The following is a 144179-nucleotide window of genomic DNA, read 5'->3' as shown; positions in this document are numbered from 1 at the left end:
TATTGTCTACAGTATATGTAATAACATTTTAGAACAAAAAACAAAAAAACAACAACAACAAAAACACAATTCGTGCATGAAAGGGTTAATACTAGGGCTGTCAAACGATTAAAAATTTTAATCGAGTTAATTACGGCTTAAAAATTAATTAATCGTAATTAATCGCAATTTAACCCATTTATAAAATATGCCATATTTTTCTGTAAATTATTGTTGGAATGGAAAGATAAGACACAAGACGGATATATACATTCAACATATGGGACATAAGTACTGTATTTGTTTATTGTAACAATAAATCAACAAGATGGCATTAACATTATTAAAATTCTGTTAAAGCGATCCATGGATAGAAAGACTTGTAGTTCTTAAAAGATAAATGTTAGTACAAGTTATAGAAATTTTATATTAAAACCCCTCTTAATGTTTTTGTTTTAATAAAATTTGTAAAATTTTTAATCAAAAAATAAACTAGTAGCTCGCCATTGTTGATGTCAATAATTACACAATGCTCATGCTGCTGAAACCCATAAAATCAGTCGCACCCAAGCGCCAGCAGAGGGCGACAAAACACCAAAAAACACAAGTAACAAGTGGACATTACACTGTGCTGTCATTTTAATCTGTTTGAGTGGGGCATGTGCGTTAAATGTGTCAAATATTTTAACGTGATTAATTTAAAAAATCAATTACCGCCAATTAACGCGATAATTTTGACAGCCCTAGTTAATACAAATTGGAATTTTCATTTAGAAAAAAAACTGTTGAGAGCTCATTTCTTATCCTCCTGCTAAATTTAGTCAGGCAACAAATTGACTTTGTTGTAACGCCGCCCTAAATGACATACAAGGTCGTAATGTGTAGTGGAGTGTGCTCGTTAAGCGGTACCTACTGCGGTTAAAAGGGGAATGAAGAGATGCTGAAAAGGCCACACTGTGTGGTTTGTTGCCTAGGGACACTGATGACACAGTAGGACGCCATATTGTTCCCCAAACAAAGGAGACTCATTTTGACTCAAGACAATTACCTCGTTTTCCTCGCAGGCTCCCCCCCCCCACTCAAAGATGCCAACACCTCCAACAGTGAGACGTTGACAGGTGGTGTTGTAAAAAGGGGTGGAAATGGGAGGTGGCACAGAAATCAGCGGGTGGTCGTCTTATTGATTCACTGATTTATAGTACTGCTAAAACATCTAGTGTGCACAATGATTAAACAAGGCGTGAAAATTGGGCCAAAAGTTGCAACAATCTGACTAATTGACACATTTGGGAGTGCTGTATTAAACTTATTGCCTGATAGATCCTTTTCTTGTTTCACTTTTATGACTGCTTGTTTTACAGGATGCTCCTCCTCAGTACTACAGCAGCAGGCAGACACTGGTGGGATCACCGTGTTTTGAGCAGACGCACATCCCAGATGCCAACAATACTGACGTGAGTTAGTTACATTTTTTTTTTTTCTGTAGAAGTGGGAGCTCATGACAATTTAGTTGGGAGTTGTACATTTGGCAATCATGCACAGTATGATGAGTTTTGGTGTAAGAGTTGGATTAGATACAGTTTTGCTTAAATTGATCAAATTCTCGGTACACCAGGTTCAAAATTGTGGTTCTTATTTGCTCTAGTGGTTGAAATACACTACGTGGGATCCAATTCTAATGTACAACATTAACTTATTGGCTGCCACAGACAGAAAGAGACGTCCAACAAATTTAAACTGGGAGGCCTGAGAGCAAATGCATGAGTTCAATTGTTGGACGTCTACTAGTGATGAACTCATTTAAATTCACTGCAGAATGATGAAAAGAGACACGTGATCGGGCATCTATCGTCAATGGCACTGAATGAATTAAGAAACAAGCAGAAGTTACACACTGATGTCATAATGCTTTGAAATTGCAATAATAAATATATTGTTGGCATCAGTCAAAATTGACAAAAGGCAGAATTTGAAATATAGCTCTTGCAATGGATGCTTTAATACATTGTACAACAACAACAAAAAAATTACACACACAAAAGAAAAAAAAAAACGGTGAATGTGTGCTTTGTTCAAACTGGATGATTTTGCAGTGTTTCGCACACTGCCATAGCAACACAATAAATAAATGATTTTTAAAAACCACAATGGTCATACTGGTTTTGGCATTTTATTTTCATATAATTCACTAAAAGAAAATAGAAGTAAATACGCCTGGCTTTAATAATGACATGCTTTACTTTTTTCTTAGTTTACATAAACGTAGATCATTTCTTGGACAATCAACCACAAGACCCACGGCACATGACAGCATGTGTAATGTGTCCCTTTTTGTTAATAACCACCCTGCTGTGTTATTTATACATATGTGTGACAATATGTGCAGGGGAGCCAGCTGTTCTTTGTTGGCCTGCCCTCCAGCTACAGTCTGCCCTCTCTGGAGCCCCCGCTAGCCAGGCTGCCCTCCTACGAGAGTGTCCGAAAAAAAGATCGCCAGAGGCAGATCCACATGATGATAGCGGACCGTTTTGGCCTCAATGGACCCATTGAGACGGAGGTAGGATACATTAAAGTGGACACAGCCACGCATGCTATACAACAATGAAGTATTTCATTACTAAGGATAAAAATTGTTAGTTATGACATAATTGTCCCACCGTCATACTAATCATAATCTTATCTCAACTATTATACTGCTGGCCCTAAATGTAGCCTTTCAATGACATGATAAATATATAATCCCACTATAATAAAGAATTGTATACACAACAGTGAGAGCTCGTTTGAAGACAGATTGCATTCAGGGCCTAGTACGCAGAACATACTATTAACTTATCGTGCACTTATTGCTGGCAGCAACGTTTCAAGGTTTTACAGTGTTGATCTTTTGCTGAGCTTTGACTCGCTTGAGCAAACAAGGTAATGAGAAAAAGGGACATCAAACATAATTAAAACCAGCACCCTTAGCACAAACAGTGTCCAGGATAGTTGCTTTGTACTTGTGTCATTTTTGGGAGCATTGACCTTTTCTCCTTTTCCTTAATTACCTCATTTGGCTGCCGTTGATGGTGAATGTTAATTCGCTACCATGCTCCCAGTTCAAATGGATCAGACATCTAGTAGTGATAAACTAATAATAAACCTAAATTTATTCATTCATCTTGTGAACCGCTTATCCAAGCATATCCCAGCTAACAACGGCCAGAAGGCACCCTGAACTGGTTGCCAGCCAGTCGCAGGCAACATAGAGACAGACAACCGTTCATGAATCCCAGAACTGTGAGGTGGATGTGCTAACCATTCTTCCACCATGCCGCCGTTAAACTTAAATTAAAACTTAAATTTAAACTCACAGCAAAAGGATGAAAAGAGTCATATACAGTGGGGCAAATAAGTATTTAGTCAACCACTAATTGTGCAAGTTCTCCCACTTGAAAATATTACAGATGCCTGTAACTGTCAACATGGGTAAACCTCAACCATGAGAGACAAAATGTGAAAAAAAACCCAGAAAATCACATTGTTTGATTTTTAAATAATTTATTTGCAAATCATGGTGGAAAATAAGTATTTGGTCAATACCAAAAGTTCATCTCAATACTTTGTTATGTACCCTTTGTTGGCAATAACGGAGGCCAAACGTTTTCTGTAAATATTCACAAGCTTTTCACACACTGTTGCTGGTATTTTGGCCCATTCCTCCATGCAGATCTCCTCTAGAGCAGTGATGTTTTGGGGCTGTCGTTGGGCAATACGGACTTTCAACTCCCTCCACATATTTTCTATGGAGTTGAGATCTGGAGACTGGCTAGGCCACTCCAGGACCTGAAATGCTTCTTACGAAACTCCTTTGTTGCCCTGGCTGTGTGCTTGGGATCATTGTCATGCTGAAAGACCCAGCCACGTCTCATCTTCAATGCCCTTGCTGATAGAAGGAGATTTTCACTCAAAATCTCTCGATACATGGCCCCATTCATTCTTTCCTTTACACAGATCAGTCGTCCTAGTCCCTTTGCAAAAAAACATCCCCAAAGCATGATGTTTCCACCCCCATGCTTCACAGTGGGTATGGTGTTCTTCGGCTGCAATTCAGTATTCTTTCTCCTCCAAACACGAGAACCTATGTTTCTACCAAAAAGTTCTTTTTTGGTTTTATCTGACCATAACACATTCTCCCAGTCCTCTTCTGGATCATTCAAATGCTGCCTGGACGTCTACTGGCTTCAGCAGGGGGACATGTCTGGCAGTGCAGGATTTGAGTCCCTGGCGGTGCATTGTTACTGATAATAGCCTTTGTTACTGTGGTCCCAGCTCTCTGTAGGTCATTCACTAGGTCCCCCCGTGGGGTTCTGGGATTTTTGCTCACTGTTCTTGTTATCATTTTGACGCCACGGGGTAAGATCTTGCATGGAGCTCCAGATCGAGGGAGATTATCTGTGGTCTTGTATGTCTTCCATTTTCTAATAATTGCTCCCACAGTTGATTTCCTTACACCAAGCGTTTTACCTATTGCAGATTCAGTCTTCCCAGCCTGGTGCAGGTCTACAATTTTGTCTCTGGTGTCTTTCGACAGCTCTTTGGTCTTGGCCATAGTGGAGTTTGGAGTGTGACTGACTGAGATTGTGGACATGGTTGAGGTTTACCCATGTTGACAATTACAGGCCTCTCTAAGCTTTTCAAGTAGGAGAACTGGAGAATTGGTGGTTGAATAAATACTTATTTGCCCCACTCTAATAGAACGTCTATCACCATCAATGGCAGCCACTGAGTTCCATGTATGCATGCGATGGGTGTATTGAAGAGAATGTGGGTTTTTTGGGTCGCTTCAGTCATATGGATAAGGGAGACAATCTCCCAGATGTGATCAGGGAGACTTGTAACAGATTACCTGGCCATGTATATAAAAACAAAATCACAAATGTAGCTTATAGAGTATATTTTCAGGTGTTCTCTAAATGGAACCCTGTATTTCCACTAAACTTTCCGTTGATATGGGGCTTTATAGGCTTTGTGTCTTTGAGAGTGTGTATGTGTTAGGGTTCCAAAGTATGGTTTAAAACAAAGGTTAGGGCTCCAAAGTAAAGTTTGAAATTAGAGTTAATGTTTCAAAATAGGGTTTCAAAGTTAGGGTTCCATTGTAGGGTTTAAAATTCTAGTTAGAGTTCCAAAGTAGGGTTATGCGCAATCATGCACTGCTTGCACACACTCAGCGCACAAGAAAATCTATCTAAAAAAATTCAACAGAAACGTAATGTAGCGCCAATAGGACTACTGTCTGTTAGCGCTGCAATGATATATCAGCGAGACACTCCTATTGGTGCGTTCGATACGGCAACGCGACGCTCCCATTGGTGCGTTTGATACTGCAACTCGACATTCCCATTGGTGCTTTCGATACGGCAAGGCAATGCTCCTAGTTGTTTAGTTAATTAGACCAACAAAATTGTTTTCTGTACTATTTTGCAACATAACTCAATGAGCGACAGGTGTCTGGAAAAATGCTTTCAAATAATGTTTTGAACAATATCTATTCTTGAATTAAGAATGTTTCTGACCTTTCAAAGCTTTTTAAAGATTAAATATTCTAATTTACAGGGTGACCCAAAAAAAAGTTTACACTCAGTTGACTGCTTGTTTAAAAGCCATTGAAAAATATCTAAATAGGTTGTCATGCTTAAGTGATTCATTAAGGTCACTCAATGCAGCTGGTAATCTCTCGTCTCTACAATTCCTGTGCTTCTGCTGAAAATGAAGAAAACTTTAGCTGTACCTGAATTGCTGCGTGCCGGTCTGACACCTACTGAGATTGCAGCAGATCTGAGAATATCCAGATGTGCAGTCTAAAAAGTTAAAAAGAAGCTGAAAGATACTGGAACAGCCTCACGAAAACTAAAGATGCACCGATACCGATACTAGTATCGGCAGGGGGCGCCGATCCGGCCCAAAATGGTGGTATCGGTATCGGCGAGTACCAACAAAGATGGCGCCGATACCATTTACCGGTCCATTATTATAACATTTGACCGCAGCCTTTTTTTTTTCTCCTGGCGCTCACTACATTTTGTCTCTGTGTTGTGTGATGACACGTGAACACCAAACAGCTATCGCTATTGGCCTGTTCCAGACCAACGAGAATGGGCCAATAGCCACTTCTGACCAATGACATGGCCGACATGGCGGCATGGCGGCGGTCGGGAAATATTTCAAAATAGAAATCCCGTCAATTAAAATCAATGGCTGCATGCAAGATTTGCGGCCTGAAAGTTTCGAGATGTGGAGTTAAATCGGCCAGTTTCAATACCTCGAACCTGATAAAACATTTGAAGACGAAACGCGAACGAACACAACGAGTTTGAGCCTGCAAGAGCAGGACTGCTATCCAGAGGAAGCAGGGCGCTGGACCGGAGCAACTATCTCTGGTCAGTTCACTTAGTCTACTTTACTTTTACTGTCTTTTAATGAAAGAAATGCCACAGTAATTTGGGAAGTGTTTCCAAAGTAGGGTTGCCACCTTTCAGAAATAGAAATAAGGGACCCACCCCCTCCCGAAAAAACGAGGCTAATAGAGAGATGGGATGCTGTGGTCAATTATTATTACTTATAATTGTGAGCGTCCGCAAATGCGGAAACAAGGTTGGACCTCGAAGCGGACAACAAGCGGGGGATAAGTACAAGGGTTTAATGATTGCAAACAAAAAATAACACGCGATCGCGGGATAGTAGAAATAACAATTAGGAGTCCGTGACAGCAGGTCGACGGAGCTCAATACTAAAAACTCGAAGATTAACTAAGACGATAGGCAGCGAGCCAAAAAGCCAAAATAAAAACACTCAAATACAGGGGTGGGCAAACCGATCCTCGAGGGCCGCAGTGGGTCCTGGTCTTTGTTCCAACTGATTCAGCACACACAGTATAACCAATGAGGTTTCAGTGGAAACAAGGAGCACCTGACTGCAATCAACTGATTGCACTTGTAAGAAACCAGATTGGTGAAAGGCTGTCCTCATGATGGGTATGAACAAAAACCCGCACCCTCTGCGGCCCTTTGTGGAATTAATTGCCCACCCCTGCTCAAATACCTGCACAGGGTAGAGGTTACAAACGAGTGCAGCACACTAACAGAAAAAGCCCAATGCAGGGGCGTAACAAGCAAATGTAGCGAGACTATAGTGCGAGATGTCAAATGGCGATCAGCAAAGCAAATATCTCGGCAGCCTTCTCTGAGCTCACCCGTGCTTAAATGCTGCGTTGATAAGCCCGCATTGGATTCAGGTGCGACGTCAGGAACGCCCCCACTAACAGCCCAGCAACAAAACACAATCTAACCAGCAGCAGAATGTGACAATAATTTCATGAAAGTTGCACTGTTTGGCCTTTGAGAGGTTTAAAAAAAGTTTACTCAGTTCATTCAGAGTTTATTATTATGAACTTATTTTTACTTTCTTACTGTTGGCCTAGTATTATACTTTGTACTAGTCTTTTTCCTATTTTGCAAAGGTAAGCAACAGCCTGACAAAGCCTGGATAGCAATGATTTCACATACAATTATGTAGCTCTTTGGGGGGAAAAAAAGGAAAGAAATTAAAAAAAAAAAAAAATATATATATATATATATATATATATATATATATATATAATCGGGGTGGTATCGGTATGGTATCGGTATCGGCCGATACTGCACAGCCAGGTATCGGTATCGGGGCCAAAAAATGGTATTGGTGCAACACTAACGAAAACCTGGGTCTGGAAAACCCGATCTGTGCGGACCAAAAAGTTGATTGACAAGGTGATATGTGGCCACCCCAGAGTCCAGATCTCAATCCCCTGGATTATAGCATATGGGCAACTGTGGAGGACAGTGCCTGTAAGAAGCCACAAACTTCTGTGGCAGCCTTGGAGAGGTCCATTGTTAGATCTTGGGAAAAGATGACAGCATCATACATAAAGAAGACCTGTCAAGCATTCCGCAGGCGCCTGGAAGCTGTTGTGACACTTAAGGGAGGACACATTGAAAAATAGAGTGTACTGTACATGTTCTTTACAATAATGTATAATTTGTGATTAAATTCTAATTCTAAGATGAATAAACATGGCATTTAAGTTGTATTATGGCAGTGTAAACTTTTTTTTGGGTCACCCTGTATTGCTTAAAATATGTCTTTTAAGCTAATTTTCCGCAAGCTATTTTTCTTATTTCAAGAAATCTGAGTAAAAATTTACTTGAAGCACTGGCAGATAATTTCACTTATTTCTTGTAGAGTTACACAGAAAACGAGGGAATTTAACTCGTTTTAACGGCCTCCTCCATCTTTAAGACAAGTAATTCTTAAAAGATAAATGTTAGTATGAGTTATGATAATTTGATGTTAAAACCCCTCTTAATGTTTTCGTTTTGATAAATTTTGTAAAATTATTTTAAGTAATAGGTTGCCATTCTTGTTGACATGGCAGCGCAGTGACATCACTGGGCCCGTTGCCGAACTTCCAGTGTGTCACTCGTTAGCTACCCCAACACGTCGTCGGTTCTGCCCTTCCAATTTGAACCAGATCGGAAAAGTGAAGAGCAGGACAGCACTGTCGGTCGTCCACAAGACGAGCAACAAAGGCAAAATGCAGAGCAGGAAACGCCTTATAAGACAACAGTTGGGCAAAACTGGTGATGTACTCGCCACAAGTGCGTCTCAATGACAACGGAGCGAGAGAGTGTATGCTGTTGAGAACTCCAGTGATCAAACCTATTCCAGTATAAATGTGTAAATTGTTAGCATCCAGAGCTGTCGTGTGCTTTACATACAGTACAGGCCAAAAGCTTGAACACACCTTGTCATTCGTGCATTTTTATTTTCATGACTATTGTCATTATAAACTCTCACTGAGGGTAATAAAACTATGAATGAACACGTGTGATAGTCAGGATCGGAGTCATGTTGTGGCTGTCCTCATTAAATTCGTCATCTGGATCGAGTGTCCTCCATGTCTTGTACATCCAACTCACGTTTAGCTACGTAAGGGTGGTCCATATTAAGTGCTCGGCGCACATCAGCTGGCCACTTTATCCAGAAGCGGATTTTAAGGAGGGGCCAAAAAGTGTCATTGCATGAAATTAACTTTCCTATATATATAAAAGTTGTAAAGCAATAAAACTGCAACAAAAATGAATGAAATGAACAAAATAATATAATTTTATAATAGGTTAGAATTATTTTTCGACAGATCATGTGTCTAACACCTTAGACGGTCATTTGCTTTGCATAAAATTTTCAACAAAAAAAAAATTAGTGGAGGGCAATTTTATTTTTCAAACAATCTTTTTCTTTGATTGAAAATATTTATGTGTTCATATGCATTTTTCAATCTCAAATATTATTTTTTTCGCATTCAAAAACGTTGTCTGTGATTGAAATGTTTCTTTTTTGATTGAAGTGATTTTTCTTTTTGAAAATATATATTTTTTAAAGCAACTTATTTTTTGATTGAATAATAAAGACAAAAACATCCTAGCCAAAATGTGGCCCAAACCCAAATCAACATGACTTAAATCAAAAAAATTGCTCAAAAAAAAAAAAAAAAGCTGTCAAAGAAAAATAGCTTTCACATGCATTTTTTCTAGTTTCAAATTTATTTTTGCACTCAAACACATTTTTTTTTTTTTTTTTTTGATTGAAGCAACTTTTTTAAGTAAAAATATATATTTTGATTGAAGCAACTTTTTTTTTTAAAGCAACTTTTTTGGGATTGAATAATAAAGACGCAAATCTACCTCCATATGACTCCGCCCAGGGGATACAATTTTTGACTGGGGTAACTACATTGGCACGACACCGGTGGGCGTATCACGTATCATAATTCAATGGATGTCGATCTTGGCGAAAAGTATTGCCTAAGCAGCCTGATTTAGAATTCCCCTCAAGAATGATGGGAAACATAAAAAGCTAATTGTCAACTTATTATTATAAATATTCTCTTAAGTTAATTTTATTGCTGACACGGCCCCAAAAGTCAAACTATGCCTATGACAGTATCGCTGCATCGGACGTGTCTGGATCAGTTTGAGTGGCAGCATCACTCATATTAGGTGAATACTCAACAGACACACTTACTGCCATATGAACTAACAGTAGCTTATTAGCTTCCTCTGTGATTACCGGTTTGCCAGAAGGTTCGCCTACCGCTGTAGCAACAGGAGTGGCTTGCCTTCTTAAGAGAGCGGCCAGCAGTTTTTCTTTGGCGCTTTATTGCGCGCATTTCACTCGCTATCCGAGCACGTTGAGGCTTTTTGTGAGGGAAAATAGTTGGAACAGCATTTGATTTTAGTCAACGCTTAGATCCAGCCGCTCTGGTAAGCTCTTTCGTGAGTTGTTGTTGACAAAAGCCTCGAACGCGGTAGGAGAAAAATGGCGAGAGCAAAGCCTTGGGTCTTTGGGAAGTTTTGTCAGTCTACAGGCATTCTCTCAAACCTTTCACCTCTTCTTGTCAATAGGAAATCTTTGTAGACTCACATCACTCCCCTTGTTTCCATTTGATTTGAAATTGCATCCAAAAGCAGCACATCGTGGCATTTTACTTAGCAAGTTTAGGCAGCAATACACAATTGTTGTACATAATTGGAAACGTCCCAATTACATCATCACTCCGAGCCCGCAAAACATGGCACCAATTATCAGTCAAAATATGTACTAAATATTATAAAACATTGCCATAGATTTAACATTTTATGTGCTTCTAACAACATGTTTTAGCACAAGAGAGCAATTGTGGTTTATTAAAAGCCTACACATCTTTAAGATCGAGGATCCCTTTAAGAAGGTGTGTTTTTGCAGTGTAGCCGCTCAGACATAGAAAATAGGAATTTTGAGTGTCCTTATTGTCTGAACAGTTTTAATGTGGGAGTGATATAGTGTGACACATTGTGGTTGTTCTTTTTGTTTTATTGATTAACTCACCCATGCCACAATTGGACCTTACCCAGGCCAAAGCAGGACTCTCCTATGGTTAAAGCAGGACTGTAACATATAACAAAGTACACATCTCATGAACAATGAGTGGGTGAAATAAATGATCAAGTATTAAAAGTAAACAAATGAAAATTGCTGCTGTAATTTCGTTATTTTAATAAGCCATGTAACTTGCTATGATCCAAGGTCTTGAATAGGCGTGATACTGGTGTGTGACCTCCGTGTGCACATCTGATGTTCCTCACCGTGGTCTGCAGTGTGCTCAGAGAGCTTGTGTGTCTGCTCAGACACATGAAAAATTAGAGGGAACATTGTTTCCAAAGTAAGCGTTAAAACCAGAGTTAAGGTTTCACATTAGGGTCTCAAACCAAGGTTAAGATCACAAAGTAGGATTTCAAACTAGGGTTATGGTTACAAAGTAGGGTTTAAAATCTCACTTTGTGTTAGGGTGTGTGTGTGTACAATTTTAAGTAGGCCATTTGCTATCACATGCAACTCCTTAGAAATCCCGAATCTCTACAAAAGATAATGAAGAGATCAGTTTAAATAAGACAGCAAATCAATGATCAATAATTATAGCTAGTGAAGTAATGATTCTAATTTCGTTTAACCTCATTACCAAAAATGCTGAAATCAGAATATCAATACATTTTATCTTGAACCTGCAAGTATAGTAACTCTACGTCCTGATAGAATATCTTTTTGTGTGACAATTTACAAGTAAAAATATATGAAGTGACTTTAAGCAACATTGCTTCAACAGTATACAAACTGCGAAGTTGTGAGTTATACCTAATATATGGCTGAAATGCATGCTATACAAACAGTAATGGAAACAAATATATATGTTGTTGTTGCTCATATAAAGTGATTAACTGTTTTTTTTTTGTTGTTGTTTTTTTATGTCTTTTAGTTTTAGCAATAAGCCTTATAATAATAACAATACAAGGAGATGTGACATATTTATGTCACACTGCTGTTGCCACAGTGTGCACTTCCTGTGGGTGTGGTATTACAGTATAAAAGGAATCTCTGTGATGTTTCGGTGACATATATGCTGAGAAGCACTCTGAATAAAGAAGTGTTGTTCCATTCAAGTCTCGGCCTTACATGTACTTAGATTAAAAAAGTACATAACAAAAGTGGCGAGGTCACTGATATTTTGCACCTCTTCTTTAGTCCCAAAAGAAATGATCAAATACTTGACAAGCTAATCTCAATATATACCAGGGGTGGGCAAACTATTCCACAAAGGGCCACTGTGGGTGCGGGTTTTTGCTGCAACCTATCAAGAGGACACCTTTTCACCAATCTGGTGTGTTATAAGTGCAATCAGTTGACTGCAGTCAGGTGCTTCTTGTTTCCATTGAAACCTAATTGGTTAAAAGCTCTTTGCTGGATCAGTTGGAACAAAGACCAGGACCCACTGCGGCCCTCGGGGACCGGTTTGCCCACCCCTGATATATATGTATATATCAGATTTGCGTAATAGTAAAACAAAACAAAAAACATAACAAAATGAAAACAAAACAAAACAAAAATACAGTCATAAAGCTATCAAATAAAATACCTTTAAAACAGAAATTTGTGCATTTCAGTGCAAATTGTCATACAAATCAAATTTCATGAAAATTAATGCTAAAAAAAAAAAAAAGGTCACCTTTATCCTTTGTATAAGTGTTAACCAGATTTTTTTTTTTTTTTACAGTATTACAGTGTACAAGTGTTAACCTGTTTTTTTATTTGTTTGTTTTTTTACCCCCAACCTTTTTTTCAGCCCCCTCCATCATATGAAGAGAGTGTCCGTCAGTCTGTGGAGCTGCCGTACAACATCCTTCCACCTAGTTTGGACACTTCTTCCACTTTGGGTAATCAAACCAACTCGGCATTTGATGTTCAAACTGAGGCACCTAATGTAGTCAACTCTGAGAGCAGCGACAATATTCTTCCAGTGTTATTGAGACTGAGTTCAGAGGATGTTTAATTAATGTGACAGACTTGAAAATGAGTGGAATTTAAAGACCATAAAATGGTTGGAACATGGTTCACAAGTACGTTGACTGAAATACCTCAAGACTGACTTTTGGCCATCTGGAGCTGGACAACCAAAAACAACAACAACAAAAAAAAGAACTGAACTGAATATGTCTGTGTGCAACTCTCAACAGAGAAAAGACTCAATGTTGCTGGTTCAACTTGGATGAGACGAAATATGGACAGCATAAAAACTGTGAACTGAATGACTGAAAATGCTGAAATGCTGAAAAGATATTTTTGGGGGTTGGGATAAAGCATCATTTGAGTAAAAGTTCATTTTTGCTTTGCTGTTTGTACAGGGCAGACAACTCTATTCTGAGTTAGGAGTTTATCACAATTTTTGAATGAGGCCATCTCACCACTGCTCCAAAAAATAAAAGGGATATTTCATACAGTGCTGGCCCAAAGTATTGGCACCCCTCAAATTTTGTCAGATAATGCTCAATTTCTCCCAGAAAATGATTGCAATTACAAATGCTTTGGTAGCAATATCTTCATTTATTTTGCTTGCAATGAAAAAAATCAAACAAGAATGAAAAAAAATAAAATACTGTAAATCATTAGCATTTTACAGAAAACTCCAAAAATGAGCCGGACAAAAGTATTCGCACCCTCAGCTTAATACTTGGTAGCACAACCTGTAGACAAAATAACGGCGAACAACTGCTTCCGTTATCCATCAATGAGTTTCTTACAATGCTCTGCTGGAATTTTAGACCATTCTTCTTCGGCCAACCGCTCCAGGTCTCAGATTTGAAAGGTGCATTCTCCAAACTGCCATTTTCATATCTCTCCACAGTTGTTCTATGGGATTCAGGTCTGGACTCATTGCTGGCCACTTTAGAAGTCGCCAATGATTTCTCTCAAACCATTTTGTAGTGCTTTTTGAAGTGTATTTTTGGGTCTTTGTCCTGCTGGATGACCCATGACCTCTGAAGGAGACCCAGCTTTCTCACACTGGGCCCTACATTATGCTGCAAAATTTGTTGGTAGTCTTCAGACTTCATAATGCCATGCACACGGGCAAGCAGTCCAGTGCCAGAGGCAGCAAAGCAACCCCAAAACATCAGGGACCCTCCACCATGTCTGAATGTGGCGACCATGTTCTTTTCTTTGAAGGCCTCGTTTTTTTCCCCCCTGGAAACTCTATGTTGATGCCTTTTACCAAAAACCTCTACTATTCTTCCAAAACGTTTTTGGATTTCTCAGGTAAAATTTTGCAAACTCCAGCCAGGCTTTTTTATGTCTCTGGGTCAGAAGTGGGATCTTCCTGGGTATCTTACCATAAAGTCCCTTTTCATTCAGATGCTGACGGATAGTACGGGTTGACACCGTTGTACGCTTGGACTGCAGGACAGTTTGAACTTGTTTGGATGTTAGTCAAAGTTTTTTATCCACCATCCGCACAATCTTTCGTTGAAATTTCTCATCAATTTTTCTTTTTCGTCCACATCTAGGGAGGTTAGCCACAGTGCCATGGGCTTTACACTTATTAATGACACTGCGCACGGTAGACACAGGAACATTCAAGTCTTTGGAGATGGACTTTAGGCCTTGAGACTGCCCATGCTTCCTCACAGTTTTGCTTCTGAAGTCCTCAGAAAGTTCTTTGGTCTTCTTTCTTTTCTGCATTCTCGATTTGGTACACACAAGGACACAGGACAGAGGTTGAGTCAACTTTAATCCATTTTAACTGGTTGCAAGTGTGATTTAGTTATTGCCACCACCTGTTATGTGTCACAGTTAAGTAACCGGTGCTGTTAATTACACAAATTAAAGAAGCATCACATGATTTTTCAAAGGGTGCCAATACTTTTGTCAGGCCCATTTTTGGAGTTTTGTGTAATGATAATGATTTAACTTTGTTTTTTTATAAGTGAAATAAATGAAGATATTACTACCAAAGCATTTGTAATTGCAATCATTTTTTGGGAGAAAGTGAGCATTATCTGACAAAATTGCAGGGTAAAAAATACTTTTGGCCATCACTGTAGATGTTGATTCATTAGATATTCCACTCAGAAATTTTAAAATGTACAAACTTCATTAAATTATTTTCTGCTCCTTGACAGCCTACAATGTGATTGTTTCATAGTTAGTTATTGGGTTTGTAATTCAGATCATTACTTACCTTCTGATAAACTTGTTATTCTACATATTGTATCTCGGCACTGGGATAATGAAATGCATCATAAAGCTTTGCGAATGAATGAACGAATGAATGAACGAATGAATGAAAAGACGTTTTCTTGTCCTGCCATGGTTAAATTACCTCACATGCAGTCTTTGGCCTGCTTGTATTTATTGATGAAAAAGATGACTCCTCATCGTTCATCTTCAGCAAGAATTATAATTATTGTTTTATTGTATATAGTGTCCTCATATATCTGTTGTACATCCTTAACAAGTCAAGTGTGTAATTTTCAATAAAAATATTCCATTAAAACAGCCTTTTTTTATGACATAGATGAGTTAATTCAAAAATTGGATACGTTCAGTCCCTCCAGCCTCATGAAATTTAACCCTTTCAGGGACAGTGATCACTACGGTGGACAGCTCTTCAAAGGTTGGCACTTTAACTTCACCCAGTGCTTCTCAATTATTTTCTGTTACGCCCCCCCAAGGAAGACGTAAATGTTTCGCGCCCCCCCCCAACTCTCTGCCGCCACTGTAAATAGTATCATTTGTCTATAATATTACTATTATAAGTACGCCTCAGCCTAACATTGTGTCCTTGTTTTCTATTAAAGAAAAAAAGTAACATAGATCAACTTATAAGTATACCTTTATTAACATTATTTTGCTTGTAACAGAAAAGACAACGCGCATCAATTTGCCTGAAGTTAAAAAAAAAAAAAAAAAGTCACATCCAAACCGTAAAAATACACTCAAGGTACATTTTTGACCATTTGATACTGAAAAATAAAAGTAATAAAATCAGTAAATAATAACAAATTCAAAATGATTAGAAACATTTACTCTTCAGGACAACATGCCAAAAAATTTGACCGAAAACCCCAAAACTGAATACAGGGGGGGGGGGGGGGGGGGGCAGTGTCTTTGGACAGAAGGAAAGTTTTTATTTTCGCAGATTCACCACAGTGCTCACTGGTTTACTGATTTAACACTGACAAAGCGGGACGATTGTGACAATTGGCAATATTCGGCACGTTTTCGCTGTAAAACAATCAAGCGGCTTATCAATGAGATTGAGGTCTAATGTCTTTAAGTGGCGTCTTAACTGATTTGGCTTCAGACTCTCCGCTATAATCATTTTTAGACTCAGTAAACAGTGGTCTTTCCTCATTTCCCACTATATTAAAAGTCAAAGCCAAAAGGCAAACGGCCTGAAAAAAGCGCATTCTCGGCGGCCAAGGGAGAACCGTAGGTGAGGGCGGTGGTCGTGACGATCCCAAGCCGAAAACGGTTTCAGGTGTAGGCCCCTACACCGGCACTTCTCGGCAGGTGTTCTGACAAATTTTGCAACCCATCAAAAATTGCTACCTTGTGGTTTTGCGCATGCGCGCAATGTTAAAAATGGCCGCGAATGCGGCGATTCCAAAGTAAACACTATAAACTTTCTTTAAAGAAAGGAATATTTACTTCGGTTTGATCATGTAAAGACATATACAAAAGTTCTCAGACACATGTTAGCTGCACACAGTAACTGCACTCCGCGCTCTCACTGTCAAAGACTTCGCCGTGTCGTTAAGTATTAATTTACGCCATTTTCGTGTTGCACATGTATGTTTATGATGTATCTAGTTTAGTTTGCACCTTTGGATAACATTGAGAGTCCAACTGAATGTAAAGGAGGGCTTTTTCAGCACCTAAAAAGCTTTGGGAGAAAAATTTTATAAGGGAGCAAATTTTGACAGAACACCGGACACATGAGAACCAGAGAAGACAGTGGGTCGCTGCGGGAGTCCAGCTCTGCATGAGTCTCTTCCGTGTGCTCTTGCTTACTTTAAAAATACTGCACGCACTTTGAAAATGAGAGCGCCACTGCCACCCACGGAGTGGATGTGCAAGTACACTTTATTCTAGTACGGCAAAAAAAAAAAAAGCGTGTTCCCGAGGTCACTCGCGCCACCCCTGGCATCGCTCTGCGCCCACCTGGGGGGGCGTGCCCCACCATTTGAGAAGTACTGACTTCACCCTTAACTCTTTATCGAGCAAGTGACTATTTATGGTCGATAAAAAATGCAATTATTATTATATTCATTCATTTATTCATCTTCTGAACTGCTTATCCTCACGAGGGTTGTGGGGGTGCTGGAGCCTACCCCAGCCAACAACCGGCAGGAGGTAGGGTACACTGTGAACTGGTTGCCATCCAGTCGCAGGACACATTGAGACAAGCAACCATTCACACACGCACACTCACACCTATGGACAATTTGGATAATTATGATTTTTTTTTTTTTTAATTTATTAATGATGATTGTATTTTTTTTCAATATCAATTTTATATATAAGTCTAAATACATACAGTATATAGTATACTATAAGTTAATAGAAGTTAATAAATCTTAATTACGTAAAATTAAATAACAGAAATTAAAATGAATAAAATGAGAAATACACACTGCTTATGGCCTCAAAAAAAGCATTTTTTCAAAGTATTTAACTCACTGCATGACTAATGGGCATAGACATCCGATTCATTTAAATCAGAAAGACTCGCCATGAATCTCTCTTATTTTTTCAGTACCGCTGACGGTGTTAGACATCCAATCCATTTTGACTGGAGCAAATGAACGAACGATCATTTGCCCCTTCCCAGTCAAAATGGATTAGACATCTAGTGCCGTCAATAGCAGCCAATGAGTGAAATGAGTTCCCTGTAAGGGTTAAAAAATATAATCATATTTCGTGCCCGCAAGGGTAAAAACAATTGAAATAAAAAATACAGAAACCTACGTCACTGTGTGTCAAGATGTACCCAGAATCTGATACCTGTATATTATTTAAAAATGCCAACTTGCCAATGCCACTTTGCAACTCATAAAATGGCTTCTTACATTATCCCTCCCTTTTGACGACCAACATGTCCATCAAATATATCATAGCAGATAAAACAGGTTTTTAAGTTATTATTTGATTGTGGTGTTATGTTTTCTTTGTAAGTTAAAGAACATTTGACAGTTAATATTAAATATGCTTTAGTTTATGATCAGTAGATTATAATGACAGGCCCAAATTTCAGAAAATTTACATTATTTAAATAGTCTTATCTTTCATGACATTTTGGTTTACTTGAGATCTGTGGGACCAATGTGAAATTGGGGTCCTTGCTCATAAGTCAGGAATCCTTGGCAAATCTTCAAAATGATTATTTATTAAAGCCTAGATTTTGGTGCAACACAACACCTCTACTAATAGAAAAACAAACACTCAACCGCCAGATGGTGCTATTTATTTACGTATTTTAAATCTCTTCCTTCAGGCCTTACAACTTTGGTAATATTTGACAATGACATTAATTTATTCAAACAAATGATTTTCTCACTACAAAATAAGATTGATATTTTTAGAAAGTGTATATAAACAAACTTACTTGCGATATTAACCCTTTAATGGATTAATTATTATTTTAATAAAAAAAAGTTTTTTTTTTGCATTAATATAGGACTGTCATCCCAAACTTGGGCCCAGGGGCAAATTGTGGTCCGTGGGACAATATTTTGCGCCCCCCATTTGATATCCAATTCACTATTAGTGTTGCACGCATATATTTTGCAATGGGCAATAAAAAATACATATATATATATATATATATATATATATATATATATATATATATATATATATATATATACAGGGGTGCACATAAGTGGTCCGCATGCGCCCATGCGTACTGGACGTAGACAAAAGCGCTTCCATACGCTTTTGCGTACCGATGGCTGACCACTGTATTTGCGGAGGACACGAGAAAATAACTTCTCAAAATGTCGAAGAGGCAGGCCACACTGAGTAATTACTTCCGTGTTCCCCCAGACGACAGAGACGTCACCGGAGCTACCGAAAAAAAGGACTTTTGCTGGCAAGAAGCAAATGATGCTCGCACGGAAATGCGGTACAAAATGAAATGCGGTACAAAATGTGCCGTGAGAATTCCAATGTCGCCGATAAGAGCAGCGCATTTTATGTAGGGTCAAAGAATTTCAGCCATCCAAACTTTGAAAACCCACGGAAAAAACAGAGAGCATGTGGCAATTAAGCAAACTATCGATGTCAAACAGGACCCCACTCGCCCTATGGACAAGTAGCGGAATAAAGGTAATGAACAACGACATGCACTGACAAACGTGTTTTTGCTCGCATTTTACAAAGCTAAACATGCACGTTCAATGAGGTCTTATGAGGAGGACATCCCACTTTTAAAAAGGTTTGGAGTTAATGTGGGAGCCGCATAATGCCCTTTATTTTGAATTGGTGCTTTTTATTTCTTTACATTTCACTTCAAAGTAATGGCAATTTTGTTGTGCCATTTGATGTTAATCAAGCATTAATTGTTAATATAATTAATTAAAGTTAATTGGCTCTAAGTAAAGCTTGTCATAAATTTATTGCATCAGGCGGGTTGGCTCTCAAGTTCAATGAGGACCAAGTCACATCTCCAGGTCCTCCTCTGAGAACCTGGGCAAAGAAATTATGTGCACCCCTGTATATATATATATGTTGAGAGAGAGAGAGAGAGAGAGAGAGAGAGAGAGAGAGAGAGAGAGAGAGAGAGAGAGAGAGAGAGAGAGAGAGAGAGAAAGAGAGAGAAAGATTTTTTAATAAAATGAATGAATTGATTAAAGGATCAATTTTGGGAAAAAAACATTACTCAAAATGTAATAAATAAAAACAAATTAAAAACGCAAATAAAAAGGCCACGAGTAATAAAATTATAAATAATTGTAAATAAATTCAATTTTGAAAGTTAAAATAAATTGTAATAAATTAGAAAAAAAAAGAATAAAAACATTCAAATAAGTGTGACGTGTGTTTATTCTGCTCTGGGAATGTAATTTATTTATTCATTTACTCATTCATTTTTAATACATTTCTTGTGACCTCACATAGCTTAAGTCTTCAGCTGAAATTGACAGCAATTCTATTCGATCGATTCCACTTTTGGAATTGTTTTGATTCATTTTTCCTCCACTTACGCTCTTTTGAGTGATCAAATTTGGACTGAAATTCAATATAATTTTCTTGTGGAAAATAAACACAGAAAAAAACATCACCTCCGTCCATAGAGCATGCGCGTCCTCTAGTGGAGAGAAAAAACATTGTTACCTTTTATTAGTATAATGAGCATGTGTCATTGCTCTCTCTCTCTGTCTCTGTCTCTCTCTGTCTCTGTCTCTCTGTCTCTGTCTCTGTCTCTGTCTCTCTCTCTCTCTCTCTCTCTCTCTCTCTCTCTCTCTCTCTCTCTCTCTCTCTCTCTCTCTCTCTCTCTCTCTCTCTCTCTCTCTCTCTCTCTCTCTCCACCTCTCGTCATTGCCGCAACCAGTGTTGTCAAGGATTACTTTAAAAAGTAATTTAATTACTGATTACTGATTACACTTTAAAAAGTAATCTAGTTAGTTTACTGATTAGTTTATTATCAAAGTAACTAAGTTTTACTTTAAAAGTAACTTATCAGTTACTTCTACCAAATTTTTCTCCTTTTGCTGCATCAACATAAAAATGACAACAGAAAAATGTCATCGCATGTAATTGAATTTTTCACATAAGGCTTAATTTTTGAGTTAGCTAGGGTTTAATTTGTTGATGGAGTTGATTTCAACCACCATTGACTCGCGCTAGCCTAGCCACTCCGGAGCCCTGAAACTAGCAAATAACTGACAAACTGCACGGAATTTGTTCAAATCAACTCCAAAGATTAAGCCAAATGTCAAAAATTCTGAAATTCCCCTTGAAAATAAAGACCTAGCCATTAAAATGTTGTCTATATAAGTTGTAAAGCAATAAAACAACAAAAATGAATGAAATTAACAAAAATCGTACAACGTATTTCATAATGCGTCAAAATCATTTTTCGAACAGATCATGTGACTAGAGACTATCCTTTGCTTTGCTTAGCCAGAACAACACTTGAGGAGGCAAGATTGATTTAGAATTTCTTTAAACCTAAGCTTTCAAACGCTACCAACAACAACTGAGCTTGAACAGTTGATTGAACTTGAACAGTGTCAAGATGTGTAAATATATATACAGTGTAGGCCAAATGTTTGGAGACACCTCAGAGGTGGATACGTTGAAGAATGTTGAATATAAAACCTATTATCAGATATATAAAACGCAAAAATGATGAGGTGTGTCCAAACTTTTGACTTTTGTTTCAGAGTCATCAACATGTTTTGTCCCTAGTCCCACAAACGTAAAACTCCGCCTATGGTTACAAACTCTTAACTATAAAATGTACATAAAAGCTGGTTACAAACTGTAGAAGTGCTGGCTGTCTTATTATAGGCTTTGTTTCGAGTATTGTCGAGTTGTGCTGTAATTCCAAGTGGTTACTTGAATTGGATGTCGAGTATTTAGTGGTCGACAGTCATTTTGAGCCAGCACAAAGTTCGCAACGCACGGAGATATTTTTGTCATCTTTACTGGACAGAATTCATTGTTTGTCATTGTCATTCAATCTCACTGTTAAAAATGAGACAGCGTCTGTAGGCACCTCTGGCAAAAATAAAGTCAAATCTAATATTTATAATAAAGATGAAAAAAATGTAACGACGAGTAGCTCAAAGTAGCGGAGTAAGAATAGTGTTTCTTCTTCACAAATCTACTCAAGAAAAAGTAAAAAGTATTACATTGTAAAATGCACAAAATGGGGTTCTCCCAATCCGATAAATGTACGAGCTGCAACGAAGATACTTGAGATACATATTTTCATGCTCTTTGACAATTTAAACCAGTGCAAGAGTTTTGGTCACAGGTAATGAAGAAACTCTCTTTCCTGTTGAACTGCAGGATTCCATTGTCTCCAATTCTTTGTCTGCTTGGGGATTTGAATACAGTGAATATCTCAAACCATCAATCCCGTCCACTACTGGCAAGTTTTTTTTTTATTTTATTTTATTTTTTTAACCTGTCCTGTTCAGCTGTTTGACACAGAGAATGGAAGTCTAAGTGCCCGGATAGTCTGAACAGTTTTAATGTTTCACATTGAAAGTCTGACATACTCCCATTGTGATCATTCAAAATACCTTTTTAATATGACAAAGCAGCGAACAGGAAGGGATTATGGGGGGACAGAAGAAAAGAAACACAAGAGAAGAAAGAAAAGAAACACATACACAAATAACAACAAGAAATACATTGAACATCTAGACTAATTATTACTAATACGCTGGTGCCATCGTCAGCGAGATGTATTTCCGGTTTACACCATGTGGGGGCCTATTGGCCAGTGAAAGAGGGGGACGGGGGTGGGGGTGTCTATAAGCTTATAAACTAAGTGATTGAAAGGGGTAGAGTGTACACAAATCAGTTCTGTGATCTAGAACCCAGTAATCGTGTGCTGCTGGGGAATGTATGCATTTTTCTGGGACACCTTATACAGTGCCTTGCAAAAGTATTCGGCCCCCTTGAATCTTGCAACCTTTCGCCACATTTCAGGCTTCAAACATAAAGATATGAAATTTAATTTTTTTGTCAAGAATCAACAACAAGTGGGACACAATCGTGAAGTGGAACAACATTTATTGGATAATTTAAACTTTTTTAACAAATAAAAAACTGAAAAGTGGGGCGTGCAATATTATTTGGCCCCTTTATTTTCAGTGCAGCAAACTCACTCCAGAAGTTCAGTGAGGATCTCTGAATGATCCAATGTTGTCCTAAATGACCGATGATGATCAATAGAATCCACCTGTGTGTAATCAAGTCTCCGTATAAATGCACCTGATCTGTGATAGTCTCAGGCTTCTGTTTAAAGTGCAGAGAGCATTATGAAAACCAAGGAACACACCAGGCAGGTCCGAGATACTGTTGTGGAGAAGTTTAAACCCGGATTTGGATACAAAAAGATTTCCCAAGCTTTAAACATCTCAAGGAGCACTGTGCAAGCCATCATATTGAAATGGAAGGAGCATCAGACCACTGCAAATCTACCAAGACCCGGCCGTCCTTCCAAACTTTCTTCTCAAACAAGGAGAAAACTGATCAGAGATGCAGCCAAGAGGCCCATGATCACTCTGGATGAACTGCAGAGATCTACAGCTGAGGTGGGAGAGTCTGTCCATAGGACAACAATCAGTCGTACACTGCACAAATCTGGCCTTTATGGAAGAGTGGCAAGAAGAAAGCCATTTCTCAAAGATATCCATAAAAAGTCTAGTTTAAAGTTTGCCACAAGCCACCTGGGAGACACACCAAACATGTGGAAGAAGGTGCTCTGGTCAGATGAAACTAAAATTGAACTTTTTGGCCACAATGCAAAACGATATGTTTGGCGTAAAAGCAACACAGCTCATCACCCTGAATACACCATCCCCACTGTCAAACATGGTGGTGGCAGCATCATGGTTTGGGCCTGCTTTTCTTCAGCAGGGACAGGGAAGATGGTTAAAATTGACGGGAAGATGGATGCAGCCAAATACAGGAACATTCTGGAAGAAAACCTGTTGGTATCTGCACAAGACCTGAGACTGGGACGGAGATTTATCTTCCAAAAGGACAATGATCCAAAACATAAAGCCAAATCTACAATGGAATGGTTCAAAAATAAACGTATCCAGGTGTTAGAATGGCCAAGTCAAAGTCCAGACCTGAATCCAATCGAGAATCTGTGGAAAGAGCTGAAGACTGCTGTTCACAAACACTCTCCATCCAACCTCACTGAGCTCGAGCGGTTTTGCAAGGAAGAATGGGCAAGAATGTCAGTCTCTCGATGTGCAAAACTGATAGAAACATACCCCAAGCGACTTGCAGCTGTAATTGGAGCAAAAGGTGGCGCTACAAAGTATTAACGCAAGGGGGCCGAATAATATTGCACGCCCCACTTTTCAGTTTTTTATTTGTTAAAAAAGTTTAAATTATCCAATAAATTTTGTTCCACTTCACGATTGTGTCCCACTTGTTGTTGATTCTTGACAAAAAATTAAAATTTTATATCTTTATATTTGAAGCCTGAAATGTGGCGAAAGGTTGCAAGGTTCAAGGGGGCCGAATACTTTTGCAAGGCACTGTATATAAATTACCAGATTCAGAACAATTAAGGAACTATGTTTAAATAATACACTTCACTGGTCCTTGGCATCAAGGGCGTAGGTTTGGTCTCAACATTGGTAGGGACCAGTGTTGTCAGTAACGCGTTAGTTAGTAACGCGTGACTGTAATCTGATTACTTTTTTCAGTAACGAGTAATCTAACGCGTTCATTTTTCTACACCAGTAATCTGATTAAAGTTAGTTTCCTTAGTGTCTCTGCGTTACTATTTTTTCATTGGCTCATAATGTATGTAGAATGAAGAATATTGTAGTCATGTACGAAGAGCATTTTGGATAGAAAATGCTAAAATAAAAGGTTCCCGGTACGTGTTTCTATGACAACCTCTTAGCCATTTCCTGTTTTGGTCTCGCGTCACATGTCTTGTGGGATTGAGAAAGGCGTGGGCCAGGCGGGTGGACATTCGAGCCGAGTTTTGAGATGTTGCGAGGGAATGTTGATCTGTGGATATCTATGAATGAAGGTGAGTATTTTTCCTTCATTCTGGAGGGTATCAGCAAAAGGTTGGACCCTCTACATACGCGGCCGTTTTGTAGCTTTGCCGTGGCAACGACGGGCAGTCATCGCTCCAAGTTGGCAAGCTTTGTTTACATCATATGCGTGTTGCCCGTTTATGCCGTGAGGTGATGTGTTCATTTAGCATCTGTGGGATGTGTTGTAAGTCCATTTGAGTGTAAAGTGCTTAGTTGCCGCCACGTTTTGTGGCCAAATTGACCGCGTGTGTGTTGAGAGGAGTACTTCCGGGTTGTGCGCGCGCATCCGCGCCCGCCACCGCCTTTGTGTTTATTGCACTGTACAATCCACTTGTGTGTTGTTGATTATTGTGCAATCAGTTTGCATTGTTTTACATTAGCACTGATATCCTGTTAACCATAACCCGAAATTCAGAAGTTTTGACATTAGGCTTAATCTTAGAGTTAGCGGGGTTTAATTGGTCGGTGGAGTTGATTTCAACAAATTCCAAGCAGTTTGTCAGATATTTGTTAGTTTCAGGGCTCCGGAGTGGCTAAGCTAGCGCGAAATTATGATATTCCCCTTTAAATTTAATCACTGCAAAGTCAATTACATGTGATGACATTTTTCTGTTGTCATTCTTATGTTGAGGTGGCAAAGGGAGAAAAATGGGTAAAAAGTAACTGATAGATTACTTTTAAAGTAACTTAGTTACTTTGATAATGAAGTAATCAGTAAAGCAACTACATTACTATTTTGAGGCGTAATTAGTAATCAGTAATTAAATTACTTTTTCAAGTAATCTGTGACAACACTGGTGGGGACGATATGGCATAACCTGCATGTACACTTTTTGCTGGGGACGGGGCGTTCTTAATGATCAATGCAAAAGTAAATCTGTATTGACTTATGTTAATTTTTATGTGTATTGGTTCAGGCTACACCATTCTATTCAAACATTTGTTTTCAAAACTTACTAAAGAAACATTTTAAAAACTTCCAGAAAAAATGTCCGGATTTCATGAGCAAATTTAAATTGCATGATTTGAACATAAATTATATTAACATACACAATAAATACAAACTCTTTAATAATCTCAACTATCTAGGAATGCAAAAAAAAAAAAACATTTGTCTTAAGACCACTCAACATTGCCCAAATAAAGAAATTAAATATAACTGAAAAAAATGTCTTTGTCAGAGAATAACCAAAAATAAAAAAATGAACATAAAAAACATGCAGGAGGACACCTCTCTAAGCATCTACCCACTCGAGTTTTGCAGGTTAGCAAGTTCACACAGTTTAATGTTATGCTAACTCGGATGCAGTTTGGGCTTTCAGGAGCAAAATTTGTGGTGTGTTCCTCACTTCCAGATCATTTACGTATTTTTACATTTCATACAGTGGCTGCTGCTTGCCAAAATAAAAATGTCTAATATCCCTACTAGCTAATGTCTGTGTTTGTGTGAGTGTGTGTGGTGTTGGTGGTGGTGGTGGGGGCTGGGGGGGGTCCAAGTCATCAACCAATCAATTGTGCGTTTAGGAGGAAAAAATGGACTGGCACATTCAGCGAGTGAAAAGAGGTACATGTAAGTCTGAACGTAATAAAAATAATTCACTTAATAATTGGTGGGGTCAATTAAAACAAAACATGGGAAGAAATTTAAAAGGCCTATATAACTGAAGTCATTATATAACGCAAAAAAGGTTGCTCAAAAGTTGGTGGGGACAATTTGAGCATCCTGAAAAGTTGGTAGTGTTTTGTCCCTACCGTCCCTATGCAAACCTATGCCCTTGCTTGGCATACAGTGCCCTCCATAATTATTGGCACCCCTGGTTAAGATGTGTTTTTTAGCTTCTAATAATTTTTAAAAATTCAAATAATATGGGACCTTAATGGAAAAAAAGATCTGACGGTCCCAGGCTTCAACTGTGAAGCCTGGGACTTCCAGGCTTCAACTATGACCGTGTACTTTGGTCAGATGAGACCAAGATTGAGCTTTTTGGCAACAAACACTCTAAGTGGGTCTGGCGTGCCACGAAAGATGCGCATGCTGAAAAGCACCTCATACCCACTGTGAAGTATGGGGGTGGGTCAGTGATGCTGTGAGACTGTTTCGCTTCCAAAGGCCCTGGGAACCTTGTTAGGGTGCATGGCATCATGAATGCTTTGAAATACCAGGACATTTTAAATCAAAATCTGTTGCCCTCTTCCCGAAAGCTGAAGATGGGTCGTCACTGGGTCTTTCAGCAAGACAATGACCCTATACATACGGCCAAATCTACACAGAAATGGTTCACCAGACACAAAATCAAGTTGTGAAACATTATAGGAGAAGATTAGGTGCTGTTTTGTTGGCAAAAGGGGGTTGTACAAAGTATTAACACCAGGGGTGCTAATAATTGTGACACACATTATTTGATGTCAAATAATTATTTCTTTATGTGGGATTTTTTCCCCACTGAATAAATGCACTTGTATTGAAGGTTGGATTTTTCTCTTTTTTTCCGTCCCATATTATTTGAATTAAAAAATATATATATTAGAAGCTAAAAAACACATCTTAACCAGGGGTGCCAATAATTATAGAGGGCACTGTACATCTAAGGGTGTTTGATAAACTTCTTCTGCCAGTGTTCTCTTTCTCAACAGGTGACCTCATTACCTTCCAAACATGGCTGCCTACTGTAGCCATGTTCGTGACGTCATTCGACGGGAAAAGCCGAAACTCTCCGAAGATTTAGTCTAATGGTAAACAAGGTCAGGCACTGCAGCTGCCTGCAGCACGCAATCGACTGACCTGCGAGCAAATCCTCCTGTTTTTAGGAGAGAACAAGACGAACTGAGTTTGTCTCTCTGACAATAAAACGGTAAGGTTTTTTGTTTGTCTGTGTGCTACCAAAATTGCATTGAAAACGTCGTTTTACGGGGATAATGTAGCGTGCACGATAGGAAGGAGCGGCGTATTTTATTGCACATTTTGGTGCAGCGGGTATGTCAGGTGAGTCGACGTTGCACTGTTGGGGAAAGTTGCATGGTCATTGCTTGCATATGAATGATAATCAGACGTTTTTAGAGAAGAAGCAAAAAAAAAAAAAAAAATAAAATAATAATAATAAAACAACAACATTCTAGAACATAAAGTTAAAATCTGTTCGATTGTGTATTTTCTTTTAGAATCGTCACATTATTTTACATTTGTGACAATCCCGCAGGACATTTCACAAAGGCAGCCAAGATGTTGCAGTGTTTTCACTTTATGGTGGAGCCCATCAAAAACGCCACATACAAAATAAAGGTAACTCATTCCCTACAAATTGCTCTGGTGTTTAATGTGTAAACTGGATTTGCTTTTGGCTCATGGGTCACCTTGATGCACCTGACGGTATTCTTAAATCGTTTGCTGGGCACTTAACCCTTTTACCCCCACACCTAACTATGGAATAACCATAAAAATATGATTGCATGTACAGCCTTTAGGAAAATATTGCTATGATGATTCAATACTAAGTATAATAACGCACTCCAACCAGTGACAAGTTGACATTTTCTATAATGTTTTAGTAAAATGCTTATAATAAATATTAATCCGGAATTCGCTAAAAAGAAAAATATTAGCAAGATGGTGAGCGACAGATGAGTGAGTGAGATAGTTATTGCATTTAGGGATTTCGTGACGAGGTGAAATATGGCACGAAAACTTGAGAGGATGTTTTTTTTCTCCTCTGCTGACAGGTAAACAGAACAATCAGTATATTTGATGCCTACTTTCAGGTTTGACTTGATTGCTTTCGCGAAAAAGCAATTGCAAGGTTGCAGTTACATCTGTCATCAAATTTACCAAACAAGTTTATTGACACATGAAGGCTGCTTAACTTGCTTTTGCTTTCATCACTTAAGAATTAATCATGAGGATTAAGGAAACATGCAGTCATACTGTAAATGTATCATTTTACCAACACAAAACCCTGATTTCCCTTTCAGACATCGAATACGAAATCCAAGAAAAAAAAGACTGACTACGTGGATGATGATCAGCTGTTTGTTGTGGAAATGGCGAGAGACCTCAGTCGTGTGTGCCAGGTGCTATCGACAATGTATACACCAGATATGTAATTGTAGACAGTCATTCTGTGACATCATGTTGGGAGGTGTCAAAACCGCAAATTAACATGTAATTTTCTTGCTCCATTTATTATGCCGATGTGTCTTACTTTATTCACGAATGCATCATAAAATCAGTATCTCACAAATTACAATTAATCGAAAGGTGTTATCTCCTCTGCAAAAATCTTTCTGTGCAATTGACTGCGCTAGACGTTCTATCCATTAAAACTGGGAGAGTCCAGTCCAAATGGATGTGACATCTGGTCTGGCACAGTCAATGGCAACTAATAAGCTAATAAAGAAAATATCCTCCATTACTATTAAGAGTTACGATGCACGATAATTTCGATTACCTATAATTATCAGCCGATGATGGCAATTATGGCATGATGAAAATAAATTTAACCGTTAATGCAATCCGATAATCATATACTTGACCTAGCCTCCAAATGTACGTAAACGACGCAGTTTTGTCCAATTTTGCGCCGGTGCCCTAATCCCTCCTAAAAGCATTTTTTGTGCAATTATGTATTTACAGTGATCCCTTGTTTTTCGTGGCTAATGGGGACTAGAAACCGCCACAATAAGGGAAAAATCGCAAAGTAGCGCCCCCCCATTTTTTTTTGTGTGTGTGTTTATTGTATTTATTCAGATTTATCATTGGGAAAATTTGCATATAAGACATGTTTTTCACCTTTTTCCCAAAGTATAATTGAAAATAAAAAACGGTCCCAAACGACTATTCTTCTCCCGATTAGTCAGCAGACTTTAGCTTAACGATTTGTCGACCATTCAAATTTTTTTATTTTTTATTTTTTTAAACTAATCTTGCAATTGAATTTTTGTTGATGCTTATTAATCCACAAAACATTTTGGAACACTTAAATTCTTTGTTAAAGTACAAATAAACACATAAATAACAATAATAAATCACAAATAAACAATGAGGTAAAATGCTGATAGCATTAGAATGGAATGTAAACAGATTCAGAACACTGGGACTTCACCTTTCCAACATGATTAAAAAAAAATTCTGTATAATACGTTATAATATAAAGTAAGATTATGCAGTCATGGACTATAGTAAGCAGACCTGTGTTTCTTTTTTTTTTTTTTTATATATCGCACAGTGGATACATCATTCAAGAAAAGTTTAGGGCAAAAAAGTTGCCCTAGAGTTTAAGATGACGCTCGCCACGCTAAATGCTAATGCTAGTGAGAACGCAAATGCTATGCTAACGGTCCGAGCCACCTAGCATCGCGTTTGCAAGGGTGTCACAACCCCCCCCCCCCACCTGCTCTGCACTCTCAGACATCCCTCGTGCAGTTTGAGTAAATTAAAGCAAAGCACACGTTTACATCCTCAAAGATGGGAAAATTAATTAATAAGATTACTCATTACTGACAACAATACCGCCATTATACTCTAACGCCGTGATGAACAATACTGGTTATATGGAGTTATGATCTGCCAGCTTGTTGTCTCCTGTCGTATTCCAAAATTACAACTGGGTGAGGGTGCTTAAAGTGTTCATTTACAGCCGACGTCCTGCCATGGTATGCAATTGCAAGCTTGGCATTGAAGAGACATAAGTCCATGCTTTGGCCACTTTGGTGAGCTTTTTTGGCTTTGTGTCTTTTTCCCCGCTTGGGTGCCGCTATTCTCAACTTTCCGCAGATATTTTCTTTAACCCTTTATTCACCGTGATAATGTGCTCGGCAACGCATTTACATCATCAACGACGTCGACTAGTCGGGACAGCTCTAATGTACTGCATATATATTTTTTAATAAATGTTTTTTAAGCATTTTAAATGTAATAATTATATAGGTTTTAAGCATGTTACTGTCCCACAGTATTGTTTTTAAACAAGAAAAAGTAGACGCCCAATCCATTAAAAAGAAAAAAGTACAAAAATGCTTGTCTTTATTATATATGCTTCATTGAGTGAGTCTACTAAAATCCGCTCAAGCTGCTCACTTACCCACAATGAGTTGCCACAGCAGCTGTTTAAAAAGTTAAATGATGATTGACACATGCAGCGCTCTGATGTTGGAGTCTCTGGCAAGATCAAAGCTCAACCGTCTGTCAATTACCCTTACCTTTAATAAGCAACTACAGTGCACTGCCTGACCGACAAAGAACAGGGTGAGGGAGCGGAGGGAGAGTGAGACTACGCGATCGGCTCGGACAGCTCATCTGTATTTATTTATTAATTTTTTAATTGGGGAAAAAAAATCCGTGATGGACTGAGGGCGAGAAGTTTGAAGCGCGAAGTAGTGAGGGATCAATGTACTTTGGAAGTATTAATAATATTAATTTACAAAAAATAGCAATAAATTCTATTTTTGCACAGTTACATTTGCTCTTGTCTATAATTTTAAATTGTGTATATATATCTTTTAATAGCATTATCGGCTTGACATTATCGGTTATCGGCTGGAAGGAAGAGGAAATGATTGGTTATCGGTATCGGTTCAAAAATTCATTATCGTGCATCACTAATCGAGTAGTGCAAAATCAAATTTACCCCGTGACAACAAATTTTAATTTCAAATAAATAATTGAATCAAAAACAAATCACCAATTAGATCACTATTTAGGTGTAATTCTGTGCAACACATTCAAATGTGAGCTAAGCTAAGTATTAATACTTTTGCAAAACAATATCGTATTTGGAGTACAAATTTCGGGATCTGTTTTCATACAAAATGTCCTCATTTAGTGGCCATGGATCCGTATTTATTCACCAAAGAGTACTGTACTATCTCTTTAGAGGTGGGCGTGGCAGTCTCATTAAACCGTCGCTTACATTATTTTAGCTAATATGCTATATCTACTCTGTAAATTGTGTATGTTGTTGTCGTCAAGACGGGCAAAACATAGTTGTACCAGTTATGAAAAAAGTAATTACAGATAAAATATTATATATTTGCAGAAAAGTATATTTTTCAAGACTTACCTGACAAAATGAGATTCTGATTCAATTTAAGAAATTAGCGTAAAGCAGAATATATCAGCGTTTGATAGTTTTGTCATCACCAAAGCGACCAACATTTGCCACTCTGTTGTGCTTGAAGAGTTCTTCAGTACTGGAGCACATCTGCAACCAGGACGAGATTTGGCCAACCTCACTCTGCTGGGTCTTTATTCTCGAATGGGCTTCCATGTTAGAGAGAAAGGTATTTACAGTGTTGGGGTAATTGGCTCTTCTACGACAATATGAGATCCACACTTTTTACTCACTGACTTTTTGTCTGCAGAAAAGGCCCATGCAAACTGATGGCTGGCCAGAAACCAATGGTAAAAAAACATGCGATCTGGTCGACCAGCAGGACGTGCACAAGGCTAAGTTAAGCCTCCTCGAATGGATTAAAGAGCTGAGAGCACAGCCTGAGGCAAAGATTCATTGACTTTGACCCTCCAAAGTTGTCAATAGTGAGATAATATAACTCTCTATTAATCATAAGTATTGATTGTTGTGCAGCAAAGCGTTTGGCCTGGGGAAACGGTGACAAATGTTCTGGAGGACTTGAGGTCAGCTTGGCGTTGGGGCCGGGTGCCAAACCTTTTGAGTGCCATGGAGCTGGTTTTGTGGACTTTGATGCTCGAGAATTCAGATAAGGTGTGTACATGTTGATGATAAGTAACAAGCTTATTGTATCAAAAAATTCAAGCTTTTATTCAACTCCACAGGATACCATACCGCAGCAGTGGTTGATGTGGAAACAGAAGACAAAGATTGGTAAAAAAAAAAAAAAAAAAAAAAAATTGAAAGTTATATTGCTATATGTTACTATTTTTAAAGATATTTATTTTATTTACAAATTTTCTGTATTTTATCTTCAGGTGCAATATCTTACATTCCTCAACCAGGTCAGTGGCTTTCTGTTGGTCATCATAATTACCATTTCAACTATATAATGATCTCATTGCAAATATTAACACTGGATTTAAACAATTTATATGGAAAAATTTGCTTTTTTGGCAGTGTGGGACTGGATCACAAATGCTGCAGGTAACGTGTTAATTCTGCCAGTTCATATTAGTACTGTATATCGCTTACCCTGCCTATACCCTGCCTACCTTTCTGTTAATTCGTGAATTCTGTTTTGTGCCAGTGGAAGTGACTCTAAACCACGACACAGCCAATCCTGATCTTCTCATCTCAGGAGATGATAAGAGGATGCGCTGCGGCTTGGAGAGGAAAGATATTCCCAACTACCACCAGCGATTTGATGGCTGGTGGTGTGCTGTTGGAATGGTCGGGTTTGAATCGGGCCGCTATTATTGGGAGGTAGAGGTGGGTGAGCGAGACTGGCGGCTAGGCGTAGCCAAAGAGTCCGCTCTGAGGAAAGGATTTAAGTCCCTCAACACTGATACTGGTTACCTGACCCTACGTCTGGAAAGGGGCACTGAGCTTAAAGCACTCACAGTGCCCTTCACAGCCCTCCCACCAGGTCTCATCCCTCGAAAAGTGGGTGTCTACCTTGACTACGATGGCGGCCAGCTGTCCTTCTATGATGTGGACCGTCGTGTTCACATATACACATACAACGAGAGCTTCGATCAAATGCTCTACCCACTGTTTGGTACAGTGGAGATTGCTGATGATCTAGTGATAAGGACCCCTGAAGCAAACACCCAATGTCTCTGTGCCACATCCTGCCTGTGGGGTTAATTTCTTACCTTGCAAACTCTTCCTTCATCGTATTCAGTAGATATCATATTAAGGAATAAAAAGGTTACAAGGTGATGCAATTATACTAATCACGGGTAGGAAATAAAGAACTTGCTGTCAGAGCCCATTGTTGTGCTTTCAAATAGCTTCAAAGTTGACCACTCCCTATGCTGCTGCTGCTACTTTGCTCTTTTCCGCAATTAATTATAAATTGCTCACATATGTGGTGTTTGGAAGGAGAACTGTAGACCCATTGTCATGTACTGTACTGTACTGTAATATTAATCAAAAACTGAATAAACCAAATTAATGTTGGTGGTATTTACTGTCTTGTTTCATGATTAAATGAATGTCACATTGAATGTTTTATAATGGCATGATTTACATTTCCTGATGGGGGGAAAAACAGTTAAAAAAAAAATACGAATGAAACAACGTGGGATGCTGTGATTTTGTCGAAGCATCCCCCCCTTCTAAAAAAAAAATAGAATTTAAGAAACGCCAGTGTGAGTTTTCCATTTGCATCACATCACTGACAAACCAGTACCCATTTGAACATGACCTTCCACATCAAACGAGGTTGGCAGGACTGAAATTTACGATATTTTTCTTCATTTGTGACAATGTTATTACATTTAAACTGAATAAAAAATTAACAATGTAGGCTGTTCATTTCAATTTCCCTCCATTTGTTCATTAAGGATACCTTAATTTTTAAAGTCAATTGCAAAACAAAGCCTAGTGTTCTACATGCCACGTATGATTAGAATTACTGTACTCCACCTGTGGCCGAATAATATTTGCACTTGCTCAAATGAAATGACTTCCAACTAATTTGGTTTCTTTCATTTTTCTCCACATTAAAAAAAAAATAAATAAATAACCCAGGTAAATAAACCCATTACCATTTACCAATGCAAAATAAAGTAAAAAAATAAGTGGACATTCAGCGATGACGCCATCAACGTGCGACACTGCTGCCCATTTTTTTTTAAACTACCAATGGAGGATCGAGGGACAACAACTTTAAAAAAAGCTTTAAAAACCCATTTTGGTTTTGATGGCTTCCGATCCAAAGTGCAGGAAAATGTTGTCAAAGCAGTTGTCCGCGGTAAGTCAAGAGACATGCTCATTGGCGAATTTGCTATTGTGTTTTAATGTCTGACAAGTTTTACACATTAGTCCATATAAAACATAACGAAAGTGAATAGTTTTCCATCTTTAGTTCTGACGACGGATATTAAATCTTTGTCATTGTTAGATTAGTTAATGATGCGTCTTTTTGTAGGTGACAGGGATGTGTTTGTATGTATGCCCACTGGGGCAGGAAAGTCTCTGTGTTATCAACTGCCTGCTGTCCTGGCTAAAGGGATCACTCTGGTTATTTCCCCTCTAATTGCTCTTATTCAGGTTAGTCTATTTTTACAATTATCTTTGAAATGTATGTAATTATTTGCCTTTAACCACTGTGCATATTAATGATGTTCTTTCAGGACCAAGTGGATCACTTGAGATCTCTGAGCATTCCTGCTTGCTCTATCAACTCAAAGCTTGCAGTGGGCGAGCGTCGTTTAATTCTCGCTGACTTGCAGAGTTCAAGCCCAAAGCTCAAGCTTCTCTACATCACACCAGAGATGGTTGCTTCTCCATCATTCCAGCCTTACTTGACTGATTTGTTCTCCCGAGGCCTGCTGTCCTACCTGGCTGTGGATGAGGCTCACTGTGTCTCCCAGTGGGGTCATGATTTCAGACCAGACTACCTCAAACTTGGTGAACTGCGTGCTCGCTTACCTGGGATTCCCTGCATAGCGCTCACTGCGACAGCACCTAAAAAGGTCCAAGAGGACATCGCTCAGTCCCTGAAGCTGCATATGCCACTGTCCTTCACTACGCCTGTTTTTCGCTCTAATTTGCACTATGACGTCATATTCAGTGAGGTTCTTCCAAACCCTTATGTCCACCTCTATGCTTTCATTCGGAAGGCAATGACTCTTGTAGGTGGCTCTAATGGACAGGTTGGTAAATTGGACTTCCTATGTTGTTTTGATTCTTTATTTTCATGATAATTGATTTAGCACCTCATTTTTTCTTTAAGGGAAAACTAGGTATCTTTTTGAGATAGGAAACTTGGTGTATCAGAACCAATTTTTCTTGACAGGGTTGTGGGATTGTGTACTGTCGGACCAGGGAGGGCTGTGAAACCGTAGCCCATCAGCTTACTAAGCTTGGTGTCCTTGCAAAGCCTTATCATGCTGGTAAGTAGTCTTCTATTACTGTTAGAGGAATGGAATGACACGAACCAAATTACTTAGTGCTTATTATTTTTTTATATATTTGTACATTTGCAGGTCTAAAGACAGGAGATCGCACAGAGGCCCAGAGTGACTGGATGAAGGGAAAAGTGAATGTTATTGTGGCTACCATCAGTTTTGGTATGGGTGTAGACAAGGCTAACGTAAGGTAAAGCAGTAAATCTGTAGGATGTTTTATTTTTTTCAAATTCAATAGCTACAGCTTTATGATTACAGTGTATCACAAAAGTGGGTACACCCCTCGTATTTTTGCAGATATTTAAGTACCGTATTTTTCGGACTATAAGTCGCAGTTTTTTTCATAGTTTGGTTGGGGATGCGACTTATACTCTGGAGCGACTTATGTGTGAAATTATTAACACATTATTATATCATTTCAGATGTTATTTGGGTGTTTTGGAGTGACATTGATGGTTTGGTAAACTTGTTAGCATGTTCTTTATGCTAGTTATCTGAATAAGTCTTCATAGCTATGGTAGGTTAACATACCGGCCACGTTCACATTTCGTTGTTCATGCATCATGTAACATTATCATATTGTACATTTATTCAGCATGTTGTTCTCTATTGTATTTTTATTTTAAATTGCCTTTCAAGATGACATATCTGTTCTATGTGTTGGATTTTATCAAGTAAATTTCCCCCCAAAATGCGACTTATACTCCGGTGCAACTAATATGTTTTTTTCCTCTTCTTTGGGCATTTTATGGCTCGTGCGACTTATACTCAGGTGCGACTTATAGTCCGAAAAATACGGTATATCTTTTCATGGGACAACACTGACAAAATGACACTTTGACACAATGAAAATTAGTCTGTGTGCAGCTTATATAATAGAGTTAATTTATTTTCCCCTCAAAAGAAATCAAAATATAGCCATTAATATTTAAACCCCTGGCATCAAAATTGAGTACACCACTTAGAAACTATGTACATCCCTAAATGTCCAAATTGAGTACTGCTTGTCATTTTCCCTCCAAAATGTCATGTGACTCGTTACAGGATTGCTGCAGAGATTGAAGAGGCATTGCAGCATTGCTGCAGAGATTGAAGAGGTGGGGGGTCCACCTGTTAGTGCTCAGACCATACGCGGCACTCTACATCAAATTGGTATGCATGGCTGTCACCCTAGGAGGAAGCCTCCTCTGAAGACGGTACACAAGCCCGCAAACAGTTTGCTGAAGACATGCCAACAAAGCACATAGATTACTGGAACCATGTCCTATAGTCTGATGAGACAAGCGGGCTTTCTTATGTACCGTCTTCAGAAGAGGCTTCCTCCTGGGGTGACAGCCATGCATACAAATTTGATGTAGAGTGCGGTGTATGGTCTGAGCACTAACAGGCTGACCCCCCCACCTCCTCAACCTCTCCAGCAATGCTGACAGCACTCCTGTAACGAGTCACATGACATTTTGGAGGGAAAATGAAAAGCAGTACTCAATTTGGACATTTAGGGATGTGCGTAGTTTCTAAGGGGTGCACTCACTTTTGTTGCCAGGGGTTTAGATATTAGTGGATATATTTCGAGTTCTTTTGAGGGGAAAATAAATTAACTCTATTATATAAGCTGCACACAGACTTTTCATTGTGTCAGTGTTGTCCCATGAAAATATATAAATATCTGTAGAAATGCGAGGGGTGTACTCACTTTTGTGATACACTGTATCTCTATTATTCCACCAGGTTCGTTGCTCATTGGAACCTTGCAAAATCAATGGCAAGCTACTACCAAGAATCTGGGCGAGCAGGAAGAGACGGATTGCCATCGCTCTGTCGCATTTACTACTCCCGTAAAGATAGAGAGCAAATTATGTTTCTCATCAATCAAGAGGTTGCACGTAAAAAGGTCAGCATAGCAGCAACCACTACAGCAGTGATAAGGAGTTTCTGTTAATTTTACCACCAATCAAATTGCCAATTTTTGACTGCAGGAAAAACGTAACTATGCAAAGGAATCAGATAAAACGGCCATTACTGACTTTGACGCCATGGTGCGTTTTTGTGAACAGGAAAGGTAAGTGAAGACATCACACATCAGATACGCTGTCTTTATTGGCTTATTCATGTAAATATCTTTGGCTAAAAACTTTATACATTACTTACATGTCTAATACAGGTTAAATAAGGTCTGGTTGGAAATGAATTGGGTTTATTTCCTAATGTGTACAGCAGAGGGCAGACCTGACCATTCAGTGTGTGCAATTTTGCGGTTTTAGGATGCGCTCCAACAGCAATTCATAAAGTGAACGTCATTCCTGATGAAGTTAAAGGAGGCAGTAAAAAACAAGTTTAATGTCCACGTTCATGTTTTTCTGAAAGAAAAAGAAAATCAACATGTTGATGTTGTTCCATATGTATTCCATTTATGGGCTCACATGGTCGAATATGGTTTGGTTGTGTTTGTCCTTCAATCAGGAGGGCTGTTGTTGTAAGTTGAGTCAAGGAATGTTGTTTGTCAGCTTCATCAGGTGTGTCAGTGAGTCAGGACATCAATGTTACTGTCAGTTAAAGGGCCGGGACTCTTCCACCCTCCTGGACACACCCTTGCCTGACCACATCGTTCATGGCAAGTGCTTGTATCACAGGTTCTCAGTGTGAAACTTGATTACCTTGGCACAAACCTTTTTTTTTTTTTTTTTTTTTTAAATCTTAATGAGGATAAGTGATGTGGTAAATGATTGAAAGCATTAGATTATGTCAGATGCTTGCTTCTTTTTGCGCTTGCGGCAGCAACAGGCGCAGTAGTGAAAGCATGATGTGCAGGTCAGAGCGGCTATACCAAAAACCACCACTGCAAGACAGCAAATAAACAATGTGTTAGACCAAAATCCAGCTTCTTATTCACAGCAGGAGCACAGACTCACAGATGAATGTTAAAAGGATGAGGAAAGCTACTATTTCGATAGGGCTGGCATTGGGCAAATCCTGCAGCTTGGCCCAAATCTTGTTTAGAAGACTCAGTGCTTCGTCTTTGGGGTCCATCCTAATGAGACAACAATTAGCACTTTTTGAATGCTTAAAAAAGTTAGGGGGGTAAGGCTAACTTAATTTTTTTTTTCAAAATTATCAGTCCGCCTCATGTTCTAGTGTGCCTTATGTATGATTTCTGCTTGTGTTTAATGACTTTATACCTCTTTTGTTGGCGCATAACTGTATTACTGCTCCCATAATTAATTAGATAACAATAAAAACAATAGTTCCAGTGTTAAAAGATCAAGAACAGAAAATAGAAACACAATATAAACTTCTTCATTGATAGTCCAAAAAATGTGCTACTTCCCATCCCTGCCTTCTTGTTTTTTTAAGAAAGGGAACGTGAGAGGACTCTTGTAAGTGCAAACAGTGTGTTAACCTGTTTGGCATAGAGATAAAGGAGACATGGCATTTCTCAGGGTGTTGTCCTGACCTAGTTTACTGTTTAATAACCAGGGGTGAAAGTGGCTAGAATGTCTTGCCGGAACTCCCTGACAAAATAACAGTTAATAAAAATACCATACACTAACCCCAACCTCCCTCTCCTAATTTTCATTTCAATTTGGGCTACTTAAGAACATACGAATTACAGTACATTAAAATTGAAGATAATGTAAACAGTGACTTACTGTATATATTGTTTATATAAAAAAGTAACAAACATTAACAAAAATATATGCAAATAAGTTGTGAAATGGAAAAATATTTTGAAGATAACGCAAACATTGACGTTTTTATATTATAAGGAAATAAATAGGTAGCCTAACATAGGTAAATGAAGTCCAATGTGCACATTGCTATATTGCCAAATGTTTCACATTTGAGACAAGCATTTCCGGACCTCTTTGCAGTAAAAAAAAAAAAAAAAAGTTTAAAACCTTATTGTGTTCAATCTCACTTTAGTTATATTTGTTTTATTACGTGAACTGCATGTAATGCTTAATGTATCATTTATGATACAAAGTAGAGAACATATAGCTATATTAATTTTAAAAAAATGTTTTCAAAAAATTATTATATCATGTTTAAGGACCACATACAGGTTTCAAATTATTTTAAAACATTTTCAAAAAATTATTATATCATGTTTAAGGACCACATAAAGCTTTCAAATTATTTAAAAAAAAATCTGAATTTTCTGTTCATTATTTCTGGGGTCAGACATTATAACATGGAAGATAATAAAATAAAATAAGCCTCTTCAACTAGTTCCTTTCTCTTAAAGAGCTGAACGATTTTCCATTGCGTTGCCCTTTTTTATATCGCATGAATTCAACAAGCTTGTTCGTTTTTTGTTTGTTTTTTTTGTCCCAGAAACATGCATTTGAACCAATCAGAGCTAACTAGCCATGCTGATCACATGTCAGTATGTCAACCAGTTGAACGGACAACTGGAGTCTAGGCATGGTGGTTTCTGCAGGCGCACATCGACACGAGTCGAGTCTCTCGTTGGATTCATCAGATACACACACTGGGAGAACTTCATGCCGTCCGTGGAATAAAAAATCAGTATCGGTGGAAATGGATGACGCTACACAAGCACTTTATTAGGCTTTTTTTTTTTTTTTTTTTTAACACTTGTGTATGTAAAAATCTGGCGTTGGAAGATCGTTTTCCTCTTGACAATGCATGTGTGGCTGCCTTTTTTTTAAATGGAGGTTTGACAGTTGCCGTCATATTTTTGGTATCAAAGCACCGTTCCACCCCGTTCTACCTCCGAATTTTATATTGGAACGATGTTCCGGACCGTTCTGGCCCACTTTCACCCCTGTTAATAACCAATGTCTAATGCAAACCACCCTGAAGAGCATAATTGGCATTAAAAATGTGAATGGATAGTTAATGGTTGACCTTGCATTGAATTCCAGTTTTCGTCATAAGAAAATGAATGGTTGAGGTTCATCATCGATGTGGTTTGTAATTTTATTCCAATTGCTTATGTGACACTGCTCTTTGCTTTGCAAACACTTGTCACCATTGTGCTTACCACACACTTACTTGCCAATTGCCATGCGAGGATTTAATACAACTCATTGGTTGCTATTGACACTGAATGATGTCAAATCCATTTGAACCTCATTCATTTGCTGATAACCCTCTCAGTTCAAATGGATTGGACGTCTGTTAGTGAGTCACAGGAAAATAATGAAACGAGCCACAAACGAGTAAAGGGTTTAAATTTAAACATTACATTTTCAAATTTGATCCAGTCAGCCAAATATGAATGAGATGAAATAAATTAGGCATAGTCTTTCAAATCAGATGAGACTAAAGGCAGGGGTGAAAGTGGGCTGGAACAGTCCGGAACGCAGTTCCGGTAAGAGATTCGGGTCAGGAACGAGGCGGAACGGTGCTTTGCTCCCGAAATATGAGCCCGGGATTGAACCACTAATCTCAGAACTGTGAGGGGAAGGTGCTTACCACTGTGTGTGTGAAACCTGTTGTGTTTTATTAGATGGGGCTTTGCAAGGCAAAGGCCCATATTGTAAAATTGCTTTTTTTTTTTTTGAGTGGCGTTGCTGGCGCACCCCACAGCCCAAATCGTTTGACCGACCATAACCGTTCAGATGTCAAAATGACTGGAATTTTCGCGCGACACAGGAAATTTTTCGAACAAATTTGCCGTTCGCTCGTAAACGTGATTTTTCTTTTTAAAATACAAACATTTTTCAAACCGCTACTTTTTTGACAATTTTTGGACCATATTACATAATGCACACATCAAAAACTCCGGGACGGTAAGGGGCATAAAAGTTGTATACAGAATTTGGCAAAAATGTATAGTTCCCCCCAAATTCACCGAAAACTCTCGCGTTCGTTTCTGCCAGTGACAGCCATGTACGTCCAAAATTCCCATTCATTTTCAATGGCAGGAAAACATAGGTTCTTGTGATTTTTGACCATTTACCATTAGAGCCCTTTGACATTCTGTGACCTGATATCAACAGGACGTGTCCCCAAAATTTTCCGAAATCAATGGGAAGTGACCCCAAAATGTCCCCAGATTGACAGGAAGTTACCTGATATCAATAGGACGTGTCCCCCAAATAGATATCAACAGGACATGTCCCCCAAATGTCCCCAAATCAACAGTAAGTGACCTGATATCAAGAGAACGCATCCCCGAAATGTCCTCAAATCAACGGGAAGCGACCTGATAGATCCCATCGTAATTTCTCTTGAAATTGCAATTTCTAGTTGGCATCTCGGTGGTTTTAGGAGGTTTAAGCCCCACCAAACCAAAAAAAAAAAAAAGGGCTCCGTGCCGAACTTTGTCAGGCAGTTCCGGCAAGAAAGTCTAGTCACTTTCACCTCTGACTAAAGATAATGAAAAATTAATATTTTAAAGATGAAATTTCATCTTTACTGTAAGAAATAATGTGTCAAACTTGCAACTCTATAAAATGTTATAAAATTCTTGCCGTCCTTGCAAAATATCTAATTTGAAGAGGAATAACTAAATTTTAGCAAAGTGTCGCTTTATATCCTGGGAGTTCCATTGGTCAGGAACCGTAACCCTGACAAAAAAACTATAAGAAATACAAATGTAATTAGAATTACCACTGAAATTCAGACACAGCGGTCGTATCATATTTCATGTTAATTTTTTGCCATTAAAAATAATTTTACACATAGCAAAGTCCAAACTGACACTCAACAACATGGTAGTGAGGAGAAAAGTTAACGGCATGGAATTCCTCCCTACGACACTTACCTGGGTGCGTGTTGTTTTTGTTGCTGGAATGAGCAGTTTGTCATCCAGAGCTCCACAGAATATATTCAGCCTTCATACTGAGATCGAAATATAATTCTTTAAGTACAGATGTTTATCTGCAAGGACAAAATACACAGAATACATTAGGTTTTCATTGTATTTAGTTTTGGTCCAAATATACAGAATACATCAAGTTTTCATTGTATTTAGTTTTAGTTGTGGGAATGGTAGCCTACTTACTGCAGTGTTTTCTTCCAAAGCTTTCAGTCCACGCTGAGAGCAGCAAAGAGCCTTTTTGTGTGCTTCTCTCTCCCCACCTCTTTTATGGAAATGTTTTCGCCTCCTTCTCATGGCTCCCTCAACAGCGTCCGTCTTTCCTGCGAAGCAGTCCACATGTTGTTAAAGTGGCTCCCAGCACTGCCTTTGTTTATGTGCGCGCTTGTGTGCGTACAGCCTGTTGCATAATACAAGTAAAAACTTGTAGGCGTGCCGCCTGCTCTTCTTTAATGTATAGGAATCTTCGGTGAAAAATATCAAGCTGGAGCACTTTTTATAGAGATGTTATACACTGCTGGCCGAAAGTATTGGCACCCTGCAATTCTATCAGATAATGCTGAATTTCTCCCAGAAAACGATTGCAATTACAAATGCTTTAGTAGTAATTGCTTCATTTATTTTGCTTGCAATGAAAAAACACAAAAGAGAATGGGGGAAAAAAATGATCATTTTACACAAAACTCAAAAAATGGGCTGGACAAAAGTATTGACACCCTAAAGCCAAATACATGGTAGCACAACCTTTAGACAAAATGAATGCGAACAACCGCTTCTGATATCCATCAATGAGTTTCTTACAATGGCTGCTGGAATTTTAGACCACTCGTCTTTGGCCAACTCCTCCAGGTCTCTAAGATTTGAAGGGTGCCTTCTCCAAACTACCATCTATGGGATTCAGGTCTGGACTCGTTGCTGGCCACTTTACAAGTCTCCAGTGGTTTCTCTCAAACAATTTTCTAGTGCTTTTTGAAGTGTGTTTTGGGTCATTGTCCTGCTGGAAGACCCATGACCTTTGAGGGAGACTCAGCTTTCTCACATTGGGCCCTATATTATGCTGCAAAATTTGATGGTTGTCTTCAGACTTCATAATGCCATGCACACGGTCAAGCAGTCCAGTCCGAGAGGTAGCAAAGTAACCCCAAGACATCAGGGAACCTCCGCCACGTTTGACTGTGGGGACCGTGTTCTTTTCTTTGAAGGCCTCGTTTTTTTCCCTGTAAACTCTGTGTTGATGCCTTTTCCCAAAAAGCTCTACTTCTGTCTCATCTGACCAGAGAACATACTTCCAAAACGTTTTTGGATCACTTAGGTAAGTTTTGGCAAACTGTAGCTTGTCTCTGGGTCAGAAGTGGGGTCTTCCTAAGTATCCTACCATTGAGTCCCTTTTCATTCAGACGCCGACGGATAGTACGGGTTGACACTGTTGTACCCTTGGACTGCAGGACAGCTTGAACTTGTTTGGATGTTAGTCGAGGTTCTTCATCCACCATCCGCACAATCTTTCGTTGGAATCTCTCGTCAATTTTTCTTGTCCGTCCACATCTAGGGAGGTTAGCCACAGTACCATGGGCTTTACACTTATTGATGACACTGCGCACGGTAGACACAGGAACATTCAGGTCTTTGGAAATGGACTAGTGTCCTTGAGATTGCCCATGCTTCCTCACAATTTTGCTTCTCAAGTCGTCAGACAGTTCTTTGGTCTTCTTTCTTTTCTCCATGTGCAATGTGGTATACAAAGGACAGAGGTTGAGTCAACTTTAATCCATTTTTTAATGTTTTCAGATTTTATCAGTTTTATTTGCTGTCTGACTTTTATCGTGATGCGTTGTTTTGTTTCTTTGTTATTTTTTTATTCATGTCATTGTATATTTTATTTACTATGAGCCATGTTTGTCTTTGTTGTAAAGCACTTTGGGGACCTTTCGGGTTTTGTAACGGGCTATAAAAATGAAATTTGATTTGATTTAACTGGCTGCAAGTGTGACTTAGTTATTGCCACCACCTGTTATGTGCCACAGGTAAGTAACAGGTGCTGTTAATTACACAAATTAGAGAAACATCACATGATTCTTCAAAGGGTGCCAATACTTTTGTCCGGCCCATTTTTGGAGTTTTGTGAAAAATGATAATGATTTAATTTTTTTCCCATTCTCTTCTGTTTTTTCATTGCAAGTAAAATAAATGAAAATATTACTACCAAAGTATTTGTAATTGCAATCATCATTTTTTTTTAGGAGAAATTTAGCATTATCTGACAGAATTGCTGGGGGGGCCAATGCTTTTTGCCAGCAGTATATGTGTCCAGGAAAATGCAAAATTAATGTGAGTAACGTGTTCATAAGACGGTACTTGCTCAGGGAATGCGTCCTTTTTAGAGACATTTTGATGCAAGTTTAAGACATTTATATGTCTAAGCTGTTAAAAAAAGTCCTCACTAAATGGCTCAACTAAACTCAAAACACATAGATGGCACTAAATTCACTGTTTTCTGTTGTTACCCCCACGTTACAATGGAATGTCCAGTTGATTGGGAAGTAAAACAAAGGCTGCATTTAAAAATAAACATAATTGGTAGCAGCAGAATGTCATTTACTATTTGTGTTTTAGAAAAGATCAATACAGAGTACTGTACTGTCCCATGTAGGGCAACAAACAGATTTTTTTTTAATGTAATTGTTTTTTTTTTTTTTTATTGCAAAAGGTTCAACAAAGTTAGCTGTTCTTTGCCAAAGACAAAATCCAGCAAACAGTTATTGAATAGATTATCCATGAGTTTGTTTCTTTGTGTACGTAGTAATTTTTTTGGTTTTGGGGGCTCACAGCACAAAAAGGTGCAAAGGAATTTTTTTTAAGGATAGATGTTTTAGCCTTTATTCACATCATTTTTGTTTAACATTTTAGATTTTGTTGAACTTGTGTCGAGCATTCTGTATTCTGTTGATATTGTCTTCTAAAAAAAAAAAAAAGTGGAGGTTGGCGCGAGTTGGAAAAAATCGGAACCAAATTTTTGGCTGAGATTTTATTTTTAGGCATATTGCCAAGCCTTGGTACCATGTTGAATTTCTCTTCTTTATGTGAGTCTTTGATGAATTACTCTCCTTTGTCTTGCAATATTGCCGAACACACTGTACTGGTAATCCGGTGTACTGAACCAAACCACCAGGGGTGAAAGTGGCTAGACTTTCTTGTCAGAACTCCCTGACATAAAGGTTGCCAAGGAGCCAGAATTTTTATCTGTTTTTAGAGGGTTGATTTTTGTTCAAAATTGTGCAAAATAACAGATAACAAAACACCATACAGTAACCCCAACCTCCATCTCCTATTTTTATTTTTTTCTCATTTTCTCACATCTAAAGGCAAAACTTAAATGTGAACTACTTAAGAATATAGGACGTACAGAAAATTAAAATTGAAGACTATGTAAACATTGATATATATTTATATATGAAAAAAGAAGTAAAATATATAAGCCAAAAAAAAAAAAAAATACATTATGCACAGTGAAATGGAATATATTTTGAAGACAACGCAAACATTGACTTTTTATATATATATTAGGGCTGTCAAACGATTAAAATTTTTAATCGAGTTAATTACAGCTTAAAAATTAATTAATCGTAATTAATCGCAATTAATCGCAATTCAAACCATCTATAAAATATGCCATATTTTTCGGTAAATTATTGTTGGAATGGAAAGATAAGATGGATATATACATTCAACATACGGTACATAAGGACTGTATTTGTTTATTATAACAATAAATCAACAAGATGGCATTAACATTATTAACATTCTGTTAAAGCGATCCATGGATAGGAAGACTTGTAGTTCTTAAAAGATGAATATTAGTACAAGTTATAGAAATGTTATATTAAAACGCCTCTTAATGTTTTTGTTTTAATAAAATTTGTAAAATTTTCAATCAAAAAATAAACTAGTAGCCCTGTCCTCAATGTGTGTGAGTACACAAATTGACGGATAGCGAACATAAGTTCCAAAAAGAAATCAGACGGTGTGGCAAAGTTGCATGGGCTTTACTGAAGTCATCTCTTTTTGACAGGAGCACGTTTCTTGTATTTTTGTAAAACTGAAAATAACAAGGCAATGTGTCAATAACTTGCATAAATCACAAAATAACATAAAATGTACACACACGTGTCCATTTGAGCAGTAGCACTAGCCAATTAGCTCACAAGCATCTAACAATGTAACTGCATTTCACCATATATGTGAACAAATTCAAATACACATCATCAATAACTATCTAATGCTCATGAATATAAACAAAGGAGGAATATAACTCACAAGCGATGCATGTATTAGACACAAACAGTGTGATGGGGCTATGAGAACTGCCACTGAATACTGGATGCGGACGTTAGCTGGTCTGAATAGCACTGTCTATTAGCGTGAGTTCGCGTCGACGTATAATCATGTCAGAAAAGCGCGCCGAAACCCAAATAATCAGCTGCACTGAATCGCCAGCAGAGGGCGACATTACGCCACATAACATATGCAAGTCACACCCAAGCGCCAGCAGAGGGCGGAAAAACTCCATAAAACACAATTCACAAGTTGGCCTTTCACTGTACTGACATTTAAATCTGAGCGGGCCTAGTGCGTTAATTGCGTCAAATATTTTAACGTGATTAATTAAAAAAATTAATTAACGCCCATTAACGCGATAATTTTGACAGCCCTAATATATATATATATATACATTCATATTATTAGGAAATAAATAAGTAGCCTAACACAGGTAAGTCCAAAGTGCACATTAACGAAATTGCCAAATGTATCATATTTGAGACAAGCTTTTCTGGACCTGATTGCAGTTTAAAAAATGCTTAAAACCTTATTGTGTTGAATATCACTTTAGTTATATTTGTTATACCACCAGAACTGCATCTAATGCTTAATGTATCATTTGTGGTACAAATTAGAGAACATATAAACAAATTAGAGAACATATATAGAAATTAGTTTTAAAAAATAAATGTTAAAATAATTATGTTTGAGGATCACATCAAGCTTTCAAATTTAAAAAATCTGAATTTTCTGTTTATTATATCTGGAGTCAGGCATTATAACATAGAATATATTCTGAACCTCCCTATCAGAGCAAATAAAATAAGCCTATTCAACTCTTTCCTTTCTCTTAAAGATCTGATCAATTTTCTGATGCATTGCCCTTTTTTATTTATCACATTAATTCAGCAAGCTTGTCCTTTTCTTTCATTTTTTTGTTGTCTCAGAAACATGTGCATTTGAACCAATCAGAGCTAACTCCATTCTTGTCACATGTCAGGATATCAGCCAATCTAACGGACAACTGGAGTCCAGGGAGGGTGGTTTACTGCTCGCATTCGCACATTGACGCAAGTTGACTGTCTCATTGGACTCGGATACACACGCTGGGAGAACTCCTGTAACTCCGTGGAATTAATAAATAATAAATATCGGTGAAATGGATAACTATACACAAGCACTTTATTAGGCTTGTAGTTAACACTTGTTGTCTGATGCTAGTAAATTGTTTTCTTCTTGGAAGTGGTACGTGTGGCAGCCTGGCAGTTTTTTTTAACATGGAGGTTTGAAAGTTGCCGTAATATTTTTGGGATTACAGCACCATTCCGCCCCTGAATTTATACCGGAACGGCATTCCTGACTGTTCCAGCCCACTTTCACACCTGCAAACCACTGTGGCATTTGAAGCCAACTAATTGTTGGCTTTATATTGCTTTTAACTACTTGTTTATGCAAATGTAAAAAATAAAATTTCAGTTAGGACGCATTATAGTTTGATGCTACAAAACTGTGTCTAAATGTCTGAAGAAATACCATTTGATTTTTAAGAATCAGTGATATGTTTAAATGGATATATTAATTTGGACTAAAAGCCTAATCGTAATTAAAAAAAAAAAAATCATTTGCACACCTCATTTTGAATATTTTAACCCGATCAAGCCCATTCCAGTCAATATTTTACTCTGAACGAGAGGAAGTTGTTAATGTCAATTTAAAATCCAATAGGTGTGAATGAAAACACCTGCATAATTTTAATCTGAACTCTGCTCCGATTAAAGTAAATGTAGCAAGTGATGTGTACAAATGTTGTACAAAAAGCTATCCTAAATCTCCACATACAATTTCTCTCGAATCAGTGTCCCGATGAAATGTTGTCCGTTTTCCCTTTAGTTGCCGCCACGCCACCATTTCCAAGTTTTTTGGGGACCAGCCACCAAACTGCTCAGGTGCTTGTGACTACTGTTCCAATCCAAAAGGTGTGCGAGCCCAGTTGGAGGCGGTTCTCAAGACCAACTTTGCAGTTCAGAGCAAAGAACCAACAAGACCCTTTGGTTTTGATCAGGAACTTTATGGAGGAGGAAAGCGGGGCTACGGCTTTGAGAGGCAGGTTAACGATCATGACAATGATTTGCCGCATTTGCATTTTATGCTTAGTGTCGGCATCTCACAGGTACGATGAAGAGGGGGATGCCGATAGTGACGATGGCGCCAAGAGGAAAAAGGAATTCTCTGATCTCTTCAAAAAGCAGATGATTTTAAGGAAGGTAATTAATGATCATTACCTTAGGGATGGCCCCCATCTGATCACGTGATCGGAAATTGTGCCCGGTCATGTCATTTCCAGTGGATTAGAACTGAGTAAAAAAGATCATGTTTTAAAAATGTCTTGATTTATTTTTATTATTTTAAAAAAAGAAATGATTAAAAAAAAAAAAACTTTAAAACTTATTCGCTGTCATTGACGGCGATAGATATCCAATTAATTTTCCTCCTAGTTGAATTGGATTTAATGTCTGTAATTGTCATTAGCATTGAAGTTTAGCCATGTAAAACAAATCTTTAAACATAATTTTTTGCAGCCCTATTTTGTGATGCTCAACTGATTGTCAAAAAAGGGTTTTCTGATATATATTTTTTCTTGCTTCATCAAAACCACTACCTTACTAATAAACTTTTTATATGGCAATATTGGGATAGCTTTGTTCAAATTGGGGAAAAGTACACATTACATTTGGCTTTGCTTCCCCCCCCTCCTTGCAACATTTCCAAGGTATCGAATCAGGCGTTCGTATCGGCAGATCCTCAAACTCGGACTTGCATGCAAAAAATGTGATCTTGCCAGCCCTAATCCACACTCAAACTAGTTTTCAAGATCCCTTACTGGAATTATCTGTGCGTGCAGTGAATGTGTTTAGCCCCTCAACATGTGCTTAGCAGCTGTTGGCATCTTGGTCTCCCTTAAGTGAGTCCATCTGTGATAAACAGAGGAAAAAAATATTCCTCTTCCCAACTGGAGCTGGTCTAGAGAGTTTTCAATGCTGTAGCAGCTCTACACCTGAATCATCAATAGGCAAGACTTTGCCAGACTTGTGTGCCACTTAATGTAAAGATTGATATCATCAGACACTATGTAATGTAAAAACAAATATCAGATTCCAAGTCAAGACAAATTACAATCAGTCATGAGTGCCTTTTGTTTAGGGAAGTTACCTGGTTTCTTTTCCCTCCGTCACCCAAGTTTCAGGACAATCTTGAAGTTTATAGCTTGATTCTATTTGACATCATCCAAAATAAGTTGCTGCTAAAGCTTTAATACGTTATTTAAGAGAGTGACATCACGTTGACTGTTGTGTTGACATGGAGTTAGTTATACTCACCCAAATACTAGCATATGTATCTAATCCAGTATATGTACGGTATTTAAAAAAAAAAATTTTAAGCAAAAATTGCTTTGATTTTTTTTTTTTTGCTTTTAAGAAACTCAATCTAACTCCTGTTTTTTCTTTGTATAAGATCTGTGTTCTTCAGAACACATCCTGTAGTAGCCGCTAGCAGTGTGGGACTTGTCACCAGCAGCTTGAGAAAAATAAAAGAAAATATAAATTTTTCCCTAACAAATTCATTTTCATTTTTGTATATTAGACAGATGTTTTACTTTCCGATATATTGGTGAAAGGGAAGTTTGGGGCTAGTGTAAAACAACAAACTCTAATCAGGGGAAAATGTTGCATTATAGTATATATTATACTTTAATGGACGAGAGCTGTCATATTTTGGGGGGGGATTGTTTCATTTTTCCTCCTTAAAATGACATGATCAACTTAAGAACAGATAATAATAATAATATACATATCGTTAGCTTTGCCTCATAGCATAATTGCCTAAATCATTTTTCACTGCTTTTGGAAAACAAGGAAAGAGCATTGTCTGAAAGCACATTGGCTTTTTTCAAAATAGGCTTGTGATTGGCCAAGAATATAAGTAGAAAGGCAGAATTGAGAGGAGCATAAAGTTAGGCAGATATCCCAATTTGACCAAAAAAATGACTTGGACAATTATGCTATGAGGCTAACAATATATAACATATATCATAATGTGTGGCGGCACGGTGGCTGAGTGGTTAGCACGTCTGCCTCACAGTTCTGAGATCGGGAGTTTGCATGTCCTCCCTGTGCCTGCGTGGGTTTCCTCCGGGAACTCCGGTTTCCTCCCACATCCCAAAAACATGCATGGTAGGCTGATTGAACACTCTAAATTGTCCGTAGGTATGAGTGTGTGCGTGAATGGCTGTATGTCTCCTTGTGCCCTGCGATTGGCTGGCAACCAGTTCAGGGTGTGCCCTGCCTACTGCCCGTAGTTAGCTGGGATAGGCTCCAACACCTCCATGACCCTCGTGAGGAAAAAGCGGCATGGAAAATGAATGAATGAATGAATGAATATCATAATGTATATTAGAGGTGTGCATCGGCACTGCCCTTACGATTCGATTCGATTACGATTCGGAGGGCCAGGATTCGATTCGATCCGATTCGATTCGATTCAGAGGGTCACGATTCGATTTGGTTTGATTCGGCAATGCATCGCGATGCATCAAAGCCTGGGATGCATTAAAATTCTAAAGCAAAGCATATTTTTCGTGAATCATGAGGCAACACAAGCGATCAGACATTAAACAAATTTTTACTGGCTCTTGTGTCACTCCTGGTTGAAGTCAAATGAAAATAGTATACTTTCAGATATATATATATGTATATATAACAGATCACAGCATTTAATTAGTGCTTTCTCTTTTTTTTTACACACAGTAGCAGCCTTTCACACAGTGAAACATCTGAACTCCTGTGCAAAATCAGTAATAACAGTCACTGTATTTTAGTCACAACGACCCATCAATAAAAATATTCAAGTAAATATTAAAGAAAACGACAAAGAAAATATTGTAGTACAGCAGCATCTTTATCGCAATAACAATCCAGGGAATTGATTGATATTTGAATGTAAGGTAGCTCCCGCTACAGTTGAGCCTAGATCTTGAGCCCGAACCTGAACCCAACCCGACTGAATTTCGGGCCGGGTCGGGCCCAAAATGTCAATTTACGTTCGGGTCGGGTCGGATCGGGCCGGACTTCACTCTCGCTAACGTTTTTTTAAATAAATATATATTTGTATACTAAAAGAATGTATGGATGTTAAACTAAGGAATACTTGTTATAAAATAAATAAATTGGATGAAACAGGGAGAAGGCGCTTTTGTAATCACAAACATGAGCCAGTGCGTTGTTTGCGCATGAACGCCGTGGCCCCGCCCTCCTTTTAATCTTCCCCACCCGCTCTTGGCGCTCTCCGCAAGTCTGCAACGCTGCATCCTGGTATTTCCTTTTTGAATTTCGATATAGAGCCGCAAGAGGTGAAAAACAAACTGAAGACGGTGGGATTGAAAAAGTAAGAATCCACGAGTGGTGTGTGGAAAGGATTTAAATTGATAGTGGAAGATGTTACAGAAAACTGTCGGCCTTACCGAATGCAACAAATGTGGCGCTTTGCTCTCGTACGAGAGCAGAAAGACTGGCACATTGACGCTGAGCAGGCATTTTAAAAACTGTACTGGCCTAAAAGATATGAGTCAAACATCGTTATTATCATTTATTTCAAGGGCTGCACCTCTTCGTGCTAAGCAGGACATCGTGGAGTTCGTGGTGTTCCTTAAAACGTCATTATTTTGTTTCAGTGCTCCTTAAGGCAGGTTGTTCTTTTGTGTGTTCTGATGCGAGTCATTAAAATAAAGAATGTTATTTAAAATTATTTTAGTTTATTTTTGAATATGCTGCTGTTCCTCTCCTTGTCAGAGAGGCGCGTATAGTGAGAACTATATCCCACACAGAAATATATTTAACAAACCTTTCCAGCTTTATTTCATTGTGTAAATGCATTTATAATTATAATAAAAATATGTAGACTATTTAAACATTAAGAAAACTTGCGTTTTTTTCTGCCAACTCGAAGAAATTGAAATGAATGTCTATTGCATTTTGCCGACGAATTGACGCATGAACTATTCACCTGATAGAACAGACACACAAATATAAACGATATAAATGTTTATTGAATATTCATCTTACAGTCTTGTTTATCTGGGAGAATTTGTTACAAAAGACAGGTTTTAATTTATCATTATGCACATAGGCATCGTCCAAGTTGTGATCACACAAAACGCAACCACGCATTGCATCCCCGCATTTGCTCCTCCTGCTGAGTCCTCACAAATAAAATGGGCGCGGGCCTACAAATGAAACGTACATTTTCGGGGGGGGGGGGTCGGGCTCGAGCCTACAAATAAAACGTAAAATTTCGGACTCTCGGCCTTTAATACACGGGGCCGGGTCGGGTCGGGCTGGATTTTTTAGGCCCGAACTAAGCTCTAATCGAGAGAGCAGAGAGATAGGACATAACATAACAATGGCTGAAGCGGAGAAAGTGGGAGCGAGAAAGATTATTGATGCACCTAACACATTAAAAGCAGACTGTCAGGGAATGCGCGGGCAGGCAGGTTGTATGGACCCAAATGCAGGGAAACAAAAATGCAAGGCAGGAGGCAGATGGCGATGAACTCAAAAAACGTTTTAATGATATCTAACAAAAACACAAAGTACAACCAAAACCACTGGGGAACAAAAGGGCAAGAGTCAAACAAAACTTACTTAAATCGGAGGGACGGATACACGAGGGCTTGGACAGGATCTTGGCTTTTACACGGACATGGACGCTGACATTGACATAGACAATGACGCAACAAGGAGTGACAAGAAACTGGGTCATTATATACGCAGACAAGGGGTAACGAGACGAGGAACAGCTGGGTAACACAGGTGGATGCAGATTGCAGGATACACTGGGAAAACACACACAGGTGAGAGCAATGGGTAATCACAGGGACAAGTCACACAAGGAGAAACCAAACACAAAACCTAACACAGACATCTGGAGACATTTTGGCTTCTACGAGGTTGGTGGGAAACTTGACCAGAGTTATGCGGTGTGTAAAAAATTAAACATGAGAATAATAATAGAAATGGGAAAACCAAATTCATTGCATCACCGGAATTGCGCAGGGAAGATTTTTGAACGTACTTATATATTTTAAAATGCGCTGAATCGATTCGGCTTGTTGCCCGCATCGAATTGAATCGTCCATGCCCCGCATCGGGATGCATCGCTGCATCGATTATTGTTGACACCCTTAATGTATATATATCATATATACATTTTATGATAGATACAATGGGGATCAGAAGTATTTGCACTACTTGCGATTTTGCAAGTTCACCCACATAGAAAATAGGTAGATATCTGAAATTTCACTCATAGATGCATTTTCACTTATAGAGGCATAATCTAAAAAAAAAAAAAAAAAAAAAAAAAATCCGTAACTCACATTATATGATTTTTCTTAAGTATTTATACCCCTGAGAAAATCAGTGCTAATATTTAGTGCAGAAGCTTTTGTTTGCAATTAAGGGCTTTCTGTAGTTCTTCACCAGGTTTTCACATTTGGAAACAGGGATTTTGGCCCATTCCTCCACACAAATCCTCTCTAGATCTGTCAGGTTTCGGGGCTTTCGTTGAGAAACACGAAGTTTCAGTTTCATCCAAAGATTTTGTATTGGCTTGAGGTCTGGAGACTCCAGAACCTTGATATGCTTTTTACGCAGCCACTCCTTGGTCAGCTTGGCTGTATGCTTTGGATCATTGTCATGTTGGAAGAACCAGCCACAACTCATCTTCAAGTCTCTGACTGAGGGAAGGATGTTGTAGCCCAAAACCTGACGATAAATTTTCACTATTCATCCTCTGCTTTATACAGTACAGTTGTCTTGTCCCCTTTGCCGAAAAAGCAGCCCCAAAGCATGAAGTTTCTACCTCCATACTTCACAGTGGGGATGGTGTTCTTGGGATTGTACTCATCCTTCTTTTTCCTACACGCATGACGAGTAAAGTTTGCACCAAAAAGTTCTACTTTGATCTCATCTGAGCACATGACTTTCTCCCATAACCCCTCTGCATCATTCAGATGGTCCCTTGGCAAACTTCAGACAGACCTTCACATGTACTGGCTTCAATAGGGGAACCTTCTGAGCAATGCATGATTTTAAACCATTGCACCGTAGTGTTCTACTGACAATAGTAGCCTTTGAAACTGTGCATCCAGCTCTCTTCAGGTAATTGACCAGCTCCTGCCTTGTAGTTCTTGGCTGAGCCTTCACTTTTTTCATCATGAGTGATGTCACACGAGGAGAGATCTTGCATAGAGCCCCGGTCCGAGATAGATTATCAGTAATGTTTAGCCTTTTCCATTTTCTAACAATTGCTGCAACTGTTGATTTATATTCACCAAGTTGCTTTCCAATTGTCCCATAGCCTTTTCCAGCTTTGTGGAGCTCAACAACTTTTTTCTCTGGTGTCTTTCGAAAGCTCTCTGGTCTTGCCCATGGTAGCAGTTGGATTATGACAGACTGTGGTATGCACAGGTGACAATATTGAGCACAAACGGGTGGGTGGTTACTCATTGGGTAAAGGTGGACTTTTTTTTAAGGTAGACTGACAACTCTTTGAGTGTCATAATTATTGCTGATTCTCAGGTGTACAAATACTTATGAACCCCAATAAATTACAAATAGATTATTTAAAAAAAAAAAAAATCATACAATGTGATTTCTGGATTGTTTTTTAAATTATGTCTCTATGTGTGGAAATGCATCTATGATTGAAATTTCAGACGTCTACCTATTTTCTAAGTGGGTCAGCTTGCATAATTACAAGGGGTGCAAATACTCTCCTATTTGTCTCCTATTCTTGTATTTTAAATGCTCCTAACTCTATATACAGTATATATTTTAGTTGACAGACTTTGAAATTGGGATGATGATGTGCTAATGAGTCTGGATAATGAGAAGCTAAAAATGTTACAAGTGCAACCCTTGTATTACTGCACAATGTGTAATTGTATATTTTTATTACAGTTACTTTAAATTGTCTTCATCAAAAATAGATGAATGGAAAATATATATGTTTTTTTTTTAACATTATATGGAAAATGAATGAATGGACACGTCACGTTTCTGAACTTGAAGAATACATTTCCGAGGAGTAGTTTTTGTAAAAAAAAAAAAAAAACAAAGAAGCAAAAAAAAGTCAAATAAAAATCCCCATGGGGACTTTCTAATAGCATAGAGTTGTGACTATGTCGAGTATGAAATTACTAATCAAATATAAGCACAAGAAATTTCCGCCCAGCAATGATGATTATTTTTAAGCTGCATTTGCATTCAGTTAAGTGTATTTTTCTCATTTTGTTTTGTCTGTAGGGACTTGACAGTGAGAAGGATGACTTTATTCCTCCAGGTAAAATCTTGAGTACCTTTTAGTAATGAATACTTGGTTAATACTATTGTGGCTCATTAGCTCTTTTCTGATAATCACCCTGAAGATGCTGACTGCCCACTAAAAGAGGCAAGCAGTCAGAGGATACCAAAGCTCCCAGTGAAGGTACGACACAAACACATTCCTCACAGCTATGGCATTAATTAGCACAGTCCCTGGAATTCAGTGACTCGGGTTGGGAGTCGTTAAGAGATCTCTGGAGAAGTTGATCATGAACGCTGTTCCAAATGCAAAAACAATGGGAATAACATTGTATTGTAGTCTTTGATTTTTGTTGTTGTTGAACAAGTCTTAGCTTTGTTGTTTTGCAACCATGTAAATTGTATTTTAGTCCAGGGAGCACTGCCTGACACTTCTTCAAGAGGCATTATATGGCCACCAGAGGGCAGACGAATCATTTCGGTAATGCACTGACACAAACCTCAAGTTTTTTTTTAATAGTATGTTTTTATTGTAATAATTCTTTGTCTGTTCTCACAGCTATGATAATCTGTCTTTAGCTGTGGATATTGAACATGAGGTGTTCAAGAAAAGCAAGTCTTCCAACTTGTACAAAGCTGCAGTCTTAAAGAAGGTTCTGCCTGACTCAGCGTCACCGATGTTACTCAGTTAAACGAGGTTTGCACCAGACTGACGATGACTGCTTTGACTACCTTTTCATTAAGGTGGCCGAGCTAAAGAAAGGACCTGCTAAACCAGAGGAGCACAAGAGCCTCACTGGTAGTGAGGCCATTCTAACAGAAGAGAAAGCCTCCACCTCTACATTTTCTGAAGATCTGCATGGGTTCAAATCTGCATCTCAGGTCTACTCAGTGAGTTGGCACATTTCATGCACTCAATTGTATAATAACTAGGGATGTTAAACGATTAAAATTTTTAATCGAGTTAATCACAGCTTAAAAATTAATTGTAATTAATCGCAGTTCAAACCATCTATAAAATATGCTATATTTTTCTGTAAATTATTGTTGGAATGGAAAGATAAGACACAAGACGGATATATACAGTCAACATACTGTACATAAGTAATGTATTTGTTTATTGTAACAATAAATCAACAAGATGGCATTAAGATTATTAAAATTCTGTTAAAGCGATCCATGGATAGAAAGACTTGTAGTTCTTAAAAGATAAATGTTAGTACAAGTTATAGAAATTTTATATTAAAACCCCTCTTAATGTTTTCATTTTGATAAAGTTAACTAGTAGCTCGCCATTGTTAATGTCAATAATAATTATGGTGCTGAAGCCTGAAACCCATAAAATCAGTCTCACCCAAGTGCCAGCAGAGGGTGGAAAAACACCAAAAAACACAAGTAACAAATCGAAATGACACTGCTGTCTGTTTGAGCGGGGCATGTGCGTTAAATGCGTCAAATATTTTAATGTGATTAATTTTAAAAATTAGTTAACGCCCGTTAACGCGATAATTTTGATAGCCCTAATACTAACTTTTCGTAAGGAGCTACTTTTTGGTTTGACTGTATCGGGCCTCAAAAAAAGTGAGTCAGTGATGTGTCCAGACTCTCTGTTTGTTAGGGAGGAAAAAATTTTAGCGAGAGTCTTCGCCAAATGTGTATGTATATCTAGAAGCCATTTACTGTACAGTTTACATTGTTAATAATTTAAATTATATGCGTATTTAACAGAGATGTCGATATAATTTCTTAGCTTTGATAAAAGACTAAAGTACATTACATTTTACATACAAATTTGAGTAACATCCTCGTAAATCAAGGAGCCCCTGTGTTTTTTATTTTACCACCAAATAAACAACAGTTTAGCTAAATTTGGATCACAAATTTTTGGAGTTGAAAATCTGGAACTCATTGGCAATTTGGCACCCCCTACTATCTGATTTCATGAATCTTCGACTACGTTGTGAAGAACTTCCATCTTTTCATCTTCTGCATTTATCTTTACATATCAATCTATACACTATTTTTTATGTACTTACTGTATTTATTCCCATAAATGATTTCTGTCTATTTGTTGAATGTAAATTCAGGCATTAAGGGGTTAAAGAGTCTATAAGTTTGTAACTACTGAAGAATTCTCTAAATATATAGTCACCTTTTGTTACTCATCTTTGTTCAGATGAAGCGAAAGAGAGTCGGAGCAGGTCAGAGGGGTTCGTCCAATCCGCATCAGGTTGCAAAAGATCTTCTGAAGAGTTCCATTGTGGACAACGCATCTACTGAGGGAACACCAAGTGGCAGCTCAGTTGCCGTTCAACAGGAACCAATCGGAAAATGGTCAGAAAAGCCTAAGACTGTGACGTCATCTATCCGAGCAAGAGCAAATGCTGCTGCTGCTGCTGCTTCTTCCTTCTCCTTGAGCAGCCCAACTAAGGGAACTAGAACCTTGAGCAAGAAGCAGCAGAAGTTGGAGGAGGCCGCAAAAAGTTCTCGCTGCATTTCTCAGTATTTTGTGAAGACTAAAATGATGAAGGAATGCCAAGAAACAGACGCCAGTATTGTAGGTCAAGAGGAAGTGATGAACAATGTGCAGCACTCGCCTGTCAGTCTCGATTCTGATGGCAGTGCTGTGGAACCAATGCTCAAAGATGTGAAACAAGCACAGACAGAACCGCCTGTCGTTGTTATAGCGGACGACAGTGATGAAACCGCAACGGATCAGCACACATCAAATCTGAATGCATCTTCTACCAGGGAGTAAGACATACTCAATCTTGTACTACTAAATTGTGGATGGCTAATCTTCCATTATCCAAGAGTCCTTATCATATTAATCAGTGGCGGTTTTAGGGATGGGGCCAAAGGAGCACTGGCCCCACCTGTAATTTAAATGGCCCCTGAAGTGTTCCCATTTTAGCACAAAGCATGGCAATCGGTGAATCCTTCTTTTCTGAAAAGGGAGAGAATTAGATTTTGTTTATAGAGTACGCCTGAATTATATATCGTTTGAACATCCATCGTCATCGCCATGTGCGGATGCGCAATACTCACATCGCAAGGATGTGTGATATATATATATATATATATATTTTTTTTTTTTTTTTTTTTAAACACGCAAACATGTTTTTCTGCTTCATGCTCATACAGTGCCACAGCCTCTCGCACTCCCTCCTGCTAAGCAGTGCGACCAAACTGTTTTTCTTGGTCACCACTGCAGCTTGCTTTTGGTACATAAAATTCACAATGATTGACTGGTTTGTAGCGTTGATCTGGTCAGCAAGGACTCTGTAGCTCTACGATCAAAGGAACAAATATGTTAATCATCGTTAAACAACGTAACACACTAGGGATAGCCCAGTCTGAAGTGTTATGTGGCAACTCATTCATTGTGTAAGTGAGAGGCTGTTCTCGGCAGCGTGAGCATCGAAGCGTGCGTGAATTCGAGTGGACTCACTCAATGAAGCATTTAATAAAGACAAGAATTTTTCTATGTTATTCTTGTTTAAAAATAATTCACATTTTAAATGTGGAGTCCGTGATTTTTTCCGGGTTCCTGCCACATCCCTCAAAAAACGTGCTTGGTATGCTGATTGAACACGTACTCCAAATTGTCCGTAGGGTTGAGTGTGTGCTTGAATGTTTGTGTGTCTATATGTGCCCTCTGACTGGCTGGCAACCAGTTCAGGGTGTACCCCGCCCTCTGCCTGGAGTGTGTTGTGATAGGCTCCAGCACCCCAGTGACCCTCGTGAGGATAAGTGGTTCAGAAGATGAATGAATGAATGGATTGGTGTTAAAGGTGATGCAATGAAAAATGTGGGTGTGCCTGCATTTTGTGCTAGTGCACCTTAAGAAAAAGGTTGGGCGCACTAGTGCAACCAGTAAGTAAGTGTGGAGCCTTGGCAATATATATTGCAATGTTATTTTTTTCCCCAATATGCTTCAGGCCTATCCCAAACAGAGCTATTCAAGTTATATGGTGAAAAGTCTTCTAGTTTTAATTTGGCAATATATTGCAAACCCCCTAAAAATCACAATGATCGTTTTTTTTTTTTACAATATTGTTCAGACCTATTCTAGAGTATGTTAAAAATAAAGCTGCTTTTTGTGTTGCTTTTCAAAAATATTGTTATTATTTTTATTATTGTATTGTGTTGTTATTGTAAAGATATTTTTACCGCAACATGAAGGATAATCTGCGTATTGCCTTGTTGACCAAAACAAACACTGAGCAAAGATGACAGTGTGGCCTTTTCTTGGCCCGTTTTAGAAAAATCCTAGCCCCGCCACTGATATTAATCAATCACAAATACTAATTGCAGCAATTTCATTTTCCACTCAGACACAACACAACAGAAGACAACCACTCATCTGTAACAGAAGAGGTACGTCACCATCGGGCTTTAGTTTTTTTTTTGTGTCCCCCTCCATGACTAACCTAAATTTTTCCAATCAGCCATGTGCTCTTGAAGCCAAACTAGAGGAGCCTCCTCCGGCAAAACGAGGCCGCCTAGTGGACGATAGCGAGAGTAGACTCAAGCCCACCGCACAGCAGAGAGTCGTGAACATGGTGAACGAGCCAAAGACAGCTGTGACTCTAAAAGAGGCGGCTGATGTGGTGGTCCGCTACCTGGACCCTTTTTACACTCGGGGGAAGTTTGCTACCAAGGTGTGAAATTTATCCTGTTTCCCAAGGGTAGCACAAGGTAGATTGAATCATTCCACTCTTTTTTTCTTTTCTTTTTTTGTCGGTAGGAGCTGTTCAAGTCCTTCGCTCGCTATTTGTCACACCTTCTTGCAGAGGGTAGGAGTCTTGGAAAGGGACAAGGTGAGATAAATACAGGGGAGATCTATGGTTTAGTTTTAGTTAAGTGTCACCAGAAGTGGGTAGTAACACTACATTTACTCCATTACATTTACTTGAGTAACTTTCTGAGAAAAATGCACAACTTTTAGTAGTAGTTTTACCGTACAATACTTTTTCATTTAACTTCAGTAGATTTGTGAAGAAGAAACACTACTCCGCTAATTTTTTTTGGGTACACGAGAGTCGTTACATTTTTCGTCTTTATTCTACTATAGACTTTATTTTTGCCAGAGATGCCTACAATAGCTATACCAGTTTCACCAATGAGATGTCGCAACAGGACCCCATTATATAGATGCACCGATGCAGATAGCAGTATTGGGGGGGGGATTAGTATCAACTAAGAGGTGGGCCGATACCATTTACCGGTTCTGTATTGCAATACTTGACCGCAGCCTTTTTTTCCTCCTGACGCTCACTACACTCTGTCTCCGTGTTGTGTGGTGACACGTGATCACTTTGCATGCCAGGCAGCTATGACTATTGGCCTGCTCCAGACCAATGAGAGTGGGCCAATAGCCACTCTTGACCAATGCCAGGGCAGCTTTTTCAAGTGGAGGAAAAACAAAGTACGAGAGGAAAATATCGGCAGTCTGGAAATATTTCAGTTTATAATCTCTGTCGCGTACAACGGCTGCATGCAAGATTTGCGGCCTGAAACTTTCGAGATGTGGAGTTAAATCAACCAGTTTCAATACTTTGAACCTGATAAAACATTTGAAGACGAAACATGTGAATGAATACAAAGAGTTTGAGGCTGCAACAGCAAGACTGCTATCCAAAGGATTCACATAGGCCTGGACCCTAGCAACAATCTCTGGTCAGTTCAGATCGTCTACTTTACTTTTATTGTCTTTTACGGAAAGAAATGCCGCAGTAATTTGAGACCTGTTTCAAAAGTAGGATTGCCACCTTTCATAAATAGAAATAAGGGACGCTCCCCTCGCGCCCATAGACGGGCAGGCGACGAAAAAAAGGGACATCCCCAAAACTCCTAAAATGCATAGAAATGTATCTTTTCATATTAAGGGTGTAACGGTACATGTATTTATATTGAACCGTTTCGGTTTGGGGTCCTCGGTTCGGTACGGGGGCGTACCGAACGAGTTTCTGACGAAATGTAAAGTGCTGTCAAATTTAGCGCGTTAATGGGCGGTAATTAATTTTTTTGAATTAATCACGTTAAAATATTTGACGCATTCAACGCAAGCGCGGAATGCCCGCTCTTGCTTCCCATAATCCCACTGTTACGCCCCACGGACAGCTGCTAAGGGCGTAACATAAAACGAGCCACGCACACAAGTTGCAAGTGGACACAAATTTATTCACACAAGTCGAACTCGCAGTGAACAAAATATACAAAATGCGGAAGAAGCTGGCTTCAGCGTAAGCCCAGGCCAAAACAAGAAACAAAATGAAACTACACTTGAACCCCACCCGCTAAGTAAACCCTGATCGTAAAAAAGAAAAAACAATACAGCCACTAACCTGGCTTCTACACTAAACAAAACGGGTTGAACGAAAACTGCAGTTTACCTCTACTGCTGCGGTGCTCTTATTTACAGTGGTGAACAAAAACGATCCAATAACGAGTGAACACAAAATACCTCACCGAAAGAGCGGGAGTGTAACAAAATAGCGATCAAATGCACAGGTGAATGAATAGCGAGCAAACAGCTGGCGAGGAGGTACGCGGCACGTATGCTGTCAAATGCGAAGTTGCGAACCCTGAGTGTTGACTGTAAAATGACGAGCGGTCAGATGACTTTTGTTAACGCTGCCTTTATTTGGTTAACAAGACTAAGGCACAATACAACACACACGTGGGTATGCAAGCTCAAACAATGGCCTAATAGTATTACCCAGAGCCGTATTACTGTGTAACGGATTAGCTGCCGTAAAGCAAGTGTCGTTATTGCCGCAAATGTAAACAAAGCGCTGCATAATGGATACATGTCAGACAGCGGCTAGTTCGGGTGGCCCGTCAGCGGCGGTGACGTCGTCAGCCCGTCCGGCGTGAACCGAACCGTGACCTCAAAACCGAGGTACGTACCGAACCGAGATTTTTGTGTACTGTTACATCCCTAATTCATATATATTCCGTATTGGTTCAATACGGAACGCAACTTTTAATTTCTAATTCGGAACGATTCCTTATTCAAAAGGATCGGTGGCAAACTTATTCAAAAGTGCTGTAGAAGTAAGCAAAGTAAGCTAAGCTAAGTGGCTAAGTGTGTGTTGCTGCTGGTGCACAGAGAGGGAGGCGAATAGAAAGACAGGATGCTGTGGTCAATTATTATTACCTATAATTTCATGAAAGTTGCACTGTTTGGCCTTTGAGAGCCAAAACACAAGGTTTAAAAATGTTACCGTAATTATTAATTGTATTTTTACTTTCTTACTGTTGGGCTAGTATTATACATGTTTTAATTTCACAAATTTAGCACTATTTGGCTTTTGAGAGCCAAAGGTTTATTTAACTATTGTCACCAATACCAGGTATGCAATAAAAAGTTCTACTGAATTCACTTTACAAACAAAGTGGTATCGGTATCGGCCGATACTGCACAGCCAGGTATCTGTATCAGGGCCAAAAAATGTTACGGTCCAACACTACTCCATTATACCATTCAGAGGTAACAGTGTTTTTTCTCCATTAAAGGCCACTCATGCTCTTTGGATGGGTAACGGGTCATTGTGTCTGAATTGATGATTTTTGTGTCATTTTCTTTCTGGCATAATACGGTCATGTAATAGCTCAGCCAGGGATCCCAAACCACCAGGCTGGGGACCAGTAACGGTCCGTGGCGCATTTGCTAACAGGCCGCAGAGTAATAATAAACAATTTGTTAAAACCGCAGTCTGGCCTGTGCCTCTTGACCAGACACGTACAAAGTCCGGCCCGGGGGCCAAATGTGGCCCGTGGTCAAATTTCATCCGACCCCCAGCCTCTGTCATAAAATCAATAACTTCTGGCCCACACACAGACTTAATAAATTGGTCAGCAGTACTGCTACCAGCATATGAAATAGCTTACCCACTAAATGCTGCTCCTCATTTACCCACTAAAAGGCAGCAGCACTCTAAGCAACATGACCCCGAGTGACCCTTTACTCCCAATTTTCTAAAATGGCGACAATCAACAATAAAAAAGAAAGTTGACTGTGACGGCCGAGGCTTCAAGGATAGGTTGAAATTGGACTATTTCTTCACTAAAATAAGCAACAACTGTGTCTGCCTCATTTGCAAAGAGACGGTCGCTGTTTTTAAAGAGTTCAATGTGAGGCGATATGACCAAACAACACACACTGACATGTACGACAAGATTACAGGGAAGATATGTAGCGAGAAATTGAAGCAACTTGAAGATAGTTTAACTTCACAGCAGCACTATTTCGCAAGAGCCCGAGAGTCGAAAGAGAACGCCACAAAGGCAAGTTGCGAGACAGTTGAAATTATTGATTAAAAAAATAATAATAATAAAGAAAATGTGACACACAGAATGGCTTGCTAAAATTTGCTTAAATATATTTTTCTACGTAAATGACGTCAGCTAAGGTCAGCCCGCCACATTTTTATCACACCAAATCTGGCCCCCTTTGCAAAAAGTTTGGACACCCCTGCTCTTGACTAATCTGAGTAGAGATTTGCATACGTCGCTCTCAGTGACGTGTGGTGAGGTTCATGGTTGGTGAGGCACTGACTCCTTTAGTGTCAGATTTCCAAATATATAAACCAAAAAGGGTAGCTTATTCAATTGGCTACTGGTTATTTCATATCTCATCAGCATTCTTCACAAAACACGCACACACGGTACATATTATCGATACGTAAAAGTAAGAAAATAACATGCATTTGCTCTACATCCTCAATGTGTTGGCCGTCGCAATTCTGTAATTCGTGCAACATAAATGAGAGTAAAGAGTGGTGTACAAAACCACAGAATTCAATTCTGACCTTTCGTGAAATATTCAGTTGTTTTTAAAACTTGTAATTCTGATACTTTAAGCAATTTATTACAGATTGCTAAACAAAAGGTGTGAAAAGAAAAACAAAGAATATTTTATTTAAGGCCAAAATTTAGTTTTTAAATATTCTATTGTATTTTTCTTCGTCTAAGCTCTTTTTTTTTTTTTTTTTTTTTTTTTATAAGATTGAAATGAAAACTGTTTGTGGTCTTGCGCCTGTCCTTCACCACAAAAACCACCGTTACTTTGAAGGGCATAGGTTTGGTCTAAACATTCGTAGGGACGATATAACAGCATAACCTGCATGTAGGTACACTTTTTGCTGGGGACGGGACATTAATAAGACCAAACAGATTGGATGAAGGGGGCAAAGGGCCACATTTCTCATGTATATGAACCTAATTAATTAATAGGCAAAATGATCAATGCAAAATAAATCCTTATCTACTGATAATAACTTTTACGTGCATTGGTTCAGGTGATACACTGTTCGATTCAAACCTTGTTTTCGAAAAATACTAGAGAAACATTTTGAAAACTTCCTGAATAAATGTCTGTTTTTTATTAGCAAACATAAACATAATGAAAATAATTCACTTAATAATGGTAAGGTCAATTCTATCCTTACAACATATGGAACTATTGAAAGATCTAAACTCTCTATATAACTGAACATTATATCATGCAAAAAAGGTAAGGTTGCTTAAACGTTGGTGGGGACAATTTTAGCATCCTGAAAAGTTGGTAGTGTTATGTCCCTACCGTCCCTATGCAAACCTACGCCCTTTTTGTAAAAGTCCTCCTTATTTTCCTTTACTTAAAAAAAATCTCTCCGCCTCAATGGAGAGGATTGCTTCAATTAGATCGTTCTGTGTTCTATTTGACAAGCTAGAAAACACAGTGGATGTGTCCAAATGTCTAGCTAACCTTTCATCTTTCTCAGCAAAACCATGTAATCGTTCTACATATATTCCATGTTTAGAAGAGCTTACACGCTCATCGTTACCACGAAATGTTAACTCCTGTTTAGCTAGGATGCAGGTCGCATTAGTGAAGTCTTTCAAACTCTTTCGGTTTTCTTTTACCTTAGCTTTGTGGATGCTACCGTTGAGCTTCCGCTGTTCGTCAAAGCCAAATCGATCCTTGAGTTTCCAAAAGTTTTTAAAGCAATCAGGCTTTGAATGTGAGTGGTCGAGCTCTCATGTTTGCTGAGGCTTCGTGGTAGTTTTTTAATGTCACAATATCTCGTGTTAGTCCAGACATTGGCACAAGTTGAGAAGAAAAGGCAGGGAAAGCAGCAAAGGCGATTTATCGAAGGACAGCCACATAGCCAGTCTTTTCGGGTGTACCAGTCCGTTTGAAAAGCGCGAGTTATCTTCTGTCCCATAGTTTGAAGCAAACCTTTTAGCTCCGGTGTTGTGTTAATCGCGTCCACTTATGACGGAAAATCAAGTTTCACGTACGCCCCCTTTCAGTGCGGCAGAGTACTATCTGCCACAACCTGGGCTTTTTCACTGCGGTTTTATTTCCCATCAGCAAAACTAAATATGTCGCTAACAAACATTAAACTTTAAGGGTTAAAGACATTAGCCAGACTGTGGAAAATCAGGTCAAATAAACGTATCTGGAAACATTATAATGGCGACATACAGATGTACAGCAACCAGCACGCTCCAATTCCATGTATCAACCCAGTTTGTTATGGATTGCGCATTCAGAGGTGAGGCTTTACTCGTTGCTGCCGCACCTCTCGTTTCATTTCTTTATTTGAATAGGAAATAGGCAAATTCAGCGATTTTGACTATAAAAAATGTTTGAAATGAGTTATACATAAAGAGCAATGGACAAATATTAATATAAATTTGATGCTTTAATTATTATTTTTGTCATGATGACAGGTGAGGCTCTGCCTCTCCTGCCCCCCCTGACCGCACGTCACTGGTCGCTCTCTAGTGGTTGGCCGTCTTTACAAGGGTGTTTGCACACCTATAGCAGCCCAGCATCAGTCAGTAAGTTTACCTGCTGTTGGCTGCGTGCTGCGGGCCGCAACATCTTTGGAAAACTTTTTTAGGGGGAAAAGACCACCTGTTGAGCCAGAAGAGGAGCCTACAACAATATCCGTTCTTCATAATATGTGGCTATAAGCTTGCTAAGCAGGTTGGGGACTACTGGGTTATAGTACAATATAATAATAATAATTTAGGGCTGTCGAAATTATCGCGTTAATGGAAGGTAATTAATTTTTCAAATTAATCACGTTAAAATATTTGACGCAATTAACGCACACGCCCCGCTCAAACAGATTAAAATGACAGCACAGTGCAATGCCAACTTGTTGTGTTTTTTGGAGTTTTGTCGCCCTCTGCTGGCGCTTGGGTGCAACTGGTTTTATTGGCTTAAGCACCCATGAGCATTGTGTAATTATTGACATCAACAATGGTGGGCTACTAGTTTATTTGTTGATTGAAAATTTTACAAATTTTATTAAAACAAAAACATTAAGAGGGCTTTTAATATAACATTTCTATAACTTGTACTAACATGTATCTTTTAAGAACTACAAGTCTTTCTATCCATGGATTGCTTTAACAGAATGTTAATAATGTTAATGCCATCTTGTTGATTTATTGTTATAATAAACACATACAGTACTTATGTACCGTATGTTGAATGTATATATCCATCTTGTCTTATCTTTCCATTCCAACAATAATTTACAGAAAAATATGGCATATTTTATAGATGGTTTGAATTGCGATTAATTGCGATTAATTAATTTTTAAGCTGTAATTAACTCGATTAAAAATTTTAATCGTTTGACAGCCCTATAATAATAATAACAGTTCGTATTAGGGCTGGGCGATATGGCCATAAGTACGTATCCTGGTAAATTGAGCATATTTACCTCGATAAGGATAAATGACAATAAATTGGCCCAAGCGGACTGTTATATAATTTGAAAAGCTGAATTAATGCATGAAACACAAATTAACCGTTTCTCGTTGATTTATTTACCAGCTTTCAATTTAACATATTTTTCCAATTGTACCTGCAGTCTATATATTAAGTATATAAAAATAACTTGTAAACAATAAGAATTCAAGTATGAACATTTATAACAGCTTGTATGACTTGAACAATGTCCAACAATAAAAAAATCAATATGATGACTGCAAACATGTCATTGTAACACAAATGACTTACAGCTTTAACAGTGCACTTCAAAGAGACAACTTATTGTTAATAGCTGCTGTGACATAATTACTCAACACAAGTGTTTACTTCAAGGTTTCAGTTTTTTTTTTTTCCAGAGCATTTTTAAATACATGCACGCACACATGCACCCCGCACACAGATACACACACATTAAAGCTATACTGGTCTTATGCCACTGAAACATTTAGGATTTTATGATGGCAACCATGACACAGAATAAAGCAAGCACATACAGACAAATAGCTTTGGCCAATAAACGCTCATGGGTTTCACTGTTGGATTATACTATTTGCTGAATGCTTTGCCATCATAAAAGTTATCAGAGAAATCACCCCCCCCCCACACACACACACACAGGTACAAAATAACGCGAGAAAACTGATTGCGATATGTTGTCCGTGCCCAATCCACTCATTAAGTTCAGCCGATTCGACAAGTTTAGAGCCGCTATTCGACTGCATCACGTTCATTTGTAGTGTTAGCCACTAGCGTTACCCTGTAGCCTGGCTACCAGTAGAAAGCACTGAAAGCACCCTTTCCTGAAATCGTGAGAACCAGGGAGACGGGTGAAAGCCGTCTGGACCGCCAAGAATCTACTTAATGTTGGGTGAAAGTTTGGCGAGGCTCCCTTAAGCCCGACTTCATCACGTTTGATTGTAGCGTTAGCAGCTAGCGTTAGCCTACCGGGCTTCTGTTTGTTTGATTTCCTGATAACCACGTGACTTCATACGTAAGCACACTGACTGCTTTCTTAAAGGGGAATGAACATAGCCGAACACACAGAGTCAAAGCAGGATGAAAAGACTATTTTTTCGTTTCATTAAAATACCGAATTTACCGACATGGTCAAAATTACTTTGGTCATCGTGAACCATCTCGTTAACGGTAAATTTTCGGTAAACTGCCCGGCTCTAGTTTGTATAGGTGAAGTTGTATTGAGAAAAAAAAACCCTCACTATTATTATTATTATTTTTTATTTTTTTTAAATCAGACATTGTAAGTGGTTACTCACAGTGTTACTCATTACTTGAGTATTCTTTTCAACGAATACTTATTTACTTGTACTTGAGTTAATTTTTGGATGACTTACTTTCACTAATACTCCTCTTACTTGAGTAAAATATGCAATAATAATAATTGGCTACTCTGCCCACCACTCTGTGTCACTATGAAGCGACCCCATCTCAAACTTTTGCTTGGAGGTCAAAGCAAAAAAAAATGAAAAAATTTAAAAAAGTAATGTAGTGCATTTATGAAATTTGCAAAGGTGCGCAATGAAATTGTTTACCTAAAAATGCAATAATGTCGACTCAGGTACTACTGGTCTCATTTTACACGTATTGTTTCATACAGTGCCTTGCAAAAGTATTCGGCCCCCTTGAACCTTGCAACCTTTCGCCACATTTCAGGCTTCAAACATAAAGATATAAAATTTTAATTTTTTGTCAAGAATCAACAACAAGTGGGACACAATCGTGAAGTGGAACAACATTTATTGGATAATTTAAACTTTTTTAACAAATAAAAAACTGAAAAGTGGGGCGTGCAATATTATTCGGCCCCCTTGCGTTAATACTTTGTAGCGCCACCTTTTGCTCCAATTACAGCTGCAAGTCGCTTGGGGTATGTTTCTATCAGTTTTGCACATCGAGAGACTGACATTCTTGCCCATTCTTCCTTGCAAAACAGCTCGAGCTCAGTGAGGTTGGATGGAGAATGTTTGTGAACAGCAGTCTTCAGCTCTTTCCACAGATTCTCGATTGGATTCAGGTCTGGACTTTGACTTGGCCATTCTAACACCTGGATACGTTTATATTGAACCATTCCATTGTAGATTTGGCTTTATGTTTTGGATCATTGTCCTGTTGGAAGATAAATCTCCGTCCCAGTCTCAGGTCTTGTGCAGATACCAACAGGTTTTCTTCCAGAATGTTCCTGTATTTGGCTGCATCCATCTTCCCGTCAATTTTAACAATCTTCCCTGTCCCTGCTGAAGAAAAGCAGGCCCAAACCATGATGCTACCACCACCATGTTTGACAGTGGGGATGGTGTGTTCAGGGTGATGAGCTGTGTTGCTTTTACGCCAAACATATCGTTTAGCATTGTGGCCAAAAAGTTCAATTTTGGTTTCATCTGACCAGAGCACCTTCTTCCACATGTTTGGTGTGTCTCCCAGGTGGCTGTGGCAAACTTTAAACGAGACTTTTTATGGATATCTTTGAGAAATGGCTTTCTTTTTGCCACTCTTACATAAAGGCCAGATTTGTGCAGTGTACGACTGATTGTTGTCCTATGGACAGACTCTCCCACCTCAGCTGTAGATCTCTGCAGTTCATCCAGAGTGATCATGGGCCTCTTGGCTGCATCTCTGATCAGTTTTCTCCTTGTTTGAGAAGAAAGTTTGGAAGGACGGCCGGGTCTTGGTAGATTTGCAGTGGTCTGATGCTCCTTCCATTTCAATATGATGGCTTGCACAGTGCTCCTTGAGATGTTTAAAGCTTGGGAAATCTTTTTGTATCCAAATCCTGCTTTAAACTTCTCCACAACAGTATCTCGGACCTGCCTGGTGTGTTCCTTGGTTTTCATAATGCTCTCTGCACTTTAAACAGAACCCTGAAACTATCACAGAGCAGGTGCATTTATACGGAGACTTGATTACACATAGGTGGATTCTATTTATCATCATCGGTCATTTAGGACAACATTGGATCATTCAGAGATCCTCACTGAACTTCTGGAGTGAGTTTGCTGCACTGAAAGTAAAGGGGCCGAATAATATTGCACGCCCCACTTTTCAGTTTTTTATTTGTTAAAAAAGTTTAAATTATCCAATAAATGTTGTTCCACTTCACGATTGTGTCCCACTTGTTGTTGATTCTTGACAAAAAAATTAAATTTCATATCTTTATGTTTGAAGCCTGAAATGTGGCGAAAGGTTGCAAGATTCAAGGGGGCCGAATACTTTTGCAAGGCACTGTATGTAGTGTGTTTTTCATATAAATTGTAATAGTAAATATGACTTTAATACTGTGGCGACATAGTTTAGTGATTGACGACCAAGTGTTTCACCCTTGCGCACACGTTTCTTCTGACGCCATTGAAATTGATGCCCATGATGAACCAAGGAACTTCTGTACTTTCACTTGAAAAATACTTATGCATATGTTTGTTTCCTCTTGCTTGTGTCTGTTGGCCCACAGTGAAAACAGAGGCCAAGGAACTCATCAAGCAGTTCTTCTGTAAGGTCAAACGCTGTGAGAGTGAAGCAGACTGGAAGCATCTTAAAAGACCCCATCAGCATTGATTGTGACAGTTTGAATGCTATTGAATATTTGTCTTGTTTATGCCAGCTCAGGTTTCATGGCACGCACTTGCTGACAATAGATTTACGGACTTCCGCTTTAAATATTCAAGCAATACGTTAGATGCTATGTATTTCAACCTGCAATAAACAAATGGATGAAAGAGATTTGGCTCAAATTGTCGAGAATGTATTTAGAAGTATACATTTGACTGCTGCTATGTTTGACTGTTAAAGACCATTGGAATCAATGTAGTACTGTTAACTTATCTGTTGCCATCGACAGCGAGAGATGCCCGATCTATTTGAGCTGGGAGGGTTGGCAGTCATCATGCACTTAGTTTAGATGAATTGGATGTCTCTTGCCGTTGAGGCAGAAAATGAGTTTAAAAATTGGTTATCCAATGAAAGAAATGTTCTATGCTCTTCATTTTTTCTTTCTTTTTTTTTTTTTTTAAGTAATAGTTGGCATCAGAAATGGGTTTTTGATTTTTGTGGCATCACTCCTGTGGGCTTAGCAGTGCTAGATGCTCTGCAGAGTTAGTGATGCATGCCACATTATCTGATGATTAATAAAGCCTAGTGTTTTCAAACGAACTGTACATAAGTGTGTTGTTCTTGTATATCCTTTGAGGGAATGATCTGAGAAGAGGGCGCTACTGTCAGCTAAAAGGTGACGTCACCTCCCGTGTTGCTGCCTTCAAATGCGCCTCGTAATATTCCAGTCGTCGAAAAGTATTGAGGAAAATTAAAAATGGTTGAAATAGAAATGCTTTCACTTTGCACTTTTAAAATACTGATTCGTGTTAAGGGCTATCAGTTGGTAAACGCTTCAGAAAATCTCATTGCATTTAATTCTATGTCATTATTATTAATAATTAACGATATTGAACTTAGTTAAAATAATGTTCCACACAACTTCTACAAATTACTGCCGGTGTTTACTTTTTCCTAATATCAGGATATCATCAAACTGCCTACCTTTAGACAAGTGAACAGACGTCCACAAGAAATAAAACTACAGCAATCAAAAAAGCGAAGCAATAAATTTATTCAACGAATTAATTATCTTTCATGAATCATGACAGATAATGACATTGATTTTTTTTTTTAATATACGTAACAAGGTTGCTTTATTCGTTTTTTCCGAGTGTCTTTGAACGCCTCGGCAGCACCCAGCAGAACGGACGTGCATGATGCTCATCAAAGCCCGATGGTACCAGCACAACAAGCACCACTGTTCAGCTCGAACCTCTCTGCGGCCTCGCTCATGTCATCTCATTGAGCAGACTTCCACCCCCATAACGGTGCTTTTTATTTGTCTCAAAAGCTTTTACGGCCTCGGCGAGGGTGAACGTCACCACGTTTTTGTGGCTTGTCACTTCCGGGGGAGCCGCGGGGTGAATTAGCCGATCACCGGTGATCCAAGTTGGGCGTCTTCGATGCTCCGTGCGGGCAGGATGGAGGAGTTTGTTACGGAGGAAGAGGAACCATGGTACGACCAGCGTGACTTGAAGCAAGGTGAGGCCTTAGATTTCCAACCCCCCGGACTGAATCTATCACATATTTATTATAATAAGCAACTCTGTCCCCCCCCTCCCCTTTCCTGAACAATCATTCACTCTTGTCTGTACTATTTATGATGTGTGCCAAAGAGGACTGATGTAGTGTATTTTCACCCAGTGAACAAGAAAATGGCTGGATAAAACCGTATGTTAGTTAAATGTTTGAGCTTGATTCACCCAGTACCATTAACGACGGTAGACGTCCAATCATGTAGCTCTTTTCAGCCTTTTGCTGTGATTTAAAGTCAGATTATTGCCAGTTTATCACGTCCTATCCTTTTGAACAGGGAATGAACGTTTTGCTTTTGGCCCTCCCTGTTCAAATAAATTGGACGTCTATCAATGTCAATGGCAAACAATGAGTTAATAAATGAATTCCTTTCATTGGATGTGCTGAGTGGTGGCCTCAGCATCACCCCAGCTCCTGATTACCTGATGACCCAGAGAGGCAAAGCAGCTTTGTGGCTCATCATTGTAAACAAGCAACATCCCACTTCAGTGGGTTTCCGCACCAAAGTCTGAGATCATTCAGCCCTTCTCTTTTCTTGATCTGATTAGACAGCCCCAGACTAGTCCAGACCAGACTTCTCGGTGCTTTGCTGTTGCTTGAAAAACCGCCATTCGGCACTCATGCGTGTATTTGCCGGAGGGCCGCTGCTCTTATGTAACATTTTCTGCTATTTGGTGACCTACGAGGTCATTTTGATCAGTCAAACATATGCTGTGCAAAATATAGCACCTTGTCTATTTAATCAAAATAGGGAAAAATGGGACAATCAATTCTCATCATTTCACAAGTTGTTTTTTTTTAGTCTACGGTAATTTGCCTTTGTACACTGCTGTCATTAACAAGTAGCTGTGAATTACTGAGCTAGTTTACAAAAACGGGTAGCATTACCCAAATACTGATTTTTGGTGACTTTTAAGACCTCCACAATTTTCCCCCAAATGATTTCCCGCTAAAACACAAATTACCTGAACTCATTTTCACATTGTTGTAAAGATTCAATCAACATTTTTTCTTGTATTTCTGTAGATATTAGAAGAAAATAACGCAAATCGCAGAAGTGCAACTTACAGACAATGTGTTTCAAACATCGTAATAATGATTTGCTTTTTTGGCAAAGAGTAAAAAAAAAGACTTATTTCATTGATTGTGTTTTTCATAAGGAGTCAGTGATGTTAATCAAAAGTCTAATCATAAACTTTTAGTTCGTTGACAGCAAAATTTATCTCAAGGCATGTTCCATACGGATCAGATCTTTTTCTCCAGGTATTCCAGGTTTCTTTAAATTACACCCCCAAAACATGCATGTTAATTTTTTTTGGTGCAAAGGATAGCTTACATAAGATTAGTCAAGTAGATGGCATCTTAACTGATGGACAGGTCATCACAAGTAAAACTAGTGTGCATCATCAACCCCAAGATGCTTGATACTAAAAAAAATACTTGATACATGATACCGTTTTACATACAACATAATAGGACTGAACGATATCAGAAAAAACTGACATTGTAATTTTTGGGGAGTTTACGATACATATTGCGGTATTAAAAGTAGAAGAATTTTCACCAGCCCTGAATAGCTCTGTTTGGGAAGACTTTAGTTGACTCACTACGACCACATTGTATTCATTAGAGATATCCCCATCCGATCACATTATCGGAAATCCGGCCGGTCGCGCCATTTTTCAGAGGATCGGAATCAGGTTGAAAACGTTCAGGTTTTTATTTAAAATAGTATGTATGTTTTTCTGCTTCATGCTTATACAGCCTCTCACGCTCCCTCCTGAATAGCAGTGCGACCAAACGTTTTTTCTTGGTCACCAGTGTAGCTGGCGTTTGGAACTTAAAGTTAACGATGATTGACAGGTTTTTAGCTTTGATCTGGTAGCGCTACGATCAAAGGCACAAATGTGTCAATCGTTAAAGTGCCTGTGACACCATAAAAAAATCTTAAATAGCGTTATAAATGGAAGGAAAATCATATTTTTAGACGATTCGACTATATACAACAATTTGGCAAAGCACAGATGACGAGAAATGAGTCCCGCCTGTCATTATAGCGCTGTGGCGCCTCCATCAGGGTGATGACGTCGGCGGACGGTCCAATGGTCCCACAGTTGTTGGACTTATTTTGCCAATTCTTAGCAACTAACAGGATCTTTTTGAAACCCAAAAAGGCTCACACGCCTCTCCCTGGTGCAGCAACAAAAGCCTGCAGCACAATGGGCTAATGTGATGCGAAAAATAAACAAATTTATCCACCAAATCAGCTGAATCCGCAGTTGTTCTGCGTACCATAGTAATGCCTGTATGGCGAAGATGATCCGTCCGCTGATGTCACAGTTGCCTTTTTCCTCAATCCAGACTCTGGCCGGAAGTCACTCATTTTCATGGCGCGAGATTCCAAAAAATTGAAAATATAATGATCGCTTCCACACACATCCAAGCGGTCCATTTTATTCAGGAGCATAAAATACCACATGAAATATGCAATAAACATGCTTTTTGCTGTTATAGGCACTTTAAGCTTTGTACACAAGTCTGAAGTGTGCTGTGGTATTCATTGTGTAAGTGAAAGGCTGTTCTAGTATTGATACTGACACCTTTCGATACTTTAGACAAGCCTACTTGAGAGTACCTAAAATGTGGGCTAAAACATCACCTCAGAGCTGTTCTCAAACTAGCATTCAGAACAAGCAGAACATCGCAGTGATGACTAGTCCTCTTGCTCAGCTCTTCTTTTCAGAACAGTGTGAAATGACATAACAGTACGCAGCAGCCGTGAGAAATAAAGCTCTTGAGTGGAGGCTCCATATCTCACTAGCTCATTAGCGCTTCAGCCTCTCGAGACCTCAGCTGTTATTGCTAATGTGTTCATAATATTTTTCAACCTAATATAATTTGCACACTTGTTCACAAATTGTACCAACAGCTCTCACACTTTCTTGCTTACATTTATTGGTGTGTAAAGCCCTTTTCATCTATCCTTTATCTTATTGGTTTAAATTTGGCTACTTCCAAGTAAAATAAACAAATTTAAATAAAATGTATTTAAAGTGCCTGCGACAGCATGAAAAAAAAATCTTAAATAGCATTATTATGTGAATTCGAATCATATTTTGAGACGATTCGTCTATATACAACAATTTGGCAAAGCACAGATGATCAGAAATTAGTCACGATTTCAGCTGATTTAAAATTCAGCCCATTGAGAGGGAAGATTCAGAACGAGGAAAATACGACAGAGCAGCAAAATTTCATCATTGTTTGTATCTCTAATATTTTTACAGGATATTCTTTTTATCTAAGTATTTTCCCAAATTGCTGAATAAATGGTATGATTAAGACAAATAAGTCTTGTGCTAAATGGAATATGAAATATTAAGAATGCATTTATTCAGTACGACAGGGCAAAATTACGGCATAGTGGTCTAAACTGTTGACTTCTTGCCCCTCCCGAATGGTATTTTATGCCACTGGAGTTAGTCCGGCTTTTGTCATTGTCCTGCTCCGGCTTCAGAGGAAAGAGCGTAAACAAAGCAGGAGGCGTGACAGCTAGCCGACATGCTAACCCAAACCAAGCGGCGTTTCCAAGTCTTATTCGCGCCTTTTGAAAACGAAAAAGTACACAAAACTACCCCGGATCTTTTTACACGGCGGCGGGGTTGACTGTCTTCACCAACAACTTGCGGCGAGCAAGTTACAGCTTGTTGTTCCCCTGCAGGAGTGCTCGTTGAGGGGGAAGCAGCTGGAGATTGACTGCCGAGCGACCTTTCCAATCTTTTTCGCTTTTCGAAAATGAAAAAAAAAACTACCCCAACTCATGTCACACACGGCAGCAAGGGTGACAGCCTTCACCAATTGGCGGGGAGCAAGCTCGTCATTCCCCTGCTGCGGGAAGGAATGCTCGTTGAGGGGGAAGCAGCTGGAGAATGACCACCGGACAAACTGGCCGACGTCGAAAGAGCGCGTGGCTGCCCGAGCCCGACCCGAGGACAGCTTTCTATTGCCGGCACATGAAGAGGGCAGAGGGGGCTGGAAGATATAGCGAACCCCGAATGAGAGTGGGTGGCTTCACGAGCATAGGCCCAGTATAGCGTTCTCTCGGTGGGCACGCGAAGAGGACAGAGGGGGTGCGCGACAAGCCGCCGGTTGTCGGCCGAGTGGCCTTCTCAGTGGACAATCAGCCACAAAATGCAAGCCACCTCCTTATTAAAACGTGTGCCATGAACCCTGTATTTCACATAATACAAAACACGTAGTTACTCACTTCCTCATAAGTCCAATGGTCCCACAGTTCTCGGACTTGTTTTGGCCAATCTCCGGGGTGAACAGGAACTTTTAGAAACCAAAAAGGGCTCACACGCCTCTTCCTGGTACAGCAACAAAAATTTGCAGCTTATTTGGCTGGCGTGATGCAAAAAATAAACAAATTAATCAGCAAAATCGGCTGAATCCGCAGTTCATCTGCATGCTACAAGTATAAAGCAATGCTGTATTGTGAGATGCTGACTCATTCGTCCTCAACCCGAGACTGGAGCCGGAAGTCACTCATTTTTTTTTCATGACACGGGATTTTAAAAAATTGAATAAATAAAACGATCGCTTCCACACACATCCAAGTGGTCCATTTCATTCAGGAGCATAAAATACTGCGTGAAATATGAAATAAACATGCTTTTTGTTGTCATAGGCACTTTAAAGTGTTCATTGGTGTTAAATCTAAATTCCCTCTGGGTTTGAATCTGTGAATGATTGTATGTGTAGAACCTGATGGATGGATAAATCTAGTGCTGCAACGATTAATCAATTAACTTGAGTAATTCGATTAGTTGTTTTCTGTATGTGTAGAAACTGATGGATGGCTTAATCTAGTGCTGCAACGATTAATCGATTAACTTGAGTAATTCGATTAGGAAAAAGGTTCGAATCAAATTTTGCTGTTTCGAGTATTCGTTTAATTAGAGTGGCGTTGTGATGGTTTGTTTTGAAAGTGTTTGCACTTAGTATTATTGATTTGGGTGGATACACTGCCCTCTAGTGGCAACATATCTCATTTACCATGGCTGAATCCAGCTGTTCCCCGTTAAGACCAACATAAGGTTGTAAGTTTTTCTTCGAGCTAATATGTTATTTCAAAATGCATTTGCAATTTAGTTTATAGATATATATAGCAGTTTTTGTGGGACTATTTGTTTAAAAGAATGTTAAGCGCATTGTTAAAATAACGTTAGCATTTTATAGCCTTTAAGCTAGCGGACATTTGGTATGCAAGTTAGCCAATTGTTCTTTTGTTGTACTTAGATCCTGATTTCTTTATTTTTAATACTGTTTCAGACTAAACTCAGGTATTTTAATTTATCTTTAAATGAAAGTGCAGTTCTTAATAGTTTGAAGAAACACTAGGGAACTTTATTTTGTATTGTATTGCAATGCTCTTTTGAAAGTGCAATCTTAGCAAGCCTTTGTTTTACATCCCTTAAAGATTAACTAATTAACTAATAATTAACTAACTGGTTGATAGATTGATCGACTACTTAAATAATCGATAGGTGCAGCCCTAGATTAATCGTTTTCCCCTTCAGTATTAGTTTATCCGTCAGGATGACAATTTAATTACAATTTAGTCGGCATCTGTCAACCATCTTGACTGTGAAGTCCAGATGCACAGGATAAGCTGTATAAACAACAGAGAAGGCCTCATTTCTAATTGCATTCTCCATGTTGTCATTTCCCAGCTGTTTATATTTGTCTTGTTTTCTCACCCCCCCCAACAGACTTACACTTGGCAGCGGAGCTCGGCAAAACCCTCCTGGAGCGTAACAAGGAGCTGGAGGATTCCCTTCAGCAGATGTACATCAACAATGAGGATCAAGTGCATGAGATAGAGGTACACAAAATTTTTGTCAACTGTTAGCCAAGCAGCTGATTTGCTGGATTTTTTTTTTTTTTTTTTTTTTGCTAAACGTTGTCCTGCCGAAGTTGCACTTCAACGTCAGGTCATGGACTGATGGTCAGAAACGCTCCTCGCATTTTCTGATAAAGGAAGAATTCTTCATTCCATCAATCATAAATGGTCATCCAGGTCTTGAAACATCAGAGCAGCCCAGACTCACATTTTCATCAACATCAGATTTTGAAGTGTGGTCAGTGAAAATGCACTCAGCGTTCCAAAAATTGTGGTTGGCCACAGTTACTTTATAATTTAATCAGAAGAGAGGTTACTTCCTCACAGAGCACCAGATTTGTGAGATACTGCCATCTATGGGTGATATCTCCCCAGTCTTTAAACAAAACCCTTAGCCCACAAAAAAAACCTGTACAGAACCATTCCCCACCTTTTCTATTTATTTTTTATTTTGGACTTCAGAGAGAGAAATGCTCTTTTTCATTTGACTTTATTTCGATGCATTTTTTCCCTAAAATATAAAATGTGTGCAATATATGTATTGTGCACACATACAACCTGTGTGTTTTCTTTTTAATTATATTAAGCACTGTTTGCTGCAGCTTCTGTGCATGAAAAATGGTACAATTTGATATTGATTGAAATATGCCATTACATTACTGAAGAAGTGGTTAAGTGCATAAAGTGACTCAACCAAAGAACTATTATTAGAAAAAAGTTACTATAATAATTAATTTTGTTGTTTCAGATTTCACCAATGGTTTCCTCATTTTCAGTCTTAGGTCTATTTTTTTGTTTTTATTTACAGGTCCTTCTAAAAAAAACAGCATATTGTGATAAAGTTCATTATTTTCTGTAATGTACTGATAAACATTAGACTTTCATATCTTTTAGATTCATTACACACAACTGAAGTAGTTCAAGCCTTTTATTGTTATTTTTTGGCAAAAAAGTCCAGAAAAACAAAAAATCCCTATCTCAAAAAATTAGCATATCATGAAAAGGTACTCTAAAGAAGCTACTAACCTAATCATCTGAATCAACAAATTAACTCAAAATACCTGCGAAAGATTCCTGAGGCTTTTAAAAACTCCCAGTCTGGTTCATTACTCAAAACCGCAATCATGGGCAAGACTGCCGACCTGACTGCTGTCCGGAAGGCCATCATTGACACCCTCAAGCAAGAAGCTAAACACAGAAAGAAATTTCTGAGCGAATAGGCTGTTCCCAGAGTGCTGTATCAAGGCACCTCAGTGGGAAGTCTGTGGGAAGGAAAAAGTGTGGTAGGAAACACTGCACAACCAGAAGAGGTGACCGCACCCTGAGAAAGATTGTGGAGAAGGGCCGATTCCAGACCTTGGGGGACCTGCAGAAACAGTGGACTGAGTCTGGAGTAGAAACATCCAGATCCACCGTGCACAGGCGTGTGCTGGAAGTGGGCTACAGGTGCCACATTCCCCAGGTCAAGCCACTTTTGAACCTGAAACAGCAGCAGAAGCGCCTGACCTGGGCTACAGAGAAGCAGCACTGGACTGTTGCTCAGTGGTCCAAAGTACTTTTTTCAGATGAAAGCAAATTTTGCATGTCAAGGTGCCAGAGTTTGGAGGAAGACTGGGGAGAAGGAAATGCCAAAATGCCTGAAGTCCAGTGTCAAGTACCCACGGTCAGTGATGGTATGGGGTGCCATGTCAGCTGTTGGTGTTAGTCTACTGTGTTTTATCAAGGGCAGGGTCAATGCAGCTAGCTATCAGGAGATTTTGGAGCACTTCATGCTTCCATCTGCTTAAAAGCTTTATGTAGATGAAGATTTCATTTTTCAGCACGACCTGACACCTGCTCACAGTGCCAAAACCACTGGTAAATGGTTTACTGACCATGGCATTACTGTGCTCAATTGGCCTGCCAACTCTCCTGACCTGAACCCCATTGAGAATCTGTAGGATATTGTGAAGAGGAAGTTGAAAGACACCAGACCCGAATCTGTGGATGAGCCTAAGGCCGCTATCGAAGCATCCTAGGCCTACATAACACCTCAGCAGTGCCACAGGTTGATTGCCTCCATGCCATGCCGCACTGAAGCAGTCATTTCTGCAAAAGGATTCCCAACCAAGTATTGAGTGCATAGCTGATATAATTAATTGAAGGTTGAATTTTTTTGTATTAAAAAACACTTTTTTTTTTTTTTTTGCATTGGTTGAATGAAATATGCTAATTTTTTTAGATAAGGTTTTTTGTTTTTTCTTGACTTTTCTGCCAAAACCATCAATATTAAAACAATAAAAGGCTTGAACTACTTCAGTTGAGTGTAATGAATATAAAATATATGAAAGTCTAATGTTTATCAGTACATTACAAAAAAATAATTAACTTTATCACTAGATGCTAATTTTTTTAGAAGGACCTGTAGGTGCAGCCCTAGTACAAACGCCTCTTGGTTTTTCTCTAAAGTGCTGAATTTTACTACCATCAGTCTGAGACAGTGTTGTTTTTGGCAGTCCTTTTAACTTTCGTATTAGTCTTTAGGACGATAATACTTATTAGTCTTAGTCATATTTTAGCCTTCTCAATGAGTTTGTCTTTATCTAGTTTTTGTTGACGAAAACTCAGCACTAATTTCGTCGAGTTTCAGTCGACGTTAATAAAAATGTTTTTGTAATTTGGAAAAAAAAAAAGAATGAGTAAATAAATACATACATAAATTTGACAGACGAGCACATATTGTAGCATATAAAAACACAATGCCAACTTGGTGATAATACACACTCAGCAGGAAAACAGTACATTATTTTCAGTGAATTATACTCAACCTGGACCCCAAAAACTGTATGGGGGGGAAAAAAAAAAAAAAAAAAAAAAAAAAAAAAAGTTTTCCGAGAGTTTAAGAGGACGCTCGCCGTTAGCATTAGCCTCACGCGAATGCTATGCTAATGCTACGAGTGTGTGATGATCACTCAGTACAGACCTTTGAAGGCTAATGCAAAATTATATGTTCTCTCTAGGGCTGCAGCTATCGATTATTTTACTGGTCGATTAATCGTTGAACTACTTAGTTCAAATAATCGAGTAATCGGATAAGGAACATGAAAAATTTAAATACCTGAGCTGAGCCTCAAACGGTATTAAAAAAAATAAATAAATAAATGAGGATCTACGTACAACAAAATAGTAATTGGCTAACTTACATAACAAAATTCCGCTAGCTTAAATACTACAAAATGCTGACATTTTTTTTTTTTTTTACAATGCTCTTAAAAAATGGTTCAGACACGTATTCCCACAAAAACGTCTAAATATACCAATAAACTAAATTAAGAATGCATTAAAAAACATTAACTCAAACAAAAACTTAGCTTATGTTGGTCTTAACAGGGAGCAGTTGGATTCAGCCATGTGAAATGAGGCAGAGCAGAGGGCAGTGTATCCACCCTAATCAATAAAATTTAATGCAAACACTTTCAAAATAAACCATTACGCCACTTTAATTAAACGAATACTCGAAGCAACAAAATGTAATTCGAATATCTTTTTTTCTAATCAAATACTCGAGTTAATCGATTACTCGTTGCAGCACTTATTCTCTCTACTCAAATCTTACTGTGTGCGCAAGTTGGAGTGACTGGAGACGATACTGATGAGCCGGGTGGGAGGGGAGGGGAGAGGAGTGGGGGGGGGGGCACTCGGCACGTCACGAGTGACACAACCAGACACTGCTAGATGCAGGCTAACTCCACATAAAATGTCACACATTGTGAACATGTGACGGAAACTATTGTGCATTTTTGTCTCGTTCTTGTATCGTCAAACGAAAACTTGCATTTGAATCATTTTGTTTTAGTCTCCCAAAACACGTAACTAGCTCGTTATCGTCTGGTAATCATCATGAAAAAAAGTGTTCGTTGACGAAATATTTTCGTTATCGTCATCATTGATGAAAACATGACTGATCTGAGATGATTTTTAACATGAATTTTGCCAGTATCTGTCCAAGCAACTGGAGATGTTACGCGAGATGAACGAGCAGCACGCCAAGGTTTATGAACAGCTGGACGTGACCGCCAGAGAGTTGGAGATCACTAATGAGAAGCTGGTTTTGGAGAGCAAGGCCTCGCAGCAGAAAATAGACAGGTGAGCATAGGGGTTACAATATATGAATATTGTGAATTTGTGATACAGTGGGGCAAATAAGTATTTAGTCAACCACTAATTTTGCAAGTTCTCCCACTTGAAAATATTAGAGAGGCCTGTAATTGTCAACATGGGTAATCCTCAACCATGAGAGACAGAATGTGAAAAAAAACCCCAGAAAATCCAATTGTTTGATTTTTAAAGAATTTATTTGCAAATCATGGTCGAAAATAAGTATTTAGTCAACACCAAAAGTTCATCTCAATACTTTGTTATGTACCCTTTGTTGGCAGTAACGGAGGCCAAACGTTTTCTGTAACTCTTCACAACCTTTTCACACACTGTTGCTGGTATTTTGGCCCATTCCTCCATGCAGATCTCCTCTAGAGCAGTGATGTTTTGGGGCTGCCGTTGGGCAACACGGACTTTCATCTCCCCCCCCAGATTTTCTATGGGGTTGAGATCTGGACACTGGCTAGGCCACTCCAGGACCTTGAAATGCTTCTTACGAAGCCACTACTTTGTTGCTCTGGCTTTGTGTTTGGGATCATTGTCATGCTGAAAGACCCAGCCACCTCTCATCTTCAATGCCCTTGCTGATGGAAGGAGTTTCACTCAAAATCTCTCGATACATGGCCCCATTCATTTTCAGTATTCATCATTCATTTCCTTTACACGGATCAGTCGTCCTGGTCCATTTGCAGAAAAACAGCCCCAAAGCATGATGTTTCCACCCCCATGCTTCACAGTGGGTATGGTGTTCTTCGGGTGCAATTCAGTATTCTTTCTCCTCCAAACACGAGAACCTGTGTTTCTACCGAAAAGTTCTATTTTGGTTTCATCTGTCCATAACACATTCTCCCAGTCCTCTTCTGGATCATCCAAATGCTCTCTAGCGAACCGCAGACGGGCCTGGACGTGTACTTTCTTCAGCAGGGGGACACGTCTGGCAGTGCAGGATTTGAGTCCCTGGCGGTGCACTACGTTACTGATAGTAGCCTTTGTTACTGTGGTCCCAGCTCTCTGTAGGTCATTCACTAGGTCCCCCCCGTGTGGTTGTGGGATTTTTGCTCACCGTTCTTGTTATCATTTTGACGCCACGGGGTGAGATCTTGCATGGAGCACCAGATCGAGGGAGATTATCAGTGGTCTTGAATGTCTTCCATTTTCTAATAATTGCTCGCACAGTTGATTTCTTTAGACCAAGCGTTTTACCTATTGCAGATTCAGTCTTCCCAGCCTGGTGCAGGTCTACAATTTTGTCTCTGGTGTCCTTAGACAGCTCTTTGAGCTTGGCCATAGTGGAGTTTGGAGTGTGACTGACTGAGCTGGTGGACAGGTGTCTTACATACCGATAATGAGTTAAAACAGGTGCCATTAATACAGATAACGAGTGGAGCCTCGTTAGAAGAAGTTAGACCTCTTTGACAGCCAGAAATCTTGCTTGTTTGTAGGTGACCAAATACTTATTTTCCACTCTAATTTGGAAATAATTTTTTAAAAAATCAAGCAATGTGATTTTCTGTTTTTTTTCCCACATTCTCTCTCTCATGGTTGAAGTTTACCCATGTTGACAATTAAAGGCCTCTCTAATCTTTTCAAGTGGGAGAACTTGCAGAATTGGTGGTTGACTAAATACTTATTTGTCCCACTGTATATTACGAAACTTTACCAATAGGTTTTCAATATGCTCTCCCTAAGAATCGATATATCGTTTCAAAAAAAGATGCTACCAGAATTTTCTCACTAGAATAATGTTGATGATAACTCATTGACAGCGCTGGATGACCAATTCATTTTGATCGGAAGTGCAAAATGATGACTTAAATGAGACCATTCTGAGCCCTTCCTCCAAGCTTAGATGAATTGAACGCCTATCGTCAACGGCAAGCAATGGCAAGAGTTAAGAAAGACGCTAAAAGAATGTTCCAAGAATGTTGCAGTAATATCGCGTTTCTGTGCGTATTTAATGAAATGTTGCTCTGTATGTGAGGAAGACCAAAAATTTTGACAAAGTGCCCACCATAGTGCAAAAAACATGAGATATTTTTCCATTTAGAAATGGCTTAATAGCTTTATCGTAGATTGATTAACTGACCTGTGTATCAGTAATTGTTGTTTTGCTATTAAATAAGTTAAACTTGATCGTGGGCCTTGAATCACAAATCCTATTGTATCGGGAAGTACCCGATATAATTTCATGCATTTTCCTTTAATTAATAAGGGCCTCCTTGCACCTGAAATGTTCTGTTGCATGAACAAAGCTTGTGAAATCCTTTCTAAATCTGCTTCTGGAGTCGGTCACAATAACCCCTTGTAAAGCATGGCGCATGGTATGTTCAGACGTAAAATCTCCCATGTTGATGACATAACAGGTGTTCTTTGTGCGTGCAGGTTGACGGGCACCGTGGAGACCTTGCAAGGTCAGGTGGACTGTTTGACCGCCCGGGTGGAGGAACTGCGAACTTTGGATGAGCTCAGGGTCCTCCGAGAGAAGAGGGAACGCCGCAAGACGGTCCATTCGTTTCCCTGCCTCAAAGAACTCTGCACTGCTCCAAGGTTACGCCAAACGCGCCTTCTGCATCTTTGATTAGAGATTACTCAAGATATTAAGATTCCACACATGCGCTGCTGTATCAAAAGTAGTCAAGTAGTTTCACTAAATGAGGAAGTTTTCAATCTAGGTCACTGTAGAGTTTACTAGTCCTACAGGTGGTGGTAATGTCTTTATACAGAGGGCACAAGACCCCCCCCCCCACACACACACACTCTAAAATTGCTTATTTATTTATTCTATTCCCATAAATTACAAATGTTTTAAACTTGAATCCTTTTATGGACAGTGGTGGTTACAGTGGACATCTATTTAAATGTCATCATGAGCTTAACTCAGCCCTGCTCACATATGTGTTTTAGTAGAAGAGGTGGGTAGTAACGCATTAAATTTACTCCGTTACATTTATTTGAGTAACTTGAGTAACTAAGAAGAAATGCTACTCTTACCCCGCTACTTTGGGCTACACTAGTCGTTACATTTTCCCTCGTTATTTTACATATTAGAATTAGATTTTCCTTTTTTTTTTTTTGCCAGAGACACCAACAATGGCGCTACCAGTTTCACCAATGAGGCGTCGCAACAATAATCACATGACTCCGTTATATCAATAAGACTCAAGCTTGCCTATGATCGCGCCGGCCTGTTTAATCACGTGGCGTTTTTAAAGCAACGTAAAATGATAAGTATTTGACATAGAGCGCTGCTATCAACATGACTTGAAAGCGCGGATTTTAAGTTCTCTCCCAGTTTTTTTTTGGCAATGATTGACCACGGAAAACCGGAGACATGATCCTTTTAGTTTCATAAGAGGAAATGTTTCCTCCATTAGAGGGCATTTATGCTCTTTGGACAAATGATGCTTCATTTCTGTATTTTTTTCTCTCGCCGGAATACAATGATTTTTTTTTCTTCGTATTTCGTATTTTTTTTCGTTATAGTCTTATTCTTTTCTTCAAAGTATGATCATAACAGTTCAAATGAAAAGCTTTGCGCTGAGGAAAAAAAAACACCATTGCTTCAAAAAACAACAACATCGTAAGCAGTTACTCACAATATTACCCAATACTTGAGTATTCTTTTCACCAAATACGTTTTTAACTGTACTTGAGTACATATTTAGAATGACTACTTTTACTTGAGTAATATTAATTTGAAGTAACGCTACTCTTACTTGAGTAATATTTTTGGCTTCTCTACCCACCTCTGTGTAGTAGCTAGTTAAAAAGGGAAATTGATATTAACACCTATTGATGGCAATAGACCACATGTGTCAAACCGATTCCAGAAAGGGCCTAGTGGGTGCTGGATTTTGTTCCAACCGATAACGCACAAGAGAGTTTAACCAATGAACTTCCTGCTGAAACAAGCAGCACCTGACAAAGTTTACCTGATTACACATGTAAAAGATCTAATTGGTGAAAAGTTGTCCTCTTCACTGGTTGGAAAGCAAACCTGCACCCACTAGGCCCTTTCTGGAATCGGTTTGATACCTGTGCAATAGACGTTCAATCCATTTCAACATTTTAACTCGCAGTGAAAATGCATTGGTTGTGTATTGCTGTCAGTGGCAGCCAAAGAGTTGCTTAACAGATAAAAAAAAATTCTCAGAGCAAAATACGACTTAATTGAATTTTTGTCTTCAATCTTTCTTCAAATTGCATTTTTTTTTTTTTTTTTACTATTTTCTCCGTTACTCGTAGCATTTACATTTGTGTTTGAAATTATTTATTTATAAGTTTTTTTCCCAAATTGGATTTTTTTTTTTATTTTTATTGCCATTTCACAAAATCCTTGTGGGCTACACTAAGGCAAGGTTCATACCGTAGGTCTTGATGCACAATACCGATTTTTTGTCATCTGTTTTTTTTTGGTGTGCCCGTTCCGACTGCTTTTGTCCATTGAGCCCGTTCAAGTACTACACATTCACTAATTCGTCCGACATGCTATGAGCAAAGTGACTCCCATGTGCAGCAGCATCAAAACAAATAACTACACATGCTGGTTCTCCATTATTCAAGGGTGGTCAAATTTTGATTTCCAAAAAGAGGGCACAAATAACATATAAATAATCCAGAGCTTTACAGAGCTTTTCTGGTGAAAATTCTTGTGAATAAATGCTTAAATCCCCGAATTCTTCATAGATATGGACGTAAAACAGTCTCGATTCTTGGTTAAAAGCAAAGAAACTGAACTGTACTGTAACAGCTGTATACAATGGAGCTGCTTGACTGGACGCTGAGTTCAGTGGATAGAATTTTCTCAACAATGCGACCTAATCCAAACCAACGCCCATGTCCGGCCAACACCTTCACGTCTGGATATTCGGAGGATGCCTGGGGGAAGTGGAGGCCCATATGCTTGACGGCACTTCAGATTGAGGATGTGGAAGATCTCATTTTCGGTTCACTGCTGGCGCTCGCCTTCCTGCTGCTTATTGGCACCCTCTGGATGCACCGTTTCTCGGTGATTGTGATGCGGCAACACAAAGAGGCAATGAGATTGCTCGTAACATCGGCGATGCTGTCAACAAGGCCGCCGCTCAAATGGTGATGAAAATCATTACGGATATCTGGGACCAAGAAAGGCTCGCTCGCGGGAACCAGGCCAGGGCGGATGACGACTAACCCACCTGAGCGAATTGCAGCAGACGTAGGACTCCATGACTCTCCCGGCTATCCCTCCCTACACACATCTGACAATCACCCTAATCAATGAACTCACACTAATCGACAACATTGCCTAAGTGCTATGGCAAATCAGTAACTTTTGGGAAGAAAATTCATGTAGGGAAAAAAAAAAAAGCTCATGTAATGTTATGTATGCAACTCTACCATGTTTGATTGTGCGTCCTTAGCTGCAGGGGGACGGGTCTTGTTAAGCATATGCTTCTCCCGTCTGCCCTTGTCTTTCTTCGGTTCTTTCTTTCTTCGGGCTAATCATATCACATTTTGCAACTGTCAATGATACCGATGATGATGTCAATAAACATTTTAATCAAAAACATTGCAGTTAGCATTTATTTTACGTAAATATGTCGAAGTACAATGCTACTCTGTTGGCGAATGAGGCTGGCGGCCACCTAACATAAACAGAGCTTTTCTGGTGAAAATTCTTGTGAATAAATGTTTAAATCCCCGAATTTTTCATTGATATGGACGTAAAGCAGTCTTGATTCTCGGTTAAAAGCAAAGAAACCGTGCAGTTAGCGTTTATTTTATGTAAATATGTTGAAGTACTATGCTACTCTGTTAGCGAATGAGGTTTGCGGCCGCCTGATGTAAACAAAGCTTTTCTGGCAAATATTCCTGTGAATAAATGCTTAAATCCCTGAATTCTTCACAGATATGGGCGTAAAACAATCTCGATTCTTGGTTAAAAGCAAAAAACCCGTGCAGTTAGCGTTTATTTTTCGTAAATATGGCGAACTATGATGCCAATGCAGTAGTGGCTGATTTCTCCCATTGATTTTTTTCACAACGTTTAAAAATGCATGCATGGTACGAAAAATACAATAATTACCATAAATCCTCGAACAAATCACTCCTGAGACAATCCTTCCTGTTTGTGTACGGTACAGCTTTCGTACTTTTTCAAAATCCAAGCTTAAGTCCGACTTGGACATGAGCGTGTGCTGTCTTCGAATGTCTATTACTAAATGAAGCTCAGTCCCTTATGGTAAGGCGTGACGCAAAAAATGACGAAGTGTCAGGTCAATAGAGTTTTGAAGTCTATGATACGATTTTAACTATTGATTGACTGGGATTTTTTTTTTTTTTGGAATTAAAAAATATTTTCCAGAGATTTCCGATTTTGGTCTCGGATATATTTTCACATACAGTATTATGTCTGTAAACCGGAATGTTTTACTTTCCATAATGTTGCAATTTTTTATCATGTATATTTTTCTTTAAAACTTGTTATTTGAAGATTTTCATGTGTAGATCGGATAAGTCAGTTTTTGTTATATAGGAGTATGCCTGTATTTTGATGATAGTCATTAATTATTTTAAATTTTGTTGTAGAAATGAACACATACAGATTGTGATAGTGTCCTCCCAATGTTATAAGCTCACCCCAGATAATTCTAAATGTGGCAATATTTCTCTTTTGAAGGTATGAGGACGGTTTCCTGTTGGCCAACCCCGGTAGTGTGGACCTCACAGAGCGGCCTGCGGCAGAGGAGGAGAACGAGCGCCTGAGGGACATCGTGACGTCGCTGCGTTCGGCCATGGCGGCCGAGCGCTCCAAAAGGGAGTGTGCAGAGCGGGAATGCGCCGCCGTGCTGCAGGAGTTCGACCGTATTGAGCAGCGTCTGCTCGGAGCCGAGGGCTGCCAGCTGCGGGTTCGGGAGCTGGAGGCTGAGCTCCAGGAGATGCAGCTCCTGAGGAAGTCCAGGGCGTGTCTGACGGAGGAGGGCATAGAAACGTTGCTCGCCAACTGCCCCGAGACTGACGCGCCGGACGAAGCAGTCGCCCTGGACGCGGGAGGAGATGTTGGGTCCGGCGATTCGGGAGGCCCGGTGAGGAAGAGCTGCAGTGACACGGCCCTGAACATCGTCACGGTCCGCGACCCGCCGGGTAGGCGCCAGTCGGGGCGCAAACGGGGGATGTCTATCCTGAGCGAGGTGGATGAGCAGTACCACGCCCTGCTGGAGAAGTACGAGGAGCTGCTGGGAAAGTGCCGGCGCGACGAGGAGAGCCTTCGCCACGCCGAGGTGCAGACGTCACGGCCCGTCTCCAGGGACCCTTCCTTGAAAGAGTATAGCATAGCCTCTTCGGGGGCCGCCGCCGCATTTGTCAGCTCCCCTCCGACTCCTCCGGACGCCCCGTCCACACCGGAGGCATTGGAAGGCATCAGTAGGCAGGTGGAGCAAGTGGACAAACGTCTCAGCCAAAACACGCCTGAGTACAAAGCGCTCTTCAAAGAGATCTTCTCTCGTTTGCAGAAGACCAAGAGTGACGTGAGCGCCACCAAGGGCAGAAAAGGTGGCAAGTGAGCACCTTTGCGCAACTTGCATTCATTTTCTACTGCACGTGACCTTATTTGGGTCACGGAGAGGCTTAGTACACCGCGGAATGGTCGTCAGCCAGATAATTTTGTCTTCAATGAAAATCATAAATTTTGAAATATTGGCAATTGCATTCAAAATAACTAATTGGCTGCCATTGAGGCGGCTATAGACGTCCAGTCCATTTGAACTGGGCAGCGATTGAACATTCGTTCGCTACCACCCCTCCCAGTTCAAATGGATTGCACATTTACCAGTGATAAACTCAGTAAAAGTCTTAAGTGCTCCCTCATGAAAAAGTCGATGATGCCCAATAAGCTTCATTTCCCCCCCCTACTGTTATCGTGAGTGAATAGTTATCAAAGTTCAGAATGCTTGTCATTGAATTTATGTGATATGAAGCAAATGAAACAAGATTCTATGGTGATTATGATTAAACGACTGATTTGTGCAAGATAAAGTTATGGACTTTTTTTTTGGTTTTTGTATTCAGAGTAGGACTCGATATAAAATTAGAGGCTTTAGAATCTAGATTAATCACATTATATTCACATCGCAATATTCGTCCCAAAAAGCGTGTAATTCATATATATAATTAATTTTTTGTGTGAAAGGATTTTAATTTGGAGTTATTGCCTTTCAATACAAAACAGTTGAAAAACAATTACCTCGGCAAAAACCTAAAAGACCGGAAACCTGAAGTTTAATTTTAAGACATCGAAACGTTGAAAAAAATAAATAGAAGGGACGTCCTGATCTCGCCATTCTTCAGAGGATCGGAATTGGGCGAGAAGGATCGGGTTTTTGATTTAAAAAATACATGATTTTCTGCTTCAGACTCGTACAGCCTTTCACTCTCCCTCCTGCTGCTTTTTTTGGTCGGGAGAGCAGCTGGAGTTTGTTAAAGTTAACGATGATTGACAGGTTTGTAGCTTAGATCTGGTTGAAAAGCTCTGTAGCTCTACGATCAAAGGCTCGAATGTGTCAATCATCGTTTAGTCAATCTTCATTGTCTAGAGTCTTGTCGGCAGCGTGAGCATCAAAGCGTGACTTTGAGTGAACTCCTATGAATTACTGTAATTTTCAGACTATAAGGCGCACCTGACTAATCCGCACCCACAAATGTTGACAAAAAAACTGCATTTCTTCATAGATAATTCACCCCGGACTATAAGTCGCAGCTGTCCACACTGTATTATGTGATATTTATACAAAAAAATATTAACCGGTAACACTTTATTGGACAGTGGCATCATAAGACGGTCATGAGACCAAATGAACCACCATCATTGCTTCAACAAGCTTCATTTGGCCATCACTGATCTCTTCAGCGAGACAGTCAACCTCTGCTGTCACCTGCTATTAACACTGTTGTCGTCCAAAATGCCTCCTAGGATGCATTGCAGCGCTACAGATGTAAATAACAATCAAAATTCATGTTCTGTGCTAATTATTTCTACAGTTACTGTTCCAGTTGTTTCATTAATTGTTATAGTATTTGGTAACAATTTGACAGTGGCGCTGTCAAGACTGTCATAATTATGTCATGACACTGCCATGTGCATTAATAAATGCTTATGACAGCTATAATTTTGTGTCATCCAGCAAATTATCTCACTTTTGAATGGATGTAAAAGACCCGAGTTGGACATAATTTGCCGAATGACAATGACATCTGTCATATGCATTAATTAATGCATATGATAGTGTCATGTCATAATTATGACTGTCGTATGGCAGACGCCGCTGTCAAAGTGTTACCTAATAACCCAATAATTTAACAACTAAACTGCACTGGACTATAATTCACAGGATTCAAAATGAGGGGAAAAAGTAGAGGTTTATGGTCTGAAATTACGGTATTTGAAATTTACTGAGATTTATTACACACAGCTGAAGTAGTTCAAGCCTTTTATTGTTTTAATATTGATGATTGTGGCAAAAAAGTCAAGAAAAAACAAAAATCGCTATGTCAAAAAATTAGCATATTTCATCCGACCAACACAAAAAGTGTTTTTAATACAAAAAAAAGTCAACCTTCAATTAATTATATCAGCTATGCACTCAATACTTGGTCGGGAATCCTTTCGCAGAAATGACTGCTTCAATGAGGCGTGGCATGGAGGCAATCAGCCTGTGGCACTTCTGAGGCGTTATGGAGGTCCAGGATGCATCGATAGCGGCCTTGAGGTCATCCACAGTGTTGGGTCTGGTGTCTCTCAACTTCCTTTTCACAATATCCCACAGATTTTCTATGGGGTTCAGGTCAGGAGAGTTGGCAGGCCAATTGAGCACAGTACTGCCATAGTCAGTAAACCATTTACCAGTGGTTTTGGCACTGTGAGCAGGTGCCAGATTGTGCTGAAAAATGAAATCTTCATCTCCATAACGCTTTTCAGCAGATGGAAGCACGAAGTGCTCCAAAATCTCCTGATAGCTACCTGCATTGACCCTGCCCTTGATAAAACAGACCAGGGTTCACTAAATCCGGACCCTACAGTAGACCAACACCAGCAGCTGACATGGCACCCCAGACCATCACTGACTGTGGGTACTTGACACTGGACTTCAGGCATTTTGGCATTTCCTTCTCCTCAGTCTTCCTCCAAACTCTGGCACCTTGATTTCCGAATGACATGCAAAATTTGCTTTCATCTGAAAAAAGTACTTTGGACCACTGGGCAACAGTCCAGTATTGCTTCTCTGTAGCCCAGGTCAGGTGCTTCTGCCACTGTTTCAGGTTCAAAAGTGCCTTGACCTGGGGAATGCGGCACCTGTAGCCCATTTCCAGCACACGCCTGTGCACGGTGGCTCTAGATGTTTCTACTCTAGATTCAGTCCACTGTTTCTGCAGGTCCCCCAAGGTCTGGAATCGCCCCTTCTCCACAATCTTTCTCAGTGTGTGGTCACCTCTTCTGGTTGTGCAGCATTTCCTTCCACACTTTTTCCTTCCCACTTAGGCGCCTTGATACAGCACTCTGGGAACAGCCTATTCACTAAGAAATTTCTGTGTCTTAGCTTCTTGCTTGAGGGTGTCAATGATGGCCTTCTGGACAGCAGTCAGGTCGGCAGTTTTGCCCATGATTGCGGTTATGAGTAATGAACCAGGCTAGGAGTTTTAAAAGTCTCAGGAATCTTTCGCAGGGGTTTTGAGTTAATTCGATGATTCAGAGGATTAGGTTAGTAGCTTCTTAAGAGTACCTTTTCATTATATAATTTTTTGAGATAGGGATTTGTTTTTTCTGGACTTTTTTGCCATAATCATCAATATTAAAACAATATAAGGCTTGAACTACTTCAGTTGTGTGTAATGAATCTAAAATATATGAAAGTAATGTTTATCAGTACATTACAGAATATAATGAACTTTATCACAATAAGTTTAGTTTTTGAGAAGGACCAGTATTGTGCTGGTGCACCTAAAGAAAAAAAGTTAGGCGCACCAGTGCAACCAATGTAAAAAGTAAAGGACAAATTATACCGGATGCGTGTGAGGTACGGATCTGCCAATCTCCGTGTTGACTGCGTGCGCCGCAGCACGTCAACAATAGAGCAAAACATGCCGACTTCGCACAACTGTGGTTCGGCAGCTCCGTCCCGTCGTGAGATCTTGCGATAATGTGGCATTAAAAATGACAAACTGTACTTAACAGAGAAGCAGAGAGAGAGAGACTTGATTTGAAAGAACATTTTTCCGCAATTTTTTTTTGCTTTTACCATGGGTTTGTGACACACCGACCAAGTCAACAACCCGTTCTCTACTATTTATTTACGGTTTTAAATGACATAACTTGCATAACTCTCCGTCCACCCTCACAGCTTCTGCTAAGGCGCTCCATGTAGATTCCTTTTTGAAGTTGTCCTCACAAAATGGATCTGCAGTATCGTAAATCACTTTGAGACTTTCGACCTCCATTATGAATTGTTCATCGTCCATGTTCGCTGGTGTTTAAACCGTAAATAAGCACCTGGCCTGTGTACTCAAGGCCCGGGTCCGCCCATTTTGACAGATGAGTCTCCGGTAAAAATGGAAAATAGCCCAAACCATCCGGCGGCAGAGCTTTTCTGTAGCGCATATGCAGCCGGTATAATTTGAACAACATAGAATGGAAACTGATTGGCTCCACCGTTTTATCTTGGCGGATGTAAAATTCTCTTAAATAGGTGGATTTAAATAAGCTTTTAATCTGGCTTCTCCCTTATGTGTTTGTTTAAATGATGCCAACCTTTGCCCGCCATGACTGCCAAACTGTACTGCCTTTGTCTCACTAGCATGTGTTGAAATAATTTTGTTGACTTCATTAAAAAGGAAAGCGATGACTGTTCTCAGTTCCTTGAAATAAAAAAAGGACACGTGGAAATTTTAACATTTTAATTTCATCACAGGAGCTCGTTACAACAATGGGCAGCATGTAGCGCGCACCGATTCAAACCCAACCCAAACACCAGGAAGATTTGAATGAAGCTGCAGCCTCAGTCACAGTAAGAAAAATACGACACTATATGGGACTCTTCATCCCCACATTTGTGATGGTAGATAAGATGCCACTTGGGAGCATGTGCGTGTATGCATTCAGAAAGCTTACGAGCATATTTGCCTTAAAACATGCATGAGTAAAAAAAAAAAAAAAAAAAAATTAAGACTTTCCAGGTTGAATTAAAACCTGAAGGCAAAAGGTCTTAATCTTTCCTGATGGTCCATGTTAAAAGGCAATAGGCTGCAATAAAAGAAAATGAGAAGGATGAAACAACTTTTTCTGCTCAGAAACGACTGGGGAGGGAAAATAAAGAGGTGACCTGAATTCGAAATATTCTACCAAGTCGACAAATCTGCTCAAAGGCTTTAGAAGGGCTGTGTCCAAGAACGATGTAAAGTAATCATGCAGCTGCCCCACACACTCAATACATACAGCACTGCTCCTGTAGTTTCCCAAGGCAGACATGGTGATCATTAAAAAAAACCTGACAAACAGAAGTATGAAAAGCAGAACAAGACAAGGATCATACAAGAAAATTTGAAACTACGAATGCCCAAATAAACATCACAAAATATTGTGCATGTTTCCATCTCCAATTCCAGGATTTAATACTTTAAAAAATACAGTTGAAAGCATAAGTGCGAGGAAGGGTGACGTCCGTGGACGGAGAGGATGAAAACAATCAGGAAAAAACAAAGACAATGGAATGACAAGCAAGAGGAAAGAAAGCAAAGGAAATTGTTGGGACATGTCAGTCTTTCCAGTCCTTCTTAATGGTGAGGCTCCACTCCCAGGACAGGTGATCGTGTTTGTCGTCGTCGGTGAACTTGGACTTGACGTTGTACGTGCCGCGGGCCAGCATGCCCTTGGGGGCCTCCTCAACGGTTGTGAGGAACTCGTACTCTTGGTCGGGTCTAGGCCCGTAGCTGCCCACCATGTAGTCCGACTTGTCAACTGTACAACAAGAGCGTTCAAATGATAAATCAATACAGCGAGACGTCATTTTAACCAAAATTGGATTGATGTTTAACATCATCAATGGCAGTGAAACATGATGATGAGCACTTGATGGCAGCATTTACAGTTCGAATGGATTTGATGTCCATGGTAGTAAATAAATTAAAGGGTTACTAGCAACAAAATAATCCAGAAGTATAAAGATGTTGCAAAAGATATATTTTTGTTGAACATACTTCAGTAACATACATACGCAACTTGGCCTGTCGAGATAACAAATTTTAGTAGACGATATATTGTCTCATAAATTATTGCTGATATGCGATATTATTGTAAATTCTTTTTAACCAATTCAACCATGAATGTAGTGACAATACATCTTAATAAATCACCCATTCAAATGCAATAAATGGTTATTCTTAAATAAAACACGAACTATATAAAAAAAAAATTTTTTTTAATCATGTGCAATGCATAACTAGTCAATTGAAAGCTAACTAAGTGCTAAAAGCTAAAAGGATTCCTTGAAAAATTCAAATAACTCAATTTTAAAAATTGATCGAAGCATTCTCTCTGCCTCGAGGAATCTTAATTTTGCCAGCTCTAAGCATGCCATTTTGCCGGACTACTCTTAATGCGGCACAACGTGCTGACGTCACGTGCATAGAGGAAGAAGGGAGAGGCGGCGGATATATTTAATTTCAACCACGCATGAATATAGAAGTAACGACAAAGAAGCCGATGAAAGGAGCCAAGAAAAAGCAGAAAATGTCAAAAGTGTGGGAGCATTTCAAGCTGGAGACCAACGCGAACACAGTTTCATGTATTCACTGTAAGACAGTGCTTGCATTACACTACCGCCTCCAGGCACCGCCGACACTTCCGCACCCCTAGCTGGACCCCGCGACCGATGACCACAAACGAAACCTGGGCCGGGTGCCACCACGTAACCCGCCGGGTGCCACCACGTAACCCGCCTGCCTAGTCCCCGCTTCACAGAAGGCACCACATTTACTCCGAGAGCGGAGGAGCGATACTCGGGACAAGGTCAAATTAAGTTATTGTAATGCTAATACTGTAAATAAGAGTAACGATACTTTACCTGGCTAATGTACTGTTAGCCCTGCGGTGGTCTAGGTTTCTATTAATTATGACTACTGTCGATGCGTGGCTAACATGTCTTTCACAAAGGCTTTATTTAATCTGAAAAAAACACAGCACTTTAGAGTGATGTGGGTGTAAAAAACATATTAAAGCTAACTGTAAATTTTAGATCGGTGGTCATTGTCAACACCAAGTACCATTGGTGTCTGATGTTCTCCAACACTGTAAATAACTTAAAACTTAAAAAAAATAACTTAAAAATAGCTCGACACAAATGGAAATTCAATTGAAACACATAGGGGAAAAACACCTAACTTTTAAGTGATGTGTGTTATCAAGCGCAATGACATTTTTAGGGAAAAAATAGGCATGTGCCGGTATGAAATTCTGATGGTATGATATCCCTTAGCCATCATATCACGGTTTTACCATTACAGCTCCAAAATGTGTTACTTTGAGATATCCGGGTTTAAAAAGATTTTTCAAAAAAATCCATCGAACAGGATTTTTCAAAACATTATTACACAACACAAAATAATTGAATTATTTTCCATAAAAAGCACGTGTGTATGACTCGTATCATGTTTAAATTATACACATACACACACTTTCTCAACAATTTTACCACCGCTAGACACACTAAGCATGCTGGAGTTAACTCTCGTAACTAGTGGGAAACATTCATAACAGTGTTTACTAACCTTTAATTTTGTATAAATGCAAAATCATATTGGAGGTATTGCCTCCTTAGCAGCCACCCTCTGCAAATATGTTTTACATGTCGGTTAACCCTCCTCCTTGAAGCCGCGGCCGTCTAACTTTTCCGAAGCCAAAGTATTCCCATTAGAGCCGGGCGGCATACCGAAAATTTACAGTTACAGAAATTCGTCATTCCTCAACACAGACAGTTGCCAGAGAGAAAAAACCCCAAACATTTTACCACCGCTAGACACACTAAACACGCTGGAGTTTACTCTCGTAGCTGGTGGGAAACATTCATAACAGAGTTTACTAACCTTAATTTTGTATAAATGCAAAATCATATTGGAGGTATTGCCTCCTCAGCAGCCACCCTCTGCAAACATGTTTTACATGTTGGTTGGCCCTCCTCATTGAAGCTGCTGTCGCCCAACTTTTCTGTAGCCGAAGTATTCCCATTAGAGCCGGGCGGTATACCGAAAGTTTACCGTTAAACGAATTCTTCACGATGACGATGTAATTTGGACGATGTCGTTAAATTCGTTAATTTAAAAAAACACGAAAATATAGTCTTTTCATCCCGCTTAGACTGTGTTGTTCGGCTTTGTTCATCCCCCTTTAAGAAAGCAGTCAATGTGCTTTATGAAGTCACGTGGTTATCACTTGAAATCAAACAAACAGAAGCCCGGTAGGCTAACGCTAGCGGCTAACGCTACAAGCAAACGTGATGGAGTCGGGCTTGAGGAAGCTTTGTCAAAACTTTCATCCGACATTTAGTAGACTCTTGCCGTTCTCCAGACGGGCTTTCACCCACTGTCCTCCCTGGTTCTCACGATTTCAGGCGAGGGTGCTTTCAGTACTTTCTACTGGCCACAGGCTAACGCTACAAATGAACGTGATTTGAGTCGAATAGAGGCAAAAACCTTGTTGAAACGGCTGAACTTAATGAGGGGATTGGGCAAAGACCATCTAGCAATCACTGTCATGTTATTTTGTATCTGTGTGTGTGTGATTTCTCTGATAGCTTTTATGATGGTAAAGCATTCAGCATAAAGTATAATCCAACAGTGAAGCCTATAATATGACCGTTTAATGGCCACAGCTAGTTTTCTGTATGTGCTTGCTTTATTTTGTGTCATTCCTGCCATCATAAAATCTTAAATGTTTCATTGGCATCAGAGCAATATAGCTTTAATGTGGTTGTGTCTGTGAGGGGGGTGCATGTATTAAAAAAATGCTCTGGAAAAAAAAACCCAAACCTTGAAGTAAACACTTGTGTTGAGTAATTATGTCACAGCAGCCATTAACAATAAGTTGTCTGTTTCAAGTGTACTGTTCAAGCTGTAAGTCATTTGTGTTACAATTACATGTTTGCACAGTCGTCGTATTGATTTTTATAATGTTGTACATTGTTCAAGTCATACAAGCTGTTATGAATGTTCATACTTGAATTCTTATTGTTTACAAGAAATTTTTATATACTTGATGTTTAGACTGCATATACAATTGTTAAATTGAAAGCTGGTGAATAAATCAGCGAGAAAAAGCTAATTTTATATCCTGCATTGATTCAGATTTTCAAATTACATAACAATCCGCTTGGGCGAATTTATCGTCATTTATCGTTATCGAGGTAAATCTGCTCAATTTACCGTGATACGTACTTAAGGCCATATCGCCAAGCCCTAATTCTCATACCAGCAATTTCATTTTCTTCAATGGGGGAATAAGTTGAGGAGTTTCACCTCCTCCAGCCATCGTGTAGCACAGCTGACTCACTGACACTGTGGGGGTGCGGGGGGGTTGAACCTTGCTGCAAGCGAGGGATTTCTCCCTGCTCTTTGGGATATAAAAATAGCTAATAACGTAGGGATGGTATGATGGAAAAGTTTTGCGTTTTTGAAACCATGACATTTTCATACCACGGTATACATTGAAACCAGTAATCGGCACATGTTTAGTAAGATTTTTTTTTTTTAATAAGCTCTTAAGTTTGAGTGAAAGCAGTGAATTTTTTTATTCTACTCACATCTGAGATGCAATTGTTGGCTGTTTTCAACAACTTACATCTTTAATAAAGACGCTGTCTAAAAATGGTTCAATATTAGGTGAAATGCCTTGTTTTCTCATGTATACAGTATTTATAATTGCTCTTTACCTAAAAAAAATGTTTTATCCGATTACTCGATGGAATTTTCAGTAGATTACTAAAATTCGATATTAGCATATCCTTAAATCAGGTCAGACTCGCATGGAAAAACTTACAATCGAGGCCTACCCAAGCTACATTGTTACAAAAGTTGCACTTACTTACCCTTTACTCCTTTCCTGAATGACTGCTGAATGTACTTCAAACCCGATACAATCTCCTTGTTAACCTGCAAATATATAGTTAAGTGAACTGAACATTTGACGGGCTTTCCCATTACAGCGCCGCTCTCACCTTGAAATTGATCTTTATTCTGTACTCCACACCTTCTTTTAACACAAATGGATTCTTCTTAAAGTTCTCCAGATCTCCTAGCAGGGACGAATAATCCAGTGTGAGAAAAGCATTGAGCCAAATATGTTAAAACAGGGCTTCTTGTATTTGTTGCGAACTTATGTTATTTACTAGCTATTTGCTTCACTGTGTGGTCAGGGAACAATGTGATAGTAGGACCTTCATTTGATCAGAATTAGTTACAAATTACTGGTGAGTCACCATATTTTGTCTTTATCTTTGGCGAGTATTCGAGTGATGATGTATTTTATTTACACATGTACTGTTTATGTACTGTATGTTTACACTGGATTGTGAATCCCTCGAGTTCGTTACATGGTAGTTGTGTCCTGTTACTGTTTATTGTATTGAAATAATATAGTGGTTTTAATCATTGCAAAATGTATACGTACACCACCAAAAACCTCTGCATTAAATTATTCAGGATCAAAGTTTGACTAGAAAAATACAAACATCAGCAGCTTCATAAATAGACTCAGTTGTAGTAAAGATTGTGACCAGCAGATGTCCTTCTGCATCATGCAATCAGGAGGAAATAGAGCCGTTCCTTTTTGTCTTGGTTGATTGGACTATATCAATATCAATAAGTATTTGCATATGTTCCCTGCCAGAAGGTACCAAATGAAGTGCAAGAACAACATCTGTTAAGCACCCATGATGCTAGGTTTGCCCAGACGGGTTCATATTGAGCTTAGCACATGAGTCTCTTCAGGTGTTAAGCAGTACCATAAATGCATTGTGAAAAATATAAATCCAATAGTTTATTAATGACAGAAATGAAATTATATTTAATCTTTTGTGCACAAATGATGGGTTGGCTGGTCCAAATTAGTGTTTATATATATATATATATTATATATAGAAATAAACCAAAATTATGACTATTACTTTTCTATGGATAACTCACAAGAGAGCATTTTCTCCATTAACTTATAGCTGCCATTGACGGTGGCAGACGTCCAATCCATTTTGACTGGGAATCACTTGCAGTCAATGGCAGCTAATGAGTGAGTGAAAAAAGTCCTTTTCACACACATATCCAGGGAAATTCACGTTTAAGGTGGCGCGGGACTTACTCGCGTCATTTCTTTCATGCATGTAGCGAATGTAGCGGGTTGGACACTTTCACACACTTGTCCCGTTTTGCCCACCGGTGTTCTCTGTGCATGGAGGGCTCCTGGGGCGATTTTATAACCCAGACATTACGATGACATTACGGTTGGAATCGGCTGTCACAATGCTGGTCAAATCGTGTTTTGTTCCGGAGGCAGCGTTTCCGAGGTCGTAACTGCAGCCAATTCAAGCTCATCAAGACTGTATTTAAGCCCAGGTGATCCAAGAGAAGGGTGGAAGGAAGAATCCCGCTGGCTTGGGAAGAAAGAATCCCGCTGGCTTTATTTTGTTGTCTTACCAGCTCTCTGCCTACTGCTTAGGTTAGTATTTTATTGATCCCCATCAACCTTCTGTCACGGACCCATTGTGTTTTCCCCCCCTTTTTAGCCAGTGATCAAATGCATTTTTGCATTTAATAAACCATTGAACGCATCCCTCCGTTGTTTTTTGCTTTGAAGTACAACCTTGTTTCCGCAGTAGCGGACCCTAACATCGGGAACAATATAAACCACCCATTTTGAAGGATGATAGACTGTCTTCCTCAGTTCTACTGTCATGGATGCATTGTGTAATTCCCCCTTTTCAGCCAGCAATCGAGTGTATTTTTGTTTGCGGGCAGCGACGGGGAGAGGCTCGCTCTCTCCCCTCGCCTCAGGCCCCGCCGAGTAGGAAGGCGGCCGCGGTGCGCACGGAGGCCTAGGGCGCGGGCCCGGGTGTAGCCGCCGCGTGTGCAGATCTTGGTGGTAGTAGCAAATATGTATTTAATAAACCCTTGAACGCTTCCCTCTGTTGTTTAATGCTTTGAAGTACAACCTTGTTTCCACAGTAGCGAAAGTACTGTAGTAGAGGAAGTGCCGATCGGCTCGACATAATATTTACGCCATCAGCCATCGTGCTGTGACCCGGGAATTTAACGCCTGCTTTCACCCCTGGGAAGGTCCCGGACATGATAATAAGATGCGATCCGTGAAATGTCCGCATAATCTCCGTGTCAGTCGACCCGGGAAATTGTTTTCACATACAACTGCTGCACGGTTAAATCCCGCGATACTCCAGGTGTTTTGGAGTGTGTGAAAGGGGCTTAAATGAATAGGTTATACACACTGGTCAATTCGATAAAAACTCACCCTGCAGATCAAGTACCAAAGGGCATGGTGCAGCCTCACATAGCAGAGTCATTCGCGTCACCTGGATGTTTGGTTTGTTTGGATCTAAGTCAGATGACAAATGCAAAATTGACCTTAGGTGAAAAGCATTAAAAAAAAAATAAAAAAAATAAATGAATGAAAATACAATTACTCTAAAATAGCAAGGACACAAAAGTGAATGTGTGACGCGTGACTTTTATTTATTAAAAAAAAAAAAAAAACTTTTTTTGACAGGTACTGTTGTCACGATTAAGGCTGCAGTTATCGATTATTTAGCTAATTGATTAATCTATCAGTGTGAATAATTAACATTTAATGCATTGCAGAATACATTTCATGAGATGTAATACAAAGAAACAAGTGTTAATGCCTGTAATAACATTCATTTTGGCTTGCTAAGATTGCACTTTCAAAAGAGCATAAAATGCGAATACAAAATTCCTGAGTGTTTCTCCTTCAACTAACCAGAATTGCACTTTCATTTCACGAGTGCAATAAATAGGAGCGGGAACCTGTTGGTACCTCACAATACGATACGGTTTGCGATACAACGCTCACGATAGTGATGATCTGACGATATGGCGATACAACGATTATCGATATATTGGTCAGGAAATCATTTTAGGATATTCTAAAAACAACTACCGTAATTTCCCGAATATAACGCACACTTTTTTCCCCCCAAAATCAACTGGTAAACTCATGGTGCGCATTATAAACGGGTACATGGATGGAGACAGAAATATATATGTATTACATATATATATATAAACCGATTTTTTTTTCATTGACACGGCCAAGTTGTGTTGAAGAAACGTATGCGGCCACCCGTTGCCGACCATTACGGTACGTGACGTCACCGTTTTGTTTCGGTAATACTTCACTCTAATCGGCCGAATGATTTCGTCTGTGTTAAATTCTGCTTTTTTCACTCTTCATAAAGCACAGAATTTAGTTTCTTGAACTCATTTGAGTCGACGTTTATTGCAGCTCCGCAATTCGGATCATTACAAATGTAAGGACACACACTTCCTGTGTCCGTCAACTATATCGGTCCCTCCGGAAACTCAAACCCAAATAACAATAGTTCCTTTTGTTACTCTCGTGCTGACAGCTATGAGCTCTCACGGATTTCCGACTTACGTTCTCACTTTCATTTTACCGTATCAATTCATGGAAGAAACATTTATTCATCATGAGGAAACGAGCAAGTTATACAGCAGCCTTTATAAGAAAAGTCACATCTGTTTTGTTTTCTCCTAGATTCTGGTAAGTTGGAGAAGTTGTCAAATCATATTATTACCGTAAATATTGTCAGTTCACGTTAATGTTTTGAACTACCAATGTGCTATGCTTGAGCTGTTTCACCAGTCAGTAAAATGACATCTCTGTATCTGTACACAAGCTCTGTTTTCTTGTATTCTTCTATTTATTGGTGCTAAAATTAGGGTGCGCGTTATAAACGGGTACAATAATTTCCCCTAGATTTTACAAGTAAATTTGGGGTGCGCATTATACACGGGTGCGCCTTATATTCGGGAAATTACGGTAATAAACAGAAAAACAAGCTTCTACTGTGAATTGGAGTGAGTTTATCACTAGTAGACGTCCAATCCATTTGAACTGGGAGGGAAGCGAATGCGAAGTGAACATTCGTTCATTCGCTGCCATCCCTCCCACTTCAAACGGATTGAACGTCTATGGCCGTCAGTAGCAGCCAATGCCAGACAATGAGGTAATTTTGGGCCTTTTACCTGTTGATTTTCAGTTACTTCCTGTTGATTTTGGGGTATTTTATGGGTCACTATGGGTGATATTTCGATTCTTGCAGGAGCATATCGATAACCTTTTGGGATACAAAGTATCACGATATCACCATTTCGATATTTTGTCACACTCCTAGGAATAAATTCATTTAAAATCAATTCAAATACCTGAGTTTAGCTTCAAACGATATAAAAACATTATAATCCAAGTACAACAAAATAACAACTGGCTGACAAAAGCCCGCTAGCCTAAGTGCTATAAATGCAAACTTTTTAATTTTATTTATTTATTTTTTCTTAACAAATTGTTCAAACACATATTCCCACAAAAAAAAAAATCGCTAAATATATGTACCTAGAAACTAAATTACGAATGCTTAAAAACATTAGCTCAAACAAAAACTTATGTCGGTCTTAACAGGGAGCAGCTGGATTCAGCCATGTTAGATGAGTTATGGCATATTCACTGGTGCCACAAGAGGGCAGTGTATCCACCCAATTCAATAAAACTAAATGCAACACTTTTAAAACAAACCATTACAACGTCACTAATTAAACGAATCGTCAAAAGCATATTTGATTTGAAGCTTTTTTCCCCCTAATCGATTAACTGTTGCAGCACTAGTCACAATACTTTTATGCTACATCAATAACCCCCCCCCCCCCCCCCCAAATATTTTTCTATTCAAAACTTTCAGTGCCGTTGACGCCGATAGACATCCAATCGTGTCGTGTCCTATTTGTCACTAGTAAACGTCCAATTCATTTGAACTGCTAGCAGCGAATGAACATTTAAATGGATTGGACGTCTAGCACCATCAATGGCAGCCAATGAGTTAATATTTTTTGCGTATTTTCCAGTAACATTGACGGTGTTGGACGTCCCATCCATTTGGACTACAACAGGGCGAATGACTCTCAGTCCAAATAAATGGGACGTCTCGAGCTGTCAATTGCAGTCAAAGAGTTGACAAGAAAAATATCTTTCATTACTATCAAGATTAATGCAAAACAACACTTTTCTGATGACCCGTGCTCGTTCAAACACAAATGACCGAGTATCAATAATTTGCAATCAAAAATCGTATCCGGATACAACATTTCAGTATCGATACATTTGACAACCTTCCTGACAAATAAATTGTTTGCGTGTTTGTTGGTAGATCTCTCACCTGCACTCACAGCAGTGCTGCCCAGTAACGCCTCCTTGTACTTGCGCAGGCTCTCATCATCCTTGTCAAGATCCTGGATCTCCTGCAAGCTCTTCGGCGCTGGAGGTTTGTAGTTGACCGGACAGTCGGGCTCCTCGGCGGCTGCAGCGAGCGCGGCCAGCTGCTCGGGTGTGGGTTCCGACTCAGCCATGGTGTGCTGATCACAACGGACAAAGGATGGAGCGATAATTAGAGCTCGACCACATGAGGTTGCAGAGCACAATGCTTCCATTTTTATCATTTAATACAATTTGACCTCCACATGCCCTATTGCAGAGCCCTTTTATTAGGTTCTAAAACTGGGGTCCTCGGAGCTATGGCTATAGGGGGTCTTTAAAATACTTCACAATGATATGTTGCTATGGTTTAAAAAAAATACCAACATTTGAGGACTGTTGAGCGAACAAAATAGACCAGACTTGTTCCAATCGGATCACTTGATAGTAATAAAAAAATCAATACCTATTTTTTCTTTTATTAAAGCATTACTTTTTAAACAAATCCAGCTTCATGTGTGTGTGCTTCGTGTGTTTGTGCTCGAGAAGGTTCTGAGGGTGAAAGAAATGCCCTTATAGCTTTTGTAGGTGAGGTATCAACTACTGTCGACACGATAAAGTTTTCAAATCGATGGATACTCAATAATGTACTCGATACCATTATAACAAATAATTCATTTTCATCATCAACTCTTTTAGTGTTTCTCCATTATGGTCATTATTTTTAACCCCCACCACTCCCAATAAAAATACTCATTAGAATTTCCCCAAAGTTATCAAATCATCAGAATTTGATCCAAAAATCAACACAAAATGACCTGAAATAAGCAGGAACCGACTCGGAAATTCCCTAAAATCAAAAGGAAATTAACCAAAGTGTAGAGGAAGTGACCATGGAATGCTCCAAAATGTGGAGGTGAACCTGCAAGTACCCTGGTATTAATAAGGAAGTGACCCAAAATTAACTCATTGCCTGCCATTGAGATCAATGGACGTCCAATTTATATAAACTTGGAGGCATGGTCATCTTTCCTCGCCATTGACGTCGCTGGGCGTTAAACTCTTTTTGACTGGGAGGAGTGAATTAGTTTGGACTGCCCCTTGCAGTCCAAAGGAATTGGACATCCAACACCGTCAATGGCAGCCAAAGAGTTAACAAGGTACATACAAAAAGATCCACCATTACTATCAAGAGTAGTGCAAAATCAAATTTACCTCATGACAACACATTTCTGGTGACACACTCCTACAACATTGTTGTACGTCACTACGATTTGTCATCTCCGAAAAGTTAAAAGCACTTCAAGGCAGTACGGCTGTCAAGTGCATTGCCATCTACACAGCGGTCCTTGTAAGTTTAAATTTTCTTCTTTCACGCACCCTCGGGGGCTATCATTGCCCAGGTGCAGAGTCCCACCAGTCACTGCTCATTAGAAGCAAACGCACAGACTGTCAGCAGGGATAGCAGAACAAAGGGGTGTTTAGAAGGAGAGCCACAAGCAAAGATTCAACAACTTGCCTTGATTGACTCTTTGGCTGCCATTAGCGGTGCTAGACGCACTGAAACATGAGCACTCACAGCCAGTCCTCCCAGTTTAAATGGCGTGGACACAAATTGTAAATTGCAGGCAATGAGTTAATGACAGTGGAAAATTAATGCTCAATTACCTATTTTTAATAGGGGCAAAAAATATATACATATTCCTTTTAAATCGCAGAAAATCAAAAGAAAATGGTTTAAAAAAAAAACAAAGAAACAAAGCCCGTGGGTTTATAAAGAGCTCTGTGTGTTTCAGTTCCTTTTCTCACAGTAATTAAGTAAAAAAAACAAAAGCGGACCAACGTCACTCTGAAATCCAAACACAAATACTAAATTCCGTCTGAACAAAATTCCCTAATGCGCCAATTGCTGGAGGCCAAAGAAAACACAGCTCATAAAGCCGGCATCTCCTGACGACATGAGGCGTATGTATGTTGTGCAGAGAAACCATTACAGTTTATCAACACCTGCAGCAACCAGGAGGCAGCTGGAGATCTGCTTCTCATTACACACAGTCAGTCTGGTTGTTGTCTCGTTCAGTCACCATAGTTGCGATGCTTATCCACTTATTTGCTGCTATTTCTCAACATCAACAGAGGAAAGCATTCCTAAATGTGTTATTGCTCAAACAAGAGCGGTACGATATGATGATATGTGTCGCCAAAACGATATAAAACTTTCTAGCTACATTTTACTTGTCTGTAGTCATTACCATCATGAATAGACCTGTTCCTGCAATACTCATTTTGGCCAGCAGATGACGCCCAATTTGCGCTGACTTGCTACATTGAAGAGATTCCATATGCCATAGTAACGCCACCAATCTGCCCTATAGTTAGCACTAGGGTTGTTCCGATCATGGTTTTTTGCTCCCGATCCGATCGTTTTAGTTTGAGTATCTGCCGATACCGATATTTCCCGATCCGATTGCTTTTTTTTTGCTCTCAATTCAATTCCAATCATTCCCGATAATTTTCCCCGGATCATATACATTTTGGCAATGCAATAAGAAAAAAAATGAATAAAACTCGGACGAATATATACATTCAACATACAGTACATAAGTACTGTATTTGTTTATTATGACAATAAATCCTCAAGATGGCATTTACATTATTAACATTCTTTCTGTGAGAGGGATCCACGGATAGAAAGACATGTAATTCTTAAAGGATAAATGTGACTTTGTATATTGTGACTAAATATTGCCATCTAGTGTATTTGTTGAGCTTTCAGTAAAAACTCCAGTAAAAACTGTAGCCATGCCCAAATGCATGATGGGAAGTGCAACCATGACTGCGTAGTGCTACCAATGGATATATCTTCTCTGCATTGGAAAATAACATGGGGTGTTAAGAAAAAGATCAATTACTACCTTGCTTCCCACGATATTTCTAATCGTAGGGAGAGGGATTGGAAAGCTTTAGCCCAATAAAAAAAAAAAAGACTCCAAAGGCTGCCTAAATTTACTCTACTCATTTTACGCTGCCTTTTAGCTCTCTATATAGGTAGAACGGCACAATTACAGATTGAGCGCAACAATGCGTGAGTGGGTCGTGCAGCGCATGCATTAATTGCATTAAATATTTTAAGGTGATAAATTTTTAAAAAAAATTAATTACCGCCGTTATCGGGATAAATTTGATAACCCTACCTTAAGCCTAAACTAAATACTCTGGATGAGTGTAACATTATGTCTGTAACGTTAAATACAATTAGAAAACGATTTAATTAAAAAAATATATATATATTTAAAAAAAAGGCATGTCTGATATTTTTTTGCCGATTCCGATACTTTGAAAATGACGTGATCGGGACGCCGATCGATCGGGACATCCCTATTTAGCACTGTAGTCCCCCCGCCGACGGTACGCAATAGGGCTGCAACTAACGATTATTTTCATAATCGATTAATTGGGACGATGAATTAAACGATTATTCGATTAATTCATGTGACCTCTTTCAATTACCTTTACAATTTACCTTGAAGTTTTTTTCAGCATGTTATAATTAGCAATAAAGACAAAATGGATGACTACTCAACTGTATTGATAATGAAATTCGTTGGCAGCTAATTAATCGATTTAATCACTTAGTTGTTGCAGGCTTATTAAGAAGCTAGTTTAGACAGTAAGATGTACGAAAATTGGCAAAAATGTGAATTGTTTTCCAAAGTAAAAGCAGATTTTTGTTCATGTCCTACTTTGACTGAAAACATAATGAAGAAATTTGATATTTACAACTGAGAAGTTATATATGTTATAATTTCAAGAATTTAGACAAGTTTAAGTTGAAGAAGGTCCTATATGATTAATCGGATTTCAAAATTAAATTAATTTGCTTATTCATTAGTTGCCGATTAATGTATTATTGTTGCATCTCTCGTACGCAAGTAAAGTAATGCATGCAAGTCAATTGAAAATAGCAACACATTATCCACACAGAACACAGACAGCACACTTCAATCAACTTTAAATATTAAAGTTTTATAACTGATACTTTGCTAACTTAATGTACAGCAGCCTTTATAAGTCAAAACCTGTAGTCACAAGTATTAGTCTATATTTACAGTTGTATGAAAAAGTATCTCAACCTTTTGGAATTTCTCACATTCTGCATAAAATCACCATCAAATGTGATCTGATCTTTGTCAAAATCCCACAGATGTAAAAACTGTCTGCTTTAACTAAAACCACCTAAACATTTATAGGTTTTTATATTTTAATGAGGATAGCATGTAAAGAATGACAGAAGGAGGAAAATAAGTATAATAAGAGCAATTGAAACCAATTTTTACCAAACAATTTAAGTCAGGTGTGTGCCGAATCACTGATGAGTGGTTTAAACCTGCCCTGCCCACTATAAAACACACACCTGGTAAGAGAAGACTTGATGAGAAGCATTGTCTGATGTGCATCATGGCTCACTCAAAAGAGCTGTCTGAAGACCTGCGATCAAGGATTGTTGATTTGTATAAAGCTGGGAAAGGATACGAAACCAGCTCTATAAGTCTGGATGTTCATTAATCAACAGTCAGAGAAGTTGTCTACAAATGGAGAGAGTTTGGCATTGTTGCTTCTTTCTCAAGGAGTTGCCATCCACCAAAGATGACGCCAAGAGTTCAGCGCAGAACACTCAGAGAGGTAGAAAAGAACCATAGAGCATCTGCTAAAGACTTACAGAAATCAGTGACACAGTCCAATATCCCTGTGCACATATCAACTATATGTAAAACTATGGCCAAGAATGGTGTTTTTAGGAGGACTCCACGGAGAAAGCCACTACTGTCTTAAAAAACATTGCTTGTTTAATGTTCGCAAAAAGGCACTAGGACACTCCACAGAAGTTTTGGCAATTTTTTTTGTGGACTGATGAAACCGAAGTTGAACTGTTTGTTAGTAACACACAACATCATGGGTGGAGGAAAAACATAACCGCTTACTCAATCAACACCTCATCCCCACCATGAAGCATGGTGGAGGGAGCATCATGATTAGGCGCCGTTTTGCTACCTCAGGGCCTGGACAACTTGCAATGATGCAATCATTAATGGAAGAATGAATTCAAAACTTTATCAGGATGTTTTGCGGGAAAACCTGAGGCCGCCTGTCAGACAGTTGAAGCTAAAAAGAGGATGGACGCTGAAACAAGACAATGATCCAAAACACCATAGTAAATCAACTTCAGAATGGTTTCAGAAGAACAAAATACACATTCTGGAGTAGCCAGGTCAAAGTCCAGACTTGAACCCTATTGAGATGCTGTGGCATGACCTAAAGACAGCGATTCATGCCAGACATCCCTGGAATCGAACAACTACAGCAGTTTTGGAGAGAAGAATGGGCCAAGATTGATGTACCAGACTGATCTGCAGCTACAGGAAGCATCTGGTTGAAGTTTTTGCTACCAAAATGGGGGGCCCACAAAATATAAAATGTGATGGCTCACTTACTTATCCCCCCTGTCATTGTTTGCATATTATACTCATTAAAATATGAAAACCTATAAATGTTTAGGTGGTTTTAGTTAAAGCACTTTTTCATCTGTGTGATTTTGACAAATATCAGTTCACATTGATGGTGATTTTATGCAGATATGTGAGAAATTCCAAAAAGGTTCAGATACTTTTTCATACCACTGTAGATAGCTTTACATTTGGGCTAAAATGTTTATACTGGATAGTTTTAGGTTGCAGAACTAATTGACACATTTAACATTTGTGCCAGGTCAGTTATTGTCAATTAAAAAAAGTGGTGGAAAAGCTGTCATTATTGGATATTTTTCCACCAAATAATTAAAAATGTATTACATCATGGCATATGGGTATCAAATGTGATTTAAAAATGGCACATATCGTCACAGATTTTTCTTCCTTATCACACAGTAGAAGCTCAAACTGAAATGAAGCAACCATTGCCTTATTGGCAATTTTTAGATTCCAATGTTTTTCCGCAGAGGAATAAAATACACTCCTCCCTCTAATACCTCATCATCTGGGACAGTTATATGAAGAACTCTGCTTTACCATGCTGTATCCCAAAGAATTCAGGAAGGAAGCCGGGCCTCAACAGAGGTTTCTTTTCCTTTTACGTTTGTTAACATATTTTTGCAAATTAGGATTAATGAAGTTGAATGTTGCTGAAAAATCTCGAGGTGGGCTAAAATAACACAAAATGCAAACTCAAACAAAAATGATTACATAATCTCAGCCAAAAATAAGACACCTGAGACATTTCACATTGAGATGACAGTCGTAAATCACACCGGCCCTATAGTGGGGCTTGCAGGACTATTGCTCAACGTCAAACATGCACAGTAACGGATTAGCCAAGTAGGGCCAGCGTATCCTAACGGGGCCTCTGTGCTTCCATAAAAAAGGGAAATTCCTTCCCTGCCAATAGTGTGCAATGTCTGCTTGACTGTTTGTTGTTGAAGTAGAATGAGACAAAGTTGACTGTTTGTTGTTGAAGTAGAATGAGACAAAGAGACAGGAAAATAGGCCGGAAAGACAGTGCCGCTGTATCATTTGGTAGGTACTTCCTCTACCCTGCTTCAGTGCGAGCCTAAATTGCTGATTACATTAATATACTACATACCATAGTTTACAGTAGGTACCTTCAACAGGTTTATGAGTCATTTCTTGTCCACTATTTAAAAAAAAAAGTGATGCAAACAGCTGATAGTTTAATTAAAATGCAAATCCAAATACTGACCTTTGTTGATAATAAGGCTGTAACAACTAATCGATTAAATCAATTGTAATCGATTTTTAAATTAGTTGCCAATGAATTTGAAAATCGATTTTTGCCAGCCGCAATGAGCAGTGCCGTTTGGGTTCTTGTTTGTGTGTAATGCGAAGCTGTGCGTGCACCAATGATCAGCAAGAGGGAGTGTTCACTGCTACACTCAGGTTGGGTTGCTGAATCAATAATATTAGGAAGTGTCGAGAGTTATATTGTCTTTTGAGTCGTTAGATCCAGTGTGCCTCCATCAGAGGTGAGCAAATGAAGCCAATTGTATTGTTTGTATTCTTTGTTTATGAGACGTTTAGAGCTGAAACGAATACTCGATCAACTCGAGTTTAAAAACTGATCCTAGTAATTCTATTCACCTCGAGTAATCGTTTATTTTGACAGCTCTAAGCATCACGTTTTGCTCGGACTACTTTTAATGCGGGACAACGCGCTGTCACGTGCGGAGAGGAAGAAGGGAGGAAAAAAAAAACTTAATGCAGTCGACAGCCGCTACAAACGATGCCGACGTTGCTAAATACTAGCCCGCAGGATGCTACATTGGTAGCAGGTAGCGTCTGATGCGTAGATCACACTCATAGAGATCACAATTATGTTGAACTAGATGCACCATGGCAGACTCGGCCGCGTATGGGCAGCGTTAGTAAACAGCCGCCATCTTAAAGCAGTAGAGCGCTGAGCGCTAATAAAGAGCGCTAAGCGCTAATAAGATTAACGGTACTGTCACTACTATCTCACGTTAGCCCTGCGGAGGGCTAGGTTTCTATTAATTATGACCACTGTCGATGCGTGGCTAACGTGTCTTACATACAGGCTTTAACATAACATAGCATTGTGGAGTGATGAGGGTGTAAAATAAAAACTTAATAATGCTAACAATCAATTTTAGCTCAGTAGTCATTGCTGGATAAAACACCATGTAGCACTGGTCCCTAATGTGCTCCAATACGGCCTGCATCCTACGTTTATTTTTAACACTGCAAAAACTCAAAATCCTATCAGGACTTACAGTTTAGACTAACTTAAAACTTAACTAGAACTTAAAAATGGCTTGACACAAATAGAAATTCAATTGAAACACGTGGGAAAAAAATCCTAACTTTTAAGTGATGTGTGTTATCAAGCGTAACAGCATTTTTAGGTAATATATATATATATATATATTTTTATAAGACCTGAAAGTTTTTTGAGTGAAAGCAGTGAATTAGTCCTTTTTTTTTTTTGTTTCTAGTTACATCTGAAATGCAATTGTTGGCTGTTTTCAACAATATACATCGAAAATAAGGACATTGATTGACTGAAAATGGTCCAAGATTAGATAAAATGTCTTGTTTTCTCATGTATATTTACAATTGCTCTTCACCTAAAAATATGTTTGTTTTATCCGATTACTCGATTAATCGATAGAATTTTCAGTCGATTACTCAATTACTAAAATATTCGATAGCTGCAGCCCAAGAGACGTTATTATTTAGGACAGAGCGCTAAGCTAGGTAATGATAATGTTAATCAGTGTCTTAAAGAGCATACGACAGGAGAAAAAAAGTCTTAAATGGCATTATTATGTGAATTAGAATCATATTTTGAGACGATTCGACTGTATACAACAATTTAGCAAAGCGCAGATGACGAGAAATTAGTCTTTTAATCTGCCGGTTAGCCACGCCTACCATTATAGGGATTTAGCGTCCCCAACAGGTGGATGACGTCAGCGGTAGACTGGGCTCATCGGTTTTACTATTCAGCCCATTGAGGGGGAATTATTCAGAACGAGGAAAACGCGACGACGAGAGCCGCAAAATGTCATTGTTTCAGTCTCTCTACGCCAATATTTTTACAGGATATTCTTTTATCCAAGTATTTTTCCCCAATAGCTATATAAATGGCTTGAGAAGGACCAGTCAGCCCGTGGAGGGGGAACTATTCACAACGAGGAAAACGCGACAAAGAGAGCTGCAAAATGTCATTGTTTCAGTCTCTCTACTTCAATATTTTTACAGGATATTCTTTTTATCCAAGTATTTTCCCCAATTGCTAAATAAATGGCATGGTCATGACAAATAACAGTCTTGTGCTAAATGGAATATGAAATAATAAAAATGCATTTATTCAGGACGACACAAAATTACTCCATAATGGTCAAAACTGTCGACTTCACCTTTACTGTCGCACCTCCTGAACGATATTTTATGACACCTAAATCGGATATAGGTCATTTCCCTTCCCCGGCTTCGGAGAATGTAAACAAATCAAAAGGTGTGACAGCTAGCCGACATGCTAACTCGAACCAAGTGATGTTTCAAAGTCTTCGAAGCGGAAAATCACACATAACTAGCCTGGATTTATTGACATGACGACTGGGTTGCCGACTGTCTTTGTGGATCGGCAAACCGCCCGGCGGAGAGCAAGTTACAGTTCGTTCCCCGGAGGAGGGTGGCTGCAGTTGTTGTGCAGCTAATGTGTTGCTAATGTGCATGAGGAGAGCTTTTTACATGCCTATCAATGATCAAACGTAAGTAGTCCTTTAAAGAAAGTTTGTAGTGTTTACTTATTGTAATCGCTGTATTCGTATTTGACATAATACAAAACACGATGTTTACTCACTTCCTCGTCAGTCCAATGGTCCCACTGTAGTAGGGGTTGTTTTGGTCAATATACACGGTGAATGGGAACCTATTGAAACTCCAAAAAGGCGCATACGCCTCTCCCTCATACAGAATGATTTTTCTGCAGCCGTTTGGCTGGCATGATGCGAAAAATAAACGTATTCATCCGCAAAATCAGCTGAATCCTTCGTCCTCATACACAACAGTACGTTGTATAGTGAAGAAGACGTCTTCTACCGTACACGTCACAGCGCCCTCCTCCTCAATGCAAGACCGAAGCCGGAAGTCACTCATTTTCATGGCACGGGATTAAAAAAACTAAATAAATATAGCGATCGCTTCCACACACATCCAAGCGGTCCATATCATTCAGGAGCATAAAATACCGCGTGTATTATGAAATAAACATGCTTTTTCGAGTCACATGCACTTTAAGTGTCTGTTTGCATTGTTTTGGAGAAGCATATTAGAACATGAGCTATTGTTAGATCGTGAAGTTGTCTCATTTCTTTTCATAAAGAAACCACACATGTAAACCCATTATAAACCCATATAACAGCTTAGACTCTCCTTTGAACACAAACTTGCATTCAAATTAAATTGTCATACAAGAGAGTGCTTTGAAATTTTATTTAAATTCTACTTATGAACAACTGCTTGATAAAGAAAACCGTTGAAAGTGTCCCTCTGTTTTTTTCCTGCTTTGAAGTAAAACCTTGTTTCCGCAGTAGCGAAAATTCTTTACAGTCTGCCTCTTGTTCGATTTTGTTTTTAGTTTGTTTAAAGAAAATAAACTAGTCAATTACACAATTCATATCAGTGCTTGGCCCACAAGAAAAAAACATGTCAATCAGCACTTTCTTATTCAAATGAACAGGAATTTTGTTTGATATGTATACTGAGAAATTATTTTTGTGTTTTCTACTCGGAACTTTAACAAGTGTTAAGTACTTAAAATAATACAGTTGTAGACTACAGTTAAGTTCGGAAACGTTAATAAAATAATATTTTTGAAGGAAACATTTTATCTTCATTGTTACTTACAGCATGCCTAAAATAAATTCAAGTTTAATTGTGAAGGTAATTGAAAAAAAGTGACATTTATCAGATTAATCGTTTAACTGGCTAATTAATCAATTATAAAAAATAAATATTAATAATCGTTAGTTGCAGCCGTAGTTGATAAACATTCAAAATAGTTTATAACTCACAAAATGTGATCCAAATGGCATGATATGAATCCAATGTTTATCAAGTTTGAAGTTCTGGAAGTATGACTGCCACAGATCTTTTTCTGCCTCTTGTTCGCAGCTGCTCTCGAGACTATTTATCAAATTACTCCGATTTCAAAGAGCTTCTTGTGAAATTGTTTAAGCTGGGCTCACAATAATATTGAAACAGATTTCATGGAGCCCTTTCACTCCTACTGTATAAAACAAACAAAAAAGTTCTTGTGGTTGCTAGTTTTTAACTCAATGCCTACAACTGTCAGCTCTAGATGTACAATTTACATAAACTATGGGGACTGGCTGTGAAAGCTTATCTTTGCGTGTCGGTTTTTCCTGATCATATTTTTGTAGCCACGTTTGACTCAGTCATCTGATTTTGAGGATCTGCTGATAAAAGTGCCTATCCGATACCTCTGCAATGTATTAAGGGAAAAAACATCCAAATGTTAAATATCCTCGTACTACCGAAATGACTACTCTTGCACGACACTCTAAACGTTAGCTTCCCACGACAGCTAGCATAACATTCTCCTGCAGGCGGTGTGAACTGATGCTACTGTGTTGCGATGTTGTGTAGTGCAAAACATTTTCTTTTGACAATATCCTGTACTAAATTATCCAAATTATTTTGTTGAATGAATGTTCATTTACTTAGGGTTCTTTTATAAGTCAAATGTAATGCTTTTAAAGTCATTTTTGAGACCTTAAATAAAATTTAAGACATAAACATGGTACAACAATTTCTGATGAAGAAAAAAATGATTTCATTTTAACTGGGGGTTTTCCTCCTCTCATGTGAGACTCGATGGCTTTGACCCATATAGTCCCAAATGCAAGTCTTTTTGCAGACTTTGCAATAGGGATGGGAAACTCTGTACCTCACGATACGGTACGATTCGCTATAACGATGATCTCAAAATATGGCGATACAACAATTATCGATTCATGGTTCAGGAAATCATTCAACAAAACAACTAATATACAGAAAAACAAGCCATTTTCATCCTTCTGCTGTGAATTGGAATGAATTTATCACTAGTAGTGGAAGGGTGGTAGTAAATTTCCACTTCAAATGGATTGGACGTCTACTAGTGATTTAAAAAAAAAAAAAAAAAAAAAAAAAAAAAACCTTTATAAAACGATATATTGATTCTTGGCGGGAGCATGTCGATAACCTTTTGAGCTGCAAAGTACAGCGATATATCAGGAAATAGTGTTATGACGACAACAAGTCGCTGACGTAGGTTAAGGTTGCGGCCAACGTACTGTATAACAGATTAATCCCAAACTCTAGTATTTAGTGCACAGTGTGCAATACACACCATATATATAATATATGTAATATATATAATATAATCAGGGGTGCACATATTTTTTTTGCCCAGGTTCTCAGAGGAGGACCTGGCGATGTGACTTGGTCCTCATTGAGCTTGAGAGCCGACCCGCCTGATGCGAAAAAATTATGACAAGCTTTACTTAGAGCCAATTACCTTTAATTCATTATATAAACAATTAACGCTTGATTAACATCAACTGGCACAACAAAATTTCCATTACTTTGAAGTGAAATGTAAAGGAATAAACATAAAAGCACTAATTCAAAATAAAAGGCATTCATATGCGACTCCCACATTAACTCCAAGCCTTTGTAAAAGTGGGATGTCCTCCTCATAAGAGCTCATTGAACGTGCATGTTTAGCTTTGTGAAATGCGAGCAAAAACACATTTGTCAGTTCATGGCGCTTTTCTTCAATGACTTTTTTCCGCCACTTGTCCATAGGGCGAGTGGGGTCCTGTCTTGACATCGATAGTTTTCTTAATTGCCGCATGCTCTGTTTTTTTCGTGCTTTTCAAAGTTTGGATGGCTAAAATTCTTTGACCCTACATAAAATGCGCTGCTCTTATTAACGACATTGGGATTCTCACGGCAAATGTTGCACCACATTTCCATGCGAGCAGCATTTGCTTCTAGCCATGGTACCTCCTGCCGCCACTTTTCAGCAAAAGTCCTTTTTTCCGGTAGCTCCGGTGACGTCTCTGTCGTCCGTCTGTCTTTTGACGGGGGTGGGGAAACACGGAAGTAATTACTCATGGGGCCTGCCTCTTTGACATTTCGAGAAGTGATTTTCTCGTGTCCGCCGCAAATACAGTGGTCAGCCATCGGTACGCAAAAGCGTATGGAAACCGTTGAGGCCCAGTGCATTTGTCTACCTCCAGTACGCATGCGGACCACTTATGTGCACCCCTGAATATAATATATATATATATATATATATATATATATATACTGGACTGTCTCAGAAAATTAGAATACACAATATTCTAATTTTCTGAGAAAGTCCTGTATATTGTTCTATGTAAAGGACGTCAGCCAAGGTCGGCCCCCCACATTTTTACCACGCCAAATCTGGTCCCCTTTGCAAAAAGTTTGGACACCCCTGCTTTAAATGGTGGATTAATGTACAGGACTGTCTCAGAAAATTAGAATATTGTGTATTCTAATTTCCTGAGACAGTCCAGTATATAGATTTACGGCAGACTATAGTGATTTCCCTGATATTAAAAGCATCTTCTGGAAATTTAATACCCACTGCTATTTTCCATTAAAGACAATCTAAGACTTTGATTATCCGCATTTTAAATTTAAGACATTTTAAGACTTTTTAAATGAGCCGCGGGAACCCTTAGTCCTCCCAGTCAAAATGGATTGGACGTCTGGCGCAGTCTATGTCAGCCAATGAGTTAATTGTCAAGTCCACTTCTTATCTACAAAAAAAGATTTTAAAAATAAAAAAATAATCACATTAAAAACACCGTTGCATTTGCTGAAATTTTTAATACTGCATTAGCATTTTTTTCTCTTTACATAAATGTTCCAAATGATTTCACTGAGAAACATTACCGTATTTTTCGGACTATACTGTACACCACACCTGAGTATAAGTCGCACCAGCCAAAAAATGCGCAATAAAAAGGGAAAAAAAACTAGGAAAAAAACCTTTGCTGGCGCTTGAGTGCGACTGATTTTATGGGTTTCAGCACCATGAGCATTGTGTAATTACAGACATCAACAATGGCTAGCTACTAGCTTATTTTATGGTTGAAAATTGTACAAATTTTTTAAAAACGAAAACAGTAAGAGGGGTTTTAATATAAAATTTCTATAACTAGTACTAACATTTATCTTTTAAGAACTACAAGTCTTTCTATCCATGGATTGCCTTAACAGAATGTTAATAATGTTAATGCCATCTTGTTGATTTATTGTTATAATAAACAAATACAGTACTTATGTACAGCATGTTGAATGTATATATGCGTCTTGTGTCTTATCTTTCCATTCCAATAATATTTTACAGAAAAATATGGCATATTTTATAGATGGTTTGAATTGGGATTTATTCATTTTTAAACTGTGATTAACTGGATTAAAATTTTAATCGTTTGACAGCCCTGAAAAAAAACATAAGTCGCACCGGAGTATAAGTCGCATTTTTGGGGGGAAATTTATTTGATAGAATCCAGCACCAAGAACAGACATGTCATCTTGAAAGGCAATTTAAAATACAATAGAGAACAACAGGTTGAATAGGTGTACAGTATGCTAACATTACATGACGCTAGAAGTTAGATCGGGCCTAAAACATCCAGCCCTACCCGACCGGACCGCGGGTATTAAAGCCCGACGCGGCCCAAGCCTGATCAATTAACTTGATTTGCTTGCCGAGTCCGAAAAAAAAAAAAACGAAATTTTATGTTTTATTTATAGGCACTAGCCCCCCAAAAAACAATGAAATTTTATGTTTTATTTGTGAGGACTCAGGAGGAGGAAGAAATGCCGGGATGCAATGCGTGGTTGCATTTTGTGTAATCACGTTTGTGACGATGCCGGTGCACATATACATAATGATAACAAAGCCAGTATTTTAACGAATTCTCCCAGTTAAACAAGACTGTAAGATGAATATTCAATAAACATTTATATCTTTTATATTTGCGTGTCTAACAGGCGGATAGTGGATTTGACATTTATTTTAATCTCGAGTTGGCAGAAAAAAGTTTTCTCAATGCTTAAATTGTCTATATATTTTTATGATCATTATAAACGCATTTACACAACAAAGTTTGTTAAATATATTTCTCGTATGAGACCAAAGCACCACATTCGTTTACATTCAGCGAAGCCGACACAGGTTTCCGTATCTTCAACAATCAATTTGAATCCTTTCCATATCCCACTCCTATCGCAGTTGTTTGCCTTTCAATTCCCCTGTCTTTAGTTTTTCCACTCCTTTAGCTGCTCAATATCGAAAAGGAAATACCAGGATGCTCGCGGAGAGGAAAATAGAAAACAGAGCAGGGCCACTGCATTCACGTGCGCAGGCATGCACAGCGCCTTCTCTGTTTTATCCAAATGATTTATTTTATTTATCATCCATACATCGTTTTAGTATAAATATATGAATATATATTTATTTAAAAAAAAAAAAAAAGTTACCGTGAGAGAAGTCTGCCCGACCCGACCGTAAGTAATCACACATAAATCGCTCCAGAGTATAAGTCGCATCCTCTGCCAAACTATGAAAAAAACTGCGACTTATCGTCTAAAAAATACGGTACATAAAATTTAACCTGGTGAGCTTGTTTTACACCTAAATATGAATCAGACCAATTAAGGCCAATGCGTGAGGAAAATAGATTAGCGATAACAACATAATCATGGCAGTGATTATGATACACATTCTTCCAGGTTGACTCTGCCCAGACAACACAATGATGTCCAATTGGCTGCAGGCTGCACTCATTGTTTAGTCCTCTGACTCAATTCAGAAGTTATGAGATCATCCAAGCAAACGCTGGATCATGTTGTTGACCCTTACCAAATAAACACCTGCCAGGATTGAAAACCTTCCAATTTGTTGGTTTGAATGGATAAACTAGAGATGTCCCCGATCAGTTCTTGTGATCGGAAATCGGGTCTGAACACCTCATTTTCAGAGGGCTGGAATCTGCTAACAAAAATGTTGGGTTAATTTGTATTCATTGTTCATTCATTCATTCATGTATTCAGTTTTAAGGGCCACAAAGCAACAAAATAATAAAGATTTACGAAGATATTGTCTAAACAACCCCCCCACCCGAAAAAAGTACGTTTGTACTACGCAACATTGAACTGGTCTGGAAACTTCGGAGGCAGAATTACACAAGACTCTGGTAGGAGAATGCTATGCTATCTGTCGTGGGACGCTCACGGTAAAATAGCATCATGCAAAACTGATAATGTCGACAATTTTAAAATATGTTACAATTAGAGGTGCTTTCTTATCCCTAGTACTTTGCTCCTCTGTATCGGCAGATCCTGAAAATCGGGTGACTGACTTGAACTTGAGGTGCAAAAATATGTGATTGGGACAACCCTAAACACGACTGTTGAGAGTGAGATTACAGTAAATGGGATTATGCCCAATGTAGCAATGATTGGGAAGTACCTGGCTAAAGAGGATTTTCTTGATGAGTATTATTGGTGTCACCAAGAGATAACTGACCTCTGATTTGTGTGTGTGTATTGACCAAACTGGTTTTTTTCTTATAATTAAAAAAAAGAAAAAAAGCAATCAGTAAAAACAACCAAAATCTCTCGAAGCATAACGGAATTTAAGATACTGATTACCTCAAGTGGAAGTTCAATACATCCTTTTGACATTTATATCAGTTTGAGAGCATTGAAAACTGGTGAAATCTACACAAGTTTAGTATCAGGTACAGGACCTCAAAACTTAACCAAAGATTAGTGGTCTGAGTGAGGTTTTTTTCACTGCAAATTCTTCTCGAACAAGTCTGCATGCTTTGTTTAAAGAAAGGCCACGACAAAAAAGCCAATCTCAAAAGTAGGAAGTAGTGAAGGGAAGCAAAACACACAGCTCTTTAACTACAAAGTTGATATGTACACCAATAAAATCACCCTGTGTCAGTGTGTGAAATGGAAAACAGCATTATCTTGATGAACTGATCCACTTCAACAGTGCCGACAGGTTAAAACAGGGCATTGTTGAAATGTTTTGAAAGAGATTGTCAACCGCTTAAAGTGCCTTTGACTAAGGCTTTGTTCACACAAAGATATCATAGCCATCATCCAAACATACTATAAACACAGATTTACTGCCTTCAAACTGTGAATTGACTTAAAAACGAATGTTTGAAAACTACACCAAAGTGAAGAAGAGTTCTCAGGTTAATGTGTCTGCATGTGTACATTAATAACTAGGGTTTTGTTTTTTGTTAACGTCACTGCCTAAATCGAAATACTGTATGTTCTTTTGTCACATAATTGCGACCCATGTTTACATTGAGACAGTGGGTATGCCCCCATTAGGTTTCTAGTATGTTTCTTGTCCAGGTGTTTATTTTTACAAGGCCAAGTACTACTCCATGAACAACAACACTGACAAAGAATGACGTTTAGGATTGTTAGTCGTAAGCCGTTAGTGGTTATGACTGAGGAATATTTTCATATGATACATCTGGATCCCATTTCTCTAAAACAAAAAGTTTGCATTTAAATGAGTTTTCTATACCCACTTTACTAAATCATTTTTAAAATGTATGACATGTATTTAGCGCTGTATGTGTTTAAGATCATGGAAGAACGAGAAAAAAGCATGATCAAACTTGCTGGATATGTCTAACATGAAACAGAAGGGGAGGATTACATTTTTGGGGTAACAACGTCAAAGGTGAGAGGTGTCAGAAAAGGAATTTCACAATAATTTGATGAAGGCTTAGCCTATTTAACTCAAATTAGCAGGCTAGGTGATATGATACGAAGAGAAAGTGTGATGACAACTAGGGGCATGGGGGCAAAGGTAAAAAGCAATAAATGTACAGGACAGCCAGGCGGCATGGTGATGATGAAGGGTTGAATTTGGCTGTTTAGGCGGTCTGCTCTCTTAGGCCGCTTTCGGACAGTAGGAACCTGAGTGCTTAGTTCCTATAACTATAGGCCTGTCTAGTAGTTATAGGAACTAATGTTCGCCAGGCAGTCGTGCTCGCACATGGATACTGTGCCCGATATGAACTGCTGTGACATTGTAGTCTGTGCCAGTGAAGCATTATTTACTCACCACACCCACCTCTGGCAAAATAAAACCGCCTACAACTAAGGTGAAAGGAAAACCACGAAATGGAGACCATCGAGAACAACATCGGTGAGCAAATCCAGCGTCTGACGACGAGACTGCAAGAGCACACAGATTTAGTACCGGGTACTTATTTAAAATATGGCGACTCCTGGGGCCACGCGAGTATGGAAGGGGCGTAGCTGCCGATTTTAGCGACTCACTAAACACCTATGTACTGTATTTGGGTTCCTACAGTGAAAATCCCTACGTCAGACAAGGAACTAAAATGGTTTTCAAACTTAAGTTCCTGGTCCCTACTTCCTTCATGTGTGAACATGCAAAATGACGTCATCGTCTCCCAAAAGGTTCTAGGAACTGCAGATCGTTCTTGCATTGGCTACATTGCTTCTTCTGAAGTGCTTAAAGGTTGTTTGACACAGTAGACAAACTGTTCCGAGTTTCAGATCATCGCTAATAACAAATGGGTGCACATAGATGTCTGTCATTATAGACATTTTGGCATGTATTTGACCAGCCAACCAGGTGCTGAAGCACCTTCAAGAACACACACAAAAAAACTGACTATTTAAACAGACTATGTATGTTTGGCTCCTAATGGTAGTTATAGGGTTTCTGATATGACATTTAGCAACCTGCAGCAACACATCACTTCTAAAGCTAACCTTTCAGACATTTAGTGCTTTTGATGCTTTGCTAGCAAACTGTCTTATTTATTTATTTATTTGCTTTTAAACCTCTATTGGCACGACAGCCAATATTGATGAATTATTTCCCTATTATTTCAGAGACCTATTGTGCTACACTACACGTTCTCAAGTCTAAAGATGTTTGTTACTTACACCCAAAGCCTGTGTAAACACTTAAAAATGAGGATTTGGAATTTGAAAATGCAAGAAAGCAAAAAGTTCTGCAACATTATGTCACAACACTACTGAACCTTTTTTTCCTCTTTGCAACATACATATACACTACTTCCGTTAACTGGCAAGAATTTGATCACTCGTTACTTCGGTCAAACCAAATCGCTACCTGTGCACTTGGGCTAACTTGAATGATTGTCTGGACTCATCAGAAAGAAAGCACCATGAAGTTGAGATAGCAGGACAAAAATAGTTTAACTAGTTAAGCACTTACACACAGGTCAAGTAATGAGGAAGTGCCAGAGCAAGAACTCCTGTAGAACTGATGCAACTCAGCGGAAGTCTAGTGAGTGATGAAAGAGTTATGCAACCAAAGGGGAAGAAAGAAATGGTTCAGTTGTTCAGTGGGCAGCTAGGTTATCAGTTCTTATCATGCCTAGAGTTATAAACACTAGCAAAAAGAATCATTTATTATTCAGGTTATCCTAATTCCTGCATGAAAGGGTTATTTTTTTCATTTGGGATGGTCATCGAACAGGAGTCTAAATCCCATCGTCAACGCAAACGGACATCAAATGGTTGACTCGCAGACTAAGACAAACAAAAGACGACTATCACAGGAAGGACCAGAACAAATAGACGCTTTAAAAATAGCTGAGGAGAAATCCCTGCAGGCAGTGGCAGGAAGTTGTGACAGAATGGGATAGCAAGGTGCCCAACTGAAAGGTCAATAACTATGGTAATGCTCCCACACAGTGGCCCACTACCCACACCGAAAGCCCCCCAATGAGTCCCCACTGCCCAGGCTCTGGCTTGCTCTTTGAGCTTTTCAACTTCCCAATGCTATCGTAATGTTCTTTTTTTAGTCAACAGACAACAGGAGATGTACATTATAGCCCCATAATCGGATATCCTAAGATCAAAATGAGGCCTCTGAATATACCCATCAATGATCATACCAGAAAAAATACAGTAGCTGCATCGAAAGCACAGAATATACTACATTAAAGGTGTGCTGATTAGGGATGTCCCAGATCCAATCACATGATCGCAAATCGAGCCCGATCAAATACATTTCAGAGTATCGTCATCTGTGGTAGATTGTCAACTTGTTCTGACCATGTATAACAAACGATTATGCCAGATTAGTGTAATTTGAAGTGTAATAAATGACATTAAAATAGGAAGTTGGTAACACTGCGACACTTTTTAAGATCAGCTTTAGTGTTAGCCGACATCTGTGTTCAAGGATAGATGACGGCGTAGGTTACGAAAGTTTGCTGAATAATTTAAATTGTCAGATGATGCACCTTGTGAAAAAGGCATGGACACCAGCTAAAGATGTTCTCAAGGTCATACAATTAGGAAATTGACCCATACCCTACTTTATGTTGCACAAAACCTCGACATCAATCCACCTACATTTGGAAACTTCAGTATATTGCTCACATTACTGTTTCGCCTTTTCTTAGTACACATTGCGGCTTACAAAAAAATTAAGTGTTTTATTGTTTTGTTTGAATTTTACAGAAAATCTTAAAACTATTACCAGATTACAGATGTTTTATGATGGAGTTTTACTTTGGAACAAAACTACTCAATTCCTATTATTTACTCAGAGTTTAAAAAAAAAAAAAAGATGTGTGACGTTGGGGGCTGCACTTAATCGCCGAAGCAGTGTAGAACCAGAAGGGCGGATTTGGAATAATCACTTATCCTATCACCTACAATCACTTGAAGCACATTTGATCCGAACAGGTGTGACTTTTACACACTTGTCTACGAGAGCCATCACACCGCCAAAAACAATTCAAATTTGAGTCATGCATGGAAATTTAGACTTGAGGAAGTGTAAAGAGTTGAGATCCAGGAAGTTGCACGGAATCTTCCAGTAACGCCACATCAGACTTCATAAAAAGTGGTCAACTTTTTCCAGCTTTTTTGGACCACATATAGTAGTCGCATTTTACGTCAAATATCCCCGTATAACAATATAAACTACTGACGGAAAATAACCGAAATCTCTCTAGTTTTGCACAGATTTACACCCGGAAATGAATTACAAATGTTTTTTCTTTTCTTTACAAGCCACGCCACAGAAGCGCAATTTTAAGGAGCCTTATCCAACAGTTGAACAAATAGAAGCCACACGAAAAACAGTGTAACGTCTACAATAAGTCAAATGTGAATTTAAACGCCAGGCCGTAGAAGGAAGTTGCTCTTTGCGCAACGTCTTTTTAATTCGAGTTTTCTTGGTAGAGTTGGAACATACTTCCACTTTACTAGACTGCCAATTACTGCTTGCGAGACATAGAAAACGACGAATTTGTCAAATGTTTCATTGATTCTTACCGTTTTACTTCTTAAGGACTGGACTGGCGCTTACGCAGACTGGCGAACGCGGCTCAAATGTGTGAACAAGTGACACAGGAAAAAATGTGAGGTTTCCCGCGAACAGGCAAAACGACATCCGGCAAAATACCATCAAAATAAAAGGGTTAAGAGAGATGCTTTTCGGCCGAGAATTGGTTTTAAAATCCCTAATGACTGCATTACTGCATATTTTTGTACCCATATTTTAAAATAAGACAAGGATTTTGGGTAAATTTGATAAAAACAAAAGATATTTGAGTAAATAAATACTGTAAAGCCTGTAGCACATTAACAAAGACATTTCAGTTCCTTTCACTCTGTTGAAAGTAAAAGTACTCATTTAAACCAAAAAAAGATCAAAGTAGATTGAAATTTACTGCCATTCTAATTGACTATTCAATTTAATAAATTGTCTCTATGAAAACACCCACGTGTTTAAAGTTTTCATTTTCATGAGTAAGCAATTCTTTGAAAAGGTACCTAGACATACACAGTGAATGGAGCCGCCTCCATAAACAGGGGACGTTCAGCTTCCAACTATGCGAGGACATTTTTTTTAAAAAAAAATTCTGATGCAATTGGCTGCGCAGTGACATCTAGTGGCATAACTGTAGTATAGCGCTCACATTTGTTCAGTCACATTGCATTGACACCTATGATTATGGACAATCAATGAATGCTTCACTGCATGTATGTTTTTATTAGAATAGCATTATGAATAAGCGGGAGAAAATTGATGGAATAGCATTTTGAGCGTCAATTCAATTTTGGAAGGGCATTTTTGACAACTTAGGGCTCTCGCATGACAAATTCATTCATAAACCAAGAAAATCAGACATGATTAAACATTTTATGATATATTAATTGCCAATATAGGAATACAGAAAACGCAGTAGTTGGTTTATATACACTGCAGGTTTTATTATAAGTTTCATTTACTACAAGTTTTGAGGAATGGATTTGGAAATTCCAACTTTGAACCTACAGACACAAACCATTTTCATCAGAAAAAAAAAAAAAAAAAAAGAGGTAAAAAACATTTCAGAGCAGTTAAGAGGCTGGAGCAACGACCAATCACATCAGGACAACCATATGTAAAACAAATTATACTATTGTAACAGGCATCCTTTCTGTGCGGAACAGGACGAGAAAGGACGACCAAGGAGAACAGCAACACTTCTTAGCTGGTGTCCATCTGAGAATACAGAACCACAGCAACAATTATTAGTAAGCTGTAAAAGTTTTACATTTCTACCACACGCAGAACGAAAAGCCAGACTCACTCTCGCATTGTAGGCGTCTAACTGGGCATCAAGTTCTTCTGCAGAAAGCTGTTGTTTATTACTAGAAGCCCCCCGTCCTCCTCGACCCCGTCCTCTGAAACCGCCTGCGCCACGACCTCCGATGCGCCCTCCTCTCTGCATTCCACCAAAATTGCCCCCACGGTTTCTGTTCATTCCACCGCCTCTGTTCATTCTTTAAAAAAACAAAACCAAAAACGTCAAGACACATTGGTTTTCAGGTCAAGGTTTCACAGATTACAGAACAATTACCCCTGCATTGGCCGTCTCTGTGTATCAATCTGTGATGTGACAAGCTGTATGTTCATTGGCCTCCCTGGAAGGACAAAAATCAGTTGCAAAAAACTGGTGGGAGTGGGTGTCAAGCGTGTAGTTTTGGAAGGAAATAACACTCCTTACTAAGAACTTACCATCAAGTGGAATGCCATTGTACTGTTTCATTGCTTTGAGTGCGTCAGCCCTTCTTTCAAAGTGGACATCTGCTGTTCCTAGACTTCTTCCTGAACGGTCGTAATGGACTGCAGCCTTTTTTAGCGTACCAAATTCTGCAAAAAGTTCCTAAAGAACAAAGGAAATGCGAGATATGTCATCATCAACACTTCAGCTTTGACAGCAAAATAAAGTGAGTTTATACCTGAATATCTGCATCAGAAACACCAAAGTCGAGATTGGAGACGAGAAGCTTTCCTCCTGTTTCCACACCAGCGCCGCCGCCAGCTGCGCCGTTGTATCCACTGTAGCCGTTGTCGAACATGTCGTGTTGCCATTTATCTGGAAGCTGTTTAGGCTGCAACAGATGAAAGAGAACGCACCTGCTGACTTGGGGAATCCGCTTGTCTCTGTCAATCACAGAGTCCACATGGCTGGGTGTTGGGGCAAGCAGAGGCTCCACTTCCAACATGGCCAGAGTGCTCAGCTCCCCCAAGAGGGTGCCCATTATCCATTTGCCCAATGCCCACCCAATCACTCCAAGCATGTCACTCCTCACAGATTATATACAATTACAAAACTGATCAATATGGGCAACACTGCCTTTAATGCATGCATTATTCAGCACAATGTTTGTTTTTCCTTTTTTTTTTTTTTTTTTTTTAAATAAAATACAATCAACCTAACCACATCGCCGCCACCCCCCCCCCCCCAGTTAACTGGCCCACCCAGACTAACAGCAAATGCGGCCCACTGCTTCCTCCACCTGAGACTTCAGAAATTATCCTCATCTTCCTTGTCTCCTTCCGAAGCAGCCTGGCCTCCCGCGATGAAAAATGATTCCAGGACGATCAAAAGTTCGTTAAAGCCAAATAAAGTGGCTTTAATTGCAGGGAGAAGAGTGTCCTTGATGAATGTGGCTCGATTTGAAAACTACAGCAGCTACGGCGTATATGGGAGGATAGGTTTAGCCGAGCGTCCATTTTGAGAACACGCCATTTTGACTTTGTCTGGTACGTTCAGAGACGCACGCGTACAGGCTGAGGATTAGCTAGCTATCAGGACACTATGAATGGAGTTTGAAGTCCTCGTGTGAATCCACCTCTCCGATTGCAAAGGTTGGGGCTGAAAGGCCTTCAAATGGCGCTTATGAGCCACTCCCGGACAAACAACATCCTGGCTGCTCGCAATAAAATGCTCCTTTCGAGATGAAAAAAAAAAAAAAAAAAAAATACTGGGCATCTTCTTGATGTTCTCCTCTCGCCGCCATGAAGACGCTTGATGAGCAATTATATTGGCGGTGGACGAATCCGCGGCAGTAGATTCAAAATGGCGACGCCAAGACCCTCCACGATCCAACTTTACTGGGCCAAGAAGGCCTGCATATCTGCACTTTCAAAAATGGGCTTCTTGAGTGGGAAAAAGTAAGACGCTGTTGGTTTGGGAAAGGACAAACACTTTTAAGCATACAATTTCCTTTACTGCTCAACCGCTCGTGTTAAAGAGCTCTCCGTCGAGAGAAATTTGGCGGCTAGCAATCGCTTTTATTCGTCGATTAGCAAGCTGGCTAGGCGTTGAGCTAGCAAGCTGGCCGGAGTATAGAAGGATGCTACCCAGGCATTCCGAAGTTTGCCGAAGGTTTTTCCCTTTTCTGCCCATTCTCATACCCTGTTGTATGGCGTCGGTCTGCCTCGGGCGCGGTTCGTGTTTTGCCGGTTCCTCATGGGGCCGGATCCTCCGCCTCGGCCTCCAAATCCTGCGCCGCTCATTCCAAGGCGCCCAGCGCCTCCTCCTCGGCCGCCGCCAAAGCCTCCGCGGCCGCGGCCTCTTCCTCCTCTACCACCACCTCTCTGCTGTCTGTTCTGTTTGATAATGTCGTCTAATGACATATCCATTTTGTCGGTCATAATGCTGTGTTCAAAAAGGTTAACTACTGGCAAAAAAATTTGTTTAGAAAAAAAGGTACGCCCTGAACTTGCTAGTCCTGCTCGCCTGCCTCCACGAAACGGAAGTCAACTGGTTGTGAACTAGACAAAGAGCTTAAAAAAAACGTAGGGCAACGTTACGTCAACACGCAACGTACGTAACTACGTCACCGACGTATTACCTTCATACCTCGACTCAAAATGGCCTCTCAGCTGTAAATATTTGCTTGGTGGGTTTTTCTCGAATCACTGTTCATATGTTGTAAAATGACGTTATGAACGATGTGCAAATAACCACTTTAATTTTTTAAATTCATCCAGCTTACTTTTCACGCTGAATATATTTTTGGAATCGGTAGTAATTTCATGTGTAAAAACTAATGCAAACTATTATTACAGGGGACAGTACATATAATACGTCCATATAAATCATGCATTCATACAGGAGTCGAACAAAAATAATGGAAACCCCTAAATTTGGGATCATAATCATTTAACATAATTGTGTTGAAGTTGAGCATTTCGTATGGCCGGCACAATCCCCCGACCTCAACATTATTGAGCATTTATGGTCAGTTTTAGAGATTCAATCAAGACGTCGATTCCGGAAACAATGCACAAGTTGTATGAATACCTTGGAGAATTGAGGCTGTAATTGTAAAAGGTGGACCTACACCATATAAAATTAGTTTTTATTCATTTTTTAAGGTGTTACCATTATTTTGTCCAACTGCTGTAGGCATAGCCTGGTCCTTGTATTTGGCTGTTTTTGAAGACACTATTTATATCGTATTAGCGTTTATTACTACTATGACAACCTGCACCGCCAACTTATTTGTGGATATTAAGGTTGTGTATAAACAGACACAAAACAGATTTATATAGCCACTATATTTTGATAATAGTATAATACTACATAGTTACAAAGGTATATTTTGGTAATACTGTAATACCACAGTTACAAAGGTTATAAGGAAGGGGTAGGGATAAAATGTTTTACTTTATCCTGCTATTTTTTGAAATGTACAGTGCAAATTTTGTTTTAATTTTATTATATGTAGTTGTTAAATCTTTATCCTCACATTTTCAAACCAAACCATGCACTGTTGCCAATGTATTAGACATGTTAAAGAGTTCAGCAGTGACATTGGTGAAAAAATAGACTAGTTGTAATCAGTTTTAAAAACATTCAGAATGGGTGACAATACCTTGCAACATGAGAACTACTGGATTTTATTATTGGATTTTCTCTGCAAAATCATTGACGGCCTTGTGGACATAAAAACAATAAAACAGCATTGATGCCATGGCATCACATCAAAACATTTGCAAAGCATAGAGACCGATGTGATTTCATTCCTTTTCTGTTCATTATCCCATGGGGGTACATTTGCACGGCATCTGGGCATTACTATGGGATGTTTTGCCGAGATGTTTTAAATAGCATCCTCAAAATCTTTTGCATTTAGGTTAAAACATCTTCCAGCATTGGTATTAGAAATTCATAGTTGCCTTAAACTTAGAATATTTATAATAGTAGACTACACAGTACTTGTAGAAAACTGGTGGATGGATACTTGAGGAAGACGTGTTAATCAATGGGGCAAACTACAATGGGAGCAAACAGTTTTAGGGAAAACACAATTTTGGATAAAACATTGGCATTGTATTTGGCTCATAAGTGTGCATCCTATGAGTCATATAAATTTACACCTTATCTAGCCAACTATTTTTTTTTTTTTTTTTTACAAAACAAACAAAACAGATAAGCCCTTTATTATTTTCTCTCTCCCGAGATCATGTCTGTGGTAGCAGTAATGAGTGCAGTCTTTTATGTCCGGTGGAAGTCTGCACCTCAGCATCAGATACCAACATCTGATGGCGAGTCATCAGTCCTGTAGGAGGACTGTATGGCCTTCGACATGATTCCCAACAGAGACTGTTTAATTATGTTGAACTCTTCTTCATCACTTGCAGGATGTAAAGAAAGACAAGCTTGCCGTGGTTCAAAAGTTCAGAGAAAATTGGCATTCTGCCTCGGACTGGCAAATTGGGCTGACCTGGGTGTCAGAGGAAAAGTTTTCAATAATGATGGGTGGGGAGAAAAGTGCTTGGACCATCTGGAGGACTAAGACTTCTTCGAGTCCTGTGTGTTACGTTTCTTGAGGTCAGTCAGGTCCACTGGCGTGAAAGCTAATGATCACCAAGAGGAAAAAAATGTGTCAGTATTTCACTCTGTATTAATCCTTTACTGATGCCTGGGATGGATATTTGATTTCAATAATGCTTACAGTGAAGGTTAGGATTTGGATTCTTCTCAACGTATTCCTGTGGTCCGCGGTCATTACGCTCGGTATTTTGTGCTGATCTGATTTCTCTGAGCACAAACTGCCAAGCTGTAGAAAAAAAAACAAATATATTTTTAATTTGTGATATATGTTTAATCAGGGTATTTTGGATTCAAGTAACAAGATAACAGAACACAATTATACCTTTACTCTTAGCGATGAATGAAATTGTTTTGTTCCCATCTCCAAAACCCTGCTAAGCAATTAACAACTGCTCACGTTGTCTATGTACAGATTATTACAGAAAATGTAATTGTAATTAAAATACAGCTCAAATGTTTTAAGTTTTTTAGTGCAATTGTCACTTACATATGTTAAAGTACAGTTTTTAGTGTAAACATTACAATTAAAAATTTGGATAGCATACAATTGTATATTTTTCTTCTTTTAATAATTAGCTTTTTATTGTTGACATATAATTCACATATAAAAAACAAAAAACAATTGTTCGTTTATATTGTGATTAGTAATGTGCCGATTACTGGTTTTAAGGTATACCGTGGTATAAAAACGTAAAGGTTTCAAAACCACAAAAATTTTCCATCATACCGACCCTACGGTATTTACTATTTTTTATGTTCCAAAAATGCATGGAGAAATCCCTCGCTTGCATGCCCCCCCCCCCTCCACCTCACTGGTTGTTGCTCAGTGTCAGTAAGTAAGCTGTGCTACACAATGGCTGGAGTAGGTGAAGCTCCTGAACTTTTTCCCCCCATCAAAGAAAACAAAATCGCTGGTATGGGAATACTTGGGCTACAGAGAAGTTATAGACGGCTGCGGCTTAGAGGAGGGCCAACCGATATGTAAAACATGTTTGCGGAGGGTGGCTGCAGAGGAGGCAATACCTCTAACACGATTTTGCATTTATACAAAATGGTTAGTAAACACTGTCATGAACGTTTCCCACCAGCTAACAGAGTTAACTGCAGCGTGTTTAGTGTGTCTAGCGATGATAAAACGTGTTTTTTTTCTCTCTGGCAAATGTCTGTGTTGAGAAAGTATATGTGTATAATGTGAACATGATACGAGTCATACACATGTGCTTTTTATGGAAAATCAATTATTTTTGTTCTGATGGTAAAATGTTGAGCTGTGGCTGTGTGTTTAGGCTCACCTAAAGGACTGCATTTATTTTAATTTTATTTAGATTTAAAAAAAATATATATTTTAACATCATACTGAGTTCCAATTGGCTAATGTTTTGAAAAATAAAAATCCTGTTCGATGGATTAAAAAAAAACAGTTATGCCAAGTAAAACATTTTATAGCTGTAATTACTACAGCTGAGAATCTTTGGGCACCTAACGATTCGATTACGATTCAGAGGCTCAGATTCGATTATAAAACGATTATTGATGCACCCCGCTCCTTTTTTTTTTTTTTTTTTTTAATGTTTTGTACATTAGTTCCAAAATTGTTCAAAAATACTCTCAGGCTAAACCAAACTTTCAGTATCAAGTTAACATATAGCAGTAAACAAATATACAAAAATAACAGTAAATAAAAAAACTCCAGTCCCCATTCTGTATTAGCAGCTTTAAACTACATTCAATTAATTTAATGTTGTGAATCAACCGTTAAAGTTGTTAAAATTGCTCCCGTTATTCCATAATTTCCCTTTTGTCTACTTTCGACATGTGAAAGTTTTAAAACTATTTTAAAGATAGATTCAAGTCAATATTTTACCGATTTAGGTGTATTTTAGATAAAAAGTTAATTAGGTTTGCTTGGAAGGTTCGCTACAACCGCCTTGCAGGGAAGTGTACTGCTTTAAGATGGCGGCCGTTTAGTAACGCCCGCATCTAGGTTTTTGTAGGTGTGCTGCTAACGCTACCGAATCTATATTGTACCTAGTCCTAAATAAATGATATCTACCGTAACATTATGTGGATGGACTTTGTAGCAGCTTTTCGGCAGCAGTCAGGTATGTCATTGTGTTTTTTTTTATCTCGTGGCATGAGTTGAGCTAGAGCCGTGAGTTGAGCATTGGCATTACCCGAGGGGCCGGGTAATGAGAAGCATGATGTTTAGCTACTCTCGCTCCGTTCCTCATTGACCGCGCGGCGCGCTGAGTGTGTTGTACTTCCGCTTTACTTGGCATATTTCAATAATCGGAATTTGGATGTTTGTGAATCGTTCTCGAATCTTCCACGGCCGAATCGCGAATAATCTAAGAATCGGAAATTTTGCACACCTCTAGTAATTACAATACTGTGATACCGTAAAACCGTGATATTTTGGCTTAAGGTTATCATACCGTCAGAATCTTATACCAGCACATGCCTAATTGTGATAGCACATGTGATACAACATCATTGTTAAGTCTGACTATGTAGTCCTGAGGTGTGATTGTGAGTGTGGTTGTTTGACTTTTTGTGCTTTATTGCTGGTGATCAGTCCAGGGTTAATACACAACTAAAATGTTACTTACTGTCATGGATAAATCGCACATTTTCCTCATGTGCTGGGGTGAAAAGCTCCCCACAGTTTGTAGGTGATCTGGGGCTGGAAGTCCGCTTGTAACTATTCACCATTCTGGGAGCAGATGAGCTTAGGAATTTTTTTGGGGGGGGAAAAATCAGCACAATAAAATACCTGAAGCTGAACTAATGTATTATCACATTGTAATAATGCTCAACTTACCTTGTCATTCTTATTACAGTCCTGCTCTCTTCTCACTGCTCTGCCGTGAGTGCCTTGGAAGAATGCGGTGTCCTCAACTAGCAACGAAGTAAAGTAAGATTTTTAACACATCAAACAATGGCTACTGTCCTTTAGTGATACACAACTACTTGGATGTCACTTAACAGGAACTAATACGTTTACTGTAAGAGCCGTTGGTTTTAAAATCTTTTTTATTAACTGTGTAGCAAAGGCTGGCTATACGTCAGAAAAGAATGACAATACGATGAAAAGGCTTTGTTTACGTTTGAACCTTCCTCGCACCTAACTCAGGCAAGCAACGCAACTAAAACTACGGCTAACTGTTTTATTTATGGACTTCTTGTTCAATACTTCAAATTATTAGAAGGGTGTGTCGCTCCGTGGTAAATCCAGAAGACAGCTAGCGATCCAGAATTGCTGACACAATAAATTCGGCTAACATTAGCCCACATAGCTAGCTGTTAATTGTCTTGACGTAACGTTAGATTCCAACGCCCAACTCCTTATCAACAAGAGCACTACGTAAAACTCGTCCTTAACATTTAAAACAGGACTTATTTATGAAACGAAGTAAATATAATACACAAACCTGTGAGAAATCTGTCTTTTCGATTACTTGTATACGACGCTGGTTTGAGCTAAAACGTTGCCAATGCCAACCAATCATTTCCGGCAAGAAACACGGAAGGGTTCTTCTTCGTCATCTTTTTTTCCCCTTTTCATGACGCTAAAGCGCTACATACTGTCGCGCAACGGAACAGAATTAATAAATACAAATAAAAACATTTATTTACCTTGTCAGGGTCCCGGGATTAATAGAATAGAGTAGGTCTTTATTGTCATTGTCAACAACAGAACATTGTGAACAACGAAACTGGACGTGGTACTCCAGTATCAACATATGCATATCTGTCAACCCGAAGCCATTGGCAATCTTACAAATAGTGGCGTATGCCTTTACAAAATGGTGACTAATCTTACAACGTTTTATAGAGCGTGCAATATGAAAAAAACAAAACAAAACAAACAAAAAAACAACAACTCATTTTTAAAAATAATATGAATTTATTGGCAATATTGTCACATATAACCTGATGCAATCAAAGAGCAATCAATTAAAAATTTAACAGTGACTTGTTATAATTGTATGTAGCACTTTGACAATTTCTATCATGTCTTTTGATGGCTGCGCTTCATGGCACTTCAGGTCGCAATTCAGTTTGACTTGAAGGTAGTTTGTTTGTGTGTCCAATTAAAAAGGTCAATTGATAAAATTAACTTACCAATGCAATCTTTGCAAGGGCGTAGATTTAGTCTCAACATTGGTAGGGACACTATAACAGCATAACCTGCATATACACTTTTTGCTGGGGACGGGACATTAATAAGACCAAACAGATTGGGTGAACGGGGGTCAAGGCTACATTTCTCATATATGCTGATGTGTTGCCTACGTAAAAATGAAAAAAGTTAAATTTATTTTCATGGGGGAAATCCCACCTTCTTCATATCAAGGAAATTTACAGTGGCTGTGTTTTTGTGTGTGTTATTTTTTTTTTTAAAGAAATGTCTGCATAGGCTGCAAATAAAATTATTTTTCAATGAATGATGGAGAAAATAAATATATTTTAATCAATGAATAAATGCACAGTTGAATTAACGTTAACAGTAGAAAACACATACATTACAGGAGGACACTTATCTCTAATCTGCTTCTTACTCGAGTTTTGCAGGTTAGCAAGTTCACACAGTTTCATGTTATGCTAACTGTGATGCAGGTTGTACTTTCAGTAGCAAAATTAGTGGCCTGTTCTCCACCTTCACAACATTGATGTCTACTTACAGTGGCTGTTGCTGCAGATGGCCGAAAAAAAAAATTCTAATATTCCTCGTCTTTGAAACGGGTGGAGGAAACGGCACATTGACATGTATTTCTGTCGGGGTTGTGTGAGTGTGCGGGCTTGTTTGTTCTTGTCATCAGCCAATGAAACGTGCGTTTGAGGGGAAAAAAATGGACCGGCACATTCAGCAAGTGAAAAGGGGTAAATGTAAGTCTAAGTATAATGAAAATACAGTAATTCACTTAATAATGGAAGGGTCAATTCTATTCTTACAACATACTGGAAGACACTATAAATTATTTATCATTAATAATTATCATCAATTATAATCATTGTATAATTCAAATAAAGTTGCTTAAAAGTTGGTGGGGACAATTTGAGCATCCTGAAAAGTTGGTAGTGTTATGTCCCTACCGTCCCTATGCAAACCTACACCCTTGAATCTTTGAGTCAGGGAACATTTCTTTTGCTAATTCTGAGAAGTGGTCAGAGATAGTTACAGGCAAATTGTGTTCGGCAACAAATTGGCAGAATAAAATCTCGGCTTTCGTCACTTTTCATTCTGCAGACTGCATCTTTATGTCCAGTGTTGTTAATCTTACTTTAAAAAAGTAATTAATTACAGCTACAAATTACTTCTCCCAAAAAGTAATTGACTTAGTAACTCAGTTACCTGAGTGTAAGAGTAATTAGTTACTTGGCAAAGTAACTGGTGCTACATTTCATGTTTTTTTTGTGTTATGTTTGGAAGTCATTCAATGTTGTGAATCAACCATTAAAGTTGTTAAAATTGCTCCTGTTTTTGCATTAGTTCCCTTCTGTCTACTTCGACATGTGAAAGTTTTAAAAATGTTTCATCATTTAAAGATAGATTCAAGTCAAGATTTTGCCGGTTTAAGAGTATTTTAGATAAAAGGTTACTTAGGTTCGCTAGGAAGGTTCACTACAACAGAGCCTTTCTGAGAAGTCTACTGCTTTAAAATGGCGGCTGTTTACTAACGCCGCCAAGTCTGCCATTTCGCATGTAGTTCTATATGCATATGATATCTAGGCGTAGATTGTAGGCTGTCGGCTACAGTCAGGAAATATTGGAGCCATCTAGCCTTGCATTTGGTTTGCTACAGCGTCACAACAAACACTCTTGTCTCTCCGTGTCTGACTTTTCTTGCGTCATTCAACCAACGTAGTAACGCATACTAACGCACATTGTCTCGTTGCCGAAACGGTGACAAAATCCAAATAGAGGGAAAAAAAATGTAATGCACGAAAAACGTACAAATTTTGAACGTACGGCGTACACAATTATAAATCAGTGCTCACTTGTACAAATTACGCCGAAACCGTACAACTTGACAGGTATGAACATATGTATTTGATAAATAAAATAAATAAATGGAAAAATATATGCTCCAGAGCTATAAGTGCAATATAATAGCTTACTTTGACTGAAATAAGCTATAATTATGCACTCTAGAGCTGAAAAAAAAGCAGAGTAACATCATTGCGAGCCCATGAAACATGGTGTATAGAAAAGTACTTTACTGCCTATCAGACTTTAAGAAAGAATCAGATCTCATCTTCCAGCATACACAAAAGAAATTATCCGATGGATAACTTAAACAAAGTGGAAAATACAACAAAGCTGGAGACCATTAAGCGTAATCGTACTAACAACTATTTATGGTAATATTTTCATTAATATGAGTTTGGGTAAAGTTAGGCATATTTTTACTTCCTTTGCACAGTTGTACTACAGACTAATTCCTTTGGATGTGATAAAGTAGAAATTGAATTGGTTCTCATAGGTTTTGTTTGTGTGTGTGTGTCTCGGTTAGAACAACTAATGGATACTAATAGGCCATTTAAAAGAAGTCACTCAAAACACCATTTTGGATGTTTACCTAATCAATCACAATTTTAGTGCTTTTATTGCTCTGCTATACGTATGCTGTTTTGAGTGTAATTCGTAAAGCTCTTATTTTTAAAGGTTGCAATAGGATGAGTATTGGTTTTTAATTTGTTTCCTCTTATCCCCACAAACTAAATCATATACGTACTGTATGGAAGTATGAAGGAGCAGTACAACATGTAATGGAAAAAATTATAAACAAAGGGTCTGGTTTTCATTTGTAATGGAATTGATTTGGAAGATTTTTGCTTTGCTGTGATTGGAATGAGGTTTCGAACAGTTAGGCATTAATCTGTAGTCGGAAAAAAATTATAGCAAACAGTCTTTGCAATGTTGCGCCGTTTATCATGATACCTTTAACCATTTTACTCATCGGTTACATATATATGTATATATAATATGTATATGGCGGAAAACACAGACAAGGCTGAAAAAGCAGTTTCTGCTCTTGCACCCCTCTTTAAAATAAACTGCTGTACTTTAAGCCAAAAAGAACTGTTGTGTTTGATAGAATAATATGTCTTTATGCTGCCATAGCAGATTCATGGCGCATTAAGTCCCCAAACTATTTTTAATTTGTCCGTTTTATCCTGGAAACCACTGTTTGCAGACGTCTGTCATTTTTAGCTTAGAATCATTAATTGATGTCTAATATTTAGTTTAAAAAAAAAAAACGACTTTAAAAAATTATTCACTCGCATATTTTAAACTTTTAAACAAATTACGTCACAATGAAAAAATTAGCATCTGTAAAAAAGTCACGGATATCTACTTCATAATTATTGCTTAATTTTATTTATTTTTTGTTACTGTCATATTTTCCCCAATTTTTTAGATGATAAATAATTGATCCAAACAAAGAAAATTTGAAAAAAAATGTTTAAAAGGGTAAATATTTGAAAATGAAAATCTCAAGCACTCCTTGATGTCTGCGATTTCTGCATCGCGACCATTGTTATATTACCATGTTTCACCCATAAAATCCTCCCAAAATCCGGCTGTGGTCATTCACAGCTGTGTCTTGACACTCAGTGATACCATGCTACATGTAGTTTTTGGATCGAAAAGAGGTAAGTACGCAATATTATCTCGTTAAAATCATGCGCCTTTAATTATGCTTTCGGTGCTCTCACCTCCAGTTAAGGTTATGCTGTTTAAAATAAAAAAAAAACAAAAAAACAACAACATTAAAATGCCCTCCTGTTCAAAAAATTTCTTCCCCCCCGAAAATTGAGATGTTAAGCTTTCCAATGATTTATCACACATACATATAGGACAATTTTTAAATTTGGCCAAATTGAGGGAACTTCAAGTCACCTAAGTGTTGACGGAAAACACTGACAAGGCTGAAAAAGCAGTTTATGCTCTTGCACTCCTCTTTAAAAGAAACTGCTGTATTTTAAGCCAAAAGATCTGTTGCGTTTAATAGAACAATATGTCTATATGCTGCCATAGCAGATTCATGGCACATTAGGGCCCTGAACTATTTTTAATTTGTCCGTTTTACCCAGAAAACCCCCGTTTACAGACGTCACTCAACCGCTTTAGTTTCAACCCAGCCATAAAACGAAGGTAATTATAAATATATTTATGATTCAAAATGTCTGTCATTTTTAGCTTAGAATCATTAATTGATGTCCAATATTTTGTTTAAAAAAAAAAAAAAAAACTTTAAAAATTGATTCACTCGCATATTTTAAACTTTTAAACAAATTATGCCACAATGAAAAAAATGGTGTCTGTAAAAAAGTCACAGATATCTACCTCATAGATATCGCTTAATTGTATTTTTTTGTTACTGTCACATTTTCTCCGATATTTTAGATGATAAATAATTGATCCAAATAAAGAAAAAAAAAAAACATTTAAAAGACCACTCCTTGTTGTCTGCGATTTCTGCATCGCGACCCTTGTTATATTACCATGTTTCACCCATAAAATCCGCCCAAAATCCTGCTGTGGCTGTTCACAGCTGTGTCTTGACACTCGGTGATACATGCTACATGGAGTTTTTGGATCGAAAAGAGGTAAGTACGCGATAATTTCTCATTAAAATCATGGCGTCTTTAATTCTGCTCTCGCGTGCTCTCACCTCCATTTAGGGTTTTGCTGTTTAAATTTTTTTTTTTTTTTTAAATGCCCTCCTGTTCAAAATTTTTCCTTCCCCCAGAAAATTGAGATTTTAAGCTTTCCAATTATGTATCACACATGCATATAGGACAATTTTGAAATCTGGCCAAACTGGGGGTCTCAGACCGCCATGTTTTCTGCCATACATATATACTGTGTATATGTACTGTATATATAGATATATATTGGTTGATTTTTGTCAATTTTACATTTAGACTTACTTTATTTTTGTTGAACCAGTCCATCATGTTTTCTCAGTTTTTTCTTCTTCAAGAATTGCATTGCACAGTGTGCTTTCTCAATTTGCACTGACTCATACAGACACCTCAGTGACAAAAGACACAACCTACTACTGTTGTATATATTTTTGTCATTCTGTTTGAGACTAACAGTGGCTTGGTAGGAAGTGCTTGATAGGCAGCAGGTATAGTAATTGACCACTACAGTAATACTAATAATATTAACATTAACACCAACACTAGCTCTTACAGTCACATGTCCTTGTAATTCTGGCATCGTTGTGATATAAGATTCATTAAATCATTTATTCCATTCATGATAATAGATATCCTTTGCAGCGAAGGTAAAAAAACAAAAACAAAAAACTAACACACAAAGACAAAGCTGATGTTTATTTATAAAAAGTTTTAATTTATGAAAATGTACAAAAATAATTATTGAGGAGAAAATGATAAGACTTTCCTTGGTGACGTTGTTTTCTACAGCATAGCCACCAGGAAAATAACACCAAAACATGAGAGGGAAATACAGAATGTTAGATAAACAGTATTTAGGTTTTCCAAAGTCAAGTGTTAATTTCCCATTTTTATGATCCATTTTCTGCCCAGCAGTTAGAATTAACTGGAGTAGCCTCCAATTGACTGAATGGTCTACATCTACAGTACAGTATCTCAAACCCTGTGCTTTAAATGTATTGCGAAAAGTAATTCATAAACTTTTGTACACCAGCAAGTGAACACAATCTTTCAATTCTGTGACACATTTTAGACATTTTGCTACACCAGCAATAGTATAGGAAATAGGGAGTTACTGTCAGAGACACACTGACAGAAACGAAAGATTAAAAATGAGTCTTTGGAGATTAGCTGCTCATCCAATTTAAATAATAAAAAAAACGTGAAAAAAAGTTTCCCGTCCTTATTGGTAAGCTCTATTTAAAACCCCCTTTGCAAAAATACAATAATAATGATACTATAATAATTTTCAGTTTCAGTCCTGTGCATAAGAAGTGCCATTAAATACAGCCAACCTCAAACAGTTTGGACAACTCTTTGCAGTCAGGGTCAATGAGGTCGGTCGGCTTCTCTCCATTCTCATTTTCTGCCTCTGTGCTGGCTCCCAACGAAAGGAGATAGCTGTGTGGAGCATGAGGTGTAGAATTTCAGACAGTGTAGGAAAGAATTCAGTCAAACTTTCCCATCTTTTTTGGATCTACAGTATATTTAATAATTTGGTCATTGTAATTTTTTTGTATGTGGTTTTAGGGTAGAATATCTCATATTTATGTTTTTCACTTTCAGTTACTTAAATCTCCATATACATTTTGTCAAGAGAGCTCATTTTCATACATATACATTTTGTCAAGTGAGCTCATTTTCATCATGATCTTCAAAATTCAACATTTCTGAAAGCAATGTGATAGGAAATGTTTTCTAATGCTCATTAAAAAAAAAAAACTGACAAAAAACAACAACAACAACGAGATAGTCACTGGAGTCAACAATGAGAATCAAGAATAAATTGTTCCATCCATTTCTTATGCTGCTTCTTATCTAAGGGGTCATGAGTGAGCTGGAGCATTGTGCGAGAGGCTGGATAAACCTTTACTGGTTCCCTGTCCATTGCAGGGAACGTATAGACAACTCATGAACACTCATTCTCTTACATATGAGCAACAGAGAGTTTTCCCTTAACTTAACATGCATGGTTTTGTGATTGAAAACCAGCGCAATCAAGGGGGCAATTCCAACGAGGTGAGATTCAAATCCGAAGCCACTTGGCTGTGGGGCCGATGTGCTAACCACCATCTAACCATGCTGCCTTATGAAGTTATTCTCTACTGTACACTTATCTTACCCTTAAAGTTTTGCATCAATCATTTATTTTTTTATTATTATTTCCAACTCACTTGAAAATTGATGTAATAAGTAGGATTGTGTTACCTTGCAATTTCGGGAAAGCCATCACTGCAGGCCATGTGTAGTGGTGTCCAGCCGTCTTCATCTTTTTGATGGACATCAGCACCATATTTGACCAGCAGCTTCACCACCTCCAGGTTTCCTGTCAGTACTGCTTCGTGTAGTGCTGCCATACCTAAAAGCACACACTACATGAGGCGACTGCAGCATAGCAACGCTCTTATCTCAAGCCGATGACTATTTTCATGCCCTATGCAAGCATAAAAAAGCAGTATCTCAGTACTCACCTGAGTGAAAGAGTGTATCGACGCGAACCTTTCTTGTTCTAATGAAACGACCAATTTGCTCCAGCTCTCCACGTCTAACAACATCCTGGAAGATGATGTCATTAGGAAAGTGCACAGTTCTCTTAGCAGGTGTGATTGGTATCACTGGAGCTGGATTTTCTCGTGCTTGGGTGCGCCATGTTGAACTGTACCGGGAAGGGATGTACGTGGACGCATATCTGTAGGAGGGTGTATAGTATGATGGGGTGTAATGTGTGCTACCATGCTGTGGTAGGGTGTAATTTGATGCAGAGGTGTACGATGGTGTATAGTGACTGGATCCATACTTTGTAGGTGTGTGGTAAGTTGGTGTGTACTGAGAATGCCGTGTATAGGTTGACACTGGAGTGTGGCAGTTGTACTTCATTCCTGCAGTTCTTAGAGCTCTCCCCCAAGTTTTGTCAGCCCAGTGTGGGTGGCATGAGATTTCATACAAAAAATTGTTTAAAAAAACAAAAACAAAAAAAAAACAA

At 38.8% G+C, this 144179-nt stretch overlaps 8 protein-coding genes and 1 long non-coding RNA gene across 13 annotated transcripts in view; 4 read left to right on the top strand and 5 right to left on the bottom strand.

The window, feature by feature from the left end:
* The window catches only part of si:ch73-364h19.1 (uncharacterized), an 18417-nt gene extending 2926 nt beyond the window's left edge, over positions 1–15491 (top strand). The window contains exons 3-5 of the mRNA XM_057860552.1: positions 1341–1433; positions 2366–2536; positions 12713–15491. Of these exons, the coding sequence (XP_057716535.1) occupies positions 1341–1433; positions 2366–2536; positions 12713–12919 (471 nt within the window). The 3' untranslated portion in view covers positions 12920–15491. The remainder of the gene's footprint in view (positions 1–1340; positions 1434–2365; positions 2537–12712) is intronic.
* Positions 15492–27386: 11895 nt separating this feature from the next.
* Positions 27387–33938, top strand: si:ch211-120g10.1 (E3 ubiquitin-protein ligase TRIM58). Of its 4 annotated transcripts, none has more exons than XM_057816952.1 (10): positions 27387–27529; positions 27875–27957; positions 28644–28742; positions 31848–31949; positions 32031–32165; positions 32255–32392; positions 32464–32512; positions 32617–32643; positions 32759–32785; positions 32889–33938. In XM_057816952.1, exons 2-10 carry the CDS (start codon positions 27898–27900, stop codon positions 33446–33448), a joined length of 1197 nt encoding a protein of 398 aa, XP_057672935.1. In that variant the 5' UTR covers positions 27387–27529; positions 27875–27897; the 3' UTR covers positions 33449–33938. The 4 variants fall into 4 exon arrangements, with proteins under 4 accessions (XP_057672935.1, XP_057672937.1, XP_057672936.1 ...); XM_057816953.1 differs by having other exon boundaries at positions 27416–27529; positions 27837–27957; XM_057816951.1 differs by having other exon boundaries at positions 27525–27660.
* Positions 33939–34384: 446 nt separating this feature from the next.
* On the top strand, positions 34385–72122 carry recql5 (RecQ helicase-like 5). Its single transcript, XM_057816950.1, has 19 exons — positions 34385–34559; positions 34737–34858; positions 34942–35463; positions 35607–35703; positions 35797–35908; positions 37447–37609; positions 37695–37777; positions 48713–48925; positions 48993–49086; positions 56185–56221; positions 56307–56365; positions 56592–56662; positions 56741–56834; positions 56926–57072; positions 58358–58935; positions 60519–60561; positions 60633–60845; positions 60932–61004; positions 71430–72122. The coding sequence occupies exons 1-19, from the start codon at positions 34451–34453 to the stop codon at positions 71531–71533; spliced, it is 2934 nt and encodes a 977-aa protein (XP_057672933.1). The 5' UTR covers positions 34385–34450; the 3' UTR covers positions 71534–72122.
* LOC130904288 (uncharacterized) lies at positions 37259–46907 on the bottom strand. Of its 2 annotated transcripts, XR_009060832.1 has the most exons (5): positions 46820–46907; positions 42692–42828; positions 42452–42567; positions 38628–38746; positions 37259–38554 (listed from the first exon to the last, which is right to left on the bottom strand). It is a non-coding gene; the product is annotated as an uncharacterized LOC130904288 (long non-coding RNA). The 2 variants fall into 2 exon arrangements; XR_009060831.1 differs by lacking the exon at positions 46820–46907 and having other exon boundaries at positions 37260–38554; positions 42692–42880.
* Positions 72123–72691: 569 nt separating the features above from the next.
* cdr2l (cerebellar degeneration-related protein 2-like) lies at positions 72692–95701 on the top strand. Its single transcript, XM_057817171.1, has 5 exons — positions 72692–73051; positions 78880–78992; positions 82987–83135; positions 85530–85694; positions 89806–95701. Exons 1-5 carry the CDS (start codon positions 72973–72975, stop codon positions 90686–90688), a joined length of 1389 nt encoding a protein of 462 aa, XP_057673154.1. The 5' UTR covers positions 72692–72972; the 3' UTR covers positions 90689–95701.
* On the bottom strand, positions 95056–126781 carry arhgdia (Rho GDP dissociation inhibitor (GDI) alpha). The gene is made up of 6 exons (XM_057817172.1): positions 126654–126781; positions 105641–105836; positions 102682–102765; positions 100382–100458; positions 100253–100316; positions 95056–96132 (listed from the first exon to the last, which is right to left on the bottom strand). Exons 2-6 carry the CDS (start codon positions 105828–105830, stop codon positions 95930–95932), a joined length of 618 nt encoding a protein of 205 aa, XP_057673155.1. The 5' UTR covers positions 105831–105836; positions 126654–126781; the 3' UTR covers positions 95056–95929.
* Positions 126782–127570: 789 nt separating this feature from the next.
* On the bottom strand, positions 127571–130443 carry alyref (Aly/REF export factor). The gene is made up of 6 exons (XM_057817909.1): positions 130072–130443; positions 128610–128762; positions 128386–128533; positions 128228–128291; positions 127958–128150; positions 127571–127869 (listed from the first exon to the last, which is right to left on the bottom strand). Exons 1-6 carry the CDS (start codon positions 130309–130311, stop codon positions 127855–127857), a joined length of 813 nt encoding a protein of 270 aa, XP_057673892.1. The 5' UTR covers positions 130312–130443; the 3' UTR covers positions 127571–127854.
* A 1095-nt stretch (positions 130444–131538) lies between these two features.
* Positions 131539–136041, bottom strand: mcrip1 (MAPK regulated corepressor interacting protein 1). Its single transcript, XM_057817911.1, has 5 exons — positions 135931–136041; positions 135321–135397; positions 135109–135227; positions 132621–132725; positions 131539–132522 (listed from the first exon to the last, which is right to left on the bottom strand). Exons 2-5 carry the CDS (start codon positions 135326–135328, stop codon positions 132458–132460), a joined length of 297 nt encoding a protein of 98 aa, XP_057673894.1. The 5' UTR covers positions 135329–135397; positions 135931–136041; the 3' UTR covers positions 131539–132457.
* Positions 136042–142454: 6413 nt separating this feature from the next.
* Positions 142455–144179, bottom strand: part of ppp1r27a (protein phosphatase 1, regulatory subunit 27a) — a 1934-nt gene continuing 209 nt past the window's right edge. The window contains exons 1-3 of the mRNA XM_057817910.1: positions 143668–144179; positions 143405–143555; positions 142455–142597 (exon numbers count right to left, since the gene is read on the bottom strand). The exon at positions 143668–144179 is cut by the window's right edge and continues 209 nt beyond it. Coding sequence (XP_057673893.1) covers positions 142477–142597; positions 143405–143555; positions 143668–144073 — 678 coding nt within the window. The 5' untranslated portion in view covers positions 144074–144179 and the 3' untranslated portion in view covers positions 142455–142476. The remainder of the gene's footprint in view (positions 142598–143404; positions 143556–143667) is intronic.

This window comes from Corythoichthys intestinalis, chromosome 16, assembly GCF_030265065.1.
Source record: "Corythoichthys intestinalis isolate RoL2023-P3 chromosome 16, ASM3026506v1, whole genome shotgun sequence".
NCBI lineage: Eukaryota > Metazoa > Chordata > Actinopteri > Syngnathiformes > Syngnathidae > Corythoichthys > Corythoichthys intestinalis.
This window is presented reverse-complemented; position numbering and strand designations above follow the sequence as displayed.

Coding starts and splice junctions, on each gene's coding strand:
- si:ch211-120g10.1 (XM_057816951.1), top strand. Junction 32,166..32,254: donor AGCTGAGAGCACAGCCTGAG/GCAAAGATTCAT, acceptor ATTGTTGTGCAG/CAAAGCGTTTGGCCTGGGGA. Junction 32,786..32,888: donor CTGGATCACAAATGCTGCAG/GTAACGTGTTAA, acceptor GTTTTGTGCCAG/TGGAAGTGACTCTAAACCAC.
- recql5 (XM_057816950.1), top strand. CDS start 34,451: ATGGAGGATCGAGGGACAACAACTTTAAAAAAAGCTTTAAAAACCCAT. Junction 34,560..34,736: donor TGTCAAAGCAGTTGTCCGCG/GTAAGTCAAGAG, acceptor GTCTTTTTGTAG/GTGACAGGGATGTGTTTGTA. Junction 60,846..60,931: donor GGGGGAAGTTTGCTACCAAG/GTGTGAAATTTA, acceptor TTTTGTCGGTAG/GAGCTGTTCAAGTCCTTCGC.
- cdr2l (XM_057817171.1), top strand. CDS start 72,973: ATGCTCCGTGCGGGCAGGATGGAGGAGTTTGTTACGGAGGAAGAGGAA. Junction 83,136..85,529: donor TCGCAGCAGAAAATAGACAG/GTGAGCATAGGG, acceptor TTGTGCGTGCAG/GTTGACGGGCACCGTGGAGA. Junction 85,695..89,805: donor GAACTCTGCACTGCTCCAAG/GTTACGCCAAAC, acceptor TCTCTTTTGAAG/GTATGAGGACGGTTTCCTGT.
- arhgdia (XM_057817172.1), bottom strand. CDS start 105,830: ATGGCTGAGTCGGAACCCACACCCGAGCAGCTGGCCGCGCTCGCTGCA. Junction 100,459..102,681: donor TTTGGTACTTGATCTGCAGG/GTGAGTTTTTAT, acceptor CGTCCCTGCTAG/GAGATCTGGAGAACTTTAAG. Junction 100,317..100,381: donor GAATAAAGATCAATTTCAAG/GTGAGAGCGGCG, acceptor ATATATTTGCAG/GTTAACAAGGAGATTGTATC.
- alyref (XM_057817909.1), bottom strand. CDS start 130,311: ATGACCGACAAAATGGATATGTCATTAGACGACATTATCAAACAGAAC. Junction 128,292..128,385: donor CAATGGCATTCCACTTGATG/GTAAGTTCTTAG, acceptor TTGTCCTTCCAG/GGAGGCCAATGAACATACAG. Junction 128,151..128,227: donor CAGAGACGGCCAATGCAGGG/GTAATTGTTCTG, acceptor GTTTTTTTAAAG/AATGAACAGAGGCGGTGGAA.
- mcrip1 (XM_057817911.1), bottom strand. Junction 132,726..135,108: donor TGTGCGATTTATCCATGACA/GTAAGTAACATT, acceptor TTTTTTCTACAG/CTTGGCAGTTTGTGCTCAGA. Junction 132,523..132,620: donor TCCAAATCCTAACCTTCACT/GTAAGCATTATT, acceptor GGTGATCATTAG/CTTTCACGCCAGTGGACCTG.